General features: G+C 40.8%; 11 protein-coding genes and 2 pseudogenes across 20 annotated transcripts; 3 read left to right on the forward strand and 10 right to left on the reverse strand.

Moving 5' to 3' along the window:
- Positions 1-463: 463 nt before the first annotated feature.
- Positions 464-10,280, reverse strand: LOC306852007 (mitotic checkpoint protein BUB3-like; the record flags this gene model as incomplete). 2 transcript variants are annotated; one of them, XM_079388572.1, is made up of 7 exons in its annotated part: positions 10,163-10,280; positions 8,008-8,202; positions 7,859-7,928; positions 4,732-5,042; positions 3,080-3,257; positions 2,234-2,450; positions 464-661 (listed from the first exon to the last, which is right to left on the reverse strand). In XM_079388572.1, the coding sequence occupies exons 1-7, from the start codon at positions 10,196-10,198 to the stop codon at positions 652-654; spliced, it is 1,017 nt and encodes a 338-aa protein (XP_079244698.1). In that variant the 5' UTR covers positions 10,199-10,280. The 2 variants fall into 2 exon arrangements, with proteins under 2 accessions (XP_079244698.1, XP_079244699.1); XM_079388573.1 differs by lacking the exon at positions 464-661 and having other exon boundaries at positions 2,230-2,450; positions 10,163-10,206.
- Positions 10,281-18,759: 8,479 nt separating this feature from the next.
- On the reverse strand, positions 18,760-20,583 carry LOC306852760 (homeobox protein HMX3-like; the record flags this gene model as incomplete). The annotated part of the gene is made up of 2 exons (XM_079389825.1): positions 18,760-19,190; positions 20,442-20,583. The coding sequence occupies 2 exons, from the start codon at positions 20,581-20,583 to the stop codon at positions 18,760-18,762; spliced, it is 573 nt and encodes a 190-aa protein (XP_079245951.1).
- A 3,257-nt stretch (positions 20,584-23,840) lies between these two features.
- acadsb (acyl-CoA dehydrogenase short/branched chain) lies at positions 23,841-29,773 on the reverse strand. Its single transcript, XM_079388503.1, has 11 exons — positions 29,704-29,773; positions 27,326-27,470; positions 27,149-27,249; positions 26,849-27,055; positions 26,602-26,772; positions 25,922-26,047; positions 25,646-25,738; positions 25,101-25,190; positions 24,893-25,030; positions 24,571-24,670; positions 23,841-24,484 (listed from the first exon to the last, which is right to left on the reverse strand). Exons 1-11 carry the CDS (start codon positions 29,731-29,733, stop codon positions 24,408-24,410), a joined length of 1,278 nt encoding a protein of 425 aa, XP_079244629.1. The 5' UTR covers positions 29,734-29,773; the 3' UTR covers positions 23,841-24,407.
- Positions 29,774-30,550: 777 nt separating this feature from the next.
- Positions 30,551-41,929, reverse strand: pstk (phosphoseryl-tRNA kinase). Its single transcript, XM_079388504.1, has 7 exons — positions 41,785-41,929; positions 41,243-41,575; positions 32,870-33,596; positions 32,579-32,780; positions 32,374-32,449; positions 31,250-31,343; positions 30,551-31,170 (listed from the first exon to the last, which is right to left on the reverse strand). The coding sequence occupies exons 2-7, from the start codon at positions 41,396-41,398 to the stop codon at positions 30,956-30,958; spliced, it is 1,470 nt and encodes a 489-aa protein (XP_079244630.1). The 5' UTR covers positions 41,399-41,575; positions 41,785-41,929; the 3' UTR covers positions 30,551-30,955.
- LOC306852761 (poly(ADP-ribose) glycohydrolase-like) lies at positions 41,786-56,699 on the forward strand (annotated as a pseudogene). The gene is made up of 16 exons (XR_013786050.1): positions 41,786-41,927; positions 42,718-42,841; positions 43,199-43,334; positions 44,171-44,299; positions 44,529-44,600; positions 45,060-45,131; positions 49,311-49,394; positions 49,969-50,123; positions 51,122-51,222; positions 51,292-51,352; positions 51,478-51,503; positions 54,743-54,821; positions 54,894-55,002; positions 55,574-55,662; positions 55,956-56,078; positions 56,559-56,699. The product of XR_013786050.1 is annotated as a poly(ADP-ribose) glycohydrolase-like (transcript).
- Positions 56,700-66,070: 9,371 nt separating this feature from the next.
- LOC306852762 (choline O-acetyltransferase-like) lies at positions 66,071-75,356 on the reverse strand (the record flags this gene model as incomplete). The annotated part of the gene is made up of 14 exons (XM_079389826.1): positions 66,071-66,295; positions 67,040-67,177; positions 67,253-67,315; positions 67,396-67,537; positions 67,603-67,725; positions 67,868-67,990; positions 68,135-68,235; positions 70,824-70,993; positions 71,172-71,349; positions 72,183-72,357; positions 72,861-72,914; positions 73,899-74,017; positions 74,364-74,555; positions 75,228-75,356. The coding sequence occupies 14 exons, from the start codon at positions 75,354-75,356 to the stop codon at positions 66,071-66,073; spliced, it is 1,932 nt and encodes a 643-aa protein (XP_079245952.1).
- A 1,375-nt stretch (positions 75,357-76,731) lies between these two features.
- On the reverse strand, positions 76,732-78,270 carry slc18a3b (solute carrier family 18 member 3b; the record flags this gene model as incomplete). Its single annotated transcript, XM_079389827.1, has 1 exon — positions 76,732-78,270. One exon carries the CDS (start codon positions 78,268-78,270, stop codon positions 76,732-76,734), a length of 1,539 nt encoding a protein of 512 aa, XP_079245953.1.
- Positions 78,271-82,543: 4,273 nt separating this feature from the next.
- On the reverse strand, positions 82,544-86,570 carry LOC306852276 (G2/M phase-specific E3 ubiquitin-protein ligase-like). 3 transcript variants are annotated; one of them, XR_013782570.1, is made up of 11 exons: positions 86,426-86,559; positions 85,491-85,956; positions 85,362-85,401; positions 85,250-85,283; positions 85,000-85,061; positions 84,785-84,871; positions 84,385-84,695; positions 84,127-84,286; positions 83,814-83,985; positions 83,515-83,729; positions 82,544-83,429 (listed from the first exon to the last, which is right to left on the reverse strand). XR_013782570.1 is itself a non-coding variant. In XM_079388992.1 (10 exons), the coding sequence occupies exons 3-8, from the start codon at positions 85,383-85,385 to the stop codon at positions 84,159-84,161; spliced, it is 642 nt and encodes a 213-aa protein (XP_079245118.1). In that variant the 5' UTR covers positions 85,386-85,401; positions 85,491-85,956; positions 86,426-86,557; the 3' UTR covers positions 83,515-83,729; positions 83,814-83,985; positions 84,127-84,158. The 3 variants fall into 3 exon arrangements, 1 of the variants encoding a protein (XP_079245118.1); XR_013782571.1 differs by having other exon boundaries at positions 82,917-83,429; positions 83,515-83,645; positions 86,426-86,570; XM_079388992.1 differs by lacking the exon at positions 82,544-83,429 and having other exon boundaries at positions 85,366-85,401; positions 86,426-86,557.
- An 18,919-nt stretch (positions 86,571-105,489) lies between these two features.
- Positions 105,490-109,264, reverse strand: rgrb (retinal G protein coupled receptor b). Its single transcript, XM_079388963.1, has 7 exons — positions 109,167-109,264; positions 108,637-108,793; positions 108,413-108,534; positions 108,058-108,217; positions 107,697-107,814; positions 106,898-107,011; positions 105,490-106,787 (listed from the first exon to the last, which is right to left on the reverse strand). The coding sequence occupies exons 1-7, from the start codon at positions 109,240-109,242 to the stop codon at positions 106,659-106,661; spliced, it is 876 nt and encodes a 291-aa protein (XP_079245089.1). The 5' UTR covers positions 109,243-109,264; the 3' UTR covers positions 105,490-106,658.
- A 2,338-nt stretch (positions 109,265-111,602) lies between these two features.
- On the forward strand, positions 111,603-114,860 carry lrit1b (leucine-rich repeat, immunoglobulin-like and transmembrane domains 1b). Of its 4 annotated transcripts, none has more exons than XM_079388722.1 (4): positions 111,603-111,930; positions 112,087-112,789; positions 112,872-113,177; positions 113,398-114,860. In XM_079388722.1, the coding sequence occupies exons 2-4, from the start codon at positions 112,300-112,302 to the stop codon at positions 114,462-114,464; spliced, it is 1,863 nt and encodes a 620-aa protein (XP_079244848.1). In that variant the 5' UTR covers positions 111,603-111,930; positions 112,087-112,299; the 3' UTR covers positions 114,465-114,860. The 4 variants fall into 4 exon arrangements, with proteins under 4 accessions (XP_079244848.1, XP_079244847.1, XP_079244849.1 ...); XM_079388721.1 differs by having other exon boundaries at positions 111,663-111,930; positions 112,329-112,789; XM_079388723.1 differs by having other exon boundaries at positions 111,675-111,930; positions 112,455-112,789.
- A 453-nt stretch (positions 114,861-115,313) lies between these two features.
- On the forward strand, positions 115,314-117,110 carry LOC306852764 (leucine-rich repeat, immunoglobulin-like domain and transmembrane domain-containing protein 2; annotated as a pseudogene). The gene is made up of 4 exons: positions 115,314-115,391; positions 115,435-115,832; positions 116,339-116,568; positions 116,975-117,110. The product of its transcript is annotated as a leucine-rich repeat, immunoglobulin-like domain and transmembrane domain-containing protein 2 (transcript).
- A 419-nt stretch (positions 117,111-117,529) lies between these two features.
- Positions 117,530-129,054, reverse strand: LOC306852261 (cadherin-related family member 1a-like). 2 transcript variants are annotated; one of them, XM_079388974.1, is made up of 17 exons: positions 128,902-129,054; positions 128,348-128,443; positions 127,219-127,364; positions 127,046-127,096; positions 126,054-126,143; positions 125,885-125,971; positions 125,130-125,246; positions 124,814-124,957; positions 124,472-124,550; positions 124,256-124,356; positions 123,955-124,155; positions 123,363-123,515; positions 123,105-123,269; positions 122,885-122,952; positions 121,728-121,956; positions 121,233-121,487; positions 117,530-119,306 (listed from the first exon to the last, which is right to left on the reverse strand). In XM_079388974.1, the coding sequence occupies exons 1-17, from the start codon at positions 129,044-129,046 to the stop codon at positions 118,734-118,736; spliced, it is 2,700 nt and encodes an 899-aa protein (XP_079245100.1). In that variant the 5' UTR covers positions 129,047-129,054; the 3' UTR covers positions 117,530-118,733. The 2 variants fall into 2 exon arrangements, with proteins under 2 accessions (XP_079245100.1, XP_079245101.1); XM_079388975.1 differs by having other exon boundaries at positions 125,130-125,282; positions 128,902-129,042.
- A 7,760-nt stretch (positions 129,055-136,814) lies between these two features.
- Positions 136,815-140,721, reverse strand: LOC306852086 (growth hormone-inducible transmembrane protein-like). The gene is made up of 9 exons (XM_079388711.1): positions 139,988-140,721; positions 139,619-139,734; positions 139,388-139,490; positions 138,707-138,818; positions 138,342-138,483; positions 138,031-138,139; positions 137,691-137,879; positions 137,443-137,614; positions 136,815-137,255 (listed from the first exon to the last, which is right to left on the reverse strand). Exons 2-9 carry the CDS (start codon positions 139,730-139,732, stop codon positions 137,168-137,170), a joined length of 1,029 nt encoding a protein of 342 aa, XP_079244837.1. The 5' UTR covers positions 139,733-139,734; positions 139,988-140,721; the 3' UTR covers positions 136,815-137,167.
- Between the last annotated feature and the right edge of the window lie 626 nt (positions 140,722-141,347).

Here is a 141,347-nt window from a genome sequence, read left to right on the forward strand (position 1 = left end):
CCATAAACCACAAAAACCAACATGTGTGTGTGTGTGAGAGAGAGAGAGAATGTGTGTGTTTGTATATACTTATTGCTTTGGCGACATTGATATGTTACACAGTCATGCCAATAAAGCTCATTTGAATTGAATTGAGAGTGTGTGTGTGTATGTATGTGTGTGTGTGTGTGAGCGTGTGTGTGTGTGTGTGAGAGCGAGCGTGTGTGAGAGAGAGAGAGAGTGTGTGTGTGTGTGTGTGTGAGACAGCGTGTGTTTGTGTGTGAGAGAGTGTGTGTGTGTGTGAGAGAGTTTGTGTGTGCGTGTGTGAGAGCGTGTGTGTGTGTGAGTCAGTGTGTGAACTTCATTTACTGAGACGGACATCAGAGAAAATCTGACCTGTTTGAAGCAAAACATTCCAGTTTCAATCTCAGAAAGAGAAAAAAACACTGATTTCTATTCTATTATGATAAATGACACTCATGTTCAGTGAAAAAGATATTTTTATTTTTCCTAAACATAAAAATACACACATTAGAGGGCAAAACAATGAAAACTGAATGGTATCAGCTGACAGAGACAGAATAAAACAGACGAGAAGGAAACGAGTGTTGAGTTCAAACAGGAGGCAGAGGAGGTTTAATGGAGAGTGAATGTGTCTTCAGCAGGATTCATTCACGTGGATCTGTGAACACAACACAAACATCAGATCAGCTTCATGAACAAGATCCCGAGCAACACACTGCTGTATGTGCAGCTTTAAAACAAACCAACCACCTGATCAATGCATATCCACATCTGACAAACCCACGCATGCTCAGATACCAGACGACGCGGAGCAGAGACGAGTCTCCTGACGTCAGACGCACGTATCGATCAGTGCAGGAAATTCAATCAGAGCGTCTGCTAAAGCTCTTTCTGATGACATTACTGGACAAACAGACACCGCTGGACGCAGTCATCAAGAACCAGCTGAAGTGATCAAGCAGCGTTTGAGAAGAAACAAACACTAAACTAACGCTCCTCTCAAACGCTGCTGAGACTCAACACAAGAACATTCACATTTAGCTCCCAAACTCCGGAAAAAGCCTTCCTGAGAACATTCTGAGTAATGCTCCACCGATATCTTGGAAAGCAGGGTTTTATTTATTTTAATTAACATTTAAGAAATTAGAAATATTTTGAAAATGGATTAAATCATAAATGTGTAAAATAAACGTACTTATACTTTAGACGACAAAGTATTTTTCACAAATAAATAAATATTTAATCAAAATATAATTAAAAAGGAAGGAAACACTGTAACCAACAGGGCTCTCAGTAATCTGGGAAGTTCCATATATTATATTTTGGGCAAATAGATAAAGCGCAGCATAGTTTGAATTGATGAGTTTAAGGTTTGTCGTGAAGCTGAACTCTCCTCCTGTCAGCATTCAATTCACACAGACCAACCGTCACGCAGAGAACACGCAATCATGCAGGATACGGATCACAAGATCTCACAGCTGGATTCAACAAAGTTCGTAAGGTTTGTGAAATTAAATGTTTATTAGTCATTCAAAGATATGTTTAAATGAATGCTGACCGGAAATGAGAAAGTCTTATAATGTTTGTCTTTCTATTACTAATAATATAAAAGCAATCGTTATAATACTTTGTATACATTTTGATTTCTTTGTTTAACAGTTCTATCTGATTATTAGACAGAACTGTTAAACAACGCTCAGGCGCTGCTGTTTTCAGTGCCATCAAAATAAAAGTCCCTTCTCAAACACAAGCTTATCCCAAGCCAAACAGAAAAACTTATCGGTTGATGTCGATATTTAAAAAATGCCAAATATCGGCCGAGATATCGGTTGACCTTAAATCTAGATTAAAGACATCTCTTTAGCCAAGAATTCACATGCATCTCATTACCTTGTACTTCAGCTCTATCTGATCAAATGCACATTATCATTCTTCTGCTTGGTTTGAACAGCAGCTCTGCTAAGTTTGTCTCTATTTGCTTCTCTATTTCTGCCACGGGATTGTTCCGGAGGGAACTAGGAATTACACAAGCTTCAGTCTGGATACAATATAATCGTTGCTGCTGATAGTGTTCACCGTCTTTGATTACATGTCATTAACTGCATGATTTCCCTTTACATTTCTGCCACATGGACATTACATCGACACAGTGACCACTGACAAGCTACTACTAAATATAATGTACACACTTATACAAATTAAAAAACAGAGGAAAGGCAGGTGGACTCACTTGGGCTTGGTCTCGGCGTCGGTCACCTGGCGGATGAAGACGGCGTCGGCGGGGTGAGAAACGTCTCCCAGCTCGTGCATGTACGAGGAGGCGATGGCCAGCAGAGAGCCGTCTATACTGAACGCCAGAGACGCGATGCTGGTGGGGTATCGGTGGAACTGACACAGACGCTTCTTATTGAACGGATCCCAAATATTCACGAAGCCATCAGAACCGCCTGCGCGCAAACACACACACACACACACACACCTCAGTCTGAGTGGTTTACAACAACAAAAACTGCATGTTTAAGGGAAAGTGTTAATTTTATGTTCTGTAACTGTTCACTGTTTCTCCGAACATTTGACCATGTAAATCATCTTTTGTGTTCACTGCTTCATTTTAAATGGTCCAGTGATGTGCGTGTGTTAATATTCAATGTGGCTTCTGCACCACAAAATAATGATTGTTTTCAAACAGGTTTTCCATCAGTTACTGGTGAAGCAAACTCACACTAATATGCTACTGAACACTGCATCTGTTCATAATCTGCATATAGTGAAAACAAATATTATCAAATATAATTGATTACAGAGCTTCCCACACATAGACTTTACCTGGGCAGGCCAGGCTTTACATTTTGCAACTAACGTTCACAGAACATTGCTAAAAATAACTTAAACAGAACATTCCTTAATAGTTAATTTTGTTGCCGTGTGTAAAAGGAGAATTTCCACCCGGCTACCACCGCAAATACCTTTCTAACCGGTGGGAAGCACTGAATTAAAACTTCTAAAATGTTTGCCCATTAGAAAACACTGAAGTGATTTAGTCAGTAAGCAGAAATGAAGAGTGTGAGGTGGGTACCGGTGGCAAAGGTGTTGTGGATGCTGTGGAAGGAGATGGCGTTGACTGGATAGACCTGCTCGATGCCGTTCTCCTTCAGTCTATGGCATTTGAAGGCGTATTTCTTCTTCTGCACCTCCAGACTGGGGTCCAGATACTCCACAGCGACTCTACCCTCGATGGAGCTCAACACGTAACCCTGAAAACACACGTCACACCGATCTCACTTATACAGGAGCATCACATCTACACCCAGCTCACAACTCACCTGTTAGCAATAAAACGGTTTCATTTCTGGATTATGATTGGCTGAAATCACTAAACTACAGACTCCTGGGGCTTCAGGGCCCTTGAATATATGAGAGATTTTTCTTGATTATTCTTATGTCAATTTCTGCATGTGCAGAGCGTTAAAGAGCTATTTCACTGCATGCCGTTCTATGTATGGATGCACGTGGCAAAAGTAAACTTGAATTGAAATGGAAAGAACTACTGTCAGAATTTTGGAAACATTACAACTTTTAAATGTTTTTAATGAAGTTTTCTGTTCACCACAACTCCATTTATTTGATCAGAAATACAGTAAAAACAGTGAAATGTTATTAGAATTTCAAACAGCTGTTTTCTATGTGAATATGATTTGCTGCTCAAGAAACATTTCTGATTATTATCAATGTTGAAAACAGTTGTGCTGCACAATATTTTTGTGGAAACTGTGATATACTACGATTAAAAATTTGAAGGGGGGGGGGGGGGTATGTGTGTAATGTTTATATATATGTATATTAATGCCTTTATTAATCAAGTATGCATTAAATTTATCAAAGGTGACAGTAAAGATATTGATAAATTTTTAAGAAAATGTTCTTTTGAACTTTCTATTCATCAAAGAATCCTGAAAAAAAGTTTAGGAAAATATTTAGCAGCAAAAACTGCTTTTAGCATTGAAAATAATAAGTACTATTATAAGTAACTGAGCACCAATAATTGAGCAGTAAATCAGTATATATAATGATTTCTGAAGATCATGTGACACTGAAGACTGGAGTAATGCTGAAAATACAGCTGCAGATCACAGAAATAAATTACAGTTTAACACATATTCACATAGAAAACAGCTGTTTTCAAGACTTCTTTTGGCATTTTGTGTCTTTTATTTAGACAGGACAGTAGGTCGACAGGAAGTGAAGTGGGAGAGAGATCAGGAAAGGTCCTCGAGCCGGGATTGAACTCGGGACGCCTGAAGCACTACAGCATTATATGCCAGAGTCTGCCTAAGAGGCCATCAGTGCAGACAGAAAACAGTCATTTTAAATTGTAATAATATTTCACAATATCACTGTATTTTTCCTCAAATAACTGCAGCCTTGTGAGCAGAAGAGACTTCATTAAAACATTTTTTTTTTTAAATCATGGTTTCAAAACTTTTGACAAGTACCATACATGAAAATGTCATTATTATGAATAATGTGCAAGTCCATTATTTACAGTCTGATTTAACCCTGTGGTAACTAGCGCATGAGAGCCGTGATGCAAAAGATGAATAAATGCTTGCTTGCTTTGTTTCTATTGTAAGTTTAGCACTCTAACTCTTATAAAATGATCGCCTTTCATTCATAATGATAAAGACAAACATTTTTAGCACACGCGTGGAAGCTGTATTTGCGTCTGACCTGTTTGTTGGGGAAAGCTCGTATGCAGCGCGTCTGGTATTTGAGGCTGGACTCTCGCCTCTGCTGCACGTATCCCATGTTCCTCAGGTCCCAGACGAGCACGCGCCGGCCCGCGGTGCCCACGATCAGCCGGTCTCCAGCCACAGACAGCGTGTAGACCTTCTCCGGCTGCGTGAAGGTCCCGGCGTTGCAGGGCGTTCTGGGGTCCCAGAGCCTCACAGACATGTCCCAGCTGCCCGTCACCATCACGTTGACCTCCGGACAGTACTCCACGCAGCGGATGGGAGCGTCATGCGTCCCCACGATCGTGTCTGAGGAAGAGCAGAGATGCAGTCAGACACCAGCGCCATCGGTCGTGTTCAAAGGGATGCAAAATTCACTTTTACATGGTGTTTGAACTGAAGTGTGTGTTGGCAGTGTGTACACAACCACCCTATAATGATAAAAATCCACCCCATGCTTTTTTGTTTTAAATCCCCAAAAATCATAACCCCTTTCTTATTCAGATTCTTAGCAGAGTGAAGTCACACAGACCCAGACCCCTCCCACAATTCTTGATTGACACTGGTGTTTTAGCATAGCTCCGCCCTGAGTAATCTGTCATCCAGCATTGTTTCACCGCCGGAGCAGGGAAAGACAAGAATGTCTCCAAAGAGATTGAGGTGTTCTGTTGTTGGATGTAACGAACACAGCAGTCATTTACTCCCGACATCTAAGCCGCTGAAGACGCAGTGGATTACTTTTGTTTCTGAAGGGAATGAACCCCCCAATCTACCAAAATGCATCTATGTTTGCGCAAATCATTCGTGATCCAGCTTCACCTCCAGAAGAAGTGAGTATAAGGTTATGAATCTTTGCAAATCTCCTTTCCTACTAATGTGCTAGTTAGCAAGTTCCGTAGCTAAATGTGGCTAAAGTAAACAGAACGGGTCAGCAGAGCTCATTAGCATTTAAAGGGACATGCCCTGAAACAGCTTGCAGTGAACAGAGCTGTTTTTGACAGGGCGAAAAGGGTGTTTTACACTAACATTGAGAAATTGTAACCAAAGTATGTTATAGACTTTTCATGAAGACCAGGCTCATAACATTTCTAAATCCCTGGTATCCCTTCAGGCAGGTACTCTTCAGATTTTGGTAGCCCGAACATTAATTTAACTAGCCCAAATAAAATAAAGACCATAAATGTCAATCAAAATCATTTTCAATACACAAATATAACGAATATCAAGGAAAGAGTTTTATTTTAGTATTTACAAGGTATCTACAGAATTCTTAAAAATCTGTTCAAGGCAATTTGAAAAATTATTTCTTAGACAGTTTTAAATACGTTAAGGCCTTAAAACCTCTTCAGTTTAGTCGTATCAAATTTAAGGACCCGTGGGAGCAATGTTCCTCTAATTTGTTTTCTTGCTGAGCAAAACTTCTCTCTATCGGGGGTCATGTCTGTCTCCTGATCAAACGCATTGTTTACACCAGACCTGTACAGCACGCACACAAAAGTGTGTAACTTTGAACTTTAATGTGCTGTTTATATCTGATTTGACCCTTGATGTCACTAAATGATGTATATTTTAGGTTAAAGAGAAACATGTTTACTGAACAATACACTGCCGTTCAACAGATTGGATCAAAGTTTATTAAAGAAGTTTCTTTTGCTCATCAAGACTGTATCTATTTGATAAAAACACTGAATATTATTTCACTAAATAATAGTGTGAAATATTATTGCAATTTAAAATAAATGTTTTCTATTTTAATATACTTTGAAAATGCTTCACAGGAATTAATTACATTTTAGAGTCACATGATCCTTCAGAATCATTCTAATATACTGATTTATAATTAATGCTGGAAACACTTGTACTGCTTTTTTATTTTATTTTTTATACTGTATATTTTGGGACCTGTGATATTTAAAAAAAAAAAAAAAAAAAAAAAGTTAAAAAGAACAGTGTTTAATGTTTTCTTTCATTTTTAAAGATACTTTAAAAAAGTTTAAAGAAAGTTAAGCTTTATTCAGCAAGGATGTGTTAAATGGATAAAATTGATAGTAAAGACTTCTATTGTTAGAAAATATTTCTATTTTGAATAAATGCTGTTCTTTTAAACTTTTTATTAATCAAAGAGTAAATATTGATCAGCAGAACAGTTTCAACATTGATCATAAATCAGTATATTATTATGATTTCTGAAGATCATGGGACTCTGAAGAGGAATGATGCTGAAAATACAGCTGCACATCACAGAAATACATTACAGTTTAAAGTATAGGTATTAAAATAGGAAACCAATATTAGAAATTGCAATAATATTTCACTATATCACTGTTTTTTCTGTATTTTTGAAATGAATACAGCCTTGATGAGCAAGAGACTCAAACACAAGGTCAACTATTATCAGGTTTATAATAGAGCCCTAACATAATATATGATCAAAACAAACTATTTAAACTGATAGAATAGAATAGAAACTGAAGCTGAGATCTGTAAGTTAAATATAAAAGTGAACGTATGAATTCTTCTATATCTGTGTAAACATGGTTCTGAAGTACAGTTTGTTCAATACTCTTGTGTGAGACTGAACATGTTTCAGAGTTCTGTTACCCATCCTCCTCTATTCCAGCACTTAATCAAGCGCTCTTCTTTAATACAGGAGGATGTTTTATTTCAGATGTGATTGTGTTTGTGTCGTCTCTCGTGTTGAGCGCACCGTAACTATTGAAGTATTGAGTTTCTACAGCGACTCGCATCGTTCTGAAGCCTGTAAACCGTATTCACCGGCTCTAACTCTGTCGTGACATCAGCTCTAGAGCGGTTTGCTCCAGCATTGCTACTCTTTCCTTTTACTGCGGCATTCAATCAAATGGCTTCCCAAATAATGTTTTGTGTAGCGAGGCACATTATTTGTTCTGCTCGTCCGCGGTGGAAGAAGAGCGCTCAGTTTAGAGGAACACTGTGTGGAGTCCTGTATTTAAGCCCGTCGGGCAGACAGTGGTATATTCTGCAAGCCCAACTGGAAAACACAATAGCCCCGGGACGTCAGGCTAGCGATTTTGCGAGCGATGAATACCCTAAATAATCATATCAACTTGTGGAAAATGGGCATCTGATGTCCCCTTTAAGCTCACCCTGATCCGTGTTGAGATCGTGCATCTTCAGCTGGCTGTCCAGACCGCCGCTCCACGCGTGAGTCGGATCCTGAAACACATGAGACACAGAGATCAAACACGGGAGCGAGCGAATGCGTGGTTCTGCGTGTTTCTGTGATGCTCCTCACATAGAAAGCACAGTCCAGCACCGGCGCCAGATGCTGGTACTTCATCCTCATGCTGTTGGCGCTGACGTCGAACAGCCGGACCGTACAGTCCCACGACGACACCAGCAGGAACTGAGCCGAGCTCGGGCTGAACTTCACAGCCGAGACGCCGTCCTCCGGACCCTGGGTCAGCTTGAACTCGTTGGCTCCGGTCATCTGAGTACACACACACACACACACACACACACGCACACACACACACACACACACACACACACACACGCGCACACACACACACACACACACACACGCGCACACACACACACACACACTCCTGCATTATCTCCAGTGTTGGGAAGTAACTAGTTACATGTAACTAAATTACGTTACTTAATTACAAAATAAATCTAATTGTAATCAGTTACAGTTACTGAAAAACAATGTTAATTAGACTCCAGTTACTTGAAAAAACTTTTACAAAGAGAGTTACATCTGAATATTTTTACACACATATACAGATTTAATTGATTTCTTTCGTAAATTGCAGTGACTGCTCTACAATATGAGACAGCAGTGTTTCAGGAGTTTATGATACAGAATAAGACACGTTTATTCAATAACTGCTTTATTTCCTATTTGGGTTTATGTATACGTTTTATTTTTTAAGATGAACTGTTTTTCAAGCCATTGTTAGATATATAATTAGTTACATAGTTATTTCAAAAACAGTGTCAGCTATTAAACGGTTTCTTGTTACAATTTTAAATCTGTATTTAACCTCAGAATGTAAATCTGTTTTTGTGGTGTCTGTACATTAAAATTTAATTATTATAATCTTAATTCAAGTGATGAAGGATTCCGAGTGACTGAGTAATACCTGCCTGCTTGACAACGATTAAGAGATCAAAACATTAGGAAAGTAATCGCTATCAGTTACATTAATAGAGTAATAGTTACACTACTGATTACAGTTAAGAGTACTACTGGTCATCTGTAACCAATTACATTTCCTCAGATCGGTGTGTTTGTGAAGAAAAGTGAGATGGTTAGTGATCGTTAGTGATGGGTAGGTTAGGGTTAGTGATGGTTAGGCTAGGGTTAGTGATGGGTAGGCTAGGGTTAGTGATGGTTAGGCTAGGGTTAGTGATGGTTAGGTTAGGGTTAGTGATGGTTAGGCTAGGGTTAGTGATCGTTAGTTATGTTTAGTGATGGGTAGGCTAGGGTTAGTGATGGTTAGGTTAGGGTTAGTGATCGTTAGTTATGTTTAGTGATGGGTTAGTGATGGTTATGTTAGGGTTAGTGATCGTTAGTTATGTTTAGTGATGGGTTAGTGATGGTTAGGTTAAGGGTTAGTGATAGGGTGACCAGACGTCCCGAAAAATTCGGGACAGTCCCGAAATCTAAGATGCTGTCCCGAATCCCGAATCCCGCTCTAATTGTCCCGAAAATTATACTGAAGCAAAATCTTAAATAGTTATTGTCTGATAAAACATAAACTGTCCGTGGAGCGAGGTTGAGTCATCCTGCAGCCTGGCAACCAGCCCCCGCCGGCTGCTCATTGGCTGCAGCATCTTGTTTTTTTTTTTTTTTTGGTTCATTAACTTCAGTTTGAAGTATAAAAATAGCCTAACGTTACTTCTATAAAATTATGTATATGTAGGCTACTTATATTAATAAAAACATGATTGGTTCAGCCACTTTCGTTTGAAATTCATTATCTTTATTATTCATTACCCCCCCCCCCTCCGTCCCGAATTTCAACCAATCTCATCTGGTCACCCTAGTTAGTGATAAACTCCACAGACACGAGCTCCAGATCACAGAGAATATCAGCTAGTAGCCTCAGCGAGCAGCTAGCATGGGTTTGGTTTCAGTTCGGAGTCACTCCACACAGGAATAAACTCGGACTCAATCTGAGAGTCTGAACTCGACTAAACTGACTTTATCTGAATCTAGTATTTAATCATCAGTGAGTCTGAACTCGACTAAACTGACTCTATCTGAATCTAGTATTTAATCATCAGTGAGTCTGAATGAGTCGCGCGGCGGCTGCTAAAAGCCTTAAACTGAGCTGAAGCTTCCGCTGTCATATCCGAGTAAAACTCTCTGAAACACAGCTGAGGGTTTATTTGTCTTAAAAGTTTATGAAATAAGCAGAATTTCCGTTAAATCTCACCGTGTCGCTCTTCTCTGCTGCTGCTCTGCCGCTCATCGACGCGCTGCTCTGATTGGACGCGTTCACGGCAGAGCTCCGCTCTCATTGGTCCGTTTCAAAACTCCTTCTAACGTTCTCTAGCGATGATTGGTTACAAGGATTAACTTCCGGGCATGATACAACAAAATACCGCGAGATGTGGCGTACTTCCGGCTGTTGTGTGTTGAAGGCGGTCATTGGGTTCGTGTCTTGTTTTCTGCGCGATATTAAATATTATAAAGTCTGCATCACAGTTATCCATACTGACCAAAACATTTGTGTTATATTTCATGAGGAATTATAGTTTTATTCAGCGGTATATTTGAAGGGTCAGCATGTAGTATTTATATGATTTGTGTTATATGCTTCAATATAACTATGATTATAATAACTTTAATCATATTCTGTGTCTGTGGTAATATTCTGATATGAAATGATGTCATATGATAACAGAGTTATATTAAATTAAATCCAGAAAAGTGTTATGCTTTATTCCAAGAAACTGACTTTCATTAAAAATAATTTAATGTGTTTCTTGAAGCTGTCAGATTATTATTATTATTATTATCTACTTATGTCTCTGATGTCGCTATTGCTGTATTTGGCACAAGTTCACATTGAGATGAGATTATAACACAACTCAAACATTAGAAACACATATATTAGATCATTCATTCACTGTAGGCTATATTTACAATTGTGTTCATGTAGAAATGATCACATATGTTCATGATGAAGAGCTCCTAAAAGCACTTCTGTGTAAGTCACCATTATTTATAAAGTGCTTTTCTACAATAAAAGCAGCCTTACAGTATTAAACAGAGAAATAGTGTCATTCTCCTCTGGCCAGACGAATCAGCAGGTTAATCTAGGCTAAAGCAGAGTCAGATTGTGCAGAGGACTCATCTGGTCCCTGTGGTCTTGTCCCGATGGCCGTCTGGAGACAGGGTCTTCACTGGGGGTCAGTCTCTGGGGTCATCTAGGTGTCCTGCTGTAGAGGTCATCTCTAGGAGCTGATCCACCATCTGATCTGGATTCAGTCTGGATCGGGTGGCTACGGTGATCTCGGAATAAGAGAGAAACAGACTAATATTAGCGTAGATGCCATTCTTCTAACGATGTAACAAGTACATCATGTGTTTTGGGAAGTGTTCCCGGTTTCTGTTGACCTAATTAATGCAGTCTAGAACAGTGTTAGGTAGATTGTTCCAGAGTTTGGGAGCTAAATAGGAAAAGGATCTGCCGCCTGCAGTTGATTTTGATATTCTAGGTATTATCAAACGGTCAGAGTTTTGAGATCGCAGCAGACGTGGAGGACTATAATGTGATAAGAGCTCGCTCAAATACTGAGGAGCTAAACCATTCAGGGCTTTATAGGTAATTAGCACGATCTTAAAATGCATACAATGTTTGATGGGGAGTCAATGCAGTGTTGACAGAACCGGGCTAATATGGTCATACTTCCTGGTTCTAGTAAGAACTCTAGCTGCTGTATTTTGGACCAGCTGTAGTTTGTTGATCAAGCGTGCAGAACAACCACCCAATAAAGCATTACAATAGTCTAACCTTGAGGTCATAAATTAAGGAGATGATGTCTCCCTGATCGTCAGTGGAGGCCGGGACACCTGGATTAGCCAAAAATTTGAAAAAAAATTAAATAAAATAAGTTTGTGTGATGAATAAATAATGTATAATAGTGTTGTGTGTTCCACGTTTATTTATTGAGTGTTCATGAGCTGTATTGCCTGAGGGAAGAAACTGTTCCTGTGTCTGGTCGTTCTGGTGCTCAGAGCTCTGTAGCGTCGAGCAGACGGTAACAGTTCAAAGAGAGAGTGTGCTGGATGTGAGGGGTCCAGAGTGATTTTACCAGCCCTTTTGCTCACTCTGGATAAGTACAGTTCTTGGAGAGTGGGGAGGGTTGTACCAATGATTCGCTCAGCAGTCCGGACTACCCTCCGTAGTCTTCTGAGGTCAGATTTCTGGCTGAGAGAGCTCAACGCGCTGCAACTTCAGAAAACACATGCAAATAGAAAAAACACCAGCAAATCCTCACAACACATGCAAATTAAGAAACGCTGCAAATGCTCACAACCAGAGGTGGGTAGTAGTGATGTTACGTTCGTGAACGAATCGTTCTTTTTGAACGAATCTTTTAGGTGAACGAATCATTCTCGTTCACGTAATCCATTGACTGAGACTCATATTTCTCGTTCACTGAAACTCCTCCCTCCACCGCAGCGCGCCGCTATTGCGCGCATGCGTAGCTCTGGACCGTTTCCTCTGTCAAAGAATGACTAAACCTCGAGCCAATAGCCTTCGAGTATGATACGAGGACGGAGCATGTGATTTGTTGAATCTAGTGAACGAATACGCCCTTCATTGAGTTGCTTTGAGTTTGAAAGAGTCAAATGAACTGTTACATACATACATCTCGTCTCATTATTACGTTCGTCGTTCGAACAACTGGTTCTTTGTTTTATTTTTTTATTTATCATTTTGTTTTATTTATTTATATTATTGTTGTTTTATGTTTGAACAGTTACATACTTTTAAATAAAAAAATATTTCATTATGTTAGTCATGTCATGCACGTTTGTTTGTTTAAAAACTGTGAAACATAAAAAAATATGGCAGTATTGATTATTTGCGTCACGTCATCCCATCTCATTTGCGTCACGTGACTCACGTCAGCAAATAGCATTTCAGCTCGGGTTTAGAAGGGGCATGTAATTGGTTGGATCGAACGAACGAATATAATAGCATCATTGACCGAGATGGCTCTGTTTTGAGTCTGAACGAGAGAGAGATCTCCCGTTCGTGAACGAATTGAACGAACTGGTAGCTATACCCAGTTCGTTGACCGGGTAGGTCGGCCATTCTGTCAATCTAGTTCATCAATCAGCAGAAAGCGGATGCAAAGCACAGGTATCCGTACTGTGCACGCTTGTTTATATTCATATTTTACATACAGAATAACTCCTCGTTTAACATAATATCAGATTTGAACGTGTAAATCTCTGCCTAAACAATTAAATGTTAACTAGCCTAGTATGCAAACAAATAAATAAACACTTGTGCTTTGGTCATCCGAAAAGAGTGTAATTTAAAAGATAAAAAGAGTAATGACTTTGATCACTTATTTAGACTTATTTTATTCATTTAATGAGAAGGGCACACTTTTTAATGAAGCCAAATCGGTTTTTATTTTGTAACAAGTAAATACGTTAGTTGAACGGCACATGCTGACGTATTTGTGTAATATGGAAAAATGGTCACTGAACGAGTTAGTGAACGAATCTGAACGAATCATTTTGGTGAACGAACGAAAAATGAACGAGTCTCTGGAAAGAACGAAAATTTCCACCACTAGTGGGTAGTAACGAGTTACATTTACTTCGTTACATTTACTTGAGTATATTTTTTGAGTAACTAATACTTTTAGAGTATATTTTAAAATGGGTACTTTTACTCTTACTCAAGTATATTTTTAGAGAAAAAACGGTACTTTTACTTCGTTACTGTATCTTAATGCAATACAAGTTAAAAATGCTTCGGTTTATTCCAAACGCGCCGTCTACTTTTCTCTGGGCAATGAACGATGCCCATTCGCGAATGATTCATTCCTTTGAGTCGATTCTGTTTAAAGGCTTAATCAAACCAGTTGGCAAACCAGTGAATCGTTTCGCGAATCAGTTTGAATGATTCGTTCAGTTCCCTGCCGCACGCGCTGAGTCTCTGAAGCGGTTCTCTCTCAGATCACAGAGAGTTTAAGAACATCACAACTCTGCGCAGCGGCCTGTTCTAGACACAATTAATATTCATATTTTTACAATATTTACGCTTGCAAAAATATAGGCTACATTTGTTTACATTTTGCAGAACAGAATATCCGTCAATATGCATTTGTTTCGTTATGTTCAGAGCAGTCATGTGAGGCGTTTTCAGAGGTTTCAGTGTCAGAGGTTATAGAATAATACATAATTAATTTACTTTAAAATATAATTTAATTCAGTGATGCCAATCAGAATTTTCATCAGCTGTTACTCCAGTTTTCGGAGTCATATGATCCTTCAGAAATCATTATAACATATCTATTTATGACCAGTGTTGGAAACAGTTTTGCTGCTTAATATTTTTGGAACCTGTGCCATTTTGTTCAGTATTCTTTGATGAATAGAAAGATAAAAAGAGCTGCACTGATAATAAATCAACATGATTTCTGAAGGATTATGTGACTCTGAAGACTGGGATAAAGGCTGATCAAAATTCTGATTTGCATCACTGAAATAAATTACATTAAAATATATATATATTTTGAACGGCAATGTGTGTATGTGTGTGTGTATACACATACACTTTACATAAATGTAATCTATGTATCTAAATAAAAATAGACTATATTCAGTATATGATCCAAAGTAACTAGTAACTAACTACTTGAGTAGTTTTTTTTATCCGATACTTTTTACTCTTACTCAAGTAACTATTCAGACTATTACTTTTACTTGAGTACAGTTTTTGGGTACTCTACCCACCTCTGCTCACAACACATGCAAATTAAGAAACGCTGCAAATCCTCACAAAAACGCGCTGCATGGACCACAATGGAAATGTTTCAAGGGGACCCAAAAAAAGTGACGGACCAGCTGGGATTTGCTTATTGTGCAGTAGCTATTGGTTGAGTTGTTGGTGAACTGAAAGGTGAGTGTTTTTTTGTTGTTGTTGTTTATTTTAACACCCTGATTGCATGATTTCTTTGTCTTTTGGATATTATTAGATTAATAATGACAAATTACACGATTAACGTTATTATGTAAGATGGCTAATTTATCCTGAACTAAATATAATTTCAAGGTTAATGAAAATAAATTTGCAATGCTTCATTAATTGTTAAAACCAGGTCAAAATAAAAATGTCAGTAAGAATAATATTTTAAAATTTATTCAGGCCCTTTTAGTAGGCTAATGAAAGAAAGGACATTTGCATTTCTTAATTTGCATGTGTTGTGAGCATTTGCAACGTTTCTCAATTTGCATGTGTTGTGAGCATTTGCAGCGTTTCTCAATTTGCATGTGTTGTTAGCATTTGCAGCATTTCTCAATTTGCATGTGTTGTGAGCATTTGCAGCGTTTCTTAATTTGCATGTGTTGTGAGCATTTGCAGCGTTTCTTAATTTGCATGTGTTGTGAGCATTTGCAGCGTTTCTTAATTTGCATGTGTTGTGAGCATTTGCAGCGTTTCTTGTGAGCATTTGCAGCGTTTCTTAATTTGCATGTGTTGTGAGCATTTGCAGCGTTTCTTAATTTGCATGTGTTGTGAGCATTTGCAGCGTTTCTTGTGAGCATTTGCAGCGTTTCTTAATTTGCATGTGTTGTGAGCATTTGCAGCGTTTCTTAATTTGCATGTGTTGTGAGCATTTGCAGCGTTTCTCAATTTGCATGTGTTGTGAGCATTTGCAGCGTTTCTTAATTTGCATGTGTTGTGAGCATTTGCAGCGTTTCTTGTGAGCATTTGCAGCGTTTCTTAATTTGCATGTGTTGTGAGCATTTGCAGCATTTGTGCTGTCAAAATGATGAAGATGTTTTCTTGATTTGCTGGTGTTTTTTTCTATTTGCATGTGTTTTCTGAAGTTGTAGCGCGTTGAGCTCTCTCGGCCACCGTAGATTTGGTAGCTGAGCTGAACCAGACAGTTATTGAGGTGCAGAGGATGGATTCAATGATGGCGGAGTAGAACTGTTTCAGCAGCTCCTGTGGCAGGTTGAACTTCCTCAGCTGGCGAAGGGGTCTTCTTCAGAGGGGTCATTAGATGTGCAGTCGTTGGTGTAGAGGGAGAGGAGCAGTGGGGAGAGAACACAGCCCTGAGGAGCTCCAGTGCTGATGGTGCGGGTGCTGGATGTGTTTACCAAGCTTTACTAACTGCTGTCTGTCTGTCAGGAAGCTGTTGATCCACTGGCAGACGGAGGTGGGGACGGAGAGCTGGGTTAGTTTATTCTGAAGGGTGTCCGTGATAATGGTGTTAAAAGCGGAGCTGAAGTCCACAAACAGGATCCTCACATAAGTCCCTGATCTGTCCAGATGCTGCAGGATGAAGTGCAGTCCCATGTTGACTGCATCATCCACAGACCTGTTTGCTCTGTAGGCAAACTGCAGGGGCTCCAGTAAGGGTCCAGTGATGTCCTTCAGATAACCCAAAACCAGTCTTTCAAATGATTTCATGGCTACAGACGTTAGGGCCACAGGTCTGTAGTCATTAAGTCCAGGAATTTTTAAATAACTAAAAATATAATAAAATACTTAACTACATAATAATATTATTGTCAGAATTTGCAACAATATAAAAATAGAAATATAATACATTTATACATTTAAAATTGTAATTAAATCAATAATTAAACAATAAATAAACACTAATCTCCTGGTCAGAGGAGAACTGGCCCCGACTGAGTCTGGTTTCTCTCAAGGTTTTTTCTCCATTCTGTCTCAGAGAGAGTTCTGATTCCTTGCCGCTGTCGCCTCTGGCTTGCTCAGTTAGGGACACTTCATTTCTAGCGATTATCATCAGTTTGATTTCACAGATACTATTTAAACTAAACTGAGATAGACAATGACATCTGAATTCAATAATGAAATGCCTTTAACTGAAAATTTAATGTTTAATCATATTTTTATACGTTACAGACACTCTATCCTCCAATCCGATACTGTTAAGCGCTTTGACACAATCTGTATTGTTAAAAGAGCTATAAATAAAGCTGACTGATGATACAGTGTCTCTCATATGAGCAGCAGATCAAGCACTGAGCAGAAAATCACTCTATAAAATCAGAACTGATGTGTGAAATCCGCTTAAACAGACTTAATGTCTATTACACACCTGACAGCAATGATGAATATGACCGGAGTATTAATACTCGCTGCTGTGAGTGACTGCCGCAGTATAGCGGCGTCCGCGGGAGCGCGCACCACAGTCCGGCTCGTGCCCGCGGCCTCCACAATTCGAGTGGAAAGCGTTTAATATGCAGTGGAGCTTCATGAATATGAGTTATTAATTCTGAATCCGTTATGAACTTACTGAAAATGTCTGTTTTCTGAGCGTCCCAAAATGAAGTCTTCATCATTCTGTCAGCATCAGCGGACACGCGCTTTTCTACTGGAAATATATATATATATATATAAATCCGTCCTGAAACCGCGCGCGCCGGTTTGCGTCATTCGAGCGAATCAGAGCACGAGCATTAAATAAAGTGTCGGATGTGAATGATCTTTTAATTATTTATCTCTAGTGATTGATCCCGTTTAAAATATAAAACCCTGATTATTTTACTGTTAAATGCTGTTTTAGCTGCAGATTAAAAACTCATCATTGCCTTATACATGAGCTGAATTCTCACACATTTGTACTTGAGCCTACATTTAATATTAGATTTTAATATTTTACTGCGGTTTTACAGAGAATATTTTTTAATAATAAAGATTCACGAATTTCTGTGAAAATATAAATGCTATCATGCATTAATAACCTGTTAAGAAATAAATGATTTTCAATATAACCTATTTATTTTCACGCGGCATGGCCTGTTGTTTGTAAACATTTCCGAGAATCAAACAATAATCAGTGGTTTTTATAATCCATAGTGAATCAAAAACTCATATTTTGTTCTCCTCGTTACAAGCATTAATTGATTGTTTGAAACATCAGATTATTTGTTGCCAGCAACAGATCATTTCATTAAACGACATGAATCAATACAATTCTCGGACAGAATGGCAATTATTAACATATTTTTATTAAGGTTATAATATAATTTTAGCGGTGATAAAGTCAGCAAATGCGTAAAACCCGCGCTTTCATAAAAACACGGACTTTTTGTTATTTTTATTCTCTATTATTATAATATTGAACACGATAGAAAATAAAGAAAATAATGATTGCAAGATTAGTTCCTAATTACAATAGAAGCGCTTTATTAAGTCAACATCTTCAGAATCACAAACACATTCAATAATGAACATTAATTCATAATCATATCAAAATCTGCGCAAATCCTCTAAAACACAAACAATTTCACCGATTATTTCACAAACATTTATAGACGTTTGTCAGACAATAAAATATATTTATATGAACATCCACACTGAGAAATACAGTTCAGTACAATACTGCAGTCCTGGAATGAAAAACTGCATGTAAACAGATCTTACAGCATGATTAGAAATATACAGAAAACATGTGTTTTTCCAGCATTTCTTTATTTGACTGACATCAGACACAAACACAGAACACCCGACACTGACTGAGTTTGTGCGCATTTACACACATCTCGACGGAAAACAGAGCGCATCCGCCTATAATAATAATAATAATAATAATAATAATTAACACAGCTGCACCTGTGATTGGCTGAACCAAGCGCTCCTCAGCAAAGCAAGACTTTTTATAATAAAAATAATAGCTTTCTGTTTTTACAGACGCTGAGTTCAGGGTTCGTCAGTCTGTGAGAGAGAGTTAACTCCTGGATCTGATGCAGGGTCAGCTGGTTAACTCTCTGATGGGTTAGTTAGTTAGTTAGTTAGTTAGTTCAGGTCAGTCTCAGCGCGTGCGGGTAATAGAGCGCGTGCGCGAAGGCCAGGGCCGCGGGGGCGCGCTCTCTCTCCGCGTGCTCGTGGTAGAGGACGGGCACGCGCACGATCCTCTGCGCGTGCCCCAGGCTGGCGGCCTCCAGCTCGGCGGCGATCTGCCGCTTCCACTTGTTCCTGCGGTTCTGGAACCAGATCTTCACCTGCGTCTCGCTCAGGTGTAGCGCCGCCGCGAGCCCCGCGCGCTCCGAGCTGCTCAGGTAGCGCTTCAGGTCGAAGGTGGACTCCAGCTGGAACACCTGAGCGCGGGAAAACACGGTCCTGGTCTTCTTCTTGCGGCAGAGCTTCTTCTGAGAGCTCTCCTCCGAGTCCGAGTCCAGGAGAAGCTCCGAGTCCGAGTCTTTAGGATCCGGATCCTGCGCCTCAACATCTGCTGTACAATCAAAATAGAATAGAAATAAAGCAGACGAGAGAAAACAACATCAAAATAGAATAGAAATAAAGCAGACGAGAGAAAACAACATCAAAATAGAATAGAAATAAACTAGAGGAGAGAAAACAACATCAAAATAGAATAGAAATAAACCAGACGAGAGAAAACAACATCAAAATAGAATAGAAATAAAGCAGACAAGAGAGAAAACAACATCAAAATAATAGAAATAATGCAGACAAGAGAGAAAACAACATCAAAATAGAATAGAAATAAACTAGAGGAGAGAAAACAACATCAAACTAGAATAGAAATAAACCAGAAGAGAGAAAACAACATCAAAATAGAATAGAAATAAACCAGACAAGAGAGAAAACAACATCAAAATAGAATAGAAATAAACTAGAGGAGAGAAAACAACATCAAAATAGAATAGAAATAAACCAGAAGAGAGAAAATAACATCAAAATAGAATAGAAATAAACTAGAGGAGAGAAAACAACATCAAAATAGAATAGAAATAAACCAGAAGAGAGAAAACATCAAAATAGAATAGAAATAAACTAGAGGAGAGAAAACAACATCAAAATAGAATAGAAATAAACCAGAAGAGAGAAAATAACATCAAAATAGAATAGAAATAAACCAGACGAGAGAAAACAACATCAAAATAGAATAGAAATAAACCAGACGAGAGAAAATAACATCAAAATAGAATAGAAATAAACCAGACGAGAGAACACAACATCAAAATAGAATAGAAATAAACCAGACGAGAGAAAACAACATCAAAATAGAATAGAAATAAACCAGACGAGAGAAAACAACATCAAAATAGAATAGAAATAAACTAGATGAAAAAAAGATGAAAGTAGAATATGGAAAAGAAACAAAACATTGAAATAGAATAGAAATATAATATAGAAGAGAGAAAAAGAACATCAAAATAGAATAGAAATAAACCAGAAGAGAGAAAAGATGAAAGTGAAAAATGGAAAAGAAACAGACAAAGCACATAGAAATGGAATAGAAATAAAACATAGAAAAGAGAAAAATAGAATACGGAAAACAGAGATATGGGAAAATAAAGTACATTTGAGGAGTTTCACGCATATTTAATGCTTTCATAATAACCAGAATAAACTCTTCAGTGATATGAATTAATGATAGCGTCTGAATCTGATCTCCGCTCATGTCCCATAGCTCTGTGAACACACGATGAAGACTCTGGTGCTCGGGTTCGATCCTCACCTGCGACGGTGTGCGGCGCGCTCGCGCAGCTCCAGGATCCGAAGCGCAGGAGAGTCACGCGAGCTCGGGGCTCATCGGGCTTCCGCAGCAGGTTCTTGATGGAAAACGGAGAATCTTTCACTTCTGGTGTTCTTTCCTCCATCGGTGAGACTCAGCGCTGATGATGAAGATGATGAAGAAGAAAGTTACTCCGGTCTGAAGTGAGAAGCGCACCGAGAATCCATAAGAGAAGAACTGACGCGATTATGCCGCGAGCTGCAGAGAACATGATGGAGAGAGAGAGAGACACAGAGAGAGAGAGAGAGAGAGAGACACAGAGAGAGAGAGAGAGACAGAGAGAGAGAGAGAGAGAGAGAGAGAGTATGATCTGGGGCTGTGTTTGACTATAGGGGTCAGGTGGAGGAGGAGTCTTCTCTAAACTTTGCAGTTCTTCTCTTGTCTGTCAGTTGCTCCTTCTGAGCTGGCAGTTGTTTTCCATTTTCACTTGTTTTCCTTCTGTCTTCTCTTAGCTCTCTCAATTCTTCTCTCATTACAGACAGTTGTTTGTTGTACTCCTCTCTCTGATTGTTCAGTTCATATTGAAAGAGAGCTGTGAAACTCCATCAGCAGCTGAAATCCAGTGATCCGAGCTCTTACCAGACTGAAGCCCTGCAGAAGAGCACTTTTACAGCTGGTACTCACACTACACCCAAACCAGCACAGCACAATCAGACCCAACCAAATCACACAACTACATCACCTACTGGAGAGATGCCACTGAAATACAGAAGAAGATGGAGCTGTATCTACACCTGAAAAGAGACTACAAGCCAGCAGAATACCTGATCTGTGTGAAAGATCCCAAATGAAGAAACACTACCGAAGTACAGCCTGAGTGATCAGTGTCTGGCTATAGAGAGAGGACGACAGCCACGAGAACAGAGCCTGTGTTCACTGTGCTGCAGAAAGAGCTGGAAACAGAGGAACATTTCTCACTGCACAGTGATTACTATCACAACATCAGAGCTGCACATTTCAACTAATTACAACTAGTTACACCACATTTTATGGCATTACCAAATGCAGAAAAATTAAGTCACATTTTAGGAGAAAATTCCAAACTGATCAGAACAGCAGCAAGATATGTACCAGCCTGCCACAAACTAAGACTATCAGCCAGTGGACAAAACTGGAGCAAGAGCATTTCTTACATGTTCTACAAAGATGTGTGTTTTTTATTTATTTATTATTATTATTATTATTTTTTTTTTTTTCAAACAATGTCTTAAATATTTTTCTTGTTTGTAAAAAAAAAAAAAAAGTATACATCTCTTCAAGATTAATCGCTTTTTGTATTCCCCAATTGTAAGTCGCTTTGGATAAAAGCGTCTGCCAAATGACTAAATGATACATGTACATATTTACTTAATTATTTTACAGATCTATTCTTGTTCTATGTATTATATAATTGTTTGTTCCTTATTCATGTAATGGACAATGCTTTGGAAATACTGTACAAGTCATGCCAATAAAGCTCATTTGAATTGAATTGAATTGAGAGAGAGAGACAGACCTGGCTCTCTCGTGAGGACAGACTCTGCTCGCACTGCATCCTGGGAGTGACGGAGACGGAGCTGCACTTCCTCACAGAATGCACAAAATATAAAGCTATCAGAGACCAATACTACCCCAAAATTCATAAAATATTCCCCCAATTTAGCACATATAATCCAACTCAAAAACTCGGTTTCATTCTTGGCGAAGAAGCCAAATGTTGTAATATAGCTGCAAGATTTGTAGCATCTTGTCATCTCCTGAGAGACAGCCAGAGAGAAACAAACAGCCAATAAACACACACTCACTCACAGCACAAACACACACACATTACAGCTACACACATCTATATCATCTATACAATGTTCAGTTCTCCAAGTTCAGTTGTTACATGATGTCTGTGGTATAATCTTTTATTTATTATTATAATTCATTATTTATTTTATTAACAGTTAGCATTGTTTTGTTTTTGTTATATCTAGCCATGTGTTTATGTAATAATGCTTTTATTTAGTTTCATTATTACTATTATTTTCTATAAGCTTTACTAAATTTTCTATGTTGTTTTAATGCTTTGGCAATACAGAATGTATGTTTTTGTCATGCCAATAAAGCTTTCTGAATTGAATTGAGACACAGAGACAGACAGAGAGAGATGTGTGTGTGTGTGTGTGTGTGTGTGTGAAAGAGAGAGAGAGACAGACAGAGAGAGATGTGTGTGTGTGTGTGTGTGTGTGTGTGTGTGTGTGTGTGAAAGAGAGAGAGAGACAGACAGAGAGAGGTGTGTGTGAAAGAGAGAGAGAGACAGACAGAGAGAGAGGTGTGTGTGTGTGTGTGTGTGCGTGAAAGAGAGAGACAGACAGAGAGATGTGTGTGTGTGTGTGTGTGAAAGAGAGAGAGAGACAGACAGAGAGAGATGTGTGTGTGTGTGTGAAAGAGAGAGACAGACAGAGAGATGTGTGTGTGTGTGTGTGTGTGTGAAAGAGAGAGAGAGACAGACAGAGAGAGAGATGTGTGTGTGTGTGTGTGAAAGAGAGACAGACAGAGAGATGTGTGTGTGTGTGTGTGAAAGAGAGACAGACAGAGAGAGAGATGTGTGTGTGTGTGTGAAAGAGAGAGAGACAGAGAGAGAGATGTGTGTGTGTGTGTGTGAAAGAGAGACAGACAGAGAGAGAGATGTGTGTGTGTGTGTGTGTGTGTGTGAAAGAGAGAGAGAGACAGAGAGAGATGTGTGTGTGGATCTCTTGCTGACACAATTATAAAAAGCTAAATCTTTTTCATTTCTTAATACTTGGGACTTAATACTTAGTTCATCCCCCCCAAAATATAATAATAATAATAATGATGATGATAAAATAAAAATAGGCTATTAAAACTCTAAATGGTGACGTACAACAACGTCAAACATTTGTTTTAGACTAAATGTATTGCAAATTGATAAAATGCATAAATAAATAATAAAATTACGACACTTATATCAATATTTCAGCTCCAATCTGCCTTCATTATACAGACTCCAGTTTCTCAGCCTCCTTTACTGCGGGAGCAAAATTAACTAATATATGTATAGTTTTCTCTTTCTTTCTCTCTTTTTATTTTTTTTTAACTAAATGTTTAAAACAAACACACGAGAAAAGGAAACATAGTGACTGAAATTAACCCTATGACTTGACTAGGCCCCGTTTTATTAATATATGACACTAATATTGTATCTACAAAACTTATCCATGTAAGATGCATCTGTTTTTATGAACACGTTCATATCATCTCTCTATTTACTGCAGCGCGAGCGCCACCTGGCGGTCAGACTGCGCATGCGCATCATTTACTTCAAACACGACAAAGACATGAGGAAAAGAAATAAAGTATGACAAAAACAATATTTTTACTATTTGTTACAAGTAATCATTAGCAGTAATGAGAGTGAAACTCACTGATGATCACAGACTTACAGTAAACTCACAGCAGAGCTGATGGTGAGCCGCTGCTGGACCACATGAGACCAGCGCTGCTCAGAACACATGATGTTTATGATGTTTATTCATCAGGTTCAGACACACAAACACAATGATCTGACCGATCTCAAACCCACAGCGGTCAGAGATCAATAAGGCACCGGATCAATCAATAACTGTAACAGGAACATAAACCAAGTCTAACGATAGTTTTATCTTAACAATGAAAACACTAGCCAGGAAAGACTTTAACTCATATATGCTGTGATATAATTTCAGTCAAACACGAGAACATCCATTAAGAGTGGCATACAGCTGAGTTACAGACAGACTCTTATTACACTCCTGCTGTTTGAATCTGTCTCGAGGAGATTCCTGAAGATGCTCGTGCTGACGAACTACATTAGATTGTTTAATTACAGCTTCTATGTTATTGACGGCTCGATTAGTGCGTCTGGTATATTTCACACACAGATGTTTATCTGTCATATTCCTGGTCGATCATCTTGGCCATGGTGCTCAGCTGGATGTTGGTGGTTCCCTCATAAATGGTTCCTGCAGGAAAGGGTTCAGTGCGTTAATATCAAACACATGATTTCTGATGAGAGCAGCGCTTCTTCATGATCCACACTAACACTCACCGATCTTACAGTCTCGGTAGTATTTCTCGATGGGATAGTCTTTGGTGAAGCCCACACCGCCCATCCACTCGATGCACTTGGACGTGGTCAGAGTCGCCACCTGCAAACACACACTGATCTCAGAACAGCATCGCAGCTTCTTTCTGACACATTATCATACAAATTAAAAAAGATGATTTTGTGACTCTTTATCTCACAATTCAGATATTTTTTTCTAAACTATCATATAAACTCAGAATTGTAACTTATCTTTGTTATTTATTCTCTGTGGCATTACTGAAATTTGCACAGTTTGCAGGTGAGCTGAGAGCGAGGGACTGACCTCCGCAGTGAAGTACTTGGCCATGCAGGCCTCTTTAAGGAAGGACCGTCCAGCCTCCTTCAGCCGCGCCGCGTTATAGGTCAGCAGTCGAGCCGCTTCCAGCTGCGTGGCCACATGAGCGATCTGGTGCTGCATGCCCTGCTCACACACACACACACGTGACCTCGAGGAGACCGAACACACCACACACACCGAACAGCAGAAATACCTGGAAATCAAAGATGCGCTTGCCAAACTGGATCCTCTGTCGGGTGTAAGGAACCGTGTGATCAAAACAGCCCTGAGCCAAACCCAGCATCTGAAACACACACACACACACACACACACACACACACACACACAGGCGCACACAGATGCACACACACACACACACAGACAGACGCGCACACAGATGCACACACACACACACACACACAGGCGCACACAGATGCACACACACACACACACACAGACAGACGCGCACACAGATGCACACACACACACACACACACACACACAGACAGACGCGCACACACACACGCATGCACGCACACACACACACACACACACACACACACACAGACAGACGCGCACACACACACACACACACACACACGACAACAAAACATGAATGGAATTGATCTGAATAATGACTCTCTTGTCTTCTGCTGTACAGATGAAATTTAATTTGTCACATAACTGATGAATAACTAACAGTGTTATTTTCCTGTGTTGTATAAAGCTCTGTGGAAGTAAGCGTGAGCTGAAACACACCTGCGCAGCGATCCCGATCCGGCCTTCGTTCAGCATCCCGATGGCGTATTTATAACCATGACCCACTTTCCCTAAAATGCTCTTCTCATGAACCTGCACCAGACAAACATTTCATTCTGAATCAATGTTTTCATTCATCTTCTCAGATTTAATAGCAGCACAAAACCATCCTGTAACTTCCAGAACTTCCCTTGAACTGAAAGAAATGACTGGTTCCGTTTAGAAACTAGATTACAGTGTGATGTGGAGGAATGAATCGGATCGGAGCAGGTTCACCTTCATGTTGTCGAATGTCAGAGAACACGTGGATGAGGCTCTCAGACCCAGCTTATTCTCCTTCCGGCCGATGTGAAGCCCGTCTGTGTCTCTGTCCACGATGAAGCAGGTGATGCCCTTGTAACCCTGCGGCGCACACACACACACACACACACACACACACACACACACACACACACACACACACAGTAGAATCGTGTTTATAGTTCTGTCTCTGCTTCTGTGTGAAACTTTACTGTGGTCATGTGACGTGTGTGTGTGAGTGTTTGTGATTGTGAGTGTGTTTGAATTACTGAACATTGTATCAATGTAAGATTTGACATCGTAAAGATACACTTAAAAAACAGATCTAAGAATGAAACAGCTGATGAACAATAAAAACACTGACAGCCAATCAGAACCACAACCTGCTTTAAAGAGCTCCAGCTTTTAAAGTGACAGGCGACAAAACTGCAGCACGCTTATAATGAGCAGAACATTACTGTGTGTTGATATAGACACCCATATAATAACCGTTACAGGAATCAGTATAGCTATCATTCATAGTGTGAACAAGCCCTAATTCAGTGACTCCATGACAGACGTTGGATGGGTTAAATGCAGAGCATGAATTCCGAGTATGGGTCACTATACTTGGCTGAATGTCACTTCACTTCACTTCAGACTCCACACATACTAACCGCGGCCGGCTCTGCGTTTGCCATCACCAGAAACACCCCGGCATGTTCTGCGTTACTGATCCACATCTTAGAGCCGTTGATGATGTAATAATCCTTGTGTTTCTCTGCTTTAGTCTTGAGAGAGAACGCGTCGCTACCCGACTCTGCCTCTGACAGACAGAAGCTGCCGACCTGAAAAAGAGAACGAGCGTCGTCAGTCACAGAAACGCTTCAGAGCATCAGCGGATCGTCAGAGCAAGCGTCTCACCGTATCGCTGGCCAGCCGCGGCAGATAGCACTGCTTCTGCTCCTCCGAGCCCAGGTTCATCAGCAGCGTGTTTATGAGCGTGTTCTGAATGTCGCACAGCACCGACACCGACGGGTCCACCTTCGCCAGCTCCTCGATCACCAGGATGGAGGAGAAGAAGGAGGAGCCCGTGCCTCCGTACTCCGCTCCGATCTCGATCCCCATCAGCTGACACACACACACACACACACAGAAATGATTAAATGAAACCGCTAGAAGAAGCAGGTGTGTCTGTGATCACTGTTGTGCTGAGATACTCACGCCCTGCTCGAACAGAGCACTGATCACACCCGCATCCATCACCGAATCCTCATCCATCTTGGAGACAAATGGGGCAATGCGCTCCTGGGCAAATTTCTTCACTAGTAAAGAGAAGAAGAGCGTTAATATGGTCTGAGTGTTTCTGGACTCACATGTGTCCCGTAAACAGCGTCTCACCTGCGTCTCTCATCATGCTCTCCTCCTCTGAGAAACTCTGCAGTGGCGGAAACGCAGGTCTGATCGCATCACGATGAGCTTCTGCTGCGGCTCGCGAACACAGGAACCTGACCGCAGCACGCGAGCGAGACAGAGAGCCGCACACCTGCAACACACCAGACAAACATCAGACACGCCAGACAAACATCAGACACACCAGACAAACATCAGACACACCAGACAAACATCAGACACACCAGACAAACATCAGACACGCCAGACAAACATCAGACACACCAGACAAACATCAGACACGCCAGACAAACATCAGACACACCAGACAAACATCAGACACACCAGACAAACATCAGACACACCAGACAAACATCAGACACACCAGACAAACATCAGACACGCCAGACAAACATCAGACACGCCAGACAAACATCAGACACGCCAGACAAACATCAGACACACCAGACAAACATCAGACACACCAGACAAACATCAGACACACCAGACAAACATCAGACACGCCAGACAAACATCAGACACACCAGACAAACATCAGACACGCCAGACAAACATCAGACACACCAGACAAACATCAGACACGCCAGACAAACATCAGACACGCCAGACAAACATCAGACACACCAGACAAACATCAGACACGCCAGACAAACATCAGACACGCCAGACAAACATCAGACACACCAGACAAACATCAGACACACCAGACAAACATCAGACACGCCAGACAAACATCAGACACGCCAGACAATCATCAGACACGCCAGACAAACATCAGACACACCAGACAAACATCAGACACGCCAGACAAACATCAGACACGCCAGACAATCATCAGACACGCCAGACAAACATCAGACACACCAGACAAACACGCCAGACAATCATCAGACAAACATCAGACACACATCAGACACACATCAGACACACATCAAACACGCCAGACAAACATCAGACACACATCAAACACGCCAGACAAACATCAGACAAACATCAGACACACATCAGACACACAGTCCAGGCAAACATCAGACAAACATCAGACACACATCAGACACACATCAGACACACAGTCCAGGCAAACATCAGACAAACATCAGACAAACATCAGACACACAGTCCAGGCAAACATCAGACAAACATCAGACACACATCAGACACACAGTCCAGGCAAACATCAGACAAACATCAGACACACATCAGACACACATCAGACACACAGTCCAGGCAAACATCAGACAAACATCAGACAAACATCAGACACACATCAGACACACAGTCCAGGCAAACATCAGACAAACATCAGACAAACATCAAACACACCAGACAAACATCAGACAAACATCAGACACACAGACACACGCGCCAGGCAAACATCAGGCAAACATCAGACAAACAGCAGACACACATCAGACAAACATCAGACAAACAGCAGACAAACATCAGACAAACATCAAACACACCAGGCAAACATCAGACAAACATCAGACACACCAGACAAACATCAGACACACATCAGACACACGCGCCAGGCAAACATCAGACACACATCAGACACACGCGCCAGGCAAACATCAGACAAACATCAGACAAACACAGCAGACACACGCGCCAGACAAACATCAGACAAACATCAGACACACGCGCCAGGCAAACATCAGGCAAACATCAGACAAACAGCAGACACACATCAGACAAACATCAGACAAACAGCAGACAAACAGCAGACACACACATGCACTGTTACACACAGGATTGCAGTTTCTATATGTCTCAGTGTATCCTGAAGTGGGGTTTGAGCTGATAAAGAGCTAATAATTAATTAAATTATAAAATTGTAAATATAAAAACTAGCCAAACAATGTATTTTATTTTTTGATCTGCATGTGATTAGTCCATTAATTGTCATCAGAGAACGGTGAATGTATAAATGATTGAAATATTAATTTTGACTCTCAGTTGGACTTCATGTAAATATTTGAGATGAAACTGGTTCTGCAGATGAAGTTTAGTGATTGACAGACAGAATCAAAACAAACTCAACCAGAGGAGTCTGTCACATTCAGATGACTTTCAGAGACAAACTCGAATGATCTGCCTTCAGTCGGACTAATCCATGACTGTCAGCAATGAATATGACACACACGCATAAATCATGTTTGAGAATAAGATCATCTCTCGTCTCAATATTACGCTTCGTTATAATAATCCATTCCTGTAGTTTGTTATGAAATGTTCCGCTGGCGCATTCTGTTGCAAATCTGTTCATTTAATCTGTCAGGTGCCACTGATCTTCGCTCGGTGTCAAACGTGTTTAACGCTGTAGTTTAATATCATGCGTGTTATTGTCTGTAGTTTATTCTCACCTGTCGCAGCATTCTGAACGCGGGCGCCATTACTGCTCTGCGTCACACCGAAAAGTGTCCGGATGAAACAGCACGCACACATGTACAGCTAAACACTCACAGATACAGTAATGTCTCTGGAAATTATCTCTGATCTTATTGTCAACGTTCCTTTTCGTACGAAATGTGTTTCTTACTAATTGAAAGGAAACTCAGATTTATAATCTGAGAAACGTATGAATTAATAATGCATTATGATATTGATCTACAGAAGACAATACAATATCACTTATTCTCTTTTATTCATTTGAATCTTCTGTATGTAAATATTTTGTAACAGTCTAAATGTTACCTGATTTTTATTGTATTTACCTGCCTACACATTTTAAGTCCTGGTTTGAGAACTCCTAGAGTTTATGCTCAAACGTGAGTATTGGCTGACTTTGATAACGACTTGGTGTATTTGTCTGATGTTAGCTATTTTACTTTCTTTTGTAGAAAGGATTTTTCATCTTGTATTCAGCTCATTTGTATCACTATTGGACTATATCTCTCTGGTTGCTTACGTCACCGTGTTTACCGTGAGCACCGCGTGGATTCACCGCTCGCTGCCCGGAAGCCGGAAGAAGGACTGTTTGTATCAGTGAGGCGTTAACGAGGCCATGAACACCACTGACTATATCCACTTCTCACTTACTGGATTATATCATTGCATCGCTCTCAAATAACCTTGTGCATTTATACTCATCACCATCATCACTTTAGTTCATCTAAAGTTTGGACATTGATAAGCTTCATTTATTTCATTGACTCGTTTACACAGAGAAAAGGACTGCTTGTTTATTCATATTCTTTATTTCTTATTTTTGATGATAATTATATAAATGTGCACTTGAGGGAATAAAATAGGAAGAAAAATCATTTTTGTTTGGTGAAGTGGTTTTATCTTTCAGTACCGGTCGAATTTCTGTTGAACCCCTCAGAGTAACATCTTAAAGACAAAAGGAGGTGTTACAATTTGAAGTATATCGGCTTACTTTTCTGTGATTCATAATCATGTGAATTTAATATACAGAAGTGCAATCTTTGTAAAGAAAAACAATCAATATCACAAACTCTTCATGAATCTCTAAATGAAAATCAGCGACTGCAAGAACAAGTCGTGGACAGATGCATTCACAGAAACTATATTGAGAAATGACATCTTATGCACAATCAGAAGTCCATCAGAAAGACCTAATCAGAGTTTGATTGATTATCAGGAGTCCAGCAGTCATCCGTCAGTCATGCGTTTGCACACGATCTCATGCGAGCGCCGCTGGAACGCCGCAGACACGGCCATCAGCAGCTTCTCCATATCGACGGGCTCCTCTGGGAAAACTGACACGCGATGAAGAACGTCCTTCTTCAGCTCCTGCAGGAACGCAGTCTTCAGCTCAATCAGCGCTTTAGCCAGAGCCTTCTGCACACCTGGAGACGCCTGGCCTTCTGTGATGAGACACAGCAGCAATTAAATACAACAGCTGTTTACAGCGGCATAATCAGTGCAATCAGTGCATCTCTGTACCGCGAGCTGAAGCCACCGCCTGAGAAACCAGTCGTCTGCACATCTGATCCGCCTGATGAAGAACGCTGGACGCACAAATCCGTCTGTCAGCCTCCTAAAACAGAGAGAGAGGAGGTCGTGAGAGGTGAAGACTTCTCTCCCGCTCCACTGCAACATGTGTCTTAATGTGATGAGAGTTTTTACAGAAGTGAACTGAAATCGCTGTGTGACCGCAGCAGTGTCTGAATCCACTGACGTTCACTGTGTTTAAAGGGGTCTTCAGATACAAAATTCAGTTTTACATGTTGTTTGAACTGAAGTGTGTGTTGGCAGTGTGTACACATCCACCCTATAATGATAAAAATCCATCCAGTGGTTTTTCTTTTTTTTCAAACCCCCATAAATAATCTCTATCAGTTCAAGCCGTTCTCAGATTCTTGGCAATGTGATGTCACACAGACCCAGGCCCCTCCCACAATTGTTGATTGACACTGGTGTTTTAGCATAGCTCCGCCCTGAGTAATCTGTCATCCAGCATTGTTTCACCGCCGGAGCAGGGGAAGACAAGAATGTCTCCAAAGAGATTGAGGTGTTCTGTTGTTGGATGTAACGAACACAGCAGTCATTTGCTCCCGACACCATTCACTCATTTACAGCCGCTGAAGACGCAGTGGATTACTTTTGTTTCTGAAGGTAATGTGTCCCCGATCTGCCAGAATGCGTTTATGTTCATGCGAATCATTCGTATAAGGTTTTTTTTATGAATCTTTGCAAATCGCCTTTCCTAATAATGTGCTAGTTAGCAAGTTCCGCGACAAATGTGGCTAAAGTTAAGTCTCTCAGAGAACAGCTCTTCACCCCATGGAAGAGGGCGGGGTCAGCAGAGCTCATTAGCATTTAAAGGGACATGCACAGAAACGGCTCGCTGTACAGAGCTGATTTTGACAGGGTGAAAAGGGTGTTGTTTTACACTACCATTGAGAAATTTTAACCAAAGTATTAAAAGCATTAAGACCCTAAAAAAATCATATCAACTCGAGGAAAATGAGCATCCGATGACCCCTTTAATGGTGACTGTTTCTGCATGAATGTGTAAATACAGCAGATGGATCTGATTATGTGAATAAAGCCTGAATGACTGCGACCTTCTCCTGCGACGCGTCCTGGACAGGGCTCAGAGGGTTTTCCAGCGCAGACGCCAGCAAGTCCATCAGCTTCTGTCTTCAAGAGAAAGAAAGAGGAATGCATTTACTAACAGAAAGTTTCAAACATCATCTGAGCTGCAGAAAAACAGCACAAACGGCACATCAGAGCGGGTCGGACGGATGTATTTGTGTGCGTTTGACCTACAGGTGTCCGTCTGCGATGCCGTCTGTGCTGTCCAGAGTCAGGCTCTGCTGCTCCCAGGGGTTTCTGATCTCGTTCGGAGGCTCCATTCGCTCACACATCTGCAGCAGAACATCATCAGGAACAGGCTGAGATCTGCATCGGTTCCTCTGGAGACACACATGCAGCGGACACTGGAGAAACACCTGACAGAAACCCACGCCGTCTGTCTTCCAGAACAAACACCATCAGAATGTCAGTGCTTCAACTGTGTTTACATGATTCAGCTCTCAGAGACACACAAACTGCACATACACTTCCTGGCCAGCTGCTGGATCTGGTATCTCATGCTCTGGTAGTAGAAGTTGTCGTCCAGCAGAACCATAAGCGGCTGCGAGTGTGTGTGTGTGTGAGAGACGCTCTGCTGCTGCCGCATCTGCTCAAACCGCATCCAGACTCCATCAGCCTCAGAGAGTGTGTGAGTCTGATCGGAGAGTGTCTGAGTCCGATCGGAGAGTGTGTGAGTCTGATCGGAGAGTGTGTGAGTCTGATCTGAGAGTGTCTGAGTCTGATCGGAGAGTGTGTGAGTCTGATCTGAGAGTGTCTGAGTCTGATCGGAGAGTGTGCGAGTCTGATCTGAGAGTGTCTGAGTCTGATCGGAGAGTGTGTGAGTCTGATCTGAGAGTGTGTGAGTCTGATCTGAGAGTGTGTGAGTCTGATCTGAGAGTGTCTGAGTCCGATCGGAGAGTGTGCGAGTCTGATCTGAGAGTGTCTGAGTCTGATCTGAGAGTGTGTGAGTCTGATCTGAGAGTGTGTGAGTCTGATCTGAGAGTGTCTGAGTCTGATCGGAGAGTGTGTGAGTCTGATCTGAGAGTGTGTGAGTCTGATCGGAGAGTGTCTGAGTCCGATCGGAGAGTGTCTGAGTCCGATCGGAGAGTGTCTGAGTCTGATTATAGAATGTGTGAGTCTGATCTGAGAGAGTCTGATGCAGGAATCTCTCCAGACACATCAGAACAGTCTTCCTGTGCTGCTTCCATTCAGACTGAAAAACAAAACACACAAGCGCTGTGTTAAAGTCAGACAGTGTCTAAGGAGCCGTTCACACCAACAGAACAGAACACATATCTAGACACATTATTAAATGTTTGCTTAAAAATGTTGCGAGAGATATCAAATGAAAACCGTTCAACTTCTGTTTCGTTCCTTTGCTAGCTGTTTTTGAACACAAGAGCACAATTTGTGTGTTTCAACCCATACTGAGTGATTCAGGAACACTTTATTACTGATCAATTGGTCAGAAAGCCTCCTCATGCCAGTTTTTTTGCCTATAGGCCCATTGATATCCTCAGATCAAAAGACCAATCCCAGCATTCAGAGCAAAAGATCCACCAGCCAACAAATCAATAGTCTCAGCCTCAGACATCACGTCCACATATCATTGGCTGAATGTCTGATGCATACGGCACACAAAATCGGAAACATTTCTAGAGATTCTAAGTCATTATCGGATTGGTTCAATTATACTGGATTTCCAGGAGACGTTTGTGTTGCATTCTTTAACGTTCCACCTGGAAGATGCCACGAAGCCAAACCCCTTCACCGAAGAACGCCGTCGTGTTTACAGCTGTGATGATGAGTGCTTATCAGGATCAACTAAACGCCGGATTTTAAAAAGTATGTGAAATATTTGAAGTTCACGGCATAGAATCTTTTTTCTTTTCTTTATTATGATAGGACAGTTACTGTATTAGACAGGAAGTGAAGTGGGAGAGAGAGGGAGGGGATCGGGAAAGTTCCTCGAGCCGGGATTCGAACTTGGGACGCCCGAAGCACAACGGCGCTGTATGACAGTGCTCTGCTCACGAGGATACCAGCTCAGACCATATACAATCTTTATAATTTGCCCAAGAGTTTTACACCAGTTTGTTATTGTGGGTAAACGTGATTGGTTGCTTTACCTGTGAGTCATATGTCCTCACACACACACACACGGTCAGCTATCCTTGTAGGGACTCTCCATAGGCGTAATGGTTTTTATACTATTCAAACTGTATTTTCTATCACCCTACACCTAAACCTACACAGGAAACTTTCTGCATTTTTACTTTCTCAAAAAAAACTCATTCTGTATGATTTATAAGCTTTTGTCCCCATGGAGACCTCAATTTAGGCCCCCACCGTGACACGAGTCTGTGTGTGTTCAGGTGTAAGTCCCCACCAGGATATATAAACCTACACACACACACACACACAAATGCACATGCGTGCGCGCACACACACAAATGCACACACACACACACTTATGAGGTGTGATTTGTGCACTTTTTGCGATCGCGAAGCAAACTGAGCGGTAAACTAACGTGTATACGCTCACCAGGCGTCTGGCCAAAATCCCATAGTAATCAGGCGACAGACGTAAGATATGAGACGTTAGACGTCACGGTCACGTGTTGGAACTGCGCTCAAAGTGCGCGGCGACGGAGCTGAGAAAGGATTTTTTTTACTTTGCGTCTGGCTAACGTACGTGTGGATAAACCCAGATATCAAGCACACTCGGGCCGATTCTGGCTGAAATGCGGCTGTCGGCTCAGTCTCGGCATCGGTGAGAAGATAATGGGCCAGAGCCGCACCGACTCTACAAAACACTTCTGGCTGACAGACGGCTCTTTCTATCTGAGCCGATCTCGGCTGAAAGCTGTTGTTCGTGCAGCAGGTCCACACTCGGTGTAGTTTAGTGTCTCTATCTCTGGTCCGAGTTAGTTTAGTGTCTCTATCTCTGGCCCGGGTTAGTTTAGTGTCTCTATCTCTGGTCCGAGTTAGTTTAGTGTCTCTCTATCTCTGGTCCGAGTTAGTTTAGTGTCTCTCTATCTCTGGCCCGGGTTAGTTTAGTGTCTCTATCTCTGGTCCGAGTTAGTTTAGTGTCTCTATCTCTGGCCCGGGTTAGTTTAGTGTCTCTATCTCTGGTCCGAGTTAGTTTAGTGTCTCTCTATCTCTGGTCCGAGTTAGTTTAGTGTCTCTCTATCTCTGGCCCGGGTTAGTTTAGTGTCTCTATCTCTGGCCCGAGTTAGTTTAGTGTCTCTATCTCTGGTCCGGGTTAGTTTAGTGTCTCTATCTCTGGCCCGGGTTAGTTTAGTGTCTCTATGTCTGGCCCGGGTTAGTTTAGTGTCTCTATCTCTGGCCCGGGTTAGTTTAGTGTCTCTATCTCTGGTCTGAGTTAGTTTAGTGTCTCTATCTCTGGCCCGGGTTAGTTTAGTGTCTCTATCTCTGGTCCGAGTTAGTTTAGTGTCTCTATCTCTGGCCCGGGTTAGTTTAGTGTCTCTATCTCTGGCCCGGGTTAGTTTAGTGTCTCTATCTCTGGCCCGGGTTAGTTTAGTGTCTCTATCTCTGGCCCGGGTTAGTTTAGTGTCTCTATCTCTGGCCCGGGTTAGTTTAGTGTCTCTATCTCTGGCCCGGGTTAGTTTAGTGTCTCTATGTCTGGCCCGGGTTAGTTTAGTGTCTCTCTATCTCTGGTCCGAGTTAGTTTAGTGTCTCTATCTCTGGCCCGGGTTAGTTTAGTGTCTCTATCTCTGGCCCGGGTTAGTTTAGTGTCTCTATCTCTGGCCCGGGTTAGTTTAGTGTCTCTATGTCTGGCCCGGGTTAGTTTAGTGTCTCTATCTCTGGCCCGAGTTAGTTTAGTGTCTCTATCTCTGGTCCGAGTTAGTTTAGTGTCTCTATCTCTGGCCCGGGTTAGTTTAGTGTCTCTATCTCTGGCCCGGGTTAGTTTAGTGTCTCTATCTCTGGCCCGGGTTAGTTTAGTGTCTCTATCTCTGGCCCGGGTTAGTTTAGTGTCTCTATCTCTGGTCCGAGTTAGTTTAGTGTCTCTCTATCTCTGGTCCGAGTTAGTTTAGTGTCTCTCTATCTCTGGTCCGAGTTAGTTTAGTGTCTCTATCTCTGGCCCGGGTTAGTTTAGTGTCTCTATCTCTGGCCCGGGTTAGTTTAGTGTCTCTATCTCTGGCCCGGGTTAGTTTAGTGTCTCTATCTCTGGCCCGGGTTAGTTTAGTGTGTCTCTATCTCTGGCCCGAGTTAGTTTAGTGTCTCTATCTCTGGCCCGGGTTAGTTTAGTGTGTCTCTATCTCTGGCCCGAGTTAGTTTAGTGTCTCTATCTCTGGCCCGGGTTAGTTTAGTGTCTCTATCTCTGGTCTGAGTTAGTTTAGTGTCTCTGTCTCTGGCCCGGGTTAGTTTAGTGTCTCGATCTCTGGCCCGGGTTAGTTTAGTGTCTCTATCTCTGGTCTGAGTTAGTTTAGTGTCTCTATCTCTGGTCTGAGTTAGTTTAGTGTCTCTATCTCTGGCCCGGGTTAGTTTAGTGTCTCTATCTCTGGCCCGAGTTAGTTTAGTGTCTCTATCTCTGGCCCGGGTTAGTTTAGTGTCTCTATCTCTGGCCCGGGTTAGTTTAGTGTCTCTATCTCTGGCCCGGGTTAGTTTAGTGTGTCTCTATCTCTGGCCCGAGTTAGTTTAGTGTCTCTATCTCTGGCCCGGGTTAGTTTAGTGTGTCTCTATCTCTGGCCCGAGTTAGTTTAGTGTCTCTATCTCTGGCCCGGGTTAGTTTAGTGTCTCTATCTCTGGTCTGAGTTAGTTTAGTGTCTCTATCTCTGGCCCGGGTTAGTTTAGTGTCTCTATCTCTGGTCCGAGTTAGTTTAGTGTCTCTATCTCTGGCCCGGGTTAGTTTAGTGTCTCTATCTCTGGCCCGGGTTAGTTTAGTGTCTCTATCTCTGGTCCGAGTTAGTTTAGTGTCTCTATCTCTGGCCCGGGTTAGTTTAGTGTCTCTCTATCTCTGGTCCGAGTTAGTTTAGTGTCTCTATCTCTGGCCCGGGTTAGTTTAGTGTCTCTATCTCTGGCCCGGGTTAGTTTAGTGTCTCTATCTCTGGCCCGGGTTAGTTTAGTGTCTCTATCTCTGGCCCGGGTTAGTTTAGTGTGTCTCTATCTCTGGCCCGAGTTAGTTTAGTGTCTCTATCTCTGGCCCGGGTTAGTTTAGTGTGTCTCTATCTCTGGCCCGAGTTAGTTTAGTGTCTCTATCTCTGGCCCGGGTTAGTTTAGTGTCTCTATCTCTGGTCTGAGTTAGTTTAGTGTCTCTGTCTCTGGCCCGGGTTAGTTTAGTGTCTCGATCTCTGGCCCGGGTTAGTTTAGTGTCTCTATCTCTGGTCTGAGTTAGTTTAGTGTCTCTATCTCTGGTCTGAGTTAGTTTAGTGTCTCTATCTCTGGCCCGGGTTAGTTTAGTGTCTCTATCTCTGGCCCGAGTTAGTTTAGTGTCTCTATCTCTGGCCCGGGTTAGTTTAGTGTCTCTATCTCTGGTCTGAGTTAGTTTAGTGTCTCTGTCTCTGGCCCGGGTTAGTTTAGTGTCTCTATCTCTGGTCTGAGTTAGTTTAGTGTCTCTATCTCTGGTCTGAGTTAGTTTAGTGTCTCTGTCTCTGGCCCGGGTTAGTTTAGTGTCTCTATCTCTGGCCCGGGTTAGTTTAGTGTCTCTATCTCTGGCCCGGGTTAGTTTAGTGACAGTTCCTTGTCACTGTTGCCTTTTGTCTTGCTTCGTTGAAGACACCTACTATTCAGAAATATTATTGACTTGACTGCACTGACGCCATTTGATAAGAACTGAACTGAATTCTGACACGTTTTTATATATAATATACAGTAAATATTTTACTTGTTACTTTGTGGTTTAAAAAGTGTTAATGTTTATACTGTAGTACATCTGTTCATTGTTAATATATATTTATATTAAAGTATTTGATAATTTTAAAATTAAAGTCTTTTTTAATGTTTTTAAATGGTTGTTTGTTTCACTGCTGAATTACATTTAGCAGGTTCTGGGCCACATTTGGCCTGAGGACCAAGCCGAGTCTCAGCCGGATCTGGCTTAAAGTGTCTGGGCCAGACCTGGGCCACATACAATAATAGAAGTTGTATGAGCCATATTCATTTTGTATTATTGTATGTAATTGTATCCTGTGCCACTAGGGGGCTGTATGTGCTTTGTGGCTTAGCTGATCTTGGATCAGCCCGGGGAGGTCACTTAACTCAGAGGAAACCCAGACACAGGTGTTGCTGATTTGGGAAGCAAACAGTTTTCGACTGTGCCTTTGTGCTGTACCCACAGACAGAAAGGGGGGTTTGTTGTTTAGGTTACATGTATTATGAGTTAAGATATTGCCGCTGTATGATATATGGAGGAAAATAAACTTGCTAGATAATAGTAACATTACTGAACTCTCCGTTTTGTTGAGTGTGAGGTCGCAAGAGCACACGTCTAAACTTAATCCGCTGCATTAGCAACCAGTACTAGACTTCGTTTAGGACTTAGTCAGTACAGAAGTCACTACAGTATGCGGGCCACGTCAATAAATAAGAGTCATTTTACAGGCCGTGGGCCGCATCTGAGCCAGAGGAAATAGTTTGAGTTGGTTTTCAGTGTGTGGGCCAGTTTTGGGCCAGAAGTGAAGCAAGGTTGTGGCCCAGAGGTGGGCCAGACAAATTTTGCTATAACGTACGTGTGGATAAACGCCTGGATATTAGCTTAATACTTAGGCTAAATTCTATTATCTTTACTATTGTACTTTTTTAACTTGGGATATGATCATAACACTGTTTTCATGCTTTTGTGGGTTGTACAACAGTGTCTACTATTAGTAATATATATCTAATTTCTATATGTTTATATATTTATTTATGTGTGTGTTTTAAGGTAATATTGCTGTCTAGGTAAAGCATCAAGCATATATAGCCTGGAATAAATATGCAGCCTTCAGGGCAATGTACAACACTGTGTTTGAATGTACTGTAAATGTATCATTTTTCAGCTCTTCTAAAAAGAAGAAACATTGTCTTGGTCTTTCTGAAGCTCACTTAGACATGTAGTGGAGTGTTTCCTAACCCTGAAGGCTCTACAGCATTGCACGTCTCCCTCCTCGGACTGCTTTATGTCGTGGAGTCTCCACTGAAGAGGTGATGAGCTGACGGAGATGTGATGATGAAGAGTTGGAACATGTGTTGTGTTTGGTGTGCCTCCAGGAACAGGGTTGGGAAACAGTGAGGTTGCCTTTTTTATTCGCTAAAATACACTACCTACAAATGTCTGCAAATAAATATGACAATCATGATTTAAAGGGAGTTTACTATAAGTAGAATGTAAATGTCTCTCATCTTACATCAGGTGACCGTTAGTGTGTTAGCATACTGTAAGTGTAGTGTAAGTGTAAAATATTTGCCCCGTCACTCAAGTATGTTAATAACCCTTGAACCACAAGGGCCAGAAACAAAAGGATTGTTCCCCTGAATCATAGAACCAAGCTATTATTTGATTTCCTTTAATCATAAAGGCATTTATGACTTTTTAATTTTGCGGCCAGCAGTTCCTTAATGATGTTACATTTAATGATGTGTAATCCGAATGGTTTAGCATTATAAAACGAGTGGTCATGTGTGAAATCAAGTGTAGCTACTGAATCTGCTGAACAGACACAAGCTGGCGCAGTAATTAAGACTGCTTGTTTTTTTGCTAATAACTCCACAGGAATGCATGATATAATCAAAACTGTTTATTTTGAATCCTTGAAAAAATGGTTCTAACTGAATGTAGGCTAAATATTGTTAGTGCACTGAACTTAACTAAATTTCTAAATTTAACATGACTATAATAACAACAATAACATGCTGTTAATGCAAAATTTTAGCCAAATAATCCAACGATTAATATTTGTGTAAACAAATGTATTGGTGAAAACTATACTAACACAACAACATATAGCAATATTAACACATCACTGGGTTCGCTTTGGGTCATTTTAACCTTGTTTAAGCTAGGCATTTCATTTAGACATGTTTTTTTTTAAGTCGTGACGTATTGTCAAGTATGGTGACCCATACTCGAAATTGGTGCTCTGCGTTTAACCCATCCAAGTGCACACACACAGCAGTGAGTAGTGAACAAATGCACACACACACACACACACACACACACACACACACACACACACACACACACACACAGCAGTGAGTAGTGAACAAATGCACGCACGCGCGCACGCACACACACACACACACACACACACACACACACACACACACACACACACACACACACACACCGGAGCGGTGGGCATTTATGCTGCGGCGCCCGGGGAGCAGTTGGGGGTTCGGTGCCTTGCTCAAGGGCACCTCAGTCGTGGTATTGACATGTTTACTAAATGTATAGTTTTATACAATTGCTGTAGGCTACAGTCAAATCTGTCAAATACCAACTGCAAGATTTAATTAATTGATTTACCCTTTTCTAACTGGCAGCCTTAAGTAATATAGCTAACACTTGTTGCAGTCCTACTATATTAAATCATGCGTAAATATAATTATACTAATTATTATTATACTGATTACTAATAGTGTCCACACTGTTGCCCAACCCACAAAAACATGAACACGTGTGTGTTATGATCATATCCAAAATTAAAAAGGTACAATAGTAAAGTTAATAGAATATAGCCTAAGTATTAATCCAGACTTAATCCACGAGCACGATATCACACGTCATTGGTCACCGACACGTTGATTGCTTAGTTTGCAAAGTAAATGCACAAATCACGCCCCATAGCGATCCAGCATCAGAGCAAACTGTAGACGGACTGTTTAACATGTTTTATGGTGATGAGATGAAAGACGCACCTGCCGCCAGTCGCGCGCTGGGATCAGATCGTCATAGGTCACGAGCAGCGTCCTCCATCCGCGCTCCCCTGCGCGCTCCCGCAGCTCCCGCGCCAGCCGGGATTTACCGGCCGCCGGTAACCCGCTCAGAACACAGAGAGCCGCCACGGGACTCATGCGACACCGACACGCCACCGGAGGAACCACCGGCGTCACGCGCCTCTGACCAGTGCTCCGGAACCTGTACGCGAAGACCCCGCCCACTCGCCGAACACCGCCCGCTCATTGGCTGCTGGAGTCTGGCGTCATGAAAACAGGAAGTCTTTAGCGTCTGCGCAGAATCCCTTTACCAGACTGCAGTAAAACAAACACGTGATCGTTGCTTTACAGCGTTATTAATTATCTGCTGCACGTTCATCAGTGCTTTATATTATGGTGTGTTGATCTTAATAACTGAGATGAAGCGCCAGAAGCTGCAGGAGTCACTTCATGAAGGAAGGTAAACTCATTCAGATCCAGCAGCGCTTCAGTGTTTTATTGTGATTTATATCACTTCTATTCACCAGCACTGAAGCTTCATCTGAACTCCGGAGGACCCACGGAACCGATCCCCAACCGCGTCTGACGGAGAGCAAAGCCCGTTAATCTCCGCGAACGGACCCAGACGAGCCGGTGCTGATGCTGCCCAAATCACACACGAAGGAAGGTGAGTAACGAGACAGAATGCGCATGCGCTGAACGACATGACCAGCGTCACGCTACGTAATTAATATTCATGAGACCTGACTCCGCCCTGATCTTCTAAAAAGTCGTGTTTGCATATAGTTTTGGCTAATAATTATACTTTTATGTAACAAGCTAGAGTGACTGTGGGAAATGTAGTTTTTAATCTGTACTATTTCTGTATCCGTGGCAATTGTTAAATGATTCAGACTTTGCTAATTAGTTTGATACAAACTCAGTTTCCTCTGATATTAATCACGCGCTCGGAGTCTGATCTCGCATCTGATCGTTACCGAGCGTGTTCCGGTCTGAGGTTCTGAGTAAAAATAACTCTTTTATTTCCTGTTAGATTTTATGTATATGCTTTATGCTTTAAGATGACAGTGTCTATGCAAAGATTTGATTTCAAAAACAGTATCATAGCTACTAAACTATTTCTTGTTGTATTTTTAAATCTGTATTTAACCTCAGAATGATCTCAAAGCAAGTCTGTTTTTGTGGTGGCTGTGCTTCAGATGTATATGATTATAATCTTAATTAAAGTGATGAAGTCTGGCAGTAATCAGTGTTGAGTTCTACTGTAAGATTAACCCGGTCTGCTTTACATGCTTCAAAACAATTAACAGTTGAAAACATTAGACATTTAGAAAAGTAATCAGTTTAATAAAGTAATTGAAATAGTTCCACTACTTATTACATTTTAAACAGGGTAACTAGTAATCTGTGACCTGTATAACCTCCCCAACACTGATTATAGACACGTTTGTCTTCAGTATAACCCCGGTCAGATTGACTGCTGATGTTGTTGTAGAACATGACTCAGTTCTGTGGGATGATGAAGACGAGGATCAAATACAGGAGCTGCTCCTTCCTCAGACGCTTTCACAGATCTCCAGCGTGAGTTTGACGGATGTAATCCGAGTTAAAGCTGCTGTGAACGATTGCTAAAATCATGACAGGTATGACTGAGGAAGTACACCTGAGGATCCTCAGCCAATCAGAAACTCTCTCGAGGGCGTGGTCTTTCGGTCAGAGTCCAGTCTAAGGTGGTTTGCTGGTCTTAGCTGGTCTTAGCTGGTCTAAGCCTGTTTGTTCTGGTGTGTTTTGTCAGCTGGACTACAGAAGATCCACTGTCAAACCATCAAAAATACCACACATACACATTATTAATAAAACATCTGCATTGCTCACAGCAGCTTTACAGTGACTCTGAGGATGTGTTTGATGTCCTCATTCCTGATGAACTCATTACAGGGCAGACGCTGCAGCAGGGGCTGATGGGAAGGTGTTCGGACCTGGTGTTTCTCTCAGTGAGCTGAGGAGGGCGCCGGCGTGCAGCGGCCCGTTACCGGCCCTGAAGCCCACCGACAGCCACACTGTCCTGATCCGGGTGAGTGTCAGACAACTCTAAACGAACACACTCGCTCCTCTCAGCGCTCCAGTGAGTGTGAATGCTGCGCCGCTTCGCTTCGGCAAACATCTGGAAATCAAAGCTTAACAGCCATGAAATATCACCTTTAATGAAAGCGATAAACAACCTAGTTTATAATTATTAGGAAGGGGAAGTCGTGGCCTAATGGTTAGAGAGTCGGACTCGTAATCCAAAGGTTGTGGGTTTGAGTCTCCGGTCGGCAGGGATTGTAGGTGGAGGGAGTGAATGTCCAGCGCTCTCTCCACCCTCAATACCACGACTGAGGTGCCCTTGAGCAAGACACCGAACCCCCAACTGCTCCCCGGGCGCCGCAGCATAAATACTGCCCACTGCTCCGGGTGTGTGTTCACGGTGTGTGTGTGTGTTCACTGCTGTGTGTGTGTGTGTGTGTGTGTGTGTGTTCACTGCTGTGTGTGTGTGTGTGTGTGTGTGTGTGTTCACTGCTGTGTGTGTGTGTGTGTGTGTGTGTGTTCACTGCTGTGTGTGTGTGTGTGTGTGTGTGCACGTTGGATGGGTTAAATGCAGAGCACGAATTCCGAGTATGGGTCACCATACTTGGCCGTATGTCACTTCACTTCACTTCATTAAATAAAGTTAAAACCAACAAAAGCATAAGAGAAAATAGAAATGATCAGCTTCCTGTGAATGTAAGTTTGTAAAGCTCAGCACACTTATTGTGATATTAGCTGCAAAATTATTACATACAAATGCTATTATAAAGTATTTTATAGTATAGTATTTCTATGATTCAAGGCTGAATCTGAGAGGTTTAAAGATCTGTATTTGTTTGTCAGACTGATCTGTTGCAGCTCGGTGAAGCTCCAGAGCCGCATCCATCTCCAGATCAGCTGCAGGACTGCTGGGACGACACACACGTCAAACTACCCTGCTCCGAGCAGAACCTGTTCCCCGCGGACCGCACGGTCATACGCACGCACACACACACACACGCACACACATGCACGCACACACACACACACACTCACACACACACACACACACACACACACACACACACGCACACACACGCACTCACACTCACACACACACACTCACACACACACACACTCACACACACACACACACACACACACACACACACACAGACAGACAGCTGAATTATTTCTGTGATGTTTGTTTGAATATTTCCAGACTGTCCAGAGCCGATGGGATTTGATCAGTAAAGCGCTGAGTGTCCCGTTCAGTTCTTCTCATGATGTGCAGGTGATCTCACTGCTCTCTTCTCAAGAATTACACACACGATCGATCGCTTAGTTTCAGTGTGTATTCTGTGTCAGTGTGTGTACATAATTAACTACCACAGAACACGTCTGCCCTCAGACATGAATGAAATATGACACACCGTCCCTTTGGAGTCACACTGATTCAGGAACAAAGGATTAATACTTTTTAATATAAATTCTAAAAATGCAAAAAGGTTTGGTTTAATCAGTTGACATTATAGTAAATCAATACAAGTCTATGTCTTGACCTCATTAATAAAGGAATGAAAGGTGTGATGTAGTTTTCTGGTTTTGTCCAGCTGATGGCAGCAAACATCAGTGTATGAGGAACCAAAGCAAACTCACTGCAGATCATTAGACAGAAAATACAAGTGCTGCTGCTTACTCTGACCTTTATTTCAAGAATTAAACTGATTTTTAAATATGTATTACTCTCTAGGATGCCATATTGAAATATAATACGGTCCAAGCGAAGGGATGGAACTTCACAGCACTGCATTCATACTGTGAGGTAAAGACATGGCTGTAACACACACACACTTATGCATACACACACACACACACACACACGTACACATTCACACACATGCGCGCACACACGCACTCTCTCTCACACACACACACACACACACACACACACACACACACTGATCCATTAGTGCTCCCTGTTAATGTAGCACTACATCCTAATTAAACTCATTAGCACAGTTATTGGTGACTCTGTGTAAACACGTTCATCACAGCGTCTTGTTCATGTGACTCTCCTCCCGCTAGCATCACTAAATATGAGCATCTCGTTATTGATTTGATGTTATTTATGGTACAAGTTGTCATAAAACACTTTGTTTTCCTTTGAATTGTTACGACCCATTACTCAATACTTTTAATGAATTAACCCAAAGAGCCAATGCAGAAATATTGCAGAGAAATCAATACTAACAGAGCAGAATGAAGAACAGGAAGTTGAGAAGTGACTGTCGCACAGCTTTCTGCTGTATTATGCACTAAATGAAGGAATATAATAAACCATGTGCTGTGATCGTGTGTTTAGCATACATCAAATGTTTCAGGAGGTAGGGGTTTGCATGGGGTTTCAGGGGGGCGGGGTGATTTGAGTTCATTTTCCGATTAATATCAATCGGTAAATGAATTAAACAATTCATAAGATATATTTTAAATGATTTTATTTTGCAAATGATTTTTATTTTTTTTTATTTATTTTTTTATCACCGTCTCTGACCTTTAGAAATGAATGACATTTAAATGAATGCTCTAGTATCTGTCCTGCTTCCTCTTTAATGCGTCACCTGATCACTCGCTGACAGATCAATGTGGGCGGGCATATGCTAATGAGCTTGTGATGTCAATATTGTGCTGATGATCAGTTTCAGTAAATGAGTTCTGAGTTACTACTGTGTATTTTCAGAGTACTTTATCTCAAATCAAAACTATTCTTAATCTTTTGAGCTCTTTAAGAGAGGAAATCTCCAGATGTCAAAGAAAAGACGGCAGTGAAAAAAACACGATGCCAATTTGAGGTCTTATAAGCGCAGGATGGGTGTGCTGTCAGAATCTGATAAATATCATGCGCTCTGTCCTCCTCCTGTAGTTTATATTAGAAGCTGATGGACAGTTAAGTGTTTGTTTCTGTTTTCATTGTTTAACTCTTAACCTTTACCTGCCAAACCTGGTGTCAGCCTCCGCGGCGGTTTGATAATGATGTTCGTTTGTGCAGTAATGAGATCAGTCCTTTACTCAGATGTTTTATGAAAGGTTCTGTATGTTTTGCGTTAGACGGCGACTGTGAAGATGTTTTGATTGACAGGTTCAGTTTGACGGACAGGAGGAGAGGGCGGGGCCGTGTGAGTTTGATTGACAGGTTCAGTTTGACGGACAGGAGGAGAGGGCGGGGCCGTGTGAGTTTGATTGACAGGTTCAGTTTGACGGACAGGAGGAGAGGGCGGGGCCACGTGAGTTTGATTGACAGCGTCTGATTGTTTGTTTTCTCTCTGAACATGGCAGAGAGTCAGACGCACTTCACAGCATGTTAATTGCTGCAGGCAGACTCAGCAGCGTTATGAACAGAACTGAGGACAGAAGAAATTATTCCTGGTGACATCAGATTGTGAAGGATCTGCTGTGCGTCAGATGTTGTGTGTTTTGTTGATTTGAAGCCTCAGCTGGCTGCTGTCCCGCTCTCCGGTTTTACGATATCATCGTTATTTATGACCTTCCTCCGCTCTTCTTTTCAGGTTGCCGTACAAATGTGTCCCGAGCTGGACCCGTTTGAGGACACCCGTCCTCATCTGCATTTGTTCCAGGAAGTCTTTTAATCAGACGAGAAACCTCAGAGACCTTGATGAAATTGTCCTTTAGATTGATGATCTTGACACTGCCATCGTAAATAAGAGCGGAGTAACTATCATCTCTGATAGACTGACGCTGTGTGTGTGTGTGTGTGTGTTTGTTTGTGTTTGTGTATGAGTGCGTTATAGTGTGTGTGTGTGTGTGTGTGAGTGCGTTATAGTGTGTGAGAGAGAGTGTGTGTGTGTGTGTGTGTGTGTTTGTTTGTGTTTGTGTATGAGTGCGTTATAGTGTGTGTGTGTGAGTGCGTTATAGTGTGTGAGAGAGAGTGTGTGTGTGTGTGTGTGTGTGTGTGTGTGTGTTTGTTTGTGTTTGTGTATGAGTGCGTTATAGTGTGTGAGAGAGAGTGTGTGTGAGTGAGTGCATTATAGTGCGTGTGTGTGTGTGTGTGAGAGAGAGAGTGTGTGTGTGTGAGTGCATTATAGTGTGTGTGTGTGTGTGTGTGTGTGTGTGTGAGTCCATTATAGTGTGTGTGTGTGAGAGAGAGAGTGTGTGTGAGTGTGTGTGTGTGTGTGTGTGAGAGAGAGAGAGAGAGTGTGTGTGAGTCCATTATAGTGTGTGTGTGTGTGAAGAGAGAGTGTGTGTGAGTGAGTGCATTATAGTGCGTGTGTGTGTGAGAGAGAGAGTGTGTGTGTGTGAGTGCATTATAGTGCGTGTGTGTGTGAGAGAGAGAGAGTGTGTGTGTGTGAGTGCATTATAGTGCGTGTGTGTGTGAGAGAGAGAGTGTGTGTGTGTGAGTGCATTATAGTGTGTGTGTGTGTGAGAGAGAGAGTGTGTGTGTGTGAGTGCATTATAGTGTGTGTGTGTGTGAGAGAGAGTGTGTGTGTGTGAGTGCATTATAGTGTGTGTGTGTGAGAGAGAGTGTGTGTGTGTGTCAGTGCACATGTCATAAACTGCTGATTGGGTGTTTGAGTCTGGAGAGTGATGGACCCGCGGCCGGTGTGATTTTACGGGCGTTTGTTTTGCTGTTGTGTGATGGTTTGGTCGGACAGCTTTGAAGAGCACCTGCATTTCTTCTGCTCGTTAGTGTCAAACTGTAAAAGCTCTGAAGGTCCGTCTTGACAAAATGAATTTCAGCTTGTCATGGTTCGTCTGTAAATGAGAATAAAAATGCAGATGGAGTAGCTGTGTGTGTTTGTGTCTGCAGAGCAGGAAAGATCAGCCTCCGATCGGAAATGAAGTAATTTTCCCTCTCTTGATTGATCAGCATTTAGAGCTGGATCAGTAGCTGTGTGTCCAGTAGTTTTATGCACATTTTGAAATATCGCATAAAAAAATGCTGGATGGAAATTCCAAGATGCGCATAAATTCTAGAAATACACATAAAAAACTTATGCGCACAACTGAGTAGGATAAACTTTTTACAAATAAATTAATTTTTTTAATAAATTCCACCTTGCTCATCGAAAAAAGTCATGTGAGTTTGTGCAATGGGACGGATAATCTGACTACCAGCGGACCGATCTCGCTCACAGCATCTGAAATGGTGTTTTGGTCGTTCTGAAACGCCCGAGCAAAGTCTGTCGTCAAAGTATTTCTGTATAATTGTGTTAATCTTTTGAGCCCTTAAAGAGAGGAAATCTCCGGATGGAAGAAAAGACGGCAGTGAAAACAACATGATGCCAATTTGATGACTGCATTTACTGTGTTTCGTCTGCTCGCTCTGAGCCGCAAGTCATTTATCATGTATGACAATTATTATATTCAGTGGCTTTCTTTGTGATATTTAGTGCCAGTTTACCAGGAAGTGACGATTTTGTTCTCTTTTACTTGTTGGATGGAAACAGTGATTTATTCGCAAATGTTTTATGCGATATTTCAGTTTTGCACATAAGTTAAATTCAAATCTTTGGATGGAAACATAGCTGGTGCCTTTCTTTGTCTATGTTTCATTCTGTAGTGTTTAAGGGACGTGAACTAGAACCAACAGGCTCTGAGACGCAGAAGCTCATAGTAACGGAGCGTTTATCTGCATTCTGCTGTGAAACAGAAGGGTGTATGTTATGAGAAACGGTTACTGAATGTAAATGCGTGTCTCATATGAACTTGCACTAAACCTTAGATTGCATCTCAATTCAGTTTGCTAGACTTGCTTATGTTTGTTGTTTGCTTTTGCACTTTCTAGGTTCACATGGTTTTTCTTCTAAAATGAGACGCGTGTGATTGGGAATCAGTGAGGAGTTGATCACAGACAGGAGAGATTTATAAGAGATTCTTGACGTGTTTAATGTGTGTTTGTTTGCTCCATGACAGGGCTGGGCTCAGCAGAAAGACTGTCTGTCCCCCATCTAACACTGTGTGTGTGTGTGTGTGTGTGTGTTTCCAGGGTCTGCAGGCGTCTGAAGCGCAGCAGATGTTTGGAGAGCTGCTTCCAGCGATGGCACTGAGAGCGCCGCACCTCTTCACGCAGGTACAGGACCTCAGTGAGACCTGCTATATTCATCTAATCCATCTTCTCTGTTCATTCTCCATTTCACTTTTTCAGATGCTATTTAATCTCTACATCTATTTTAATTTGTCATTTTTTGCTCAGAGTTTGCTGCTGGGCTGTTTTGGCAGCAGGATTCTTGATTACGCTCTCCTTCTCTAGTTTATCTAGCTTCCTTCCATTTAGCCTCCACCAGTGAGCAAATGAAGTTTAAGTTACTCAACCAAACTCAAGTCCATCTCTACAATTTAATGTACTCTTTTTGCTTTCACTCAATGAATGTTTGATTAGACTTGACTTGTGAAAAACACAAAACACACATACTTTAAATATAATTTCTCTGCACGTTTTTACACCCCTGACTTTGGATTGTAGTAAAGTAAATATTTCCCAGAATGAAAATACTCTAAATACTGAACTGAAGTACAGCAGCAGAGTAAAAGTCGTTGTGTTGCTGTCCGCTTTTGCTCATAAATGTCAGTGAAGTCGCGAGTGTTTCAGCTGTTAGTGGTGATGAAGTGTCTCTGATGAGCTGTGTTTGTCTCTGTGTGTTTAGCCGATCCCGCTCTTGAGGACGCAGCGCTGTCGATCTCTCACGCTGTCTCAGGAGCAGGTCTCCTGTCTGCTGGCCAACGCTTTCTTCTGCACCTTTCCTCGAAGAAACTCTCAGCGGACGGAGTACAGCAACTATCCTGACATCAACTTCAGCAGGTGCGCATCAAACACATCGCAAACGAGTGAAGAGTGTGGTGGCTTCTGCCAGTGCTGTAAGGAATCATTCTCAAGGTCTTGGGGTTTTGAAGCCAGAAGAGAGACTTTATTATCATCAGACAATAAGGCCGAGAGACCCTGCAGGGAATCTCTTGAATTTGTGTCCGTACACTCTTTTATGCAGTTTTTCTCTAGGCGTGTTCAATACATTTCATACATAGCCGTTTTACCTTTTTTTGGCTCTTTCCAGCCTGCCACCCAGAAGCAGACAGGAGGCCTTAATTTTATGTTCTGTGACCAAAGAGGCCTATATTTTGTCTAATGTCAAAACAGGACACGCAGCTTCACCATATGTATGCCTCATTCTCATACAGACTTCTATACACGCAGGCAAATACACACGATTATAACATGATTATAATAGAAGAATAATTTGATAAATAAATGACTATATTCACATTGATTATACCTGAATAAGTCATAATTTGATTAATAAAACTCTTTGTCAAGAGCATCATTAGTGCAGAGGTTCAGTGTCTGAAACGAGTGAGCCGAGGGTCAGAGATTACTAGCGACATCTGCACTGAAATATGACCCTGCATACTGTATTTCAGTTATATTATTGGAGGTTTGCTCAACTGAGCTTACTGTCAAGTAATCAGACTTTTCATATTGCATCAGGTCTACTCTTCTGCCAGTTATTATGAGAAAAGAAAACCGACTAGCTGACTGAAGATTACACCACTGCCTAATAATGAATAACCCAATAAAAACATGCATGTGTGACGTGATGAGAGACGAGATGGCAGGTTTCTCAGAGGCGTTTGGCAGGAATCATTACAGTGTTTCTGTGAATGTAGTTTGTTGTAGGACTCATTCAGACTTCATCACGCAGGTTTGACGTCAGCGATTGGAGCTCGTCTGTCTCGAAATACACAAACAGTGACTTTGACTGTCATTTATGAATATGAAATATTAGTCCGGTCTGTGTTTTGTAGGTTGTTTGAAGGTTCGTCCCGGGCAAAGCAGGAGAAACTCAAAACGCTCCTGTGGTACTTCAGGCGGGTCACGCTGAAGAGCGAGTTTGGCTTCTTCGCACGTCACACACACTCGTTTCTTCACAGATCGGTCGATTAATGCCGTCTGTTGTGTGTTTTGTTGATCCAAGGGCCGACCGGTCTCATAACTTACACCAGACAGTGTCTGCAGCGTCTGCCCTCCTGGTCGAGGTGAGATCGATCTTCACACACTCCACAGCACTTTGCTTCCCACAGGCCAATAAACTCTCTTCATTTGGGTTTTAGTTCAGAAAAGCAGTTCAGCAAGATTCACATCAGCTGTGAGGGAAACATAGAGGACCAGGACTACGGCATGCTGCAGGTGACACTCCTGAAACACACTAGAACAAGACATTACATTCTGAAGAAAATCAACACCATTCACTTTGCATTGTGGCATCATTTTCATTAACTTAATTTCTGTTGTGCAGAAAAGAAATCCTATTCTCATTATTTTAATGCATTTTTATTATTCTTAAACTTCTGATTCTCTTTTACTGATACTGAGATATTCAGTATAAAAACCATTACGCCTATGGAGAGTCCCCATAAACCACAAAAACCAACATGTGTGTGTGTGTGTGTGTGTGTGTGTGTGTGTGTGTGTGTGAGTGTGTCCGTGAGGGAGTGTGTGTTCAGTGACAGACAGACGAGTGATTGAAGGAGTCTCAGCAGGTCTGAAGGTTCGAGTGCTGATTACAGTCTGAACACAAACGCAGCAGGAGTGTGTGTGTGTGTGTGTGTGTCTACCTGTGACGATCAGACACTCGTTATATTCCAGCGCTTCAGTGAAGAGCCGAGCGGCGATGAGCTCCGGGTTTATCAGGAACCAGATTTCCTCCTGAACCAGACCAGAACCAGTCACCCCCCCCCCCCCCCCCCCCCCCCCCAACAAACCGGTTGGCAAAGTCCACCTGCAGGAAACGCACACACACATACACATGTTGTGTGTCCATGTTTTATGGGGACTCTCCATAGATGTAATGGTTTTTATTCTGTACAAACAGTGTTTTCTATCACCCTAACCATACACCGCTTACAGGAAACTTTTTTTTTCGATTTTCAAAAAACTTAATTCTGTATGATTTATAAGTATAGTCAAAATACGTCACAGACACTCAGAAACGCAGTCCAGAATCATGCGTCACAGAGGTACGCAGTTATTAAGCTTTTTTGCGGGTCTTTGCGGTCTCAGATGTCTGTGCTGTTATTCAGATTCAGACGTGTTGAGAGTTCCACTGATAAACTCCTCAAACTGCTGCTGTTCCACAACAGACCTTCATCTGCTGTAGTTCTGACGACACAATCTGTGGGACTGCAGGGCTTTTATTGTGCTGTTTTCTCAGTGGAGCGAGTGTTTGCTCGTCTCATCAGTATTCTGGGCTCGGCCGCCCGTCATCTCGTCTCCATGGAGTCACCTTCAGGCCCCGCCTCCGCGCTCTGCCACTTACGCTCTTAACTTTATTACTGTCCCGCAGAATTAATTAGGGCTCTGCGAGCCGGCTGGAGTCGCTCTGCTAATGCACGGGGCCACGACTCTCCTATATTAAACCATCCCGGCCCTGCGTCTCGTCCCTATCTCTCTCTCTCTCTAAATCATGCTCCCGCTCGGCTAAAATGGATCTTCTTGTAGCTGTACTGAAATTTGCCAAAGTGGCCCGGGCTAATTGAATTGCGGTGGATTGTGGAGCGTCTGCCCGCTGTCAGGGCAGCATTAGAGCAGATACGGAGATGCGAGTGAGTCACGATATGAATCTCCAGCCGGGAAACCGAAGGCCAATGGCAGGTGCGTCCCTCGCTGAAACATTACTGCTTCAGGTCCAGCTAACGCCTGTGTTCCTGACTGAAGGAGAAGCACTGCTTCGGTTAGCAGCTGTAGAGAAACTCGGATCTCTGACACTCCAGAATCTGAATCACTTCAATCACAGGCGGCACTGAATAAACGCCACTGTTTGAGACAAAGGCCTGACATTAAGTCCGAGATGATAATGTTCTCGCGGGACTGACGCTGGTTTTAGCCTCAGCACCGATGAGATGCGTCCGGTGACCTTTACGCTGTTTTCTTCAGTCTGTCAGAGACTCCGGCGTCGTTTACTGAAGACACTTCAGAAACACAGACAAAGAGCAGACTATCTTCAGCTTCTCCTGAAGGTCACCTGAGGAGGAATTCTTCCCAGCAGGAATGCGTTTATCTCATTTCCTTTCCAATAAAGACAATGAGCTTATCTTCAGAGGAGCTGCTCTTTTATGCCGGATCGATGGCTGGAGGGCCGCTGCCCTGCCGGGATGCTCTTATTGGATTTGCTGGACCTCAGCCGTCCTGCGGATGACGTGAAGCTGATCTGATGATCCTGAGACCAGTGTTTCAGAGGAGTCTGACACGCCAAACACTTCACAATGACTGTTTTCAAACAGGTTTCCTGAACACTCGCCCCGTCCTCAGTCTTTAGGACAATACAATGCTGAAAAAGATAGGGATACAGGCCAAAAAGGTGATGTGATCAAACAGCACTCGGCGTAGAGTGAGAGGAGCGCAGTCTTTATAACGCAGCAAACATGTCAAACTGTGTGAGAAAGACACTAAAATCATTAGAAGCAGCGAGAGACATCTCATGTCTCTGATGAGAAGAGGAAGGTGGATGAAGCTGGTTACTGTATGATGATTGAAATCATGAAATGGCTTTAAACAATTAGTTCGAGTTTTCTAATACAGTATTCTGACAGCGATGACGAGCTCGTTAGCCAGGAAAATCAGCACTGAAACCGTGTTACTCGTCAGCTGCTCAGAAACATTTATCAGTTTTTACAAGCATGTGACAATGCAATACGTGCGACAAACATCTTTCTAAATTCATAATGAATTATTTGTAAATCTGCTGTTGTCAACAACAAGAAGCACTGAGGTCTTCCTGCGGGTTTCTGACAAAATAAAAGCTCCAACATTCATAAATGTTAGTATTGTAATTTTACTGTTCTTCTGTAAAATACAATAAAAAATAAGACTGTAATGATGATAATTACAACAGCTCTATTAATACATTTATTATATCATTCACACATGGGGTTCAAATCTGTAATATTTTCTAATGTTTCAAAAGAAGTCTCTTCTGCTCAGCAAGGCATTTATTTGTACAGTAAAAACTACAAAAACGGTAATATTGTGAAATATTATTATAATTTTAAATAACTGTCTTCTATCTCTTAAACTGTAATGTATTTCTGAGATCAAAGCTGTATTTTCAGCATCATTACTCCAGTCTTCAGAAATCATTCTAATATACTGATTTACTGCTCAAAGTGTCCAGTTTTCCTTTTTGTCTTTAGCCAATCACATGCCTGATTCAAGAAGGGGGTCTCAAAAATGGCAAATAAAAATATTTTTTAACCCTAACTTAATAATTTTAAGTTAAATTGTGCTCTGTTGGTGTAATGTCTGCTAGAATGTTAAAAAATGTTCACCGTTTTAAAAGTATTTTTAAAATGTTTTGTAATTGTTTAGTTTTTTTCTGCGAATAGCAAGACCGTGAAATGGTGAAAGTAATGGTGTTGTGATGTTAACAGGTGCAGAGCAGTTCAGCAGATACTCGGGATACTCGGACAGCTTCCGCTGGGCAGGAGACCGTGATGACCAGACGCCGAGGTGCGGCTCAGTACAGCTCTGAGTGTTTGCTGCGGTGTCTCTCAGATGCTGATGCTGTGTTTGTGTCTGCAGGGACGAGTGGCAGCGCAGATGCACCGAGATCGTGGCTATAGACGCCCTGCTTTACAGACGATTCCTGCAGCAGTTTCACCCTGAAAACATGAGCAGAGAGCTCAACAAGGTCCTGACATATCACCATAAACCTCTTCTTCATCTGAACAATCAGAGATGAAACACTGAACAGGCCTGAGCTAACCTCCTGTGATCCTGTGACTCGGGTTAGCAGCTGGTAAACCGGTCCGGTTAGTTGCTGTGCTGGGTTTGTGCATTATTAATGCTAGCGGATGAGCAGGAGGGCGTCTGTTTCTGCTCTTTGATGTGGTGCTTTGATCAGTGATGCATCACTCACTTTACTGGAAACTTTAATTGGTGTTTAATTTCAAACCTCATGAATGACGACTCCAGATTTGTATTGTTGTGCACAAACAGACTGAAGCATTCATTAATGATTGTGGACTGCAGAGCTGTTCGTTAAGATTAAAGAGTGAACGAATCTGCTGCAGACGCTCAATATCACTGATGCGTGAGGGACCGTAATAAAAATAGTAATACAGTTCCTTAAGAATACAGTCAAGATGTTGAGGACGGATCTGCTCCCTCATAGATCAGTGTTAGTGTGAGGGTTGGTTAGGTTAGGGACGGGTTAGTTAGTGTTATCTGCTCACTGATGCACCTCTGTGCGTCCCATCAAGCCTTCTTCGGGTCCAGACGGAGAATCTGTCGGCCGTCGCAACGGGGAACTGGGGCTGCGGGGCCTTCGGCGGAGACAAGCGTCTCAAAGGTATGACCTGAAATACAGTTATCATATGAACATCACTAAACGCCAAACAAAGGAACTCTGTTCCACTCATTCACCTCCTAGAGAACAGCATCTGTCTCTTCTATTGATCTGTCAGTCATTAGTGTGAAAGTAAAACACTGTGAGTCACTGACATCTTCACACACTGCTCCTCTTCCTCAGACTGAGAACAGAAGCAAAGAGAGGGATGAAGAGCGTTTGTTATATTGATTGTTTTGTTGTGTTAATGTGTGTGTGCGCATTTGTGCGTGTTTCGTGTGTCTATGTGTGTGTAGCTCTGCTGCAGATGATGGCGACTGCGGAGAGAGATCTGGTGTACTTCACGTTTGGCGACGCAGATCTGGTCAAAGACGTCCTTCACATACACAAACTGATCACAGACACACATGCCACCGTGGGTAAGAAACACACGCATACACACACACACTCACACTCACACACACACACACACACACACACACACACACACACACTCACTCACACACACACACACACACACATGTTGGTTTTTGTGGTTTATGGGGACTCTCCATAGGCGTAATGGTTTTTATACTGAACAAACTGTGTGTGCTATTGCCCTACACCAACCCTACACCTAAACTTAGCCCTCACAGGAGACTTTGTGCATTTCTACTTTCCCCCCAAAAACTCACTCTGTATGATTTATAAGTGTTTTGAAAAGTGGGGACATGGGTCAATGTCCTGAAAAGTCACCTTCACCTTGTAATACCTGTCATACCTGTGTCATTATACACATTTGCCCTCATTTGTTACAAAAACGCGCAACACACGCACGCATACACACACACACACACACACTCTCTTCTGGAATCACATGTTGTTTGTGAAGTGTTTTCATGTTTCTCTGTTTCTTGTAGGATCTGTGTTCAGACTGCAGTATTATGAGAGTGTGTGTAAGAAAACTATAAGAAGCAAACCTCAGGAAACACTTTATAGCTTCCTCTCTAAGGACCTCTGACCCCAGTGGCTCGGACACGTGGGGCTGTTTTCTGCTCTCAGACGTCGCCGTATGTGCCTTAATAAAGCTGTTTTAAATGTCTGTGGGCTGTTTGTGGTGTTTCTGTGTGCGGCTGGCCCAGGGCAGATGAAAGCGTGGCCCCGCTGGGCTCCGTATCGACCGGGCCGCTCGTGAACACACTCTTTGTAGCGTACGGATTTCAAACGCACATCTGCGCTCAGGCGTGCCACCGCGTTTCTCTCTCTTCTGCTCCCTGAATGAGTTTGACCTTTGAGATGACGAGCTCAGCTCAGCCACAGAATCAGACGGCTTCAGTCATCACCTCTTCAAGAGTTCCTGCCCTTACGCACACAATTAATGACGTCTTTTTAAAATACAAAATCATCTGTGATTTCATTCGGTTTGCCTAACGAACTCAAAACTCGAGTTTGATTTATATCTGAATGTTTGTATGCCGTGTAAGCTTTTGTGTAAACAAAGACATAAGTGTGATAAAGATGTTTACTTTTACATCTGTGCTGGATTAGAAAGTGTTAATGACATTTTCATGGTTTAGATGCAGCCTTCATGCCATATTTGCATCAGTCATTGTTCAACAATTTAATTCAAAATCAATTAAAGAAATGGTGCGGATTTAACGCTGCATGACATCTATAGTGGTGTGAAAAAGTGTTGGCCCCCTTCCTGATTTTTTATTTTATTGCATGTTTGTCACACTTTAATGTTTCAGCTCATCAAACAAATTTAAATATTAATCAAAGATAACACAAGTAAACACAACATGCAGTTTTTGAATGAAGTTTTTTATTATGAAGGGAAAACAAAATCCAAACACACATGGCCCTGTGTGAAAAAGTGTTACAACATAACTGTGTTTATCACACCTGAGTTCAGTTTCTCTCGCCACACCCAGGTCTGATTACTGCCACACCTGTCCGCAATCAAGAAATCACTTCAATAGGACCTGCTGCCTGACAAAGTGAAGTACCCACATGGCCCTGTGTGAAAAAGTGCTTGCCCCCTAAACCTAATAACTGGTTGGGCCACCCTTAGCAGCAACAACTGCAATCAAGCGTTTGTGATAACCTGCACTGAGTCTGTTACAGCGCTGTGGAGGAATGGTCCACTCATCTTGGCAGAATTGTTGTAATTCAGCCACATTGGAGGGTTTTTGAGCATGAACCGCCTTTTTAAGGACATGCCACAGCATCTCAATAGGATTCAGGTCAGGACTTTGACTAGGCCACTCCAAAGTCTTAATTTTGTTTTTCTTCAGCCATTCAGAGGTGGATTTGCTGGTGTGTTTTGGATCATTGTCCTGCTGCAGAACCCAAGTTCTCTTCAGCTTGAGGTCACGAACAGATGGCCGGACATTGTCCTTCAGGATTTTTTGGTAGACAGCTGAATTCATGGTTCATTTATCACAGCAAGTCTTCCAGGTCCTGAAGCAGCAGAACAGCCCCAGACCATCACACTACCACCACCATATTTTACTGTTGCTATGATGTTCTTTTTCTGAAATGCTGTGTTACTTTTATGCCAGATGTAATAGGACACACACCTTCCAGAAAGTTCAACTTTCGTCTCGTCAGTCCACAGAGTATTTTCCCAAAAGACTTGGGGATCATCAAGATGTTTTCTGGCTAAACTGAGACGAGACTTTGTTCTTTTTGCTCAGCAGTGGTTTTCGTCTTGGATCTCTGCCATGCAGGCCATTTTTGCCCAGTCTCTTTCTTATGGTGGAGTCATGAACACTGACCTTAACTGAGGCAAGTGAGGCCTGCAGTTCTTTAGATGTTGTTGTGGGGTCTTTTGTGATCTCTTGGATGAGTCGTCGCTGCGCTCTTGGGGTAATTTTGGTCGGCCGGCCACTCCTGGGAAGGTTCACCACTGTTCCATGTTTTCTCCATTTGTGGATAATGGCTCTCACTGTGGTTCTCTGGAGTCCCAAAGCTTTAGAAATGGCTTTATAACCTTTTCCAGACTGATAGATCTCAATTACTTTCTTTCTCATTTGTCCTTGAATTTCTTTGGATCTCAACATGATGTGTAGCTTTTGAGGATCTTTTGGTCTACTTCACTTTGTCAGGCAGGTCCTATTTAAGTGATTTCTTGATTGCGGACAGGTGTGGCAGTAATCAGACCTGGGTGTGGCGAGAGAAACTGAACTCAGGTGTGATAAACACAGTTATGTTGTAACACTTTTTCACACAGGGCCATGTGGGTTTGGATTTTGTTTTCCCTTCATAATAAAAAACTTCCTTCAAAAACAGCATGTTGTGTTTACTTGTGTTATCTTTGATTAATATTTAAATTAGTTTGATGATAAGAAGCATTAAAGTGTGACAAACATGCAATAAAATAAAAAATCAGGAAGGGGGCCAACACTTTTTCACACCACTATAGTTCTGTAATATTTTATCCTGCATGTTTTTATTAAACAAAATCAATTAAATTAAAATTCCTATTATGATTAATATGTCCATTATGAATTGTGTAACTAGTTGTGCATTGTGCAATAATTCAAGAATTATGAAATACACACAGCTTTGTTTTCACAGAGACTCACACACACAAATAGAGCGGTATTTACACTCGGGTATTTATTAGGGATTACATGAAGCGAAGATGAAAACAAAATGCCATCAAATTTTTTCTGAGGACAGAAACTTAAGAATATTACTCACAATATTAGTTCATTCATATACTCATTTGTATAATTCTCTTAGCACTCCTTTAAAACCTCCCAGCTTTCTACCATGTTTTCACACAAAATGAACTTAAAACTTTGCTTTATGCTGGATAGTTTTTATTTATCCTGAGTTGTTCAGATCACGGTAATCAAATACGGTTTTAATGATATTTAAAATATAAAACGGTAATACTAACCGTAGGGAATTTTATTATGATTTATCGTCAAACCGGTAGTCATTCCATCCCTACACTGTATGAACTAGTTCAGATCACTTCCTTCACTACACTGTATTTAACTGGATGTGGAAAAAGATAGCACAGATAAATTACAGATACAGCTTTAATGAAAGTTAATAAGTGAAGTGTGTGTCTGAACAGAAGAGGAGTGACACCGTATTGAACCGCAGTGTGAACGGCTTTGTGTTTGTTTCTGGTGTAGCATCTGCTTTATTTCCACATGCATCCTTCAGCAGCGGCTCTGACTTTCTCTGGCTCTGAGTTCAAAGCAGCAGCTGTTTGTGCATTTTGTGGGGTTTTGATCATGTTAAAGATGAGTTTGATTAAATCTGCACACATCTGCTGGGTAACAACATGTGAGAAAGGGTTCCTGTGAGCTACTGAGCACGATAGCACTGGAACAGGCATTGTGGGTAATATAGATGTCAGGCAAAACAAGCTGTCAGTGTGTGACAGAAGAGGCTTACAGCGCTGCTCCATGACCAGACGTCAGGAAACATGTGCCTGCGGGCCTCACGGTGCAGCTCCACGACCAGGCCCTCTGTCCATCAGCAGCAGCTCCAGGCTCTTGAGCCGCAGCGTACCGCTTGTTACTGAGCTGTCAGACTTAACGACCCGCCGGGAGGTCAGTCGCTTCAGGCCCCGTTTCTGCACAATACAGGACCCAGAGAGAGGGACTGTGCAGAGCTTTCCTCATGTAACCTGAGGAAACAAAACACTGCAGTACAGTGATGGTAAAACCATGATATCCAAATGATTAGCATGCAGTATTGTTGGTAACGCATTACAAGTAACTCGAGTTAAGCAATCAAATTACTTTTTTCCGAGTAACTAGTAAAGCATAATTTTTACATTTTCAAGAATTTTTTTAATGTAACACATTATTTCCCATAAAAATTAACTAATGCAATTAGTTACTTTTTTAGGGAGTAACGCAATATTGTAACATTACTTTTGAAAGTAACATTCCCCAACACTTTGCATGCAATCAAGATACTTAAAAGAATAGTAAAGAAAGTGCATGTGATACGGTATTCTCACGGTCAAACTCAAATAGCTGTTTCTATCGTGGCACTTACTGTGTGTTTGCTCTGTTTTCAGTCGTCTCTGCTGTTTGGATTCTCCGCACTGACTGAGTGTTGTGAATTATTGTGTATCGTTTAAGTGATTCCTCTCGCTCGCATCTTTACTGATAATCATGTTTTTCCTCATCTTCTGAGGGCCTCAGGACGACATACATTCATTTCCTTTCATCAGACAAATAGACAAAGAGATTTTCAAATGGATGCTGAAGATCTGCTGGGAATTCTGATTCCTGAAGGGCAGAAACACCCGATGAATTTCATTTCTTCATTTTGCATTAATTCAGTTTCTGCTGCATTTGAAGTGCAAATGTGAGTCTGAACGCAAGAGTCTCTTCAGGTCATACGGCTGAAAATAGACCGCAGATCTGCTTCATTACTGCCTTCATAACAACTGGAATGATTCCATTTATCTGATTATTTTCACAGCAGTAAGTCTTGCGTGTTTGCACCTGGTCAGGACCAGCTTTGACTTCAGCTGAAGATGAAGTAATTAAGGGAAGCTGGAGCTCATTATTGGTCCCTCATAAGTTTCATCTCGCAGGTCAGGGATTCTCACTGTTCAATGGTTTTGTGTCACAATAACTGCTGACAAACAGAAGCCAGATGTGCGTTTGCTGCAGTAAATCGCAGTCGGAGATGCTTGGGAAACTCAACATGACGTCACACTGTAGATGACTGAATGGATGGATGTCGGTAAGCAAACAGATGTCAGAATGGTCTGTTATCGTATTAGTGTGTCAGTGCTGAGACCCGGACAGACAGAGAGAGGCCAGTGAGGCCCGTGCAGTCATTGTCTTGTGTTCGCACGGCTGGACCTCCTGTGAAGATGTTAACCACACAAATCTGCTACGATTCCTCGAGATACTGCCGTCATCTGTGAGTTTGTTTGGAGACAGAGAGAATCTCGCAGAAATAAAGCTTTTCTCTGTGGGAAATCTGATAGACTTTACATGCAGATCATATGAAACATATCTGACTGTTAGAGTCATTAATGAGAGAATGTGTGATTTATTCTTTGTTTGGGTGCCAGAAACAGTCCTTCACTAGTGCTGAGAAAACAGAACTGATCCCGTTTTTATTTTCATGATGTTCAGCTCTGTTATTAACAGTTAACCTGTGAATCGCTGTCAGATCCTCAGATGCTATCATCCAGCTCTAATCTGCTGAATGCATGAAGATATGAACATTTTATAAACTGATAATCATGCTATAAGCTGCTTTGAAACCTTGTGCATTGAGAAAAGAGTGACACAAATAAAACTGAATTGACCTGAGAGGCCGTGACTGAATCTGAAACAACAAAACATGAGTTATAGCTTAAGAAGTTATGGTGATGCACCAAAACAGTTAAAGTTAGGTATTATTCAAGCTGTAAAGTTTTCCTTGAGCTACATCAGAAATGATTGCATTGTTTTATGTATAATTATTTTATTTTCTTAACTGTTTTAATTCGTTTTAAATACATTTTTTAATCATTTTAAAAGTTTTTAAATTCCTTGTTTTTATTGTTGTGATTATTAATTCCTTTTATGTAAAAAACTTTGAATTACCATTGTGTATGAAATGTGCTATATAAATAAACTTGCCTTGCCTTGTCAGTTTACGGCTTTAGGCATCATGGCAACAGAGGTTAGTAAAAGTCATGTATATAGTTTGTCTTGTGTCTATATTGTTGAGCTTTTTCTTGTTTTTGGATTGGCCCGTATCTGCTGGTGTTCCTCGTCTGATCCGATCGGGGAGACTCCGTCTGTCCAGCAAACGGCCTGCGGCTCGTGTCATTAATCAGGCCTGCGGCGCTGGAACCCTTTGCTGGATACACGTAAATTGCTTATTGATCTAAAATCAGCAGATATGCTGCTTTCTGCCTGCAGTCTGCATCTTTTCATGAACTTCAGGTTCCCAGAAGAAATCAGAGTTTGTATGAAGTGCTGGAGATTTCACTGCGCACAGATGCAGAAGTACAGAGCAGATCTCATGTATTCTCTCTGATATAGTCTGCTTTACACGGCTAAACTGTGAGGAAGATGTTTTATTGTTGTGTTGAACCGCTGGCTGTGTTGTGAGCCGGCCGTCGCATTAGGGTTGATATAAAGTCGGAGACGGCCGGCAGACAGCTGAATGAAAACATAGCTGACCTTTAACTCTAACAGCCTTGAACAGAAGCAGCTCAACATTGATTTAATGCATCAGATTTTACTATGATGAATGGCACATTTAATCAAATATATCAACAGTATGCAGCCATTTCTAACCCGTTTATCTCATAAAGCGGCCTGAAGAGGTCTGGACCCGTCCACATAAACCGATTGTTACAACTCTCGCTTTACTCGATTGTTGGTCATTTGTGAGTTATGGTTTGATGGTGTTTGTTGTCTGTTTTCATTCAGTTCAGTTTTTAGCTTAAGGAGATGAAATGCATGAGGATTGTTGTTTCCGCAGCTCTCGCTGTGCTGTAGGTTTGAGTAAATGTTTCAGCAGACGTTTGAGACTCGTTACACTACAGTTTGGGAGTCCAGAGCTTCATTAGGGAGAATGACAGAGCTCCTCCGACCCGCCGTGTTTTCAGTATCATTAGCAAACGCTTCTCAGTTCCTTCGGCCAATTAGACTCTTAAACCCGTGTGTGAGAGGAAGACGGCTACTGACATCTTCCTCAGAAATGCCAGCACGGTCATTATGAGAAGCACTTTATAATAAAAACATTTTCTGCTCTTCTCTTTAATTGAAAGATTTTAGGTACGAGGGAACCGTGCTGTCGCGCTGGGAATCATTTTATCTTTGAGAATGTCAGGAGCTGAAAACTGATTCCACGCCAGGGAAATACTTCATGTGCTTCATTCATCAAATCTCCCTGTTTTAGGAGATTATTTATTGGTTTTCATGTTGATCAGTTTCATCAGTGGGTTAAAGTTTAAACTGACAGACACTGAATAAATGCTGATATTCAGTGGGAAAGAGTTTAACAGAAGCAGTCCATCTGAATATGAATGCATGCATGTCAGAAATGGCAGGAGTTTTGCTGAAATCGCCAGCTGACGTCTGATTGGCTGCTGCACGTGTGCAAACATACCGCGTTCGTTTGATGTTAAACACGCTTAGACATACAGCTAAACTATACTAGACATCCATAACTAATGTTCTGCTTTATTTTATAAAAAGTTATAGAACTAATCAAGACTTTCACTTTGAATAGATCACAAATGTAATCAGACATTTGCCCTATTGTCTTCCTGTCCAGCTGGTTTCTTCTTCCTGTCAGTGTGAATCAGACTGACTGAAGTTTGGTGAAGAGGTGAAGTTTAGCAGTTTCTTCATGCTGATCATTTCCAGACAATGAAAGTAGAACTAATCTCAAAAGTGTGACTATATAAGTGTGTGTGGTTTATGAGGACACAAATGTGTATAATGACATGGGTATATCAGAGGTATTACAATATGAAGGTGGTTTATGAGGACACTGCCTATGCCCCCGTAATTCAAAAGGTTTAAAAAACATACTAAATGGTGTTTTTTTGAAAATCTAAAAATGCACAAAGTCTCCTGTGAGGGCTAAGTTTAGGTGTAGGGTTGGTGTAGGGCAATAGCACACACAGTTTGTTCAGTATAAAAACCATTACACCTATGGAGAGTCCCCATAAACCACAAAAACCAACATGTGTGTGTGTGTGTGTGTGAGAGAGAGTGTGTGTGTGTGTGTGTGTGAGAGAGAGAGTGTGTGTTCCTGGTAAACCCTACGTTATGGGGACAAAATGTCCCTACAAAGATGGCAATATCCAAAATCCTTGTCCTTGTGGGGACATTTTTGGTCGCCATGAGGAAACAAACTTATAAATCATACAGAATGAGTTTTTTTTGAAAATCTAAAAATGCAGAAAGTTTTCTGTGAGGGGTAGGCTTAGGTGTAGTTCACGAGTTCACACTTACATATAATAAATAGAATAACGTTTATGTATATTTGGCATGCTGTCCGAGGGGAGGGCTCCGAGCTGGGTTTTGGCCCGAACCCAGAGTACCCCCCTATATTTAGGACAGGAATAGTTGTAAGTGCGGACTGCGGAGAAGGGGTGGCGGAGGGATGCTGGAAAACGGCCAATAAACAGAGGTAAGTCTGCTGTGTATATATACACTCCTCTTATCTTGTTAACTGGGTTGATTACTGATTGTTCTCCTCTTGTGTTAATTAGGTTAATTATCTGAACGTGCTCCTCCCGAACTTTGTTAATAAAACATCATGTGTAGGGTGATATAAAATACCGTTGTACAGTATATAAACCATTATGCCTATGGTGAGTCCCCATAAACCAACATAAACCCAACATGCGTGTTGGTGCACCTGCAGCTTCTTTCTTCAGTCTGTCTCACTCTGTTTGGCTCTCATTTGCACAGGCCTTCATCAGTAATGCAATAAAGTCCAGTTTACTTACTTAAATTATCATTTATTTATTTATATTTCATACAACATAATTTACTGACACAACACACTAACATACAGTGACATTGGCAAACAAATAAATTAGACATGAGTAAAATGCATAGAATTTACAAAAATACATTTTATGAGCAATGATGAAGACATTTATTAATCTGACAGATAATCATGAGACAGTAAAAAAATGAATGCAGCAGACATCATTACATACGATAAATAACAAATAGGTTCAACAAAAACCAAGAAAGTATTTACTCACATACATCTGTTCCTGTGAGTCAGGAGTTATACTGATGATGATTAGTGCATGTCTCTAGTGCAAATATCTACATCACAGCGTTTAACTTATTGCACTTTAACTGAATTTATTGCACATTTTAAAATATATTTTTAAAATCCCTATGTTTATGATGTTTGAGCACACAAAATACATATATATCCACTATCTACCACCATCCACTCTAATAAACACAGTATTTGAGAATTCACAGTATTCTAAACAAGTATTTCTACACTCAGTCTGTGCTTTCACACAGATATTCACATTCATAAGCAGTTATTTTAAGATTAAGTTCTTTAAATGCATCATTTCATGTAGTATGTAAAGTATATGTATATTTACGTGTGTGTGTTTGACTAGTTGTGGCAATTTTAGCAATTTGACTTTTACTTAAAATGTGCTTTTACAGACTACACACTAACAAGCATGTAAGCTTATACATACATACATAACTATATAGCATAAGTATATATAAGTATAGTTATCTAAATATGTTAACATGGTAATATTTTTATATTTCTATGTATAAATACATGCCAGTATATAGTATATGTATGTAACACACACACACACACACACACACACACACACACTCCTCTCCAGTCAGAGAGATTTCTATTCTAAAAGCAGCGCAACAGTTTACAATGCTGGTTATTGTTGCTATGAAAATATCAAAGCGTGATGCAGTTATTTTGGCGTGTTCCTGTGATCGGTGTGTTTAGTGCACAGGATCCTCATGTCCTGCAGTCCCTCATCCAGCGCTTTCACAAACAGCCCTGAACACGTCTCCTGACTCTCTCTGAAGCTGGACACACAGAACAGCATGTGACCGGGCCGTGGGTTATAACACACACCATAACCATCAGGAACCACCGGACCGTAGCAGCAGAACATCTCCTCTGTAGTGGGAACCTTCATGGAGGAGCATCACACATACTGTACATCATCTCAGCATCATTAAACCATTTACACCAATCCCTGCTGCCACTATTTGCAGAAGTGACTTACTTAGAATAATTCTAAAACAATGGAGAATAATACAACAGAGTGCGAAGAGTGAAATATGATCTGGAAGACTCAATGACTGTATTCTCACCTCATATATTTCCTGTCCTTATGGTACAGTTAGAGGACAAAGACCATTTTAAAAACAAAGTTCTGGCATGAATCTGTAGATGACGCAGTCCGATAGGTCTAACTCAATCTAACACAATGACATCATTATTACACGGCACTGCTGATTGGTTCTCTCCTGTATCAGTAGCCAATGAGCTCGCTGCTCAACATTCAAATATATGACTAGTGCTTGCTGTAGCAGTTTGCAGCGTGCTTCAGAAACCCTCCACCTTCCCCAGCTCCACCTGTGTAGATCAGGGTGATCATGTATGCTGTATATGGGGGTTATTTAATGTATATGTGCAACAGCAGTATATCTTACATGCTCACAGCTTGTTGTGGATGTATTGGTAGCAGCAGCGTAGCAGATCTATTCCGGCAAGACCAAATACATTAGCATTGTCATGTACATTACCATGCTAATTACTCAGAGAGTTGTCACGACAGAACTATGGTTAATGATTGAAATGCATGGGAGACCATACCTACACGTCACGTCACTCTAAGCTGTATTGTGTTTATGTAGTATGCTGCTCTTACCTGACTGGTTGACAGTATGAAGTGGTTACTAATGTGGTACGTTTCATCAGAGAAAATGTCTGGCGTCTCCATTTTCATCTCCTTGGCAATTTCACGTAGTCCTAGTAAGTGATTGTCCGTCCCCATCCCCGTGACGGCCTGCAGACGGTCAGACAGCTCATCAGCGCACACATAAAAACACCAGCGTGACGTCAGGCATCTGTATTCTCTCACCAGAGCTGTGATTTTACTCTGAGCATCTACAGCAGCTCGCAGCTTCTCCATCTTCTCTGTGTCCTGGAATGAAGAGCTGAGATTAAAGCTAGATATTCTGTGTTTATGGCAGAAGATAAAGGAGGGACGGAAAAACGTGAAACCTGAGCAGATGTTCCTCCGTCTGTCATGGCCTTCACAAAGGCCAGCGCCTCAGGAGTGCTAGAGCGGATGTTGTCCACGCGTCCCTGCTGGAAGCGGCGGAGAGAAGCGCTCTCGTAGGTGGACACGAGTCTTCTGTGACACCTGTGGAAACAGCGAGCGACGTCGAGTCCGGCTCTGAGAAGGAAAAGTCAGTCTTCGCTCCTCACCTGTAGAAGGCCAGCTGAAGAGCCAGCTGTATGAAGGCGTCTGGACTCATCTTCTGCTGCTTGATGAACTCCTTCCCATAAAGCGCAAACGTGAAAACATTCATGTCGAGATTCCTCACGAGTCTAGAGAGAGAAGAGCATTCAGAGCGCCAATCAAACCACGGCTGATGCCTGCAGGGTCAAGCTTTCTAACAAAATGAGAAACTGAAAAAATTCTGTTGATAATCAGCTGTTACTAGATCTCCACTGGAAGAGTTTGATTCACCTGTGCAGGTGATCTGCAGCGGATGCCAATGCGCCTTGAATCTGACAGGAACATTTCCACAGTAATCTGCGCGGATGAGGAAGTTCAGACTCACTCCGGCCGGAGCTCTGCTTACAGGAGCGTCTGCAGCAAAGAGACCTTCATTCAGCTTCAGTTATCATAGCGTCATTTCACAGACTCTCACATTTGTCCAGAGCTTCAGAAAGTAACTTCAGCCATTAGTTAGCAGAAGAGCTCAGTTGTGCGATCAGCGGTGTTGATACGCACATGTTTTTTAGCAGATGTTCAGTGCACTGCACCAGAACGATTCCCTCGAACGGCGAGTGCTCACACACGACCCCACAAACACCGTCAGCGCCGATCACAAACTGAAACACAAACACATCAGCAGTGCTCTCGTTAACTGCTCAGTCAGGGTGTGTCTGCAGTATAGGGGTGTAATGGTACTCGCATTCGTACCGAAAATGTTCGGTATGGGTCTCGTTGTTCAGTACGCATGTGTACCCAACAAATATTCTTTTTTTTTTTTTAAAGGAAATTCAGACAATAAATGCCGTTTTGGTGGTCTTTGATGTGGAGTGACAGATCGCTGTATTAACGCCTCAGTTCAAAAGGCAGAGAGATCATCCCTTCCTCTTTATCACTAGTTTTAATGTGAAATAAACATGAATGAACATCTCATGCCTCATGTAATTGCTCAATCAGTGTTTCAACTGCACAAAGACATTATTAAACAACTTGTAAACAAAATGCCCCATAACATTTAATTTACCTCAGGCAAGTCATCAATGTCCACAGCTCGTTAGTTTGCTAGAGAAATTAAGTCCAGAAAAGAGCATTTCAAGAAATATCAGCCTAGACTATATACTCATTAAATATTACTTTTACTGTTATTGATGTCTTAACTATTTACAGTTTTTCTCAATTGATCTGACACGTGTGTGTGTGTGTGTGTGTGTGTGTATCCACCACTGTGCTGTAAAAGACTAATCTATTGTTATCAGAAAATTTTGTTTGCAGTTCTTGATGCAATTCGTTTTTCAGATGGGTGATAGAAGTTGGACTATTTTTTACATTTTTACAACTTTTTGTTGTTGTTTGTATAGATATAAACAATATATATCAAATAAAACTCCTTGTTGAAGAATTGCAATAAACGTGTATTTTCATTAGTATATTTGTGCATCTACAGCTGACTATGTTTTATAATCATTAGAGAACAAACCTATATATTTGATGTTAATATTTACTTTTAATAAATGCATTACTAGAAAAAATTGCAGTGCTTCATTTTGCAGTAAAGTTGAACTGTTTGGTTAAGATAAGTTTGTGTTTGGATGGCTGTGCTAATTGTTTTGAGAACAAGTACACTGCATTGGAGAAAAGTGTCAAATCGACTGAGAAAAACTGTAATATGTTATGAAATGAGTTATGACAGCCACGGTGTAAATGATTATATTTCAACAACAAATAGAAATTTAGTAATTTAGAATTTAATTTAAAAACTGCATTATGTGCAATTTACATATTTGCATATGATTTTTTAAGTTGAGTGTTGATTATTATATTCAACTATAATAAATAGTAATTAAATTTAAGTTTGGGCTTTGTTGTTAATTGCAACCTAGATAATGTAGAAGGACTAGTTTAGAGCAGAAGCTGAGGTAGAGTTTTATCCCTCAGAACATTTTAATTATAAAACAGATCCGGACCTTGATTCTGATTGGTTGAGCTGCGTTTGAAGCCGTTGTAAATTACTCAACAAACCATGGCTGTATCCGAAATCGCCCCCTACACCCTCAAATAGTGCACTATTTGAGGGGACAGCCATTTTAAGTGTTCGAAACCATAGTGGATGTTCTCGAGTGCACTCATTCAATCCCACAATGCACCGCTAAAACGAGTGTACAACCGATGTACACTCAACAGCTAGAGAACTCCCAGAATGCACTGAGAGTTGTGCGCCGAATGAATTCCCGCGTCTCACCAGAAGATGGACCCGCAGCTGAATCCTCCATTCATTCATTTTAGAAGCACTCGTCCACGCGTAATACAGCGTAATACAACACAGGTACAAAATTTATTGTAAATTGACTATTAGGGTTTACACATAATTTCCGTGACAGAGTTCAAGATAAATCCTTCAATCTTAATGCTGGAGCTGCCCGTTTCAAATTATTATTAAACAGCAAGTAAACTATGCAAAAGCGGCAGTCCTTCCGGTGCACGGAGTGTCCGAATTCACTCACTCGTTTTCATTCACTCCTTCAAGTGAACTGTATGAGTGGACTAATGTAGGGAATAGGGAATGAGGGTATAGGGGGCGATTTCGGAGACCGCCCTACACCTTTGTTTACTTTGTACCATAGGTTCCAACAACAACTGTTTCTGAGGAACTACATTGTTTGGTGGAAGAATACTGTTTTTATTAATATCATTACACTTTATTTGCTCCGTTTTATTTTGTGAAACCTTACTAAGCATATGGAATAACGTTTTATAAAAGCAATAAGCCCCGTGAAGCCGTGGTTTACATTGAATTTATAACTCCGCTTTGCATCGTGCCTAACAACACCCCTTAGCTGTTATAAATTCACTGTAAACCACGGCTTCACGGGGCTTATTGCTTCATTATCTTAAATTGAAAGAAGAGTAATTAGTTCAGTAAACCACTGTTTAATGTATAAAAAAAGCAATTTTGTTTAGTTTTTCCTCTTGCTGTACCGAAACCATTCTGAATCATGATGTAAAAACCGAGGTATGTACCGAACCGTCATGTTTGTGTACCGTTACAGCTGTAGTCTGCAGTGTGCCATTCCTGCTCTGAACAGAATTACAAAACAAGCAAACGTTTCCCAAAGACTCCTGCTGGCCGTTCCTCCAAGTTCCCAGAGTTTGGCTCCAGAACACATCTGCACATCTGAACACTTTCAGTTACTGAGTGTCTATGGTTTACCTGCAGGGGTTTGTCGTACCAGCGGTTCGCCCCGTTCTTTTCGCGTCCTCCTCCGTGGAGCACCAGTGCAGCTCTGTTGGCGTCGCTGGGTTCGAGTCCCGCGGGATCATCCAGACAGACGACGCACACGCAGCGCTCCATCAGCTCCACAGACTCTCTGTTCACTGGATCTGCTTCACAGATTGTTCACACATTAAAATGCATCTCTGTCACACACGGGATTGTGGGAAAGTGATTTCCCTTCTGGATAACGGTGAAATCTGGCACTGAGCTATGAAAGTAAGCTGAGTGTTTAATCTGTCTGTCTCTCTAGCTATTAGCACCATGTCCGTGTGGTGTTGTGTGGACCTTTGAGCAGCTGGTCTCTGGCTCGGGCCCAGTCCGCCCGGCCCCCGGCGGTCAGCAGTCCCACGGCCGGCTGCTTCTGCTCAGCGCTCAGCGTCTGCTCATAGATCCACTCCAGCTGAGCCTGGACATCTGCCTCCTTCAGTTCACAGCTTCCTTCCATCAGATTCAGTGCAAAGAACTGAGAACGTGAACCAGACGCGCGTCTTTAGTGAACAGACACATGCAGTGCTAGTATTGAGCTTTTAGTGAGAGAAGAAATCAGTGCCACATACATGAGATGTAACATTCACATTTATTCATTAAGCAGACCCTTTTATCCAAAGCGACTGGAGGAATGAGGAATACAACAAGCGATTCATCTTAAGGAGGCAATAAACACAAGTGTCACTAATGCTAAGTTTCAGACATCGTTCAGAATAGTACAAGCTAGAAAGGGAAGGAATAAGGATTAGTGAAAGCACAGAAGGGTTTTTTTTCACCAGGATGCAGCACATACTAATGAAGACCTGATTATTATGATTTTTTTTATTGGATCTAATATTGGCTAGCAGATAGCAACTAGCAGCGTTTGATTGTTTGTTCAGTGGTTTTTGTGCACAGTGGCCGGATCTCAAACAGCGCTGGTGTCAGCGGCTCCCCGCGGCTCTGATTGGGTTATTGAGTTATCAGACTGGACCTCATTAGAGACACTTCCCAAGCCATTTCCAGGTAAACAGCCCTTGAGCTGGCAGCTCTCCGCAGGAGAGAAAAGCGGTGAAGAGCGTCTGTCGATGGAGCCACAGGACCTGCAGTTAATTTAAGAGCCTCTCAAGCCTCGATTCAACCCTGATTAGCTGGATCAGATTAAGGTGACCGCAGATATTCTTCAGTGAGCCGACTGTAATGTGTGATTCTGTAGAATCAGGACTAAACGTGGCCTTTTCTCGACTCATTTATCACAGATCGATCATTTCTCCAAACATGAGAGACTCATTCAGCAGCACTCTGGTGTAACACAACAAAAGCACACACCTGATTTTTACAGGCTACAATGACATGTCCCGCATCAGACGCACTGTCCGGCGTGATGAGTGTGTCCTGCTTGAGTCCAGCCCGTCTGTAAGAACTGAACAGACGCTTGTACTGATCCATACAGAGCGGAGAGTCGGCCTTCTGACCGTGAGCCACGTCCAGCAGCAGAGTCTGCCTACAACACACACACACACACACACACACCCCCCAATATACACACACATGCACACACACACCCCAACACACACACACACCCCAATATACACACACACGCACAACCCAACACACACACACACACACACATGTTGGTTTTTGTGGTTTATGGGGACTCTCCATAGGTGTAATGGTTTTTATACTGAACAAACTGTGTGTGCTATTGCCCTACACCAACCCTACACCTAAACTTAGCCCTCACAGGAGACTTTGTGCCTTTCTACTTTCCCCCAAAAAACTCACTCTGTATGATTTATAAGTGTTTTGAAAAGTGGGGACATGGGTCAATGTCCTGAAAAGTCACCTTCACCTTGTAATACCTGTCATACCTGTGTCATTATACACATTTGCCCTCATTTGTTACAATAACGCACACACACACACACACACACACACACAGCGCTCATGTGTTACTGACAAAGACTAAACTAGCTCAGCTGAATTAGATGAAGGATGCTGATTTACCCGTCCACCGCTGCTTTGTATTGAGAAACACTCAGGATGAGACGAGCAGCAAACCTGGACAAACACAAGAGACACACACCCATTTAACCTCTAATTCAATCAAAGAGTCAGACAGAGATTGAGACATCTTACATATGCCCATCAATCTGACGTGTTCGAAAATCTCATTCAAGATGGCCAGAGACACCTGCAAACACTGGTCAGATCTTACAGAGCAAATCCAGCTCTGTGCTGTTTATGAAGTCGCATACAGCAAATACAGTCTGTTTGGTGGTGGATGTTTCAAACACACAGGATTCCTCATCTTGAGCACTCACATACTTACAGTTTTTTCAGCTGTTTACACACAAAATATTTCCTTGTCACACAGTTTCTGAAAGCTGTCACTCAAACAGCAGAAGCACACACCAAACCTGCAAAACCAGACACTAATTCTCAGACTTTGACTCAGTTTTCAATTTCATAAAACACACAATAACAATAACACAACACACAATTCTCTATGTAACACAAAGGTGTTTGCAAATGTTTGCTTTTGAGATGTGTTTGTGATATTTTAAATGCATTGCTTCATTTTGGAAGAGATGTGAGGCAGTTTGCATTTTGTGTGCAATTCTTGGATTTGTGCGTAATGTTTTTTAGAAAAAGGGGCAAAGTTTTGTAAGTGTGAAAAAACTGTAAGTGTGTATAGATCCACTAATATTACTTTAAAGCAGGGGTGCCCAACCCTGTTCCTGGTGATCGACTGTCCTTCAAAGTTTAGCTCCAACTCTAATCAAACACACCTGAAGCAACTAATTAAGGTCTTCAGGATCGCGTGAAAATTAAAGTCAGGTGTGTTTGATTAGAGTTGGAGCAAGACAGTCGATCGCCAGGAACAGGGTTGGGCACCCCTGCTTTAAACAGACTGTAGTCACCGCTGTGTTGACCAGTGATTCTGCAGTCATGACCGTCCACAAAATACAGACCAGATGCTGCTGCATGATCTTCATTGACGTTAGGTGTGCATGAATTAATTAGTGCTCTTTATTTACTCACAGCAGAGAGTCTTTCACGTCTCTGAAGGATTGTTTGGGGAACACCAGCGCAGGACTGGAGTTCACGGGAAGCGCGAGTCTGTTCTTCAGATACATGTCTTCCAGCCAGAAGTCGAACACCTGAGAAAAACACAGCAGAGCCATCAGCTCATCATTTCCTGAGCTCTAATTAAACTCGTTTGAGGCGTGAAGCTACACTGTCTTTGAAGGAGAAAGAGGGACAAAAACACAATGAAATATTATTTTAGTAAAGTGCCATTATTTATCAGGTGCTGCTGTCACATTAAAGCTGTGATGTTTCCTGGCAGACGGATCAATAGCCACAGATCAGTTGCTCATTATTTTTCTTCATCTGTTTTAATGGGACTTTAATAATAAATCGGTGTGTCTGGAGTATGTTAACTGCTCTGAACGCCGTCCGTTCCTGTGATAGCTCAGGGTTCAAGCTCTCTAACGGTGTTTGTACCCAGTTCTCTGTCTTTTCTCTTTTCTCCAGCAGCAGTTTTTGCAGTCTTTCTCCAATGCCTCCGTGTTTGCCAAACGTCTCCACCATGGCTTTGGTCTTGAGGAACTGTGTTTCAGGAATAAGGTGTTTGACGGATCTCAGGTAGGCGTCCAGTGTGTGCTGCAGGTCCGGCACAGGGAGTTTGGGCAGCATCTGGAGAAGAGAAGAAGAATGAATGCTATTCATCACAGTCCCATATAGACAGATAAGTAGAGATGATTCCTCAAACTGTTGGACAGGACCGTGTTTTCCAGCGGTTCTGCCTCCGGTGGAGGAGCATTAATGAGACAGTAACGCTTGAGTCTCTCTGATGTTTTGTGTTCTCAGCTCTCGCTTTAATAATTTATAGGAATAGCTTTAAGACAAATGGAGGAAAGATTTTAAAAGCTTTTCCTGCTGGTCAAAAATACTATTTTGATTAACAAAATGCAAATGGGGCACGGATATGGTTGAGAAACACTATCTCACAAAATATTGTTAAAATCTATTAATAAAAGCAGATCTTCAAGCTATAGATTTACCTGTTTTAAAATAGTAGAAAAGGTACATTTAGTTATATTTTGTACGTACATCCTGAAAATCATATGTTCATTTATGAAATTTTTCAATCTGAAGAAAAAATCTACAAAAGTAAAATCAGATGGCAGCTGATGCGTGTCTGTGTTTTTCAGCTCTTTGGACAAGAACTAAGCTTTTCTCCTCTGAAGATGAGACAGCTGAAAACAGTCGTGATGTTATATCAACACTATAGCTCATCTGTAGGGTTAGAAGACTTTTGTTTTTTGGTAACAACAGTAACAATCATAGCAATATTTATTTGCTTACAGTGCAGTCGCTGTGGGCTTCGGCTGTTTCTCTCTTCATCTTGAGTTTCTCTGCAGCTTCTGAACTGATGTTTGATTCCTTAACTCTGCAAACTCTGTCCTGTGGAGACTGTCCAGCACCTCTCAACATTACCCTCAGTCAGAAACACCCTTACATCTGAACTATATCAGGAATAACCAAATGCAGTGGACACTGTCCATCAGATAATATTCGGGTTTCTATTCCAGACAGTGTTGTTTTAGTGTGATGGATGGAGCTGAACGCTTGCTCAGAGTTCATCAGAGGTGGGAGCAATTATTTACCCAATTTAATTTCCATTCATTTGAATTGATTGGTCAGTGAAATTGACTAAACAATATGAAAACAGAAGCTAATGTTGCGCTTGAAGTGTTTTTATAGTCGCTGCAGACAGAGACGCTCCTAACCTGATCAATAAACGCGGCATTGAGCTACAGTCCAGCCTTCAACACATGCAGATCTGATCAAAACATCCGATACATCACTTTATTTGCTCTTATTTAAAGAAATAAATAAATCTTAGAATCAGCAATGGCAGTTTGAATCAGGTGTACATTGACAGAACTATAGTATTTATTTGAATAAACTGTCAAATACTAATCTCTAGAGAAATTAAATAAAAAAATTCAAAAGTTCAGCAGAATGAATGAACTGATGTATAGCTCACCTGTGTGATCGGTGTCTGTGTCTCCGGCGGCGCGTCAGCTGTCTGTCAGCCGCTCTGTGGCTCCGGTCTCCGGTGTCCGTGACTCCGCCCCCCGCGCTGACGCTCCTGCAGGTGTTTCCAGAACTGCTGCTCTTTCTTCTGTTCCACCAACTTATGCTAGACAAAATATTTAATGCTCTACCTATAGTTTTTTTCTGATTAGAACATATACTTAGGTAAATACTGATTAGTAAAGTTTATTTTCATCATATGAAATGATGAACAGTGAATCGTTTAATATATATATTTTTTTTGTGGTGAAAAGACCCTAACGCTGATAATTAAGTTGCAAAACTTGTAGGGGAAGGATGACATTTTTATTTCAGAGCTGTTACTAAATAATTTGTCTTTACAATTTGCTTATATTTGTTCCCACGTTAATAGGTCCAGATTATATATTTCGTTTCCATGCAAAGTGATGAAACCCACACGAATCCAGACGGACTCAAAACTCCTCGGCTGTCGATTAAAGATCCTTCTTAGGACTTTTGAGAATTTAAATATAAAAAACGACAACTTCATTCGTTGCCACATTTATTAGTAGTGATTCAGTCAGTAAAAAGGCACATGTATGGAAATATGACCATTGGTTTTATTTGGATTTTGTGCAGTTACATCTACTCACATCTTCTACACACAACAGGAGAGAGAGTCGCTCAGAGCCAAATGTTATAGTTTCTATCTAAATCATAAAAGACAGGTCTCTGAGCGGACACAGTCATGAGTGAGGGGATAAATATTGCACACCAGGGCTGAACGTTTGAGATATGATCTCTGTAGTTAAATGAACTCGGGTCCCGACGATTCCTCCTCCGAGAGAGACCGGGCTGTCTCGAAGAGCCCGTTCTCGTCCACAGTACACACGTTATCGGTGGTGGTGCACAAGCCCTTTCTCCTGAGTCTGCGCTCCTGCATGCGGATGGAGTCGTAGAGTCCCTTGGGTTCTTCCTCCAGCAGCACGTTCCTCTCGGAGCAGGACTTCTTCATCTGGCACACGCAGCGGAGCAGCAGCAGCGCCGGCGCGTAAAGCACGTTCACCAGACCCATGCCCAGGTTCAGCTGAACGAAGCCCAGGTTGTGCACGATCTGCCCCGCGACTACAGGTCCCAAAGCGTAGGCGAGAGAGTACGAAATGTCCGCGATGGCAAAGACGCTGCCATAGACGGACACGTGACGCACGTCCACCAGGAAGGCCAGCGTGGGCAGCAGCGCCGTGTCCACCAACGCGATGCCGAAGCAGACGCCGCACAGCGGGAGCATCAGCTGCCCGGGGGTCCTGCAGGCGGGCACCGTGCAGGAGCTGGCCCCGATTATCACCATCCCGAGCGCGCCGTAGAACCACTGCAGCTCCGGGTACTTGGCGGCCAACCGGACGGTGATGTAAACCCCGAGCACGTGAGGGAAGAAGGCGGGCAGCCAGATCAGACCCATCTCCCACTTCGAGGCGTTCATCGTGCTCGCCATCCAGCTGGAGATGGTGGGCTCCAGGAACGCCAGCGGGATGTTGCAGACGGTCAGCGCGCCCGCCACCACGGCGATGTACGGGTCCGTCATGAGCCGGTGGATGGGCGTCCCGACCGGCATGTTCGCGCGAGTGCCGTTAGAGAACGGTCTGATCACGGTCAGGAGAAGAACACCGTCCACCAGGCACACAGAGGCCAGAACTATGAACGGGACGCGTTTCCCTGCGAACTCATACAGGACTCCGCCGAACGGAGGCGCCACGAGGCTCCCGAACGAGATGAAGGCGAGCGCGACGCCCAGCGCGCGGCTCCGCTCCGCTTCCTCCGTGTATCTGTCCGCGATCATCGCGATCCCGGAGGTGTCCGCGAACGCCGAGCCCAGACCCTGCAGGCTGCGCGCCGCGAACAGCGTCCCGTAGTTCTCCGCGAACGCGAAGATGCAGGTGGAGACGAACATGACCAGCAGCCCGATCAGCAGCGGGATGTCGTACCCCACGCGGTCGATGAAGGTGCCCGATAACGGGTTGACCATGAGCTGCAGAATGGCTTTGGAGGCGAACAGCACCCCGATCTGAATGTCCAGATTGTTCTGGTTCGCTTTGATCACGGAAGAGTTGGCGTGAGTGCGCGCCGCCTGCTCTGTCTCCAAATCCGCGAGATAGTCGGGAATGATGGGAACGATCACCATGTAGAGCATGTTGTCCAGCAGGAGCGCGACGCAGACGATCACCAGAATGAGCTTTCTCTGCCGGTTGGGGTCTTGCATTGCGTTGCCGAGCTGTTTAGTTCTTTCGCCCATTTCGGACAACTTTAGGGCGGCAGATTTCGCCAAACCGGCAGAGCCGTCAGACTCCATGACTGTCTAAAAGTCCGTTCACCTCAAGAGAGCTTCAGTGCTTCAGAGCGCAGTTTCATTCCTCTCCTGCGCAGCGACGCGTCTGGCTTTTACGCACGAACTTCCCCGGTGTCCGGCGCGTCTGACAGGTGACGCGCTACTCTTCTCTCTTCGAGTGTACAGTCCTGAGCTTCGCTTTCTGCATTTCCACTTCTGCTGAGCTTCTTTACATTTACATTCCTGTTGCGCGTTCTCTGGTGCGCGCGCAGCGGTCGTTCACATCAGTTTTTCTTCCTTCAGAAGCAACAGACTCGCTGTGAGCACAAACTCTGCCACGGTCAGTTTCCTCTGGTTTCTCTCCTCTGGTCATCAGCTGCCTCCGTCTGCTAATTCTCTGACTGACCAATCAGTCTTGATCACACGCCACAAAAATATAGTGTTCTTACGAACCGTAACTGACCCCGGACCAGCTCTTATTCTATTCTCCAAACACTGAAAACCGAGCAGAAGTACATCAAGATTCTCCTGCATCGCGTACTCGTGTCTAAAACACTTCTGCTAATTAACAGCAATCTGTTTGCTGCACAAATCACAGATGTATGAATAAATCATTAATAATCGCAGCGCAGGGACTCCAGTCAGATCAGGTTAAATGCACTCAGAGTTTGGACAATTCAGTGTCAATAGAATATTCTGATAATAGAGTTTGCTATTTTTTTATTTTTGCTATTTCTATTTTTATGCGAATGTATTTGTGTGAAGTTTAAATTATTCTCAGTGTTGGCGGCTTCAGGGCCATTATTTAAAGGAGGAAAAATATAATCATCAACTATTATTTAAATATTTGAATTCACAAAATAATGACATCACAATAACGTTATATCACGTTTTTGGAAAGCATTTGGGAAAATATTAAAACAAGCCACCGATCTGTCTACAAGTTATTAAACAGATTTATGTCTTATCATGACATAGGCAAAACTCATTTTTGGCCCCTCCCTGGACCCTTCCCTATTAATATATAGTATTACCACCCCAGACAACAAAAATATTTCGTAATCAGTGGAAACTGTTGTTTTTCCATCGCTATAAACTCTTGCGTTCAGTCAATAAAGATCGAATGTAGTTCTTAATTTGTTTGGATATATGGAGAAAGACCATTAATAGGTTCCTGCGTCGTGGTCACATTACTTCTGATGCGCACAGATTTGATCGTAGAGTCTTTGACGTGGAAGAGTGTTTAGCGTCACGTCAGGGTCTGGGCAGACATACACACTTTTTCTTGTTCGAGTGGGGTAGACTGAGTACAGCAGAGACACTTTCTGCTTTTTTCATCACTACACAAAAACTAGATGCTGAAATGAAGTGATTTTTCGCATATTTCTTTTGCTAGTGTACTAAAATATCATAAATTAATAATAGCCATAAGTACTTTATATTTTCCACAATTAGCTCATAAACATGAGGTGCATTTTTCTCAACTGTACCCATATGGTGCACGTTTCTCCAGATTATGAAAAGACCCTGTATAGCACAATGTCATAAAATGTCTACTTTTCGAGCACAGAGTAACGTTTGCAATATGTTAAGTTTAACGATCATAAACGATGAATAAGCTATTCATTGTTGAAGGGACATGGTGAAATACATGAAAATCTCACCTTGGAAAAAAACTTGCCGATATCTTCGGAGTTGAAAGACGCACAAATTAAAAATTTCCCACGATCACTAATACACGTGTGTGGAGCAAAAATCACGGCTCGGGGTTCTTGTGTACTCCAGTTATTTAAGGTGTCTCAAATGTACTCAGTCTACCCTACTGCAGGTTTTGGGAAATGTAAGCTGTTCTTGCAGCTCGCTGTTCTAAATGAAAGAATTTGGACGATGACTGGCGATCTTTTACATGTTAATGACATTAATTATGAGTCGTTTGCAAGGCAGAGAGCTGAAACCATTCAGTTGCGCGCAAGTTCAAGATCATTTGCGATTCATAGATTTGACATCTGAAAGAGACGCGCACGAGCGTTCATTCACTGAACCACCCTTACGCATAATTGAGAGATGATCGTGAGATCAATTTTAAGATGGTTTCTGCGCAACATTTTATAAATAAGGCCCCAGGAGTGAATTATTTCTCTAATAATTTTAACGGCATCGAGTCACAACCACATCTCAAGACAGCGCTGACAGCACGTTTCTGTGCGCGTCTGTGAGAGAAAGAAAGCCTCATTTCCGTATAAAGGTGTATAACATGGAAATAGTTTTTTTAGTCATTTTTTACCCTATTGTTTTTTATATTTATTTGCTCAATGTCTTCTGGAGTTTCGGTTCTTTTACTGTTGTAGATAGCCCATATAGCTATATCAAAAACTATTATATATCTCTTCATTGTGTTTGGACGAGCACGTGCCTAGAATGCCTATGCATTAATCCGACCCTGCAAGTATTAAACTGCAAATGTAAAAAACATTAACATTATTTTTTGTTATTTACAGTGTTTTATACGGTGACCCAGTAGTGCACAACACAATAACATTAAAAAAGCAAACATAAGTTCACAACACAACGGAAATGCTCCCGACCACTAGTTGTTGGAACTCCGATACTTCCTCAAGACGCCATAAGAACTTTTAAATGAACAACGTGTTTTTTCTTGAATGATTTTATATCGTGGTAATCTTAATGTATCGATTCATGAGCAGAAAATAAATCAATATTATTTTCGATTTGGACAGTTTAGCTCTGCTCTTGTTTTATGAACGCCCAACTGAAATATCATTTCAACCCTTGTCTTCTTAGGCTGGCATGTTTTGTCCATTTTGTGGACACGATCTGGGGACTGTTTTAGTATTTTGCGGCTCGTGTGGTCGTAATGTTCAGTTTTTGGCTGAAGTTCAAAGTGCTAAGTTTGTATCAAGACTGTTTACTGTTATGTAATATACATATTTTGAACACTGGGCTCAAATAAAAATGACAATATTATTATAGGAAGAACCTAAAGTTACTCTTATTGGAGCATGCAGTTTATTCACTAAATGTTAGGCAGGTGTTTCTAACAATTAAAGTTGTGATTTAAATAGTACCACTTCATGTTTTTAAAGTTAGCATGTGTCCAATTAAATTAAGTATTATTTATGTCTCTCTTTGTATTGTCATTTAAAACACCTTAATTCAATATTTATTCTTTCTTGATGGTTAGTCATCTGTTTAAGTTTCTGAGGACGATCTTCTTCAAAAGTACTTCAGAGATGGATACAGTTACAGTGTCATTCTGGATTTCTTGGCATTGAAGCACATTAAAATGAGCCTTCGTACCCTAAAAAAAATTGAACAACCTGTCCTTGTACAAAAGAAAAAACTACTCGCCCTTGGAAATAGTTTGGACTGCTATTACTAATGAGTTGAGTGGTTCTGGACAGCATTATGGCTACCGCACAATGTGCCAGACCCTACGACAAAAACACAATCTTACAGTGAGGAGGCAAGATATAATGCTTATGATGGCAGACCTTGATCCAATAGGCATTGAACAACACTCAAGAAGATTTGTGAGAAGGGTTTACTATTCTTTGGGGCCAAATCATGTCTGGCACGTTGATGGCTATGACAAATTAAAACCATATAGTTTAGCTATAAGTGGCTGCATCGATGGTTACTCACGCAAAGTGATGTGGTTAGTCTGTGGAGCTAGTAATAACGACCTAGACATTATAGCTCACCATTACCTACAGTGTGTCAGTGAATCTGGAGTCATACCAAAGCTTCTTCGCACTGACTGTGGCACTGAAAATGGAACAATGGCTGCAATCCACTGTTCTCTGAGATCAACCCACACAGATGACCTGGCAGGGGCTTCAAGCCATATGTATGGCTCCTCGATCACAAACCAAAGAATTGACAGCTGGTGGTCATACTTCAGAAAACAAAGGTATAGTCCACAGTCATGATATTTTGCAGGTGTATTTAACATTTCTTGGTGAATTTTACAGTTGGAAATGTTTAGTTAAAACATGTTATATTAAAATAGCCTATTCAGTGTCTAAAAGGGATGTTGATGTTGGTCTATTTACACAGGTCTCAGTTTTGGATGGATCTTCTAAATGACTTGAAAGAGACAGCTCTTTAATGGCAGTCATGAACAGATATGCTTAATGCGTTTTGTGTTTTTAAGTGTACTGCAGAAGGACCTTGATGAATGCAAAGAAATATGGAAGACTCACACCATTAGGGCAGTTAAACAGTCTCGCTGTCCTTCTGGTAAACCAGATGCAATGTACGCTCTTCCACACAGGTTGGTATGTGACTGTATTTAATTTTTGTAATGAAATTGTTATGATATTAGTTAACACAAAATGTCAAACTCTGCCATCATTCACCCACTCTAATGTTGTTCCAAAGCCATGAGATTTACTTTCTTCTGTGGAACACAAAGTGGATTATAAAATGATAAAATGTCTTACCATTAACTTTCCTTCCATGTTCTGCTGTAAAATTAAAGTAAAACAATTCTACTCCACAGAAGAAAGTCATTCAAATTTGGATTGGCATTAGGTTTAGTAGTTATATTTTGGGGCTTGGAGACAGAATTAATTAACAATAAACCTTTATTGCGTTTAATACTGTACTTTGAATTTTCATATTAAACAAAATAATGGTAGACAATTGTTCCTCTTTTATTCAAAGGTTTAATGGGAGAGAATGTGGATTTTGCATCTCACATGAAGACTTGGACGAGTTTTTCATTGAACTTACTCAATAGCACATGTGGAGATCGTCAGTTGCAGGCACACTACGAAGAACTATATGCCCAAAGCAATCTGACTACATCTCACACCTGGGAGGCTGGTGTGGAGAACTATATAACTTTAAAGAACATAGCCCACATTTGAACAAATAAAAGACTCAAAAGGTGAGCTATCCCTTTTACATTTTAAATGGTTCTAGTTAGTGCAATCCGAAACCAGGTGAGTTTTGAATACCAAAATCCATTGCATTTTTGAATTCTTCATAGCTTTTGGACATTTGGCAATTTGATTGTGTTGGCACAGGTGCTTGCAATGGGGAATTTAGAAGTCCTCTCAAAACCAGTTGGGGCTGAGGCACAATTGAAGGAGGAGGCAGTGAATCCAATCCCGTGGCAAACATTAGGATGTCCTGGAGGGAGACTCCTTTTTCTTGTTCTGAAAAAACAAACAAACAAACAAACAATGGGATATCATGAAATATGTAATCAACAACAATAAAATGTAATGTTTAATCCTTTACCTCCAGTGTCAAGCAGATAGTCTCTCCAGTATCCCAGAATTCTTGTTTCTTCTTGTCGTCTGCTGCTACCAGCTTCACTGAGCTCAGCCCTGAAGACACCCTCCAGAGATTCAGGTGTTAGTCTGTCAACACTGTAGCACATATAGGGTCTGAATACACTAGGATGTTGTTCCAGGGCATGGATGACATGCAGGGTGGAAAGCCCATCCCTAAATCTGTAAGCCAAACATCATCACATAGTGATGATAATGATAACGCTGATAATTATCATACTCTCTCAAATTAGGAACAAGACTTGCCTTTGTACTGAGTACTGGTTTCTGTATATTATGTACCACTCTATGAAATCCTTCCAATGTTGTCTTTGCCTTCTACACTTTGTAGGTAATCAAAACATCCAGCAGTCTGCAGCAAGCTTTCATACTTGTCGATAAGCATGTGTAATTCATCCAATGATGCTGCACTGGATATCTGTGGTAAATAGGTAGCAATTCAATTCTAATATATTTTTCATCAAGCCAATATAAACAAGTCTGTAACTCTTAATCCTTAAACCTTTTCAGCAACAAAAAAATGTAACTTAAAATAAGCTTAAAAGAAAATTGAATGCACCTCAATTAAAGCTGCCTTCATGGTCTCATCTGTTATATCCTCAACTGTTCCATTAAGTCAGCCCGACCAGTGAGGTGATCGTACAGCATATCTGAGAGAAAGCGAGGACCTGGACCACCGTGAATCCACCCAGCAAGGAAGTATTCATCTTCTCTGACAGCTGTAGGAAAAGGATTGTTTGTCTACACTTACTGTACTGAAAAAAGAAGACAAAAATGAATAGTGCATCTAAAATCTAGAATTAAGTAAATAATATACCTGCATTATTAAAGGTGAGAAATCTCCTATTTTCTGGACCATCAAAGATTCTCCGTGCTCTTAAACAGTCCATTAGGAGGGTCAGAAACTCGCGTTTTAGACCACCTGTGTCCACTGCATCTTCAGTTGTGCCTTCATCATCTGTGAATTTGACAAGCATGTCATGAAATGGATCATATGATGCACGTTTAAAACCGCGAACTGCTCCATCCCAAACATTAGCTCGATTTATGTTGAATCTGCTGCAAGATGTCCTTATGATCTTCTGTGAGAGATCTGACACAACGTCTGCAGCAGTGAATGCATCGGAGCTGTAAAACATAAAGAGGTGGTTTTGATTAAGCAAATTGAGTGAATACATTTAGAAACATGGCATTGAGAGTAATTAATAAATTACAACCATTCCTCTTCAACATATTTTGTGTTCTGGTCCGACTCTTCTGAATCGCTTTCGATTACTATTGGTGCATACAGACGTGTGTAATTGCTGAAAGAGAAAAATAACAGTACTTTACATCCATTTACATACAAAAGTAATTGTAGACCATTAAAAGTAACTTAAAGCAGTTCATTTAATACTAGAGCAATTTATCTATTGAGGTATCTCAAGCTTACGTGTAGCACTTTTGCTGGTCACGTACGTGTTCTTGGATGTTTATTCTAATTTTCCCTGCTTCCTAGATTTGTCAGAAATATAACAAATATTAAAATAATTTAAATTATTTTAAAATCTGTATGAGTATTTTTTTTATGTAAAAAAAAAACTATAACCAATATTAAATAAACCCTATAAAACATAATACATTTTTGTTTTAAGAAACTAAGGTTGTAACATAAAAGGTATGGACATCAATTATGAACTTACTTGTTCCAAAGAAGGCAGCGAGTGATCAGGGTGTCTGAAAAACAACAACTATACATTAATTTGAGCAACTCTTAAGCTCCAAAGAATGTCCTGTTAACTTTGCTAGTAATACCTGCCTTTGGTGTTCTTTCTTCATCTGGACTATCCCATATCTGCATAGAGAACACAAAGCAGGAGTTAAAAATGAGTTACAATTAAATGTTAAATTTATGTTTGGAGACATGCAATTAAATGCACGCACCAAAGTGTCGTTCTCATCAAGTGGACTGTGAGAGGTTTACTTGCACTTCACTGTCTTCACTAGAAGAATCCTCATTACGGTCTTCAGACAACAATTATGAACATGAAAATTCACTTTGATTTAAAGCCATGTGTATAGTGTTTTATACATGTCTACGTCTTTAAGTTAAATATGTTCTCCTGTGGCTGAAGTCTTGAACTGTGTATAGGAACAGTGTTATTCATATGCACAGTAGCTGTAGTTTAAAAGGGGTGTTTGTTCCTGGAATATGTGTAACCTCTGAACAATCTGGGTACAGTACAACACAGGGGCTCTCTTCCATGTCCTGATTAAAATCTTTTACTTTCTTTTCACCAGCTATTAACATTTGCTCAGATGACCAGTTAGTTTGAACTTCAAGAGGCAGGGTCTTCCCTCTCAGGGCCGTTAGAACACCATCATGTCTTTTCATAATTCCAATGATAATCTACATGTGAAAAGAATAAATAAAAATGTCACAAACTGAACACTGAAATAGGCTTTAATATGGGTGTGAGACTAATTTATAAAATACTTATAAAACTGACTGATAAAAAGATAATCATGATTGTGAAACTAGTTAATATCTACAATTCAGCACTGCACCAAATTCCATAGGAAACAGACATTCAAGACAAGGGTACTGTATACTTATGAAATAGAAGTTGCAATTGTCTTCATCCTTACTCTGATGTATAAAATATACCTTCACAGTTTTTATCCTTCTTAGAATCATGATTTTTCTTTGTAAAGAAGGTTTTCCTCTCCTTCTCCTTTAATGCCCTGTACTTCATAAATCAATCCACTGAACTTTTCTCTGCTTTAAAAACATTGTCAGAGAAATCTCTCACATTATATTCTACAGTTCACCAAGCAAATCAATACAGTAACGTTAACAGCCTCGCTATGTAACTTACCTGCATTTCCATCAGGAACTTTGTCTTTGAGAAATTTTACGCTTTTTCTACAGGCAGCTTTCGAGCGTAGCCCCACAAAATGAAATAACGTCAGGGAGCAAGCAGCGTTAAAACCATCAAAACAGCTTCAGACTGCCCGGCAGTCAACATGTTTCTACAGACCAACTGCCCCCTAGTGATCGGGAGCATTTCCGTTGTGTTGTGAGTTTGTTTGCTTTTTTAATTGCGTTGTGTTGTGAGTTTGTTTGCTTTTTTAATTGCGTTGTGTTGTGAGTTTATGTTTGCTTTTTTAATTGCGTTGTGTTGTGAGTTTGTTTGCTTTTTTAATTGCGTTGTGTTGTGAGTTTATGTGTGCTTTTTTAATTGCGTTGTGTTGTGAGTTTGTTTGCTTTTTTAATTGCTTTGTGTTGTGAGTTTGTTTGCTTTTTTAATTGCGTTGTGTTGTGAGTTTATGTGTGCTTTTTTAATTGCGTTGTGTTGTGAGTTTGTTTGCTTTTTTAATTGCGTTGTGTTGTGAGTTTATGTGTGCTTTTTTAATTGCGTTGTGTTGTGAGTTTATGTTTGCTTTTTTAATTGCGTTGTGTTGTGAGTTTGTTTGCTTTTTTAATTGCTTTGTGTTGTGAGTTTATGTTTGCTTTTTTAATTGCGTTGTGTTGTGAGTTTATGTTTGCTTTTTTAATTGCGTTGTGTTGTGAGTTTGTTTGCTTTTTTAATTGCGTTGTGTTGTGAGTTTATGTTTGCTTTTTTAATTGCGTTGTGTTGTGAGTTTATGTTTGCTTTTTTAATTGCGTTGTGTTGTGAGTTTGTTTGCTTTTTTAATTGCGTTGTGTTGTGAGTTTATGTTTGCTTTTTTAATTGCGTTGTGTTGTGAGTTTGCTTGCTTTTTTAATTGCGTTGTGTTGTGAGTTTATGTTTGCTTTTTTAATTGCGTTGTGTTGTGAGTTTGTTTGCTTTTTTAATTGCGTTGTGTTGTGAGTTTGTTTGCTTTTTTAATTGCGTTGTGTTGTGAGTTTGTTTGCTTTTTTAATTGCGTTGTGTTGTGAGTTTATGTTTGCTTTTTTAATTGCGTTGTGTTGTGAGTTTGTTTGCTTTTTTAATTGCGTTGTGTTGTGAGTTTATGTTTGCTTTTTTAATTGCGTTGTGTTGTGAGTTTGTTTGCTTTTTTAATTGCGTTGTGTTGTGAGTTTGTTTGCTTTTTTAATTGCGTTGTGTTGTGAGTTTATGTGTGCTTTTTTAATTGCGTTGTGTTGTGAGTTTATGTTTGCTTTTTTAATTGCGTTGTGTTGTGAGTTTGTTTGCTTTTTTAATTGCGTTGTGTTGTGAGTTTATGTGTGCTTTTTTAATTGCGTTGTGTTGTGAGTTTATGTTTGCTTTTTTAATTGCGTTGTGTTGTGAGTTTGTTTGCTTTTTTAATTGCATTGTGTTGTGAGTTTATGTGTGCTTTTTTAATTGCGTTGTGTTGTGAGTTTATGTTTGCTTTTTTAATTGCGTTGTGTTGTGAGTTTGTTTGCTTTTTTAATTGCGTTGTGTTGTGAGTTTATGTTTGCTTTTTTAATTGCGTTGTGTTGTGAGTTTATGTGTGCTTTTTTAATTGCGTTGTGTTGTGAGTTTGTTTGCTTTTTTAATTGCGTTGTGTTGTGAGTTTATGTTTGCTTTTTTAATTGCGTTGTGTTGTGAGTTTATGTGTGCTTTTTTAATTGCGTTGTGTTGTGAGTTTGTTTGCTTTTTTAATTGCGTTGTGTTGTGAGTTTATGTGTGCTTTTTTAATTGCGTTGTGTTGTGAGTTTGTTTGCTTTTTTAATTGCGTTGTGTTGTGAGTTTATGTTTGCTTTTTTAATTGCGTTGTGTTGTGAGTTTGTTTGCTTTTTTAATTGCGTTGTGTTGTGAGTTTGTGTTTGCTTTTTTAATTGCGTTGTGTTGTGAGTTTATGTGTGCTTTTTTAATTGCGTTGTGTTGTGAGTTTGTTTGTTTTTTTAATTGCTTTGTGTTGTGAGTTTGTTTGCTTTTTTAATTGCGTTGTGTTGTGAGTTTATGTTTGCTTTTTTAATTGCGTTGTGTTGTGAGTTTATGTGTGCTTTTTTAATTGCGTTGTGTTGTGAGTTTGTTTGCTTTTTTAATTGCGTTGTGTTGTGAGTTTATGTGTGCTTTTTTAATTGCGTTGTGTTGTGAGTTTGTTTGCTTTTTTAATTGCGTTGTGTTGTGAGTTTGTTTGCTTTTTTAATTGCGTTGTGTTGTGAGTTTATGTGTGCTTTTTTAATTGCGTTGTGTTGTGAGTTTGTTTGCTTTTTTAATTGCGTTGTGTTGTGAGTTTATGTGTGCTTTTTTAATTGCGTTGTGTTGTGAGTTTGTTTGCTTTTTTAATTGCGTTGTGTTGTGAGTTTATGTTTGCTTTTTTAATTGCGTTGTGTTGTGAGTTTGTGTTTGCTTTTTTAATTGCGTTGTGTTGTGAGTTTATGTGTGCTTTTTTAATTGCGTTGTGTTGTGAGTTTGTTTGCTTTTTTAATTGCGTTGTGTTGTGAGTTTATGTTTGCTTTTTTAATTGCGTTGTGTTGTGAGTTTATGTTTGCTTTTTTAATTGCGTTGTGTTGTGAGTTTGTTTGCTTTTTTAATTGCGTTGTGTTGTGAGTTTATGTTTGCTTTTTTAATTGCGTTGTGTTGTGAGTTTATGTTTGCTTTTTTTAATTGCGTTGTGTTGTGAGTTTGTTTGCTTTTTTAATTGCGTTGTGTTGTTGAGTTTGTTTGCTTTTTTAATTGCGTTGTGTTGTGAGTTTGTGTTTGCTTTTTTAATTGCGTTGTGTTGTGAGTTTATGTGTGCTTTTTTAATTGCGTTGTGTTGTGAGTTTGTTTGCTTTTTTAATTGCGTTGTGTTGTGAGTTTATGTTTGCTTTTTAATTGCTTTGTGTTGTGAGTTTGTTTGCTTTTTTAATTGCGTTGTGTTGTGAGTTTATGTTTGCTTTTTTAATTGCGTTGTGTTGTGAGTTTGTGTTTGCTTTTTTAATTGCGTTGTGTTGTGAGTTTATGTGTGCTTTTTTAATTGCGTTGTGTTGTGAGTTTGTTTGCTTTTTTAATTGCGTTGTGTTGTGAGTTTATGTTTGCTTTTTTAATTGCGTTGTGTTGTGAGTTTATGTTTGCTTTTTTAATTGCGTTGTGTTGTGAGTTTATGTTTGCTTTTTTAATTGCGTTGTGTTGTGAGTTTATGTTTGCTTTTTTAATTGCGTTGTGTTGTGAGTTTGTGTTTGCTTTTTTAATTGCGTTGTGTTGTGAGTTTATGTGTGCTTTTTTAATTGCGTTGTGTTGTGAGTTTGTTTGCTTTTTTAATTGCGTTGTGTTGTGAGTTTATGTTTGCTTTTTTAATTGCGTTGTGTTGTGAGTTTGTTTGCTTTTTTAATTGCGTTGTGTTGTGAGTTTATGTGTGCTTTTTTAATTGCGTTGTGTTGTGAGTTTGTTTGCTTTTTTAATTGCGTTGTGTTGTGAGTTTATGTTTGCTTTTTTAATTGCGTTGTGTTGTGAGTTTATGTTTGCTTTTTTAATTGCGTTGTGTTGTGAGTTTATGTTTGCTTTTTTAATTGCGTTGTGTTGTGAGTTTGTGTTTGCTTTTTTAATTGCGTTGTGTTGTGAGTTTATGTGTGCTTTTTTAATTGCGTTGTGTTGTGAGTTTGTTTGCTTTTTTAATTGCGTTGTGTTGTGAGTTTATGTTTGCTTTTTTAATTGCGTTGTGTTGTGAGTTTATGTTTGCTTTTTTAATTGCGTTGTGTTGTGAGTTTATGTGTGCTTTTTTAATTGCGTTGTGAGTTTGTTTGCTTTTTTAATTGCGTTGTGTTGTGAGTTTATGTTTGCTTTTTTAATTGCGTTGTGTTGTGAGTTTGTTTGCTTTTTTAATTGCGTTGTGTTGTGAGTTTATGTTTGCTTTTTTAATTGCGTTGTGTTGTGAGTTTATGTTTGCTTTTTTAATTGCGTTGTGTTGTGAGTTTATGTTTGCTTTTTTAATTGCGTTGTGTTGTGAGTTTGTTTGCTTTTTTAATTGCGTTGTGTTGTGAGTTTATGTTTGCTTTTTTAATTGCGTTGTGTTGTGAGTTTGTTTGCTTTTTTAATTGCGTTGTGTTGTGAGTTTATGTGTGCTTTTTTAATTGCGTTGTGTTGTGAGTTTGTTTGCTTTTTTAATTGCGTTGTGTTGTGAGTTTATGTTTGCTTTTTTAATTGCGTTGTGTTGTGAGTTTATGTGTGCTTTTTTAATTGCGTTGTGTTGTGAGTTTATGTGTGCTTTTTTAATTGCGTTGTGTTGTGAGTTTATGTTTGCTTTTTTAATTGCGTTGTGTTGTGAGTTTGTTTGCTTTTTTAATTGCGTTGTGTTGTGAGTTTATGTGTGCTTTTTTAATTGCGTTGTGTTGTGAGTTTATGTTTGCTTTTTTAATTGCGTTGTGTTGTGAGTTTGTTTGCTTTTTTAATTGCGTTGTGTTGTGAGTTTATGTGTGCTTTTTTAATTGCGTTGTGTTGTGAGTTTGTTTGCATTTTTAATTGCGTTGTGTTGTGAGTTTATGTTTGCTTTTTTAATTGCGTTGTGTTGTGAGTTTGTTTGCTTTTTTAATTGCGTTGTGTTGTGAGTTTATGTTTGCTTTTTTAATTGCGTTGTGTTGTGAGTTTGTTTGCTTTTTTAATTGCGTTGTGTTGTGAGTTTGTTTGCTTTTTTAATTGCGTTGTGTTGTGAGTTTATGTTTGCTTTTTTAATTGCGTTGTGTTGTGAGTTTATGTGTGCTTTTTTAATTGCGTTGTGTTGTGAGTTTATGTTTGGTTTTTTAATTGCGTTGTGTTGTGAGTTTGTTTGCTTTTTTAATTGCGTTGTGTTGTGAGTTTATGTTTGCTTTTTTAATTGCGTTGTGTTGTGAGTTTATGTGTGCTTTTTTAATTGCGTTGTGTTGTGAGTTTGTTTGCTTTTTTAATTGCGTTGTGTTGTGAGTTTATGTTTGCTTTTTTAATTGCGTTGTGTTGTGAGTTTGTTTGCTTTTTTAATTGCGTTGTGTTGTGAGTTTATGTTTGCTTTTTTAATTGCGTTGTGTTGTGAGTTTGTTTGCTTTTTTAATTGCGTTGTGTTGTGAGTTTATGTTTGCTTTTTTAATTGCGTTGTGTTGTGAGTTTATGTTTGCTTTTTTAATTGCGTTGTGTTGTGAGTTTATGTGTGCTTTTTTAATTGCGTTGTGTTGTGAGTTTATGTTTGGTTTTTTAATTGCGTTGTGTTGTGAGTTTGTTTGCTTTTTTAATTGCGTTGTGTTGTGAGTTTATGTTTGCTTTTTTAATTGCGTTGTGTTGTGAGTTTATGTTTGCTTTTTTAATTGCGTTGTGTTGTGAGTTTGTTTACTTTTTTAATTGCGTTGTGTTGTGAGTTTATGTGTGCTTTTTTAATTGCGTTGTGTTGTGAGTTTATGTGTGCTTTTTTAATTGCGTTGTGTTGTGAGTTTATGTTTGCTTTTTTAATTGCGTTGTGTTGTGAGTTTATGTTTGCTTTTTTAATTGCGTTGTGTTGTGAGTTTGTTTGCTTTTTTAATTGCGTTGTGTTGTGAGTTTATGTTTGCTTTTTTAATTGCGTTGTGTTGTGAGTTTGTTTGCTTTTTTAATTGCGTTGTGTTGTGAGTTTATGTTTGCTTTTTTAATTGCGTTGTGTTGTGAGTTTATGTTTGCTTTTTTAATTGCGTTGTGTTGTGAGTTTATGTTTGCTTTTTTAATTGCGTTGTGTTGTGAGTTTGTTTGCTTTTTTAATTGCGTTGTGTTGTGAGTTTATGTTTGCTTTTTTAATTGCGTTGTGTTGTGAGTTTATGTTTGCTTTTTTAATTGCGTTGTGTTGTGAGTTTATGTGTGCTTTTTTAATTGCGTTGTGTTGTGAGTTTATGTTTGCTTTTTTAATTGCGTTGTGTTGTGAGTTTATGTGTGCGTTTTTAATTGCGTTGTGTTGTGAGTTTATGTTTGCTTTTTTAATTGCGTTGTGTTGTGAGTTTGTTTGCTTTTTTAATTGCGTTGTGTTGTGAGTTTGTTTGCTTTTTTAATTGCGTTGTGTTGTGAGTTTATGTGTGCTTTTTTAATTGCGTTGTGTTGTGAGTTTATGTTTGCTTTTTTAATTGCGTTGTGTTGTGAGTTTGTTTGCTTTTTTAATTGCGTTGTGTTGTGAGTTTATGTTTGCTTTTTTAATTGCGTTGTGTTGTGAGTTTGTTTGCTTTTTTAATTGCGTTGTGTTGTGAGTTTGTTTGCTTTTTTAATTGCGTTGTGTTGTGAGTTTGTTTGCTTTTTTAATTGCGTTGTGTTGTGAGTTTATGTGTGCTTTTTTAATTGCGTTGTGTTGTGAGTTTATGTGTGCTTTTTTAATTGCGTTGTGTTGTGAGTTTATGTGTGCTTTTTTAATTGCGTTGTGTTGTGAGTTTATGTGTGCTTTTTTAATTGCGTTGTGTTGTGAGTTTATGTGTGCTTTTTTAATTGCGTTGTGTTGTGAGTTTATGTTTGCTTTTTTAATTGCGTTGTGTTGTGAGTTTATGTTTGCTTTTTTAATTGCGTTGTGTTGTGAGTTTGTTTGCTTTTTTAATTGCGTTGTGTTGTGAGTTTGTTTGCTTTTTTAATTGCGTTGTGTTGTGAGTTTATGTGTGCTTTTTTAATTGCGTTGTGTTGTGAGTTTATGTGTGCTTTTTTAATTGCGTTGTGTTGTGAGTTTATGTGTGCTTTTTTAATTGCGTTGTGTTGTGAGTTTATGTGTGCTTTTTTAATTGCGTTGTGTTGTGAGTTTATGTGTGCTTTTTTAATTGCGTTGTGTTGTGAGTTTGTTTGCTTTTTTAATTGCGTTGTGTTGTGAGTTTATGTGTGCTTTTTTAATTGCGTTGTGTTGTGAGTTTGTTTGCTTTTTTAATTGCGTTGTGTTGTGAGTTTGTTTGCTTTTTTAATTGCGTTGTGTTGTGAGTTTATGTGTGCTTTTTTAATTGCGTTGTGTTGTGAGTTTATGTGTGCTTTTTTAATTGCGTTGTGTTGTGAGTTTATGTGTGCTTTTTTAATTGCGTTGTGTTGTGAGTTTGTTTGCTTTTTTAATTGCGTTGTGTTGTGAGTTTATGTGTGCGTTTTTAATTGCGTTGTGAGTTTATGTGTGCTTTTTTAATTGCGTTGTGTTGTGAGTTTGTGTGCTTTTTTAATTGCGTTGTGTTGTGAGTTTGTTTGCTTTTTTAATTGCGTTGTGTTGTGAGTTTGTGTGCTTTTTTAATTGCGTTGTGTTGTGAGTTTGTGTGCTTTTTTAATTGCGTTGTGTTGTGAGTTTGTTTGCTTTTTTAATTGCGTTGTGTTGTGAGTTTATATTTGCTTTTTTAATTGCGTTGTGTTGTGAGTTTGTTTGCTTTTTTAATTGCGTTGTGTTGTGAGTTTATATTTGCTTTTTTAATTGCGTTGTGTTGTGAGTTTGTTTGCTTTTTTAATTGCGTTGTGTTGTGAGTTTATATTTGCTTTTTTAATTGCGTTGTGTTGTGAGTTTGTTTGCTTTTTTAATTGCGTTGTGTTGTGAGTTTATGTTTGCTTTTTTAATTGCATTGTGTTGTGAGTTTATATTTGCTTTTTTAATTGCGCTGTGTTGTGAGTTTTTTGTGAGTAATTTTGGGGCCCTTGAGATGTTTTGACATGCCCTGATATTAGTGCTTATTTCAGCTACTTATAATATACTATTGACCAACATGTATTTTTTTTGGTATTCAGCACAAACTATGCTACAATAATATGTGACCAAGGTGGATGTACATGTTTGCATTTGTTAGAAAAAAAAATATATCATGCGTGGTTAGTAAGTTTTCGGGAAAAAAAAAAGGTAGCTGAAATAAGGCCATAAAAGCCACACTAAATCGTCCTGAATAAGACTTTTGTGTAATCAGTCTTCTAGGCTAGAATATTTACTTCACAATTATGTGAAAATCATTCAGCTTACTCATTCACAGAAAACAATATATTGATTTAAATTTTTAAAGACATGTTTTGTGATTGAAATCCAATATGCGAGGGAGTGGTAATGGGCTTGAATAGTAAGTGATTTTCACCTGAGAGACAAAGGGCCCTCCCCTAAAGCTGCTAATGGCCCATCAGTGTGACTGTGACTGAGGCAGGTAAGAGTGTGAGGAGACTGAAAATTTTTTTTTTTTTAATTATTTGTATTTTATTTACAACACAGTATAATCAAAACATACATAATGAAAAAGACACATTATTGTGCACACTGATCTAACCACAGAGATGTGAACAGATTTTGAGTCATTCCTGCAACAGATTCTGTTCAACAACATTTACTTATTTCCATGGATTCAAGAAGAAATAAACATAATCAGTAGTCAAGGATCTTGTTTTACCATAGAATATCAGTGTAGTTGACCATCTGATGTTGGTACAGCGATCTCAGAGGAAAACATCTTGAAGAAAGTCATCAGGATTCATCTGTGGTTCAGGCACCTGATTCAATAAAATACAAACAACCAAAAAAAACAAACATTTGGCATAGACTCATGCATGCTTTGTACTATCGTACACAAAAAAAGACATTTTATATCTGAGAATCTAATTAATATTGTTTAGTACGTTATTAAAATCTATTTTTGAACAGAGTAGGCTATTAATAATAAACATGTTGTAAACATACTTAGACATACTCACTGGTTTGGTTCTAGGTGTGAACGGTAGACCGGACCCGGAAGGAGTGTGGAGAGTGAGTAGATAAGGTGGAGTTAGGAGGTTGATTGGCTGCAGCAGGTGCGGGGAATCAGAACGCAGGTGACTGTGATCTTGTAAACGAGGGTGGTGATGACTGCACTGACAATTACTGCAAGATAACAAAAATATGCAATACAGTTACCATTTACAGTATTATATGAAAGTACAAAATATGCAAACAGAAAAATCCACAGAAGAATAACATATAAATACTGTAAAAAAAAAGTCATCTTCCAATCTGCCCGGTCTTCTGCATTTGGCCACATGTTCTCATCCACATCACACCTTATATCTTCTTCTCTGGCAAGATGTCTTTTGGTGTGCCTTATCCACCCCTGGCAGTATTCAGCTGTGATGTCTTGGCATGCAGCATCCATTGCATCCAGGAGGGACATTTGGTCAAAAACCTTCCATCTCCAGGCTCAGGAAAACTCCTCAATGGGGTTGAGGAAAGTGGAGGAAGGAGCAAGGAAAATTGACATCATTCTCGGATGGGTGCCAGGCTGTGACTGCACTGGGAATGGTCAAGTCAAGTCAAGTTGAGCTTTATTGTCATTCCGCTACATGTGGGGACATACAGTGGAACGAAATGCCTCGCAGGACCACGGTGCTACATAAATACAGACATACAACAATGAAGTAAAAAACACTATAAACCTACTGACAGATTTGAACTATAAGTAAACTATATATAAATATTTACCCTATACAAACTAAAAAATAAAATAAAAAAATACAAACTATACGAATGCTTCACATAAATATTTACCCTATACAAACTAAAAAAATAAATAAATAAAATAAAAGATAAAAAATACAAACTATACGAATGCTTCACAAATACTGTACATGTGCAAAGAGAGACATTGTGAGTCAGCAGCTGGTTGGGGAACAGTGCAGGATGATTTGTAGTGCATGAGCATGTAAACATACATATATTGCTGAGTCTTTTGTGAGATTGTGTTCACGCTGCAGTGTGTGTAAAGTGTCTAGTGCACATAGAGGAGAGTGTGTTACCACAGGTGGTTTGTACAGGCCCACTCACCTGTGTGTAGCACACTTCCAATTGCACAAAAAAGTTCCATACAGTTTTTTTCTTTGGTGTGGTAAGGTTTGGGGTGGGGGGGGGTCCATGTTTCAGGAGGTAGGGGTTTGCATGGGGTTTCAGAGGGGGGCGGGGTGGTTTGAGTTCAGGGCTCTCACAGCCTGGGGGAAGAAGCTGTTGAGCAGTCTGGCGGAGCGGGCTCTGATGCTCCGGTACCGTCTTCCTGATGGTAAAAGTAAAGTCGTGACGTATTGTCAAGTATGGTGACCCATACTCGAAATTGGTGCTCTGCGTTTAACCCATCCAAGTGCACACACAGCAGTGAGTAGTGAACAAATGCACACACACACACACACACACACACACACACACACACACACACCGTGAACACACACCCGGAGCAGTGGGCAGCCATGCTGCAGCGCCCGGGGAGCAATTGGGGGTTCGGTGCCTTGCTCAAGGGCACCTCAGTCGTGATATTGAGGGTAGGAGCTGGAAGAGACTGTGGGAGGGATGGGTGGAGTCCTTCACGATGCTGTTGGTTTTGCTGGAGCGTCGTGTAAGGAAAATGTCCAGGATGGAGGGGAGAGGGGCACCGATGATCTTTGCAGCTGTGTTCACTGTCCGCTGGAGGGTCTTGCGGTCAGCAGCACTGCAGTTCCCGTACCAGACAGTGATGCAGCTGGTCAGCACACTCTCAATGGTGCCTCTGTAGAATACGGTGAGGATGGGTGGAGGGAGACTTGCTCTTTTCAGCCGGCGGAGAAAGTGGAGGCGCTGTTGTGCCTTTTTGGAGAGTGACATGGTGTTGGTGGTCCAGGTGAGATCCTCTGTGATGTGCACCCCCAGGAATTTAGTGCTGCTGACTCTCTCCACAGTCGAGCTGTCGATGGTCAGTGGGGGGTGGTCAACGGAGTTTCTCCTGAAGTCCATCACAACCTCCTTTGTCTTCCCCACATTGAGGGACAGATTGTTAGTGCCACACCATTCAGCCAGCTGTGCCACTTCCTCTCTGTAGTGCGTTTCATCGTTGTTGCTGATGAGACCTACCACTGTTGTGTCATCAGCAAACTTGATGATGTGGTTGGAGCTGAACTTGGCAGTGCAGTCGTGGGTCAGCAGTGTGAAGAGCAGCGGGCTGAGCACACAGCCTTGTGGGGCACCTGTGCTCAGTGTGGTAGAGCTCGAGGTGTTGTGGCCGACACAGACTGACTGAGGTCTTCCGGTTAGAAAGTCCAGGATCCAATTACAAAGGGAATTGTTAAGGCCCAGCAGGTTTAGTTTGTTGCCACATTGTTGCATGTGGTCACATCAGTCTTTTCTGCAGATCTTCTAAAATCTCACATTTATGCAGGAGTGCAATTTCCACACAAGATCAGGCCAAAGAGATCCTCTTTTACTGTTTACTGTATGGTCATGGGATTTAAAGAACCTCAACAGTGTGTTTCCTAGATGGGAATCAGCTGTAATTTATATATTTGCATAACATTATATATTTGCAAGCAGCTGTTTCTCATTAATGAATAAAAAATGGGATATATTTGTTTCAACTTCACAATATGTACAGCTGTTCACTTTGACTTTAGCCTATAAATTAGGTTTAGAACATGTTATCTGTTCTGACATACAGTGTGAAAGCATATGAAAATTTGGCAGTAAAATTACTTTGTTTTGGTCTTGGTTGAGCTTGTGTGTAAAAGAAGTTCAAGCAATTTTAAATTTGTGTTAAATAATAGAATAATTGAATAACCAACACTCTCAATACCACGACTGAGGTGAGACCTTTGAGCAAGTCACCAAACCCTCAGCTGCTCCCCGGGCTGCCCACTGCTCCGGGTGTGTGTTCACTACTGTGTGTACACTTGGATGGGTTAAATGCAGAGCACAAATTCTGAGTATGAGTATGGGTCACCATACTTGGCCACACACGTCTTTCCCTTACCTGATGACAATTGAGAGTTTTTCATAACGGTGTTGATTTAACAGACACACACATATAAGGTTAAGAACTGGTATTTGAGTGTTGAACTGAATTAGTGTTAAATTAACTCTTCTACTCTAATCTGTAACATGACGCTCATAATCGATGCTGCCTACTGAGGTTTAAACCTCAGAACTACAAATGTCTTTCTATGGTGATCTGCCTAAATACACTCACAGTAGTTCAGCACAGCATTGCTCAGTTTGGCCGCTAGATGGCGGCTTCTGCCTTGAAATAATCAGACGAATGAAGTCTGATTCACAGATCAGGTTTATGTCAGAGACCAGTGAAGACATATAACCATATATTACGACATACAGTCTATACTTTCTTATACGCCGCAAAGTAGTGAAAAATGTTAATATAGTGAAAGTTCTTTGTTACAGGTGTGTGTTCAAGTGAATGTGGATCGTTTTTTCATTGTTTAGATTAATGTTCTCTGCAATAAATGATTAGTTTGTGTTGCTCACTAGATTACACGTAAATCAGAAGGGACTCATAGAGAGTTAATGATTCAAAAATTTTATCTTTGTCCTCAGATACCAGCAAACACATCTGCTAATTTTCTGTACATCTGTAAATAATTAAAATAAGACTATATGCAAAGATTCAAAGAGATTTTTTTTATGCTGAGAAGGAGTGATTTTCAGATTTTTTAACCTATACAGTAAACTATAAATGGACAATAGTTTATTAAAAAGACAATTGTTATTTAAACAAATAAAGTCTGTCATTTTGTGTCAAAGCAAAACTTTTATTCACAATAACTAGCAAGTATTATGCATTATGTAACATTTACCAAAACAAAACTAACTGGATTTTACAGAGACCACATACACAAATGTCGCTTATTTGTTTCATTAATTGCATTATTCTTGCATCTTACGTAGCTTTACAGCATCTGGCAGATCTTACAGTTTTTTTTTCAAAACTTTACACACAAATCAAAGAATTGCACACAAAATGAAAAATGCCTCACATCTCTTGCAAAATGAAGCACTGCATTCAAAATATCACAAACACATCTCAAAAACAGACATTTGCAAACACCTTTGCCATAATATTACAGTTATTTATGATTGCTTAGGCACAATTTTAAAAACAAGGCTCATTTTGTCAAACACTACACACATTTGACACATCTACACACACAAGTAGCAGAACATCTCAGATCTTTTGCAAAATGAAACACTTTATTAAAAAATGTACAATAATTTAACAAAACACAGTTTCTGCTCTTTGAGTGACAGCTTTCAGAAACTGTGTGACAAGGAAAGATTTTGTGCGGAAGCAGCTGAAAAATACTCTGTTTGAACATAATTTAATCATAAGAAATTGGCCAGATCATTTTATGTGCAATATGGGAGAAAGTCACAGACATCTGAGATGTAAATCTGTTTTGTCACAGGAAGTGTTTGTCAGGTTTGCTTAGGGAAACTTCAGGGAAAATCTTCAGCATTGTGATGTAATCTAGAGTTTCAGGGCCGTGTGAAAGTTTCTCTGGAGTGTTTATGCTCTTCTTGTCTATTTAAAAGGCTATTTCTGAGAAGAGTCAAGAAGTTAATCCTGCTTATGTGATCAACAGCACTTTAGAGACCGTAGATAGTAACCTGCTGTCACGGCACTGACCCACTAGTAAAGTAGAGCAGTGTGTGTGTGTGTGTGTGTGTGTGTGTGTGTGTGTGAGTGTGTGTGTGTGTGTGTGTGTACTGATGTGTGTGTGTATGTGTGTGTGTGAGTGTGTGTGTGTGTGTGTGCATGTTTATGTGGTTTATGAGGACACAAATGTGTATAATGACATGGGTATGACAGAGGTATTACAATATGAAGGTGGTTTATTAGATTAGATTAGATTCAACTTTATTGTCATTGCACATGTAAGGTACAGGGCAACGAAATGCAGTTAGCATCTAACCAGAAGTGCAATAAGCAGAGGTACAGGATATACAGTGCCTACAATATGTTACATATGTACAGAAATATACAGATAAGGCAGTAGTACTATGGACATAATTTACAAATTTTTAAATACTATCAGTATGATATACAGATGGGTGATATGAACATACTATACAGATGAATTGTGCAGTAAACGTATGTACACTATGAGCAAAAACTATGAATATAATTACAAATGGATATGAATTTAAGATATATAATTAACATTAAGATATATAAACACTAGTGCAATGAACATTGAAAGTGCATAGAAATAAAAATTTCCAGTACATAGTACTCAGTGTGTAGATTGTTTTAAGGACACTGCCTATGTCCCCGTAATTCAAAAGGCTTAAAAAACATACTAAATGGTGTTTTTTTAAAAATCTAAAAATGCACAAAGTCTCCTGTGAGGGCTAAGTTTAGGTGTAGGGTTGGTGTAGGGCAATAGCACACACAGTTTGTTCAGTATAAAAACCATTACGCCTATGGAGAGTCCCCATAAACCACAAAAACCAACATGTGTGTGTGTGTGCACCTGGTATTCATCACGTCCTGGGGACCAAATGTCCCCACAAGGATAGTAATACCAGTAAATCTTAATCTTGTGGGGACATTTTTTGGTCCCCATGAGGAAACAAGCTTATAAATCATACAGCATAAAGTTTTTTGAAAATCTAAAAATGCACAAAGTCTCCTGTGAGGGCTAAGTTTAGGTGTAGGGTTGGTGTAGGCAATAGCACACACAGTTTGTTCAGTATAAAAACCATTACGCCTATGGGATGTCCCCATAAAACATGGAAACCCAACATGTGTGTGTGTGTGTGTCTGTGTGTGTGTGTGTGAGAGTGGGTGTGTGTGTGTGTTTCACCTTTATTTATATAGCGCTTTTAACAATACAGATTGTGTCAAAGCACTTATCGGGTATCGAATTGGAGGATAGAGTGTCAGTAATGTATAATAATAAGATTAAACACTCAATTTTCAGTTAAAGGCATTTCATTATTAAATTCAGAGATGTCATTGTCTAGCTCAGTTTAGTTTGAATAATATCTGTGAAATCAAATTGACAATAATCGCTAGAAATCAAGTGTCCCCAACTGAGCAAGCCAGAGGCGACAACGGCAAGGAACCAAAACTCCCTCTGAGACAGAATGGAGAAAAAAACCTTGGGAGAAACCAGGCTCAGTCTGTCAGTCTGTGTCTCGTGTTCTCCCGCCTCTCGTGTCCATATTTGGCCTTTCTGTTCCTGTCCTCATTCCCTGCTCATTAGTTAATTAGTCCCTAGTTTTTAGTCCCTAATTGCCCCGCACCTGTTTCTGTTCTTCCTTGTTGATTTCTCCATGTTTATAAGCCCTGTGTTTCCCTGCCCCTGTGTCCGGTATTGAACGTCAGATGTGTTCGTCTCTCCCCAAGCTCCTCGTCCTGTGTGTGTTTCAATAAAGGATTATTGTTGGAATCTCCTCGTCTCCGCGCCCCTTGTCTCCCGAGAGGGAACGTGACACAGTCGGCGGGCCAGTTCTCCTCTGGCCTGGATATTATTGTTTATTTATTGTTTAATTATTGATTTAATTAAAATTTTAAATGTATAAATGTTTTATATTTCTATTTTTATATTGTTGCAATTTCTGACAATAATAGTATTATGCAATTAGGTATTTTATTATATTTTTAGTTATTTTGTTTTATTTTTAGTCGAGGTCTTTACTGGGGATATGTCCCCGGGGCTCATCCAGGTGTCCGGCCTCCGCCGACGATCAAGGCCGCAGACATCATCTCCCGACGCCGATCCACCATCTGATCCGGACACAGACTGAGAAACAGAATAAGATAGAAACAGACAAATATTAGCATAGATGCCATTCTTCTTACGATGTATTGAGTACATTGTGTGTTATGAGGAGTGTTCCCGGTTCCGGTTGATCTAATTAATGCAGCCTAACAATCCTTTAACGGATTTGAATAATAGAAGTGTATTAGTGTATTAAGTGTAGGCCAGGTTAAAGAAATGTGTCTTTAATCTAGATTTAAACTGACAGAGTGTGTCTGCCTCCCGAACAGTGTTAGGTAGATTGTTCCAGAGTTTGGGAGCTAAATAGGAAAAGGATCTGCCGCCTGCAGTTGATTTTGATATTCTAGGTATTATCAAACGGCCAGAGTTTTGAGAACGCAGCAGACGTGGAGGACTATAATGTGATAAGAGATCGCTCAAGTACTGAGGAGCTAAACCATTCAGGGCTTTATAAGTAATTAACAAGATTTTAAAATCTATACGATGTTTGATGGGGAGCCAATGAAGTGTTGACAGAACCGGGCTAATATGGTCGTACTTCCTGGTTCTAGTAAGAACTCTAGCTGCTGCATTTTGGACCAGCTGTAGTTTATTGATCAAGCGTGCAGAACAACCACCCAATAAAGCATTACAATAGTCTAACCTTGAGGTCATAAACGCATGAATTAGCATTTCTGCATTTGACGTTGAGAGCATAAGTCGCAATTTCAATATATTTTTGAGATGGAAAAACGCAGTTTTACAGATGCTAGAAACATGGCTTTCAAATGAAAGATTGCTATCAAACAGCACACCTAGGTTCCTAACTGATGAAGAAGAATTGACAGAGCAGCCGTCAAGTGTTAGATAGTGTTCTAGGTTATTACATGTGGGGTTTTTAGGTCCGATAATTAACATCTCTGTTTTTTCAGAATTTAGCAGTAAGAAGTTACTCGTCATCCAGTTTTTTATATCGACTATGCATTCCATTAGTTTCTCAATTTGGTGTGTTTCACTGGGCCGCGAAGAAATATAGAGCTGAGTATCATCAGCATAACAGTGAAAGCTAACACCATGTCTCCAGATAATATCTCCCAAGGGTAACATGTAAAGCGTGAAAAGTAACGGCCCTAGTACTGAGCCTTTACTCCATACTACACTTGTGATCGATATGATACCTCTTCATTCACTGCTACGAATTGATGGCGGTCAGATAAGTACGATTTGAACCATGCTAAGGCACTTCCACTAATGCCAACAAAGTGTTCTAATCTATTTAAAAGAATGTTGTGGTTGATAGTGTCGAACGCAGTGCTAAGATCCAGTAGAACTAATAAAGAGATACAACCACGATCAGATGATAGAAGCAGGTCGTTTGTAACTCTAATGAGAGCTGTCTCAGTACTATGATACGGTCTAAATCCTGACTGGAATTTCTCACAGATACAATTTTTCTCTAAGAAGGAATATAGTTGTGAGGATACTACCTTTTCTAGTATCTTTGACAGAAAAGAGAGATTTGAGATCGGTCTGTAATTAACTAGATCTTTGGGGTCAAGTTGGGTTTTTTTAATGAGAGGCTTAATAACAGCCAATTTGAAGGTTTTGGGGACATATCCTAATGACAATGATGAATTAATAATAGCCAAAAGAGGATCTATGACTTCTGAAAGCAGCTCTTTTAGTAGTTTAGATGGAATAGAGTCTAACATATATGTTGTTGGTTTAGATGATTTAACCAGTTTATACAATTCTTCCTCTCCTATAGTAGAGAATGAGTGGAATTGTTCCTCAGGGGATCTATAGTGCATCTGATGTGATATTGTAGCTGACGGCTGCATGATTACAATTTTATCTCTAATAGTATCGATCTTGGAAGTAAAGTAGTTCATAAAGTCATTACTGCTGTGCTCTTGGGAAATACCAACACCTGTTGATGCTTTATTTTTCGTTAATTTAGTGACTGTATTGAATAAATACCGGGGATTATGTTTGTTTTCTTCTAGAAGAGACAAAAAGTAATCAGATCTAGCAGTTTTTAATGCTTTTCTATAGGATAAGGTTCTTTCCCGCCAAGCTATATGAAATACCTCTAGTTTTGTTTTCCTCCAGCTGCGCTCCATTTTCCGGGCTGCTCTCTTTAAGGTGCGAGTGTGCTCATTATACCACAGAGTCAGACTGTTTTCTTTGATCTTCTGTAAGCGTAAAGGAGCAACTGTATCTAAAGTGCTAGAAAAGAGAGAGTCCATAGTTTCTGTTACATCATCAAGTTTTTCTGCGCTGTTGGATATGCTGAGGAATTGAGATAAATCAGGAAGATTACTTACCAAGCAGTCTTTTGTGGTAGAGGTGATGGTTCTACCATACTTGTAACAAGGAGTAGCATTTACAGTTTTAGCTATATGGCGTTTACACAAGACTAGATAATGATCTGAGATATCATGGCTTTGCTGCAGGATTTCAACACCACTAACATCAATTCCATGTGACAGTATTAAATCTAGAGTATGATTTCTACAATGAGTAGGTCCTGAAACGTGTTGTCTAACCCCAATAGAGTTCAGAATGTCTATGAATGCTGATCCTAATGCATCTTTTTCATTATCGACATGGATATTAAAATTGTAAACAATTAAGACTTTATCTGCAGCCAGCACTAACTCAGATAGAAAATCAGCAAATTCTTTAATAAAGTCTGTATGGTGCCCTGGTGGCCTGTATACAGTAGCCAGTACAAACATCACAGGGGATTTATCACTAACATGTGTTTCTCTAGATAATGTTATGCGCAGCACCATAACTTCAAACGAGTTATACTTAGAGCCTGCTCTCTGAGAAATACTGAGAATATTGCTATAAATTGTAGCAACACCTCCCCCTTTACCTTTTGGACGTGGCTAATTTTTATAGCAGTAATCTTGGGGGTGGACTCATTTAAAGTAATGTATTCATCATTACTTTAGAGTGTGTGTGTTTGTGAGATAGAGTGTGTGTGTTTGTGAGTGTGTGTGTGTGTTTGTGAGAGTGTGTATGTGTGTGTGAGAGAGAGAGTGTGTTTGTGTGTGAGATATAGAGAGCGTGTGTGTGTGTGTGTGTGAGAGAGAGAGAGTGTGTGTGTGTGTGTGTGTGAGAGAGAGTGCGTGTGTGCATGCATGTGTGTGTCTGTGTGTGTGTGAGATTGTGTGTGTGTGTGTGTGTGTGTGTGATATAGAGTGTGTGTGTGTGTGTCTGTGTGTTTTTGTGTGTGTGTATGTGAGTGTGTGAATGTGTGTGTGTGTATGTGAGTGTGTGTGAGAATGTGAGTGTGTGTGTGTGTGTGAGAGAGAGAGCGTGTGTGTGTGTGTGTGTGTGAGAGAGAGTGTGCGTGTATGTGCATGTGTGTGTGTGTGTGTGTGAGTGAGAGTGGGTGTGTTTGTGTGTGTGTGTGTGTGTGTGAGAGCGCGTGTGTGAATGTGTGTTTGTGTGTGCCCGTCTTCTTCCTTTCTACAAATAGTGCTCAAGGTGTTTTTCTTGTGTATTCTTGAAATGAATCAGTGTTGACCAAATTGTTAAAACGCTTTGTTAAAAATATCTATTGAAGAGCTTAAAGAGCAAATAACTGGAAAAATAGACAAAGCATTGCCATGAATTTATACTTTATCCCAAATTATCTCCATCTTTTCTAAACAGCATTAAAAAGATCTAACATTCTTTGCCATGCTGAGTTTTTTGTCTTTTAGCTCATGTTAAATACACCTGATTCCAGGAACTGTGGAGGACTGTGACCTGAAAGACGTCAATGCATACAGTTCACTTGCATTAAATGAGGAATAAAGACACTAAAGGGAAAAAGCGTGAATGAATAGTGAATGAATGAAAGAATGAACAGATGCTCCTCTTCAGCTCTGCTTTGGTGTGTTTCTGAGGAACAGAGTAGCTTCAGAGTTCAGTCACCCGTGACCCGCTGCAGTAAAGCTCTCCTGATCCTCTTTGGTCTTCAACACACGTCAGAAACCCAAATCTACTGATATGAGAGCAGCTCCTTGTGCAGAGGAATTACTGCAGATTACTAAACCCTGGAGAATTTCTAATCCTAACGTGAATGTTGATTAGCCATCGCTTCGAGATCTGAGCTGGAGACAGAGAAGATCTGTGAACATCAGTGTGCCTTGAGAAACACACCGAACCTGTAAAGAGTGAACGTGGGTTTGAACAAAAGCGTCTGCATAAAAGAGCATTTGGACTCCTAACTAACACACAGAGAGGAATCAGGGCATTTACTGAGTCAGATGACGGTTTGTGAAGGGAACCAGCTAAACCAGAGAAGAGGATCATCTGCAAGCCAATCCATGATTAGAGATTCTAGCGGAGTTCATTCACCTTCATCAATCTCCTTCTGAACCCCTAAAGAACCCGTGGCAAACTGCCTTGTGCATCACAATTTATTCTGTGGCTTAACAATGAAAGGCCCTTTTGTTTTTAGCGGTTCATTCACTGGCTTCAAGTCTTGGTTAGAAAAATCCTCTTACTTACAGATTTACACATGAATACTGTATTCTGATGCATTGGTCAACAGCGACAGTGAGGCAAGAACAATGAAAAGGTTAAATGATTGTGTCCTGAATGAGCTGTGTAAGTCATCTATCACACTCCAGGAAACTGAAATAAGGCTTCAATAATCACAATCATGGACAAATATCTCCAAATGGGTTGGGCACTGATTTGACATATACAGTGAATTACAGTCCCATCACATGTAAACTCTTGCAGACTCGTCTGAATACAACATTACATGGCTAAAGCTCCTTCACTATTTCTTCTTGTCTGTAGATTTCTGACCGGTGAGGAATTGCCAGATTCCTCCGCGGTAGAACTCGTTACCGAACGCGTACAGGACGGCGTGGAAGATTGGAGATGTCTTGGCCAGCACTGGCAGGACCTGGAGGATTTACAACCAGACGAACATGATCAACACTGAGATCAACATGAGAACAATGATTTATCAAGCCAGTGAAAGATTTTAAAGATCACCAGTGTTTGTTTTCTTACCATTCTGAGCTTTGGGGAAACGAGATTAACGTCCTCGAAGCAGGCGTATGTGCACATCAGAACATACGGACCCCAGCAGAACAGCAGCGCTTTCAGAGGCAAACCTGTGTTAAACTGCAGGACAGAGAGGAGAAGCGCTGACACAAAACACCAACACACTGTCTGCTCACAGCATCACGAGAAACTAGACCAAAAATCTGACGCTTGCGTTACTTGATGCAAGAAGGAGGTCTTAAAGCACACAGAACAGTGATCTACAGATGATTCACGTCAGTCTGACTGCAGACGAACTCGTTTGTGTTGCTCTAACGATCCACATACAAACACTGACGACCACGCATTCTGTGAGCAGATGAACTGCTGCCAGGTAGTGACTACCACATTAACACTCAACAACCAGTCGTTAATGATGAGTTCAGACGTGTCTCATGTGTGCTGCAATCCATGCCTACTGTAAATACTGTACAGACCTAAATACAGCCTCATTACAGCATGAAGCATAAACCAAGTCTGGTTTAGTTGAAATTGCTCCACAGAATGTGTCACTGATCATACTTTAGCCATAAAGAACTGATCAATTAAATTTACATAATAGGGGACAGCAATTAATACAAATTATAAACTGAACACATAAATACCAGATGAATTAAAAATATGATTTAAAAAGTTTATTACAAAAAAAATTTACTTTATAAAAAAGGCAAAGCGAAATCACACTAAGCGACAGCAAAGTTCCTGCAAATAAAGATATGCTGTGAATGTAATTGGAGCGTATGTTGACTAAGGAGAGTGCGAGTACCTTAAAGTGGTGTGTCTTTTTGAAATAAGCATAGATGGCATTGTAGGACGACTGCAGAACCATAACAGGGAATGCTAAATACAGTACAGTGATGGCCAGCATGTAGGTGATGTAATTCCTGAAGAAGACAGAGAAGCAAACAACGTATTACTCTTGCATGCAAATTCACATTAGCACAGATAGTCATTTCCAGGCAGGGCAGACATTGTTGTTTGTCAAGATCTTTCTTATTATGATCTCTGATTAGTGATGTGCAGTAGTTTAAAGTAGCATTGTTGGGTTTTGATTTGAGTTGCGTGAGCTACGAAACAGAGTGAAGTCCGTTAGTGTGCTTGTGTTCTGGTGTGTGAGATGCATGTACCGGTCTCCTTGCGTGTAGTCCAGCGTACAGCATGTTTTCATCGGCTCAAAGTCAAAGACGCCCCAGCCGATGGCCGGCAGCGGCAGAGCCGCCCAGAACACGGCCAGGATCCAGATGATGGTGCTCATGGTCATAGATGTGCTCCAGAACATCTTCTGCTCTGGAAACAAACACAACTAACTCATCGATTTACAGCCGGTCAGCTGAGACAGTGCAGGAAAACTGTATTAAAAATGATCATAAAACCCAATGCAAGCCTTACAGAAACAAGAGTACCATTAATGTCTTGTGTGTCAACACTGAAAAATAATAAAGTAACATTTTATGGATGGCAGATGTTCCCGTTTATACTCACTAGTACAGTACTGATGATATCTGTCCCAAGCAATGGCAGCGAGAAAACAGATAGCGGCGAGGATCGACACCATTCCCTGAAAAGCATGAATCTGACAGCCCTCCGACCCGAACGGCCAGTATCTTCCAGAGTTCAGAAAAACAAATAATAAATAATAAATTTTTATTTATTTGTGTCATATCTTTTCACACAGTTTTAGAAGTTGTGTTTTTGGTCAGTCTCACCTCAGGTAACTGGCGTAAGCGGCCACTAAACCGTTAATGTTGAGGCTCAGGTCAGCCACAGCCAGGTTAAAGACAAAGAAGTTATTGGGCGTCTGCATCTCCCGGATTCTGAGGAACGCCAGCACCGAGATCAAGTTAAGAAAGAAACCGAGAAGACCTAGAAGAAAATATTCAGATATTCAGACTGAACAGAATTCATAACACTGTGCACCGCAATCATAACAAAATAATGATAACATCCACACTAACAATGAAGCACAGTGATCAGATGCCATCACTGTATGATCATTAGACAAATGGAACTGACTGTTTCTTTCTTTCTTTCTTTTTTTTCTAATTCAGAAACTGTTTAGGAAGCTTTCTGGTTTTACAGATCAATAAGAGCAGCCCTCATTAATCGATAGATCAGCCTTCCCAAATCAATCAGGCATAAACAACTTTTGCATGTTTGTCAATACATTAATTGATGAAGAACTATCAGCACTGATGAATGGATGGTCTGATTGATTGATTGATTGATCAGCACTCACCGCCCACCAGCAGCGCGGAGCCGAAGGCGAACATGTCGAAATCGCTGAATCCCTCCGGTAACGTGTATGAAGCCATTGTCCGAGATCCTCCTCACTGCTGACCGCTGCGTTACAGTGCGAGACTTTATATGTGTGCTTATTCCTAGTGAAAGCGCATGTGAGATTTAAAGCCCCTGAAATCCCCGCAAGAATGTTTTAATTCTGCAAAAGTTTGTGAAATCAGATCAGATAAACACTGTGCCACCAAAGTGTTCTCGAGCGCCACCAGCTGGCCATTTTCAGAAGAGCACCTGGCATTTTTCAGCTGGCTAAAAACGCTTTGATGGACATGTTAATTGAATATTTATTGTTAGGCATATGGGCTATTATTAATATAATTGATATAATTAATATAATTATTTATATAATTGGTTGTCCCGTTCTTCATAACACATTGATTTGAGTACCTTTTATTAAATGTTATGTTTGAAAAATCTATATTGTGAATGAAATGAAATCGTTGAAAGTAGAAACAAGAACAAAGCAACAGCACGATATGTTTGAGGTATAATGTGGTGATCTGACTACAGTAGGTTCCAGTGCAAAAGGCTGTAATAAGGACACTATTTCTTATTTCTCAGTTTTCAGATGTTAATCCCATTGGGAAATAACATACGTACACTGTACCACACTTCAGTGAAATGTGTTCACTTTAATCTCTCTCCATTCTTTTGGCTGACTCTCTCTAAAGAGCACAGAACAAAACATTTCAGAGCAGCATTTGTGCTTTCTCCTCAGGAGCAATCGCTTGTGTTGAAGTTTCCCCAGTTCCTTTGAGAAAAGTGTCTATTCAATGAATAAAAAGTTTGAAAGTGAGTTTATTTATAGACTGAATAGGATAATTGGTGTGGATATCCATTATCAACTCTGACTCTCATTTCCTTTATCTTAACACTGGACAAAATGTAACACAGTATAGTGGAACAAACATATATTTGTTATAATTTAGAAATATGCTTGAATGTAATATACAAGATATAGGCTAATATACTTTAAATAAACACACACAAATGTCTGTAAGCTACTTTAGTCTGAGATGAATACTTGTGCTCTATACTGTCACCAGGTGTTTTAAATGCATATTCACTGTTAATATGTTAAAGTAGCACCATCTGCTTTTTTGCTTTTTTTGCTTTAATCATATAGGTATTATAGACTAAACGGACAATAAGGATAATAATATTAGGTAACCACTATTAATATGTGAGCAGTGTTGGGGGTAACGCATTACAACGTGAGTTTCGTAATAATATTACTTTTTTCTAGTTACTTGTAAAGTAACGCATTACTTTTTAATTTTCAAGAAAATATCTGAGTTACTTTTTTCCCATGTATTGACTGACAGTGCGCTGTGTGAACATGCTGTTACTGTAGTTCTAGACTAAATGTGAATCTTCATTAATTCATCCCACTTGCAAAAAAACAGATTTAGTATTCATCAAAATGAATTAAAACAGTGAAATGCAAACTCACAATATGACGCAAACCTGCAATAATGAAATATGTTAAACAACACAAATGTATCTAATCCCATTTTATTAACCGATGTCTTTGCTGCTGACCTTTGATGATCCAGTTCAACCATACTAATAAGCAAAAATGACTTTAGATAAACTAACACTTGTGCTTCATTGTTTTTTTATTGCTGAAGAGTATTTGAACCTTCTTCTCCTGTGTTCTACTTTACGGATGTGAATTTACATTTCCTTCAGCCTGAGGTTTATTCATTACACTTTCTGGTGTCAAAGGGCTTTTACATTTACTATAATTAAAACTTCTTGTATTAAAAACAATCAAGCCTTGCTCATATTTAAAAAGTAACGCAAAAGTAACAACGCATTACTTTCCATAAAAAGTAGCTAAGTAAAGTAATTAGTTACTTTTTTAGTAACGCAATATTGTAATGCATTACTTTTAAAAGTAACTTTCCCTAACACTGTATGTGAGTAAAGTTGATGCAATAGTATAGTTATAATGCATGAATCATATCATAAATGTAATGCATCATAAACACGGCATTTTATGCTAAATTCATGCTTTTGCTCATTGTTGAATCACTTGCAGTTTTGATGTATTGGTATGTCAAGTCAAAGGTCAAACTAACAACACTGATCTTTTGCATGCATAAAATAACCTATAGTGTGCTGGGTTTCCATTTCTAATATTTTAAGTTTAAATGATCTTCAAAAAGACACACCGCAGATAATGCAACATTTCCTCGACACTCTATGAATTACTCGGTATGTCTGGTGAAAATAGAGCAAAACAAAGCCATTCACCAATAAGATGCTGTGAATTCACAAACTGTTGTCCAATCCCAGGTCTAAAATTAACCCTCCAATCAAAAAAAGAAATGTCTGTTCTGTATATATATAAAAGAGAAGCACACAGCCTATGGGCTTCCAGGAAGGAATAATCGTGTAAGTGAAAATACCCCAAGTCCTTCCTCTAATCTGCTCTATCCCTTTTATCTGGGGATTCAGAGCAGAGCGAGTAGAAACACAGAGACACAGAGATGCTGGGTGTGCTGCGTGATTAACAGATTCAAACAGTAGCTAGAACAGATAGCGCAGAAGATGTGCGCTCTGGGCTTGTGGGCTTTTGCGTTCGGCCGTGTGTTTCAGGTTTTTGCGCTGGTGCTCTGCTGCTTTCCATTGCTTTGCAGCACCTGTCCTGCTCAATGCAGCTGCTTCTACCACAAACTGAGCGATGGATCGAAGTCGAGGTGAGATTTCACATGCACTCTGAAACTGAAACCTAACTGTAGAAAAGTCTCATATGGATCTTTGTCTGCAGAATATTGACAGGCCAGATTGTCTGTGCTCTTTATTTAGTCATTGGATTAACGTGTGTGTGATTTTTAATCTTCTCTGCTTGTTAGTTGCGGTGTTTCAGACCTCTAGCACTCATCACACACACACACACACACACAGTGTAAAGATAATAATACACAATAAAAGTAAAATCAGAAATGAAAGCTAGTCAAAGAAAAATATGTCATAGCACTATATTTCAGCAATGTTGAGTACTATAATCTCAAAGTAGAGTATTCTTACTTGACTGGCATAATCAAATATCTCAACAAAAGGAGGCTATGCTTGACCCGTGTGATGTGTTTCATAGAAGCGTCCTGTGCAACGATCCCGACCTCACCGTTATCCCAAACAACTTTCCCTCGGACACCTCCAAACTCCGCTTCGAGAAAACCGCTATTAGCTGCATCGCCAGTGAATCCTTTCATTACCTCAGCAGCCTGGAGTATCTCTGGATATCCTTCAACTCGCTCTCCTCCCTCAGCGCGGACAGTTTCCGAGGACTTTACGCTTTGGACGAATTACGGATGGATGGGAATGTTCTCACTTCCTTTCCGTGGGAAAGTTTGATGGACATGCCGAACCTTCGGCTCCTGGATTTGCACAACAATAAAATCAGCAGTATCCCAGCTGATGCAACCATTTACATCAGTAACTTGACCTACCTGGATCTGTCCAGCAACAGTCTGACCACTGTTCCAGCCGAGGTTCTTACTTCATGGTTCTCTCCGAAACCTCCTCAGGATGCAGAGGATTCCAGAATGATACTGGGTGAGTTTGTTTCTGTGCTTAAATCATTTCAGTTCAGTTGTAAAGTCTTAGTCACTGACGGAAGAATCTTTTCTTTGCGCAGGTCTCCACGACAATCCCTGGCAGTGCGACTGTCGTCTGTTTGATTTGGTGCAGTTCCAGAAGTTTCCTTCCTCGTCTGTGGCGTTCATCGATACGCGTTTGCGCTGCGCCGAGCCGGAGAGCCTGTCGGGAGTGCTCTTCTCTGATGCCGAGCTCCGCAAGTGTCAGGCTCCCCGCGTGCACACGGCCGTCGCGAGGGTCCGCAGCTCCATCGGAAACAACGTCCTGCTGCGCTGCGGCACCATCGGCGTTCCCATCCCCGAGCTGTCCTGGAGCCGCGCCGACCGCAAGCCCATGAACGGCACTGGTATGTCTGACATTTGCATCTCATCTCATGGCTCCCTTGCTTCTATTAAACAAACCCAGTGTCCAGGCATGAGTAATGCGTCTGCTAAATAAACAGAATCTTCTGCTTGTGTATTAAGAGAGCTGCAAACATAGAAGCATGCAGGCGAAATCTGCTGTAATTATTGTACTGCACAGTTCAGAGCTTATATTAAAGTGAATGTTTTTTTTTGATCTTGCAGTGCAACAGGAGATCTCTAAAGAGGGCATCATCTGGTCCATTCTCAGCGTTCCTGCTGTTTCGTACAGGGATTCAGGGAAATACGTTTGCAGAGCCACTAACTTTGTTGGGAGCGCCGACGCCATTATCTCACTTGTCATTTCTGATACATGGCAAATCGACGAAGCGGTCGCCAAGAGAAGTCACGGAAAAAAGAATGCTGGAATCGGCAGAGCGGCGTATCAGGAGAAACTAATCGCCAGGTACGTACCGCCGGCCACATCCGCCGCTGTGCCCATCATTGAGCCCCTAAACGGACCCAAAGCCTCGTCGTCCATCCAGATCGAAAGCTACAGCACTTCTGACGGTATTTCCAAAGCGAAGGCCACAGTGCCGCCTGCAGCGGCCACAGAATCGGACAGCAGCGTGGCGGAGCTTCAGAAAGACGTCTTGAGTAACCTGGAGGCTAATGCGTCGTCTCAGCAGCAGGGTCCGGAGCGCAGAGTGGTTCGGTCGGTCAAAGTGATCGGCGACACGGACCACACGGTCTCGCTAAACTGGCGCGCACCCGCCGCCACCAACACCACGTCCTTCAGTGTTCTGTACGCTGTCTTCGGCGAGCGCGACATGCGCCGCATCAATGTCGGCCCGAGCAAGAACCGCATCACCATTGAGGGCCTGGTGCCCAAAACCAAGTACATAGCGTGTGTGTGCGTGAAGGGCCTCGTCCCCAAGAAAGAGCAGTGTGTGATCTTCTCCACGGACGAGGCGGCCAGCGCCAGCGGCACACAGAAGCTCATTAACGTGGTGGTGATCTCGGTCGCCTGCGTGATCGCGGTTCCTCTGACGCTCATCGTCTGCTGCGGCGCACTGAAGCGGAGGCTGCAGAAACTGATGGGCCGGAAGTCCAAAGACTCGTACGTGACGTTTGAGACACTGTCTCCAGGCACCAAAGCCAAAGGGCTGGAGGGGGAATATCTCAGCAGACTCAACCTAGACGAGTCCAACCGCCTGCTGTCGGCCCGCTCCAGCGTGGACTCCGAGGCCACGGCCAGAACTGAGGGCCAGCCCAATGAGTACTTCTGCTGACGGACCTGTTTTTGATGACTCTGTGCCTAGCGCACTCTTGGCATTGGCCGGATTACACTTTAAATGTGTTTGAAAGCTTCAGTACATATCAGCTTTGTCCTTTCTCAGCCCTGAAAGGGTACAAACCACCTTAGAGAAAGTCCGATGTTCAAAAAGGGAAAATTATCACACAAGAGTGAAATAATAATGTCTGTATTTTTTATTTTTGACATGCACTTTTATTGATTCACTGATCATGCATATTCTGCAATGAAACACATAATACCCATCTGTCAGAAAGTGAAAATGTTCTGTGTGGACCGTACTTTTTACTTGTTTTTCTTGTACTTATTAATGTCTGTACTTATTAAAAATGTTTAAAAATATGACTGAATAAAACCATTTTTTTATATGGTTCATGTTTTCTGAATGTTTTCTCTTTCTTTATAAAGTGATGAAAAACTGCTATTCCTAGACTGTCTGAATGTTCAAAGCAATATTTAGAAACTTCAGAAGAAGTTTGAGCATTAAGGGTAATAGGATTTACACCACTAAACTCATGCAGAGCTGCCCGTGTTTGCTGTAAACGTGGAGCTGCACCATTTATTTGTGTATTTGACATTTTACGTCTGAGATCCAAATTTAATTCTGTACTGAAGATATTTACATAATAGAGGGAATTTATATTTCTTCACACTTGTTTTATCTTGTTTTTTTAACTGTTTTCAGTAATTCATTACTGTACAAGATTAGTGTACTCAACTCATTACTGTACTGTACTCATTTGATCACACTTATTGTTATATGTATAGCGTTTTGTCGAAGCTTCATTTACTCCCTGACAAACTGCGTCAGGATAGATTAAATGTAATGAGCTTAACTTCACCAGGAACACGGATAAACTGCTCCTCAAGCCATCTTCAGAAGACTGTGGCCATCTTATACGCGGTGCTGTTGACTCTCTTGTTCTGTCAGAGTTCTGTGGGATTAGTGTCTGACCGGATGCTCCGGCACAGACCAACCCTTAGGCAGCATTCCTGAGAAGTTCAAGAAAATCCGTATTGAAAGATCAGATGTAACTGAAATCCCACAAGCGGCATCCTCAACAGTCAGTGCTTTGCCGCTCCTATGGCTAAATTTGAACTATATAGCACTCATGAATGTTAGAAGCCTGGAGGGACTGCATAACTTGACAGAATTACGCATACAGGGCAACCAAATGCGTTCCATACCATGGACTGCTTTTCAGGACACGCCCAACCTTGAAATTTTAGACCTGGAACACAACAGAATAGAAGCACTTCCAGAATATGCTCTGCACCACCTGCCCAAACTAACCTACTTCGATTTATCCTTCAGTCATCTCAGTCATCTCTCATATCCAGAGACGTCTTTCTCTGCTGACCCGGCATCTGGTCACAGAAATCAGGGGCCTCATTTATAAAATGTTGCGCAGAAACCATCCTACATTTGATCTTACGATCATCTCTCGAATATGCGTACGTTTGATTCATAGAATGAATGTACGAACAGAAAACTCTTTCAGATGTGAAATCTATTAATCGCAAATGATCTTGAACTCACATGCAATTGAATGGTTCAAGATTCAAGATTTTTATTTGTCACATACACAATTATACAGAGTATAACCAGCAGTGAAATGTAGGCTTCGGCTATCTGCCTTGTAAAAGACTCCTAATTAATGTCGTTAACATAAAATATCACCAATCATCATAATTTATAACAACGAACTGCAAGAACAGCTTATATTTTAAAAAACCTGCAATACTGACAATTTTTATAAATATGAGCACTGGCATGGATTTAAGCGTACGCACACTCTAAGATCAAATCTGTGCGTACGCATGCTTTATAAATGAGGCCCCTGGCCTCAGATGGGAACAGGCTAACATCGTCCTAGCGCTGCATGAAAACCATTGGCTCTGTGACTGCAGACTCAAAGGCTTCGTTGAATTCATCAGCACTGTCAGTCCACCGATCGTCCTGATGAACTCGTGAGATGTTCTGGATCCAGAGCAGGAAAGTTCTTTCATGAGGTGGAGCTGAAGACATGCATACAGCCAGAAATGACCGGTCCTCAAACTAAGCTCAGCTTGGCCGCAGGGTCAGACGTCAGCCTGAGGTGCTCGGTTTGCACCTTTTGTTTGCAAAAGGTGCACCTTTTTCAATTAGTATCTCATCTGATTTTTTCTTGTTGTTGAAACTACTCATTTTACTAGTGTGTCATTCCATTTAATCTAATAAACTTCTCTCAGTTTTCTGCAGTTTCTCAGTGAACGACACCATCATCTCTGCGCTGATTATTCCAGTGCTTCACAAGGTGTTTACATCTGCACTGCCAACAATTTCATCACTAACTCATCTGTCAGTGTCCGGCTAGATGTCCTTCTATCCCAAAACCCCACTATCCCGCTTTCATCCGCCTTACTGCTAGCAAAACATGTATATTAATATATGTATCGCCAAGCAGACCGCCTATGGTATCACCATCGAGCGGTGTACGCTGACAGAGAAACCTGGTTCATGGTTTATTTCGGCCGTTATGATGCATCCAAGAAAGAAGCCATTTACGTGAGTCCAGGAACCAGGCGCTTCTCTCTCAGTGACCTGCTGCCACTTACAAACTATGTAGTGTGTGTGAAGTGAAGAACCCTAACTAACCCTAACCCTAACGGCCAGTGCGTTATGTTTGTGTCAGGCAGCGATCTGAACCCACTGGAGCGGAGAGACAAACTCATTATTGTCATGTGTGTGTCATGCTGCTGCTGTGCCTACTGGGATGTGTGTTTGCTCGAGCGACAGAACACACTGCTTCGAGCGCTGCACACTGCTGTATGACAGACAGAAGCGACGCGAGAGATACGAGACGCCGGTGATGAAGGAAACAAGCACTGCCCAGGTACACTAGACCACATATTAATACACGTCAGAGACCAGAGATTCTGTGATCCTTTGTGAATAGAAGCAAACACTGATTGCACTTTAGTTTTCTTCCATTTTCAGTGGGAGGGTTTTCTTGTATGTGCATTGTTTTAAATGTTATGAAATGTCAAACATTGAAGGTTAGTGGGAGTCATCATTTAATTTTTTTGTAAAGCGGACCTAAAACGAGATGTGAAATATTGATGGCAAAACACTTCTCAAGATATAATGTACTACAGTTTTAGGAATCTGAGTTAGATTCCAAATACAATTACAACTTATATTATTATTTAACAATGTAAAAAAAAATTCAGTAGGAAGCTCTGATTATACTAGTATTGCAGCTCTGCAAATATTCTTGCTTTTCTGTTATAAATCGCTGGTTTTACCTCAAGTCGCTTTCAATAAAAATGTTTGGTAAATTAGTTAATGTAAATGTAACAACAAAAATTGAATAGTAGGAAAATGACAACAGTCTCTTTTAAATTCTTTAGATAACACTTTAAAAATGTTTTATTTCTAAATTCAGTTATAGCAACTTGATATTATTCATGATAAACACAATGGACATTCAGATATGCCCTACAACAAACAGCACATGGATGTTCATCTGCTCTCTTTCTCAGAAAATGTACTGGAAAATTAATAAACATTCAAAATATCAGTGAAAAACTCTTTATAAAACAATAATAATAAAAAAAGGTTTGACAGCAATAACTACAAATGAGAGTCCGATGTCCAAACAGTCTGCAGACTTTTACCAAAGATCCTCAAGGCAAAAGCTGAAGAAATACAATCTCACAGTAGGGCATGAAGTGCATGCAATAGTCACATAAATAATCTATAGAAATCAGAAAGGGTTGTTACAAATTTGTCTAAATTTTGACGTATTAATAATTAGATTCAGTCTAAATAGAAGGAAACCTAAAGATGGCGGTATGGTGCTAATCATGAGATTACAGTGGAGTTTGCTTCACTTTTGCAGATCTAGAACTGATGTGTAAAACTGGTCTAAGAAGCACAGCAAGCTTGAGGTGTACATTACTGAAATAAACAGCATCCAAGTAGCTGCTTTCTGTTTACAAACACACACAGTATGTGCATAGACCAGCATTGGCAAGTTACTTAGCATTTTTAAGGTATTGTTTCTTGTAAGAATACCAGCCAGATCTTAAATGACTGTACGGCATGTTGAAAAACAGAAACACTTTAGATAAACCAGATGGCCACTTTAAAAACACTTTCACAAAAAAAAAAGACGCATTCTTCTCAGTTCTTCTCAGAACTGTTTGTAACATCAAATGTCCAACAGTCCATAAAACACTGCTGCTCACATCGGTCAGCGTGTCAGTAATAATAGCCTTGATTTGCCTCATTGATTTTCTGTTCTATTCTCATTTTAAGCTCAGACACTAGAGCTGAGTTGATGCCACTGCTGTCTTTGTTTTGGCCAGATCTCTGGAGGCCGTCTGTGCTTTTGCTGGTCCTACAGCTGGAGCTGGTGTTTCTGGAGGCCAGGGAGCCGGACACCGTAGGCACTGACCGCAGCCACTCGCTCGGCCGGGAGTGAACCGGAGGCAGAGGCGGGAGCACCGGAGCGCTGGGGGGAGGCGGCTTGGCTCTGGGGCTGCTGTGGATTTCGCTCGTGTCATCATCAGCAAAGAACTTTCCAAAGCTCTGGTCGCTCCGTCCAAACCGCGGCCTGAAGGTCCAGCGGCGTGGCTCTTTGGGCCTCCTGCGTATGATGCAGCGTGCCGGTGTGATCCTGTTGGACTTTGTGTTGCGAAAGTAGATGATGGTTGAGATCATAACTGTCACCAAAACCATCACGGTAATGATGCTGATGGCCAAGCCTAGAGCTTTCATTGGATTGTCTCGGCTTTGCATTAGAAAATCAGCCATGGGCCCTTTGAGACGATTCTGAAAAACACACACAAAACGTATAAATAATTAGCACACAATTAGCTTTAAAGGTGAGGTATGTATTTTTTCTAAAACGCTTTAGAAAACGACTCGGGGCTGAGTACCAAAACAAACTTGTAGCCAAGAAGAAGGCGGCTTACAGTGCATTCACACCAGACGCGACTTGCGCGAATAAATTGCGCTATTCGCGTGTAGTTGGACGCTTGAACATTTTGAGTTTACTCGCTTCATTCGCGCGTAAAAAAAAAACAGACGCAAATTTGCGTCATGGGAGGGGCTTCAGCCAGACAGCACCAGTCTCATTGCAAAATGGCTGACATGGATTTTGTTGAGAGGGTAGTTGCACTTTATGTGCTATGGAAACACTGGACGCGTGTATCTTCCCACCCCTATCCCGAATGCTGGATCCCTGTCAATCTTCAAGCAACAACTGAAAACTCATCTCTTTCGGCAGTACTTGACTTCATCCTAAACTAAAAAAAAACAACTCTATCTTTCTCTCCCTCCCTTACTAGCTTGTACTTATTTGAACAATGACTGAGACTTGGTGTTACGAGCTTGTGTTCATGTATCCCGAAGAGAGGAGGATAACCTCGGCTAGTCCTTCTGACATTTGCCGCTGGCTCTGATGTCTCTGTAGTGGATAAACATAAGATATAATTAGTTTTGGGTAAATCTAACAGGTAATCTTTGGTCTATGGTACAGCTCCGGGTATCCACATACAGGACGATGATTTTGTTCTCTATTGTTGTTTCGGATTTCTGCCTCCGCTCGTAATCACGTCACTACTAGAGCAAGCTCCTGATTGGTTAGCGAATAGCCGCCAAAATTCAGATTTTTCAATTTGCACGATTCGCGCGAATCACGCGCTACGCCCGACAAACGCTTCATTCGCGTCTGGTGTGAACGCACCATGAGACCGGATGCCACACCACAACAGCTAAAGTCTGTCTACACTGGACGCGACAAAGCGACCGTTAAAAATAATTTGAAATTTGTGTCAATATGTCATAAATAGAACGTGGCAGCAGTTTACTGTCGGGATCCAGTGTAGACAGCATTATTAGTGGTTATAATGAGTTCTATAGTATTTTGCCGCGCCGCTCGCCTCCGGTGTAGACACGGTGTTACAATAAGTAGGACCCATGTAAATATCGGATCAGCTTTCCAGCGCTGGAGAGAACTCAAGGAGAGGAAGGCCTGTGATCGGATGCCAAGGTTGCTTTGTTTCTTCTCGATAGGTGAGTAACATCGGTTTTGCTTTGTTTCACAGAACCAGTCGTTGCCTGGGTTGCGTAACATTACGTATGTGTGGGGCGGAGCTATCAAAATAGGGGCGAGACCCTTTTGGGGTTGGAGCGTCTTTGTTTTATTTACATTTTACATTTACATTTATTCATTTAGCTGACGCTTTTATCCAAAGCGACTTACAATTGCTATATATGTCAGAGGTCGCACGCCTCTGGAGCAACTAGGGGTTAAGTGTCTTGCTCAGGGACACATTGGTGTCTCACAGTGGATTCAAACCCGGGTCTCTCACACCAAAGGCATGTGTCTTATCCACTGCGCCATCACCACCCATTTTGGTGATTTCAAATATCAACATTTGCTACTAGAAATAACTTACCCCAACTTTAATTTCTTTTCCACATAAACCACAGTGATATACTATTAAATCATGACTACATGGATGAAAAAGTACTGTGGATGAACTATGAAATACTATGTTACTTTGATCTACTGTATATAAGCTCCAAATTTTTATACCAAAGAATTCACATCATAATTCAAAGTACTTGTGTTTTTTGGACATTTACCATGGTAGTAGCATGGTATTCTCCCCAAACAAACAAAAAATGCTCATTAAAAGCTGCTTTGATCCTGCAGCGCACACAGTGACCCCTGACGTATAAATGTCTCACCGCCTCCATGATGTCGATTTTCACGACTGCTGTTGTGCTGAAGGATGGAGAGCCTCGATCCCGAGCCTGGACCACCACAGACCACCGGCAGTCTTTCTGTTTGGTGATGTTCTGCACGATCTCCATAGACTTGATGTACGGTTTGAGCTTAATCTCTCCTGTGGAGGTGTTAATGTCAAAGATGTTGTCTGGATCGGCTTCCATGATGGAATATTCAATCAGGTTATTGGGTTCCTCTGCGTCCTCATCCACAGCCTGAAAACAAACCGCAATCAGGTTCCAATAATATCATAATATTCACAATCACAGCATCAGTGAGAATATAGTTGAGTCAGATTTGCTCACAGATGCAGGACTTTAAGCTGGTTGTGGGATCATGGGACTTCATGCCATCAGGCTCAATGCGAGATTTGGCTTTTGATTATTGGTCTAATCTACTGGGACCTAAGACAGATGGCTGTCCACAAAATAACAGTTTTGTTGGAGAACACAAACCTCTATTTTCACTGGTGCCCCAATGATCATGGTCTTCTCCAGGAAGTTCTGATTAAACTCTGGTGGGTGGTCATTTTGATCTAGTACTGTGACAAAGACCTCTGTGAGGCTGTATTTGCCCTCAGTGTCTTCAGCTTTCACATAGAAATTATATTTTGACTTGACTTCAGCGTCTAAAGAGGCCCAGGGCTGCGTGTAAATGATGCCGGACGTGGAGTGAATGAGAAACCTGAAACAGACAAAAATCACAAGATTGAATTCAGAACAATGATGTAGTTGATATCACAGATGTTGTTGAACTTATGCTTCTAGTTTGAGAAGTGTCCAAACATTGAGATGAACAAACCCTGCACTGGATCTTAATGATGGTTTACAGTTACTCTGTTCAATGGCCGTTTTAAGATCAAAATAAACACATGGCTGTGTGCCTGATTTTAAGAGCTTGTCATCAAGTCTGCATTTTAATCGGCTGCTTTATTCTTGTCAGTGTGACTCTCTGCATGTGAAAATTAACAGTCAGCCAGAAAACTGCTATTTTTCACACCATTATAATTTGCCTCCTGCATTAGGGAAGAATCAAGGCATAAATTTACAGGTTTTACATTACCCATATGTGTTCTACCTCCAGCTGTCAAATCGCTCGCTAATTGGGCCCTGACTCACTCGCGGGTGTGGAGAAGCTATTTATACTTCTCCAATCCCATTACAGATTAGCCAGCTCCCTCGCTGGAGTCTGTCTGTAAGATGTTTTGTCCTTTACTGGCCTTATAAAAACAAGCGAAGCGTCCAGATACAGACTAGCGGGAGGTCATCTGTGCCACTTTTGCTGAAGTTGAGCTCTCACCCTAAACTCAAGCAGATGACTGAAAGAACTAATGTGAAAATGTCACGCACCATCCAGTTAAAATCACAGACATTGAGATTGGTCCCGTTCTGTTTGAGCTCAATTACCCATTAAGATATCTTTTACTTGCAAAAATATCAAGCTGTTATTTGCAGAGTGATGTCCATTGTTAATTAAAGCTTAATCCAAACAGATGACTGAACAAAATTTGATCTCCATTATTGGACCTCTGAATATGGCGCAGCATAAGAGCCGTGGAAGAAACACTGATTCAAAGCCAGTAATGTTCAATACTGATGTCTGTACTACTCACAGATCAGCGCCAGAGCCGTAGATGGAATATTTCACTTCCCCCCAAAGCCCTGAATCAGGGTCTGTCGCCTGGAAAAACACCAGATACACATCAGTGCTAAAACACAGACACAGAAAACATCCAAACACACCAGACCGTCCAACATTAGACCCAGAGCTGCAAGATTACTGGTTTCAGAAAGCTCATTCTTTACTGTTAAGCATAATTTCAAGCTGCTCACGGTCACTGAGACGACGTTGGAGCCTCCTGGGGAATTCTCAGGGATCCTGGCGATGTAAAACTCAGAGGAGAACTTTGGAATGTTGTCGTTTGTGTCCAAAAGATTGATCACGATATCCGCGGTGGCACTGAAGCGCTCGGGAGTGTCGATCTCCACCGCTAACAGCTGAAAAACATCACACACACTTCTCAGGATAAAACATTCAGCTTAGAGATAACCTACTGTCAGTATGATCAAAATAAAAGATCAGGATCAGACCTTGAATGTTAAGAACTGGTATTTTTCATAGTCGATGGCAGTCGAGTTTTCCACAATGATGGTGACTTGAGCTTCATTGAGAACCGTCTGAGGAACCACACGGAGAACGCGAGAGGGTCCCACCAACAGCAGCCGGAACTTAGCGTTTGCTCCCTGCACCAGAACCAGAGATTCAGAGAATATGGACATTCATGGAGAAAAAACACTTAAAACATTCACAAAAAAAGCTCCTTAATATAACAAAGTGCTATTTCTAATAAAAGTGTTTATTTATTGCATAGAAAACAGGCAAAAACAGCAAATAATTTGTATGGCAGATGTCAACAACTTTATTCTTAATCACTGTGCCATAATGTGTTGTGAATCGCCGTCTTTGTGGCTTGTATGTGAAATATGAAGGACTGAAAGCAATACAGCACTACTGCCTTGTTCTTCTGTTGACCTGCAATTTAATTCTCTCACTTTTAGTATTTATAGCTTAACGTCATTCATTTGATATAAATGAAATACACCCCTCTCGCTCTGATTGTTAACTCCGGGTGTATGCATCCGATGAAAGCAGCAGTTTAATGCGCGGCCGTTGACTGCACACCTGGTCCGAGTCGTTGACCGTGATCTTCAGGCCGCGGAGAATCTCTCCTTCTGGCGGATGCTCGTACATGGTCAGCTCGAAGCGGTTCTGCGGGCCGTTCTCGCCGTAGAATGTGGGCGGGTGGTTGTTGAGATCCACCACACGAACAGTGACCGTGGTCACGCTGTAGTCAGAAAACCTGTCGGGTCCAACCTCTGCAGCCTTGATTTACAATAAAAGAAGTCTTATTAGGCCATGTGTGATGCTAATTAGAAATACTTACTCAAGCTGTAACAATATTCAAATCATAAATATAGACAACCTTGACTTTTAACTCATATAACTCGTTCCTCAGCTGCACAGGGAACGATGTCAGGATGATACAGCCGCTCGTGCTGTTGATGCTGAAGAAGCCGTCGCTGCCTTTGAGAACAGAAGAGACAGGAGATATTACTAGTGGAAGTATTTGATAAACTATGACTGTTTATCTCTAGAGTTCACAAATTAGAATGAGCACTGAAGTGATAATGCAGCGGACCGCTCAGAATGGAGTAATTGATGGCGTTGGGGTTGTTCTGGTCGCCGTCTGTGGCAAAAACAGTGAATATCTCCGAACCCTGCACACAAAACACACAAACAGATCATCATCAGAGCATCCTCAGTCAGTCAATACAGTCAAATACATTGGAGCCTAGCACTCATTTATCACTAACTAGTTACAATGAGTAGAATAAGTTGTTTTTTTGGTTTAATGTGACTCTTTTAAATGAAAATCTCTTGAAAAATGATTGAACACAAGCACAATGAAGGTTTTACTTGAGCTGAAATGTTTAGTTCTATTTATTTCAGGATTTTAGATATGAAATAACATCGCACTTACTGGTACGGAGACTTCATACACAAATCCAAAATACGGAGTACCAACAAACACTGGAGGATAATCCTGGGTATCGAGGACATTGATGGTTATGATGGCCGTGGAGGTCATGACCTGGTATTTGCCATGATATTTACCACCACCATCCTGAAACAGACACACAGCACTGACGATCTGGTACTTACTGATTCATGAGGAAATATTCTCATCTTTGAACTTCACTGTTACAAGATAGATGCCTTTACGAAAGATCAACACAAACAAGCTCGTCTATCTCAGAGAACAGTGGGGATTTCACACGGTTGAGTCTGTTGTTCACCTTTGCAACCACAGAAACAAAATGAGTCCTGGAGAGCTCGTAGTCCAGCGATTCTCCGGGTCTGATGCGCAGAACTCCGCTGTGACCGTCGATGGTGAACTTAGTGCTGGGCGTCGACTGCAAACGAAATGACAACTGATGAAGATGTGATTCCTGAAATATATGATGCATCTCTCAAACACAAAGCCAAAATGACAAACAGACACAGACAGTTGACTAATACTTGTTTCTTTCAGACATCAAGACTTTAAGATCAAACATATTAGGCGTATCTTAGATGGCATCACTGGTCATCATTTCTTTCATGAGTCCATCTTTAAATGGTCCTGTGGTTTGGAAATTTGATTTTTGTAGAAGTGTATTTTCAATCAGCGTGAGTTCTGAAAACGGCATCTATAGTAATTATGTCAGAAATGATGAGAAATTATAGATTATTGTCAAGTTTTTTTCTCGGCCGGATGCTCCGCTGACCTCAGACGCCTCATGCGTCGAGCGCTAACGAATGCGACGTGGCCGAGCGCAGAGGTAAGCCAGGCTAAGCCCTCAACCTGTCTAAATGTAATTGAAATTTAATCCAGTAGCAGCACATTTTCTGATGGTGCTTTTGTGTCACGATCTGTTCTACAAACTGAGCCTCACACAGATTTAATGCTGCCATTAGAGATTCAGATATCCTCACTGATTATTATCTTGCTCCCTTGAGGAGAGACTAAATAATTAAAAGTGTGACTCCACAAGAAGTGGTTTTGTCTGACCTGCAGGTAGTAGGTGACACTTCCTCCGGACCCGAGGTCTCTGTCGATGGCCTGGACTCTGTAGATGCTGCCGCCCGAAGCCGCGTCCTTCAACACACACCACAACTACTTCAACAACAATTCATGATGACACTGATCTCTTCATTTCCAAACCGCTTCTCATCCTCACCTCGGGGACGTCCACTATGAGTGGCAGATTCAGAAACTCAGGCTTTTCATCATTAGCATCTGTTATAAACACTCGAACATTTTCTACAACCTGGAGAAGTGAGATATAAAGTAAATCTGACTTTACCAATAGCACATACACCATAAATGGACATTAAAACACATTCAACAGTGGGACTACACATTCAAAACAGAGGACTATGGGGCTAAATAATAATTAAGAAACAATATAATATTTATGAAATCAGTTGTCAAAGGCTAGCATTACTATTTCTTAAAGGTGAAGTGTGTAATTTTGGCCCCAGTATATTAATCAAAATCCTAAAACAGGCAACAATATATTTCTGATAACACTTTATTTTAGGGTCTCTTAACTAGTTGCTTATTATACTAGAATATTAGCCATTTATTAGTAGTAATTAAGCACATATTAATGCCTTGTTCTACATGACCTTATTCTACATCCCTAATTCAACCCAATACCTAAACATAACCACTACCTTACTAACTATTAATAAGCAGCAAATTAGGAATTTATTGAGGGAAAAGTCGTAGTTAATAGTGAATAAGTGTTCCCTATTCTAAAGTGTTACCATATTTCTCCTACAATAATTATACTAAAAACAAAACAAAAATGAACTGGGGTTCTATTTTTTTTTCAGTTTTATTTTAATAAACATGACATAACATTAAGGTGATTTACGATTATAAAATGCTGGATGTCTGAGCTTTATCTAAACTGAGGGTGGTTGTTGTCTGTGAAACTGCTGTTTCATCATCAGAGAAACTGTGCTGCTCTTAAATCGTGGTTCTTTGATGGCAAACATCACAGCGATGCTGTCCTTTCAGTCAGAAGCTGATTGATCTGTGCGTTTCTCTCTTCAGGAGTGACTGACTTACACAACACAAACTAGCTGAATTGACAAACAATGACACACTTCAGCTTTAAGAAATAATCCTGTGATCAAAGCTTAACGGAAACATGTTTTTCACCTTATTTCTCCCATCTGTGATGATCACAAATGCAACGATCTCATCCTGAACCTTAACAAGCAAAACGAGTTAATTATTAACACAGATGCGTCTGACTTCATGGTTTATTTTCCAGAATTATGTCCTCATATTGTGTCAGGATTGAACCCTTGTAATGTCATTTATACTCTCACCTCTCTGTCCAGTGTTTGGATGAGAGTTACGTTCCCTGATTTGGGCTCGACGCTGAAGTACTCTTTGGAGCTCTTATCAAAGGTCATACCGTAGGCCACTAGATCTCCTTCGGGGTCAGAGCCGTTCAGTGTGTAAACATGAGTCCCTGTGGAAGAACAAGTCCAAATTACACATGATCTCAGGTGAACTATGTGTGTTTATTATCTTAAAGACATTATTTTCTACGATAAAGTATCTTAGTAGCAAATATTATCATATTTGTTAAATGTAGTACAAGCAGGATCATATCCACCATAAACAGATATAGACCTCCTAGCAATTCATCTAACATTAAAATGTGCTCATCACTATCGAGAAAATCCTAGAACACTAAAGCCAACAATTCCTTGTCACTCATATTACATCATAATTAGCTGAATATTTGATTTTATAAAAATCTAATTAATTTAAGTGAAGTGACATACTGCCAAGTATGGTGACCCATACTTGGAATTTGTGCTCTGCATTTAACCCATCCAAAGTGCATACACACAGCAGTGAACAACACACACACACACACACACACACACACACACACACACACACAGCAGTGAACACACACACACACACACACACACACACACACAGCAGTGAACACACACACACACACAGCAGTGAACACACACACACACACAGCAGTGAACACACACACAGCAGTGAACACACACACACAGCAGTGAACACACACACACACCGTGAACACACACCCGGAGCAGTGGGCAGCCATTTATGCTGCGGCGCCCGGGGGGCAGTTGGGGGTTCGGTGTCTTGCTCAAGGGCACCTCAGTCGTGGTATTGAGGGTGGAGAGAGCGCTGGACATTCACTCCCCCCACCTACAATCCCTGCCGGCCCGAGACTCAAACCCAGTCCGACTCTCTAACCATTAGGCCACGATTTCCCCTAATTTTTGCACACAACAAATATGTATTCAACAGGATCAGTCACTAGGCTTATTATATCTGTGTCCTTTGATCAGACACATTCAGTCTGTGCTTTATACAGTAAGCACATAGTGTGATGTTCTTTTATCATATTGTCTGTTATTCCTCCCTATCTGACAGCATGTTATCATAGAAGTTAATGTTAACCAATGGATGTGTCTTCAGCGATGCTGAATAGCGCCATGTTTCCATTGCTGCTTCCAGCCCCATTATCATAGAAATATGGTGCAAAGTCAGATTGCCCTGAAAAAGACAAATAGTAAAAACTCAGCATCAAATGACATGGAAATGCACATCAAGCATTTCAAGTACTAAACCTCATGATGTTCACACACACAAAATCACAGATAATGTGGTAAGTAAAGTGTGGGCTGTGATGCGATTTTGAGTGAAACCATTGGCATAAAAATCATCTGGACCAACTGAACTGAAATTCAGTCTCAGTAAATGAATGTCACTGAATTTTAGATAACTGCTCCAAAAATAAAACAATAGTTCTACTACAAATTCTAATGATTTAAGATAAAAGTGTATTTTAAAGCACAAAGTAGCTAATTTCCAAAGCACAGCTCCGCTCTCCTGCAAACACTCGCTCAGTCTTTCCATTATACTTAAAGGATTATTGAGACAATCACAGTTTGACGCTGATTACACACAGAATACAGACTCGTCTCTAATCAGTAAAACAGCCAGTAACTCACCCATAGACATGCACAGTGAGACGAGAAGAATTACAGTCTGTTTTTTCCTCATACTCTTCATCCTGCAGAAGAAGTGTACAGACACTGAAGGATCATATGGAGAGCGCTGCAGCTGCTGCTCGTCTGAAGACGTCTTTAAAGGCATCTGAGCGCAGCTTCAGTAATCCTGTGACTCAACCCTCTGCAGCTCATGACTCAAACAGACCCAGAACAACACCGCCGACCCACAGGAGTGAAGGGACACAGGTGGAAACGCAATGAAAAATTCTATTTGACAGAAAGTGTGTTCATTTAGGAGTTCAAAACACAGTGCCATGTCTTTATTTTCAAACTTAACATGCAAGGTTATCATTCAGCAGCAGACTGCTGTAACCTGGACATAGAACCGAGGGTTCTGTAGATTCAGAACTAAATGAAATGGAATGACAGAACCTTCAATACATCCATCGTTTTCCTATAAAATCTAAATTTGCATCAGCTCCTGATGAAGCACACCTGTCACTGATCTATTTTATTTGAGTAAGTAACTGAACATTAAAGATATGACCTGCACACGTTCTAAAAGGGGGTTTTCACAGCAATGTCGTAGAAAAAAAAAACTGATAACCTTTCAGTGAACAGTTCTTAAAAGAACCATTTTTTCTTAGTTTGAAGAACCTTTTTCCATGAATGAAAAGGTTCCATGAATGGCTCTTTGTGGAACATTGATGCCAGTAAAGAACCTTTGTTTTAAGAGTGGTTCTCCTCTGCCCTGAACACACAGACTAGCAGAAACTCCAGAGTTTCAGTGCAGGAACAATTAAAATTTAGAAGAATAGTCTGGATTTCTGCATAAAACTTGATATGAATGACAGCGAGTCATTGAGTACAAGTGCTGGAATGATGGAGCTTCTTTTTGATGTCATAAAATGTTGTATTTAGTTTAAAATATATAAGGCTATGATAAAAATTTATTTAATAAACAGATCAGATTTACTCTACTCAACCAAACAACTCACAGAAGCAGTTCAGGATGACTCAGGCAGTAAACAGTTCACTGAGCAATTGTGTTTTTTGTCTGATCAGTTTATATGCCATCAGTGAAAACATGGCAAACTGTCTCTTCCATCCATTTCAGTGAGAGATGGATCCGTCTGTGTTCCTACTTTTACTGCAGAACGACTAATGAACACAGGTAATATTTAAACATTTTTTTTAAAATCATTAAGCCACTTTAGGCATGCATTACTATAATTATATTGTCAGTAAAGGGTGCTGATACGATTTGGAGTGAAATCACTGTACTAATGGTCTCAAGCAGATTATTGCTTTATTAAATGGCAGAAACAGTAATTTGATAACAGACATCCTTCTCAATATAACATTAATATTAAGAATAAATAAATTATTGTTCCATTGAGTATTAAGTCAAGTCACCTTTATTTATATAGCACTTTTAACAATGTAAATTTTGTCAAAGCAACTGCACAATATCAAAAAAGGAAAATAGTGTGTCAATAATGTAAAATTAAAAGATTAAAAAAAGATTTTCAGTTAAAGGCATTTCATTATTGAATTCAGTGATGTCATCATCCAGCTCAGTTCAGTTTAAATAGTGTCTTTGCAATCAGCTCGACGATATCGCTGGAAATGAAGTGTCCCCAACTAAGCAAGCCAGAGGCGTCAGCGGCAAGGAACCAAAACTCCATCGGTGACAGAATGGAGAAAAAAACCTTGGGAGAAACCAGGCTCAGGCGGGGGGGCCAGTTCTCCTCTGGCCAAACGAACCAGCAGTTCAATTCCACCTGCAGCAAAGTCAGATTGTAAGGGCTCAACTGGTTCCAGTGGTCTTTTCCCGATGGCTGTCTAAGTGGCGGGGTCCTCACTGGGCATCTGTCTCTGGCGCTCATCTCGGTGTCCTGGTCTCCGCTGACGTTCAGGGCTGTAGAGGTCGTCTCTGGGTGCTGATCCACCATCTGAGTTCAGGGCTGTAGAGGTCGTCTCTGGGTGCTGATCCACCATCTGATCTGGATACGGACTGGATCTGGTGACTGCAGTGACCATCTGGGCTGGATACGGACCGGATCAGGTGGCTAAGGTGACTGGGCATATGTCCCCGGGGCTCATCCAGGTGTCCGGCCTCCGCCGACGATCAGGGCCACATATATCATCTCCCGGCGCCGATCCACCATCTGATCCGGACACGGACTGAGAAACAGAATAGAAACAGACAAATATTAATGTAGATGCCATTCTTCTTATGATGTAACGAGTACATCATGTGTTATGAGGAGTGTTCCCGGTTCGGTTTGATCTAATTAATGCAGCCTAACAATCCTTTAACGGATTTGAATAATAGAAGTGTATTAGTGTGTTATGTGTAAGCCAGGTTAAAGAAATGTGTCTTTAATCTAGATTTAAACTGACAGAGTGTGTCTGCTTCCCGAACAGTGTTAGGTAGATTGTTCCAGAGTTTGGGTGCTAAATAGGAAAAGGATCTGCCGCCTGCAGTTGATTTTGATATTCTAGGTATTATCAAACGGTCAGAGTTTTGAGAACGCAGCAGACATGGAGGACTATAATGTGATAAGAGATCGCTCAAGTACTGAGGAACTAAACCATTCAGGGCTATATAAGTAATTAACCAGATTTTAAAATCTATACGATGTTTGATGGGGAGCCAATGTAGTGTTGACAGAACCGGGCTAATATGGTCATACTTCCTGGTTCTAGTAAGAACTCTAGCTGCTGCATTTTGGACCAACTGTAGTTTGTTGATCAAGCGTGCAGAACAACCACCCAATAAAGCATTACAATAGTCTAACCTTGAGGTCATAAACGCATGAATTAGTATTTCTGCATTTGATGTTGAGAACATGGGTCACAATTTAGATATGTTTTTGAGATGGAAAAACACAGTTTTACAGATACTAGAAACATGGCTTTCAAATGAAAAATTGCTATCAAACAGCACACCAAGATTCCTAACTTCCTAACTAGTGTTCTAGGTTAGGTTTTTAGGTCTGATAATTAACACCTCAGTTTTTTCAGAATTTAGCAGTAAGAAGTTACTCGTCATCCAGTTTTTTATATCGACTATGCATTCCGTTAGTTTCTCAATTTGGTGTGTTTCACCGGGCCATGAAGAAATATAGAGCTGAGTATCATCAGCATAACAGTGAAAGCTAACACCATGTCTCCTGATAATATCTCCCAAGGGTAACATGTAAAGCGTGAAAAGTAACGGCCCTAGTACTGAGCCTTGAGGTACTCCGTACTGCACTTGTGATGGATATGATACCTCTTCATTCACTGCTACGAACTGATGGCGTTCACATAAGTACGATTTGAATCATGTTAATGCACTTCCACTAATGCCAACAAAGTGTTCTAGTCTATTTAAAAGAATGTTGTGGTCGATAGTGTCGAACGCAGCGCTAAGATCCAGTAGAACTAATAAAGAGATACAACCACGATCAGATGACAGAAGCAGTAACTCTAATGAGAGAATGAGCAGTCTCAGTACTATGATACGGTCTTCCTCTCCTATAGTAGAGAATGAGTGGAATTGTTCCTCAGGGGATCTATAGTGCATCTGATGCGATATTGTAGCTGACGGCTGCATGGTTACAATTTTATCTCTGATAGAATCGATCTTGGAACTAAAGTAGTAAAGTCATTACTGCTGTGCTTTTGGGAAATGCCAACACCTGTTGATGCTTTATTTTTCTTTAATTTAGTGACTGTATTGAATAAATACCGGGGGTTATGTTTGTTTTCTTCTAGAAGAGACGAAAAGTAATCAGATCTAACAGTTTTTAATGCTTTTCTGTAGGATAGGGTATTCTCCCGCCAGGCTATACGAAATACCTCTAGTTTTGTTTTTCTCCAGCTGCGCTCCATTTTCCGGGCTGCTCTCTTTAAGGTGCGAGTGTGCTCATTATACCACGGAGTCAGACTGTTTTCTTTGATCTTCTGTAAGCGTAAAGGAGCAACTGTATCTAAAGTGCTAGAAAAGAGAGAGTCCATAGTTTCTGTTACATCATCAAGTTTTTCTGCGCTGTTGGATATGCTGAGGAATTGAGATAAATCAGGAAGATTACTTACCAAGCAGTCTTTTGTGGTAGAGGTGATGGTTCTACCATACTTGTAACAAGGAGTAGCATTTACAGTTTTAGCTATATGGCGTTTACACAAGACTAGATAATGATCTGAGATATCATGGCTTTGCTGCAGGATTTCAACACCACTAACATCAATTCCATGTGACAGTATTAAATCTAGAGTATGATTTCTACAATGAGTAGGTCCTGAAACGTGTTGTCTAACCCCAATAGAATTCAGAATGTCTATGAATGCTGATCCTAATGCATCTTTTTCATTATTGACATGAATATTAAAATCGCCAACAATTAAGACTTTATCTGCAGCCAGTACTAACTCAGATAGAAAATCAGCAAATTCTTTAATAAAGTCAGTGTGGTGCCCTGGTGGCCTGTATACAGTAGCCAGTACAAACATCACAGGGGATTTATCACTAACATGTGTTTCTCTAGATAATTTTATGCGCAGCACCATAACTTCAAACAAGTTATACTTAGAGCCTGCTCTCCGAGAAATACTGAGAATATTGCTATAAATTGTAGCAACACCTCCCCCTTTACCTTTTGGACGTGGCTAATTTTTATAGCAGTAATCTTGGGGGGTGGACTCATTTAAAGTAATGTATTCATCTGGTTTTAGCCATGTTTCTGTCAAACAGAGCAAATCTAGATTATGATCATTGATCAAATCATTTACAAAAAGTGCTTTTGTAGAAATGGACCTGATATTCAGTAAGCCAAGCTTTATCAATTGTTTCTCTGTATTGTAAAAAAATTTTATTTGTTGAACATCAATTAAATTGTTACTCTTAATTTGGATTGGATGTTTTCTGTATTTTCTAGTTCGGGGAACAGACACAGAGTCTCTATGTACTGAGAATGAACTGACTTCTATGATGAGAGGCGGCCAGCAGACGGTCGGTTTAGCCAGTCTGTCTGCTTCCTGACCTGGGCCCCAGTTAGTCAAGTACGAACTCTAAGACTATGTGCCATATTTCTAGAGAGAAGAGGGGCACCACCCCAGGAGGGATGAAGACCATCTCTTTTCAACAGGTCAGGTCTGCCCCAAAAACTTATCCAATTGTCTATAAAGTCTATGTTATTCTGCGAGCACCACTTAGACATCCAGCCATTGAGTGACGACAGTCTGCTATGAATCTCATCGCCACGGTAAGCAGCGAGAGGACCAGAGCATATTACAGTGTCTGACATCGTACTTGCAAGTTCACACACCTCTTTAACATTATTTTTAGTGATGTCCAAGTGGCGAAGTCGAATATCATTAGCGCCGACGTGGATAACAATCTTACTGAATTCACGTTTAGTCTTAGCCAGCACTTTTAAATTTGCCAAGATGTCAGGCGCTCTGGCTCCCGGTAAACATTGGACTATGGTGGCTGATGTCTCTATTTTCACGTTCCGTACAATAGAATCACCAATTACTAGAGAACTTTCATCAGGTTTCTCAGTGGGTTCCTCACTGAGTGGGGAGAACCTGTTTGATGTTCTGATCGGAACGGAAGAGCGGTGTTTTGACCCGCGACTAGGCCGCCTTACAGTCACCCAGTTGCCCTGCTGCACGGGCTCTAATACCGGAACCGAACAATGTACAGGATTCCCTGAGCTAGTCGCATCCAAAGCAGTATCTACAGCCCTCACATTCTTACTGTCCTCAACTAAAGTTTGGATGCGTGTCTCTAATTCTGAAACCTTCTCTGTCAGCCTAACTATTTCCCTGCATTTATCACATGTGAATCCCTCATCGCCGACAGAGAAAGATACATGTGACATGAAGTGCAAACAACAATAGCAGGAGAAGAAGCCATTACAGGCTTTCCTGTAGCTCAGATTGTAGAGTATGGCGCTAGCAACGCCAAGGTCATGGGTTCGATTCCCAGGGAAAGCAAGAGCTGATAAAATGTAAAAACTGTAACTTGAATTCAATGCAAGTCGCTTTGGATAAAAGCGTCTGCTAAATGCATAAATGTAATGTAAATATATTACTCACCATGACTGAAGAATAATACCAACTGAACTTACCACTGTTTTTGATGAACTCGTGAAAAACGGAACGAGAGGGAAATGAAAACGGAGCGAGAAAAAATAAACAATAATAGACGCGAATAGAATAGAAACGCGAATGGAACCACGAGTGACAAGCTAACCAGCTGATGCCACAGCTAATATTATAGTTTATTAGCTGTAGCTGTTCATAATTCTCAAGTAACATAAACTTAGTCTTATTAATATTTATGCATCAGATTTTGTATGACTCAACCAATCAGAATTTAGAGTCGTAACAATCTGTATTAAAATATATAATGATGGTTTTACTGCTTTCAGAGTCATCATAATGATGGGCCGAAGACTTGGATCTGGCAAATGAAGAACCTTTCAAATTGTAATTATGACTGAGTAACTTCAGGATCTCTAAGCTTTCAGATGGTTTCAGTAATGAAGGCTTGGTCATTATTTCATTTTTTAAAATACAGCTACTTTGTTTGCATCATCCCTGATATGTATTTAAGTGTAACATTTATTACATAGTACACATAATACACTATCACATTTCTATAATTCAAATCCGTTAAAGGATTGTTAGGCTGCATTAATTAGGTCAACTGGAACCGGGAACACTTCCCAAAACACCCAATGTACTTTTTACATCGTTAGAAGAATGGCATCTACGCTAATATTAGTATGTTTCTTTCTTATTCCAAGGTCACCGTAGCCACCCGGATCCAGACTGAATCCAGATCAGATGGTGGATCAGCACCTAGAGATGACTTCTACAGCCAGGACACCAAGATGAGCCCCAGAGACTGATCCCCAGTGAAGACCCTGTCTCCAGACGGCCATCGGGACAAGACCACAGGGACCAGATGAGTCCTCTGCACAATCTGACTCTGCTGCAGTCTAGATTCAAACTGCTGATTTTGTCTGGCCAGAGGAGAATGACAATATTTCGACACTATTTCCATGTCTAAATACTGTAAAACTGATGTAAAGCCACCCAGCTCTATATCAAGCTGATGTAAAGCTGCTTTGACACTATTTGCATTGTTAAAAGCGCTATACAAATAATAGTGACTTGATTCGATAGTGTGCATTTAATTGGAAAAAATCTATTCCATTCAGTCTGTGAATTGAATCTGTGATTGTGACTCCAGCAGTGAAAGTAGTGTGTGATGCTCCCTCTGCTGGTTCAGAGCTGTCAGAGCGACTACATGATCACACAAACACACACGAGATGACCGTCATCTGCTCCTGTGGATACTGACAATCACTTCTTATTAATGCGGTTAAGTTCTTTAGCAGTCAAAGACACCTGGAGTAAATACTGAATATTTCTTGAGTTTTTACAGTAAGTGGCACCTGCAGCAGTGCTGATGTTCTCATCCGCTGCCAGCGGCCTCCTTTCTGGATTAATCAGCATCAGAATACAGATGGAGACACCAGGATTATTCACTAATCTCACTGTCATCTGCCGCTGGTCAGAGCACAAATAAAACATGAAATGTGTGCCGATGGCCAGATGCTCTCATAACAGCAGAACACAGACTTCATGGAAATGAATGGAAAAACATCAATGCGTAAAATCATCAGACAACACTGAATTCAACTAAACGCTCAAAGAAAACAATGAAATGGCAAGACAACAGAACACGAGGAATTTTTGAAAGTACATCTGAATTTAAGTCTGTCTTGAGGAGGATTCATCACCATCTGCTCTAAAGTTTAGTGTCTTCAGCTTTTACGGTACCAAAGATGTTAAAATATCATAAAAATGGTGCTTAATATCGGTTCTAAAGCAATAAACGGTAAACATGTAGTTTGAGATACAACTAAAGTTTATTGAACCATGAACCCCAAACTGCAAGAACAAAGCAATCACAGTGACAAGTGTTTTCTGTGCAACAAGCCTGTTGCGATCTGTTTTCTAAAATAAATGTTTGTTTTAATTACACCAGCTGTGGAAGTAAGACGATCTGCATTCACACTCATTGATAAGACACATTAACTATGCTGATTACCTTGTACTGAGTGACATGCTTAAGATGCAATTCAGCTGAAAGCAATCCAAAGGTTTTTTCTGCTTTTAAACAAATAAATGCAAAATAAATGAATAACACTTTATTCAGCTAAATCTTTCTCCTCCAGTCATTGTCATTGTCTCCTTATGGCTACTTCCTTCTGTTCCCGCCGCCGTTGGCTAGAATCATCACCAGCCGCATGAAGATGTTGAGTGTGTCCATGTAGATGCCCATACATCTGGAAGAGCAGGAGCACAGCGATGTTAACAGACGGCAACACACGGACAGTCATACTGTGTGCCGTTTATACGATAGAAAGACTGAATTAAATATATTACAAATGCACAAGGTCGAGTCTTAGCTAGAATAAAGTCATGTGAAAAAATACAAAGGTTTGCTTCCTCTTGCCCACAGAAAACACTTACGCATTAATGGGGTCATATTTCTGAACGCCGTAAAGAGGGTGCGTTTCTGCTCGCTTGATGACTTTCTGAGTGTCGTACAGCAGAAACATGCTAAACAGGACCAGACCTCCATAAACCGCCACGGAGTACAGGCCGGCCCCGAAAGCCGAGGTGGGGGGCAGAAACATGGAGCCTGCGGAGAGGAGAGAACAGATCAAACTCCTGTGAAGTCACTGAGTTAAACCGATTAAACTGAGAGATGCTCTCACCCAGAGACGAGGCGAACACCACGCCGAAGCCCACGGCCAGCGGGCCGCCCAAGCTCAGGAACTTCTCGCTCGGCGCACACATGGCCACCGTCGACAGACCGGCCACGATTCCTGCGGTGTACCAGGCCGCTCGCACCATCAGCGGGCCACCCAGCAGAGTTAACGGAGCAATAACGGCTCCCATCACACCTGCACACAGAGAACACGACGCATGAACACCAGAGAAACATCAGCAGTGCAAAACTGACCCAGCAGAAGCACCATCTGCAGACCGCAGTGCCCTCTGGAGGTCAGCTGAAGCAGCACATCATGCTCAGTCTGTGCTGGGAAAGCACTTTACCTGCGTGTAGAGCCCAGGCCAGGTGTTTCGGCATCGGACTGTGTTCGTACGAGATCGACCTCACCAGCATCCCGGCGCCGATCATAGCAGCGAACGTGGCACCAATAGCCTGCGGATCGTTAATAAGGTTGTCACAGCATTAAATATGTGAATGTAAATATTAAACTACAAGCTGCATCATTACTATGCCACAGTCTGCTATAATACAGTATATAATTAGTAGCTGCCTTACAGTACGTTTTGCTGATTTGTTGTTATGAAGAATGTATGTAAAGGGCGATGAATAAAAAGCAGTATGACCAGTTGCGTACCAGCCAGGAGCCCCTCGTCATGAGTCCCATGAGCGCCGGTGTTCTGCTGACCGCGACTGCCGAGAGCGCCGTCAGACCCACGCTGCCCGAGAAATACAGGTATGTGGAGTGAATCCTGTCCTTCACGTACTGCGGCCAGATCCTGTGAACACAGCCAGATCAGATATGATCAGACTACACCAGCTATCACCAAGATTACTAAAGCAGTCGTGTGCTGTCTGCAAATCAGACAAGAGCCGCTGATTTGACAAGTTCGTTTTAACAGTCGATCACAGGTGAATCTGAGTTCTTTTGTGCTGCTGTTATAATCAGATCAGCTCTAGCCTTTTTCATTTAAAGTGTTTGAATGTGAAGGTGATCCTTACACTGCTTTCTCGATGGCTCCCATCTCATTGGACATCCCTAAGCCGTAATAACACAAAGCTCCGAGTCCAACGGCGGCGCCTCCAGCGAGGACGATCCGGCCCATGCTGTCGACTGCAGAGAAGAGAATCACAAACATCAGCCGTCTTTCAGGGAGTCACCCTTGGCTGTTTTTAAAAAGGGGCCATAAATATAAATATCCTTTATTTATTTTGAGTTTGAAGCTTTAGAAATTCAAACATGCATTTGTTACATAATGTTCAGACCTGGCATTAACATCCATCTCAGGTGAGAACCAGGCTCTAAAGCATTTAGGACAAGATTACTTTTAACTAAGTCAGAAGTTAAGAGTAAGATTTTCCCTCCACAATCCAAAGACACACAGAACAGGTGCGAGTCTGAACGTGTGTGTGATGGTTCTGATCCAGTGAGCATGAGCTGACAGTCATTCCCCATCATGATTTAATTTTGCTGGTAAATGCTGTAGAGTATTTTAGCACAGCATTTCTAACCAGCATGCAGAACTCGTCTATCTCAAACGAGCCTAACGACTCGTGATCAGACACATGGTACAGCGGGGTGATCGCATCACAGAGACACACATGAACAAAACATAATAATTTTACAAAAATACATAAATGTGGAGAACAGTCTTTAAAAAAGGGCATGTTAACAGAATTCACTTTTGATTGCGGTGTCTGTAGCAGGTTGAAACGCTGCTTCCTGAACTTGATCTTTGGTCGTCTTGCTCCGGCGGAATCCCAGTCGAGTCTTGGTGGAATAACCCTGATCAAAGACAACATGAAATACAACACAACACACAATCAGAACACAGCACTGATGCTCGACCACTGGATCACATGCGAAGCCATCGAGCTCTTATCAAGCTAACAGCAGCAAGAGAGGTCAGGAACCTGCTGTGGTCTGATCTGGGGTGAACCGGACTTCATCAGGGCTGGACTCCGCAGGACTGACCGCAGCCCCAGCACAGGGACTGACCGCAGGCATGACAGGCGTGTGACCAGCATCACTGACCAGGAGGACATGAAGAACAGACACAAATTAGAGCTAATTATCACTCCGTACGAACAGTAAAACAAAGACACTTTCATATTCGCGTGAAGCAGAGTGAGTACAGCTGCTAAACAAGACATTCAAACTGGACAAGAGGAAGATTTTATATAACAAGCAGAGGATGTTCATATGAGTCCAGCGAATAATCCTGTTGAACGACATTTACACTTTACGTTTTGTAAAGCATTATATTTAGAAGTAAAACTCACCAGTTGGTTTAATTTCTTCTTCTTCTGTGGAGTTATCTAATTTCACCTTTCAGATGCGTCTTCACCACTGACGCAACAAACTATAAACACGGCCCTGCTGTGACGTCACAGGCCGGCGACAGACACGCAATGCACGATGGGTATTGAAGTTTGGACTTCTTCATCTTGGACGAGCGTTCTATATTTGTTAACTTTTTTTAGAGTTAGCTTTTTAATAATTTATGTTCCGTTTATTTATTTATTATTATTATTAATCACATACTGGAACAACCAGACTAAAGAAACAAATAAATAAAGTAATGGTCTGATACTGTTAAGACTGAACAATTAAAAAAAAAGTATTTATGAATAGCGAATATTGTTGCAAAATTGTCTTTGTTTTGATCGTTCCTAATAAACAAATCATTCCAACATCATTTAGTAATTTGTCAAATTTATATTCCATTCAAATGTTTTAATGAAATATATTAATACTTAAACTTCATATATAATATAATAATGAAACCTTTTTGAGCAAGTAGCCATACTTTCTCTCACAATGTAAATGCTATTACATTATTCCAATAAACATAATTCCATTATGCTTGAAACATTGAGGGAATTAGTCTATTATTATTATTATTTCTACGAGAAAATAGATATTTTACCGAGCTGTCATAGACCTTTGCACAGTGTTGGTGCTCCTGTAATAAAATATGTTGTTGTTGTTTTGTAATGATGATGTTTGTCAGAATGCGCGGGGGCGCGCACGTCGCGGTGACGCAGCGGCGGTGTGCTGGAGTCAGGCTCGCTCCCGTGATGAAGCGCATCAGTCTCTCAGCCCGCTCGCTTTTACAAGTAAATGTGTTTCGATTCACTTATACAATACCTTTGTGAGGGTTTTCTGCATTCCCGATCAATTTTGGATGTTTGTATAGGTAATTGCTTGATTAAATAGTTTTAATGTGTTACACAGCTGGACGTGTGAATTATTATTAAATGATGGATTCGATTTTTTGATCTGGATTTTACTGTGTTTTTTTCATCAAGTGAAGGAGGAAACTCATGAATGCGGAAATATAATGGTACAGTATCATCATGCTTTATTTAATTAAAATGATCATGAATGAGTTTCGATGTGTTTCTCATTAGCTGATATAATTGTTGAATGATATTGTAACACATCTGCAGGTTTATTACTGCATCGCTACATTAATATGATCATATCGCTGTGTGGTTTGGCGAAGGCTCCTTTCCTGGAGATTTGCTGAAATGATTCGTGTGTTTCTCGCAGGTCTTTAGTTGATTCTGATCAGATGAAGTGCTGCTGTTTACTGAGGGCTCGTCTCTCTAGTGTGTGTGTGAGGAATGTGACACGAGT

This window comes from Barbus barbus, assembly GCF_936440315.1.
Source record: "Barbus barbus genome assembly, chromosome: 32".
Lineage (NCBI taxonomy): Eukaryota > Metazoa > Chordata > Actinopteri > Cypriniformes > Cyprinidae > Barbus > Barbus barbus.

Coding starts and splice junctions, on each gene's coding strand:
- acadsb (XM_079388503.1), bottom strand. CDS start 29,733: ATGGCGCCCGCGTTCAGAATGCTGCGACAG. Junction 25,739..25,921: donor TGACATTCGACAACATGAAG/GTGAACCTGCTC, acceptor TGTCTGGTGCAG/GTTCATGAGAAGAGCATTTT. Junction 24,485..24,570: donor CTACCGAGACTGTAAGATCG/GTGAGTGTTAGT, acceptor CCTTTCCTGCAG/GAACCATTTATGAGGGAACC.
- pstk (XM_079388504.1), bottom strand. CDS start 41,398: ATGAGTCCCGTGGCGGCTCTCTGTGTTCTGAGCGGGTTACCGGCGGCC. Junction 33,597..41,242: donor CAGCGCGCGACTGGCGGCAG/GTGCGTCTTTCA, acceptor TTTGTTTTTCAG/TCTGAATGGAAGCAGCACAG. Junction 31,171..31,249: donor GGCGGTGGCTTCAGCTCGCG/GTACAGAGATGC, acceptor GTCTCATCACAG/AAGGCCAGGCGTCTCCAGGT.
- LOC306852276 (XM_079388992.1), bottom strand. CDS start 85,385: ATGAAGAAAGAACACCAAAG. Junction 85,062..85,249: donor CGCTGCCTTCTTTGGAACAA/GTAAGTTCATAA, acceptor TGACAAATCTAG/GAAGCAGGGAAAATTAGAAT. Junction 84,696..84,784: donor AAATATGTTGAAGAGGAATG/GTTGTAATTTAT, acceptor TATGTTTTACAG/CTCCGATGCATTCACTGCTG.
- rgrb (XM_079388963.1), bottom strand. CDS start 109,242: ATGGCTTCATACACGTTACCGGAGGGATTCAGCGATTTCGACATGTTC. Junction 108,794..109,166: donor CTCCGCGCTGCTGGTGGGCG/GTGAGTGCTGAT, acceptor ATTTTCTTCTAG/GTCTTCTCGGTTTCTTTCTT. Junction 108,535..108,636: donor GCTTACGCCAGTTACCTGAG/GTGAGACTGACC, acceptor GAACTCTGGAAG/ATACTGGCCGTTCGGGTCGG.
- lrit1b (XM_079388721.1), top strand. CDS start 111,782: ATGTGCGCTCTGGGCTTGTGGGCTTTTGCGTTCGGCCGTGTGTTTCAG. Junction 111,931..112,328: donor AGCGATGGATCGAAGTCGAG/GTGAGATTTCAC, acceptor TGTGTTTCATAG/AAGCGTCCTGTGCAACGATC. Junction 113,178..113,397: donor CAAGCCCATGAACGGCACTG/GTATGTCTGACA, acceptor TTGATCTTGCAG/TGCAACAGGAGATCTCTAAA.
- LOC306852261 (XM_079388974.1), bottom strand. CDS start 129,046: ATGCCTTTAAAGACGTCTTCAGACGAGCAGCAGCTGCAGCGCTCTCCA. Junction 124,156..124,255: donor TATATGAGTTAAAAGTCAAG/GTTGTCTATATT, acceptor TTGTAAATCAAG/GCTGCAGAGGTTGGACCCGA. Junction 122,953..123,104: donor CCAACGTCGTCTCAGTGACC/GTGAGCAGCTTG, acceptor GTGTTTTTCCAG/GCGACAGACCCTGATTCAGG.
- LOC306852086 (XM_079388711.1), bottom strand. CDS start 139,732: ATGCTGGTCACACGCCTGTCATGCCTGCGGTCAGTCCCTGTGCTGGGG. Junction 138,819..139,387: donor TACAGACACCGCAATCAAAA/GTGAATTCTGTT, acceptor TCTTCTCTGCAG/TCGACAGCATGGGCCGGATC. Junction 138,484..138,706: donor GGAGCCATCGAGAAAGCAGT/GTAAGGATCACC, acceptor CTGTGTTCACAG/GATCTGGCCGCAGTACGTGA.